General features: G+C 36.2%; 5 protein-coding genes across 6 annotated transcripts; 2 read left to right on the top strand and 3 right to left on the bottom strand.

Moving 5' to 3' along the window:
• The first annotated feature begins 2,936 nt into the window (after nt 1–2,936).
• Nucleotides 2,937–22,010, top strand: LOC100375773 (protein amnionless-like). Its single transcript, XM_002737109.4, has 13 exons — nt 2,937–3,038; nt 5,500–5,621; nt 5,822–5,954; nt 6,233–6,426; nt 8,104–8,244; nt 9,196–9,286; nt 15,286–15,365; nt 16,370–16,502; nt 16,989–17,057; nt 17,356–17,455; nt 18,289–18,421; nt 20,222–20,404; nt 20,840–22,010. The coding sequence occupies exons 1-13, from the start codon at nt 2,999–3,001 to the stop codon at nt 20,843–20,845; spliced, it is 1,425 nt and encodes a 474-aa protein (XP_002737155.2). The 5' UTR covers nt 2,937–2,998; the 3' UTR covers nt 20,846–22,010.
• Nucleotides 22,011–24,849: 2,839 nt separating this feature from the next.
• LOC100375630 (BTB/POZ domain-containing protein 17-like) lies at nt 24,850–33,979 on the bottom strand. 2 transcript variants are annotated; one of them, XM_006819421.3, is made up of 2 exons: nt 33,826–33,979; nt 24,850–27,195 (listed from the first exon to the last, which is right to left on the bottom strand). In XM_006819421.3, the coding sequence occupies exons 1-2, from the start codon at nt 33,852–33,854 to the stop codon at nt 25,827–25,829; spliced, it is 1,398 nt and encodes a 465-aa protein (XP_006819484.2). In that variant the 5' UTR covers nt 33,855–33,979; the 3' UTR covers nt 24,850–25,826. The 2 variants fall into 2 exon arrangements, with proteins under 2 accessions (XP_006819484.2, XP_085351066.1); XM_085494940.1 differs by having other exon boundaries at nt 33,857–33,979.
• A 35-nt stretch (nt 33,980–34,014) lies between these two features.
• LOC102809841 (S1 RNA-binding domain-containing protein 1-like) lies at nt 34,015–86,704 on the top strand. Its single transcript, XM_085494921.1, has 18 exons — nt 34,015–34,053; nt 36,129–36,352; nt 38,453–38,570; nt 51,201–51,339; nt 53,820–53,916; nt 54,118–54,259; nt 58,161–58,366; nt 66,594–66,751; nt 70,213–70,303; nt 70,685–70,792; nt 72,560–72,651; nt 74,520–74,602; nt 74,836–74,942; nt 78,621–78,797; nt 79,031–79,201; nt 80,313–80,398; nt 84,554–84,652; nt 85,177–86,704. Exons 2-18 carry the CDS (start codon nt 36,138–36,140, stop codon nt 85,452–85,454), a joined length of 2,367 nt encoding a protein of 788 aa, XP_085351047.1. The 5' UTR covers nt 34,015–34,053; nt 36,129–36,137; the 3' UTR covers nt 85,455–86,704.
• Nucleotides 86,705–89,803: 3,099 nt separating this feature from the next.
• On the bottom strand, nt 89,804–105,881 carry LOC146748949 (uncharacterized). Its single transcript, XM_085494913.1, has 2 exons — nt 105,730–105,881; nt 89,804–90,909 (listed from the first exon to the last, which is right to left on the bottom strand). The coding sequence occupies exon 2, from the start codon at nt 90,891–90,893 to the stop codon at nt 90,636–90,638; it is 258 nt and encodes an 85-aa protein (XP_085351039.1). The 5' UTR covers nt 90,894–90,909; nt 105,730–105,881; the 3' UTR covers nt 89,804–90,635.
• LOC146748950 (uncharacterized) lies at nt 93,644–99,331 on the bottom strand. Its single transcript, XM_085505800.1, has one exon. The coding sequence runs from the start codon at nt 99,329–99,331 to the stop codon at nt 93,644–93,646; it is 5,688 nt and encodes a 1,895-aa protein (XP_085361926.1).
• Nucleotides 105,882–106,532: the final 651 nt, after the last annotated feature.

The raw sequence follows: 106,532 nt of genomic DNA, 5'->3' as shown, positions 1-106,532 counted from the left end.
GGTTTATTGCATTTTAGATTATCCGACAAACAATAATTTACGATGCATTGTTACAGCTGTTCACATGGACCAATGTCAATATATATAAAGCCTAATCGAACCCTTCCCTGCATACAACTATAAATATTTTATGGAAAAAACCTAAACACAAACTTAATTACAGCGAGAACCATTTTAGACGTTTCTGTGATTTGCAAAAGACTCGGTAAAACACAAAACTTCTAATTTTAGGATGCTTCATTAAAATATCCGTCGCAGTTACCTTTACCTATAATGTTGCTCCCTACCAGAACAAATGGTATCGCTCAAACATAAACACAACTACTAATAATTGATAGCTTCTCGCATTTACAAAATGTCGCTCAAATGTGGCGATTCCATTTCTTTAAGAAGGATGGTAAAACACGAGGGTCACAAAATGACTCTAACTGTGGCTGTGATTTTGAGATGCAAATATCCTTGAGAAAAATGCAATTGAAGTAAAACAGGTCTGTTCATAGTTCTATTGCATGGCCGTTCTCCGAACACAACCGGCAGTCGTTCACATAGGTAAGAAAATTTACATAATTTAAAGCTAAATCATCATTATTTGTAATTTTAACCAGAAAGCTAGATCAGTTACAAGTAAATCGAACTGCCATTGCATTTGTGAAAACGGTCATGTAGTTACACAAAACACTGATAAAACAAATTACGCAAATTATATAATTAAATTGTACGTATTTGTGCCAACAACTTTCAATTCAGCATTCTATGTGCCTTTCCAATCCTTTCCGCATAATACGAGTTGCCTCGCGTATTCGTGCAACCATACAGTTAGACCCTTAATCGGTACGGCATTTCCTCCCGTTTGCACATGCATGACACAATATCACAGCGAGTACGAAAAATGATAACCCATTCAAATTCTTCTTTATTCGTACATCTGAACATACAATGATGAAAGTCGGAAAGTAACTTAGTTAATAAATAAATAAATATGTTTATTTAAAAAAAATGCATATTTCATTTATTTAAAGCTCGGTAGTCATCGCGCAGCGAGTGTTCGAATTTCATGTAAATAAACAATGTATTTTACACGCGTTGTACACGTCGCTATGAGTCCCATATCGAACAGGACGCGGCACGACGACTGCCGCCCTTTAAATTATTTTGATTTATAAATGCCATACGTATGATTATGAATGAATATACATAAACCCACGTAGTTATAACCATACAAAATGCGATTTCAGAAAAGTTGTCGGATATCAGTGTTGTCATTTCGTACAAGAAACGTTTGTTGAGGGTATTAGGAATGATTGAAAGGGTTGATGAAAACAGGTCTGTTGACGAGTTATACATAGTCACGGTATTTTGTGTGGACGATGTAGGCCAACAATTTAAATTGGCCATCCCAGATTTAACATGTACTTGCTTTTCAACGTCACCGACAGGGTATATGCCGAGCATTATGTGGGGAGCATTGTAGTTTGTGTTGGATTTCAGGTGATGTGGATGTGCCCAGAGGTATACGAATGTAACGCATTTGTTTTGGAATTCGGAAATTGCAATCACTCGCTTGGCAGTCTAGATTGAGGTTCCAGGATCGTCGACGCTGACAGATACCGATATCCCGAGACCGATAAACGTCACAGATTGATATAAAGACAAAGATGATATATACTTACAATAACAATTGTAGTAAATACAACGTAGAAGAGTTGACAGGAACTAGAAGTACTTATAGGGATGAGACAGGATGTGACTATCCGATAACGTCGATGTGGAAAACTGTAATGCACTACAGTTTGAGAAAATTACGTAAAATCTTTGTTCATTTGTGTTTGTGGTTATGTGGTTATTGAGGAATAACCGTCGACAACCACCACACCGCATTAATCGATTGTAATCCTCTTATAATTATAACAAACACTTTTTTTCAATAATTATGGAGCTAATAAATGTATTAGAAATAGTAGCAAATGAAAATTGATAATGAAGACAATTTAAAGAAGTACGTTTTTTTTTATATACTTCATACTTATCTATCTATAAATGCCATTGAATTTAAGGTATTGTAACTAGACAAAGTTTAACTAAATTATAATTGAATTTCATTCCTGTATCATAGGATTGCATTTTAATTGAGTTTAATTAAATTGCATTCGGATATAGAATTGTAATTTAATTGAGTTTAATTAAACTGTAATAATTTTAATTAGGTATAGAAAATGATATTTATTTTTACTATAATCGTAAATTGTGGTTCAGTTGTGGCCCCGCAGTCATTTGAAGGCTGAAAATCAAAATAAATCAATCAGTGCTATTTTAAAGGGCGGCAGTCGTCGTGCCGCGTCCTGTTCGATATGGGACTCATAGCGACGTATACAATGCGTGTAAAATACATTGTTTATTTACATGAAATTCGAACACGCGCTGCGCGACGACCACCGCGCTTTAATTTTTCCCAGAGTTTTCTAACGCTATTATAGTAATCAAGTAAAAATAATAAAAAATAGTACCGATCGATTTATTCAGATTTTCAGCCCTCAAGTGACTATGGGTGAACCGTAGAGAGTTTTCATTTTATAAGAGCAATTTTTTCTCTCTAAATTTTACTTCAGGCCATGTGTTTACTACAATAAATGCTCATTTCAGTGCAAGTTTTCTATAGCAGAAATCAAGGCACTTTACTTGTGCAATACAATTGAATATTGAATTGTGACCATGTTTAGGGAGAAAATAACCAAATAAGATCATGATGCCCTCCCATTAAAAAAACAAACAAACATAAAAACGACGACCCATCTGTATTAAGATTTTGCTGCCCACCCACGGTCGTAAAAACTTAGCCGTTCATGGGTTATGGGTAAGTGGGACAAAGTACTCTTCTTAAAGAAAGTAAACGTCCGCGTTGGCGGATGTATCCATAAAATACGAGGTTAAAAGGCTTCGAGGAAGTCGTCAACAGCAACACCAATACCTTTCGTCTGTGTATCTGGTGAATCGTAGGAATATGGCCTGGAAACTTGTCATTTTCACTTTCTTAGCTTTCCGTGAGTATTGTTTTTTACGTTTTAGACATATATGCGGGATAAATACTGTAGGTCAGCACGCTGGTATGTAAGCGTTGACCGTAGGCGTTGACGTCCATCTGACCATGGAGCTAAAAACTACTTGTTGTTTTCATGTGTAAATAAATATATAGTATCGACACGCACTACGATTCGCTACTATATAGGTGTCTTTGTTTAAAAGAAGTTGTGTTACTTATTCAAAACAACCAGAGTAAAAAAATCTTTGCACTTTTATGATGTTGGCCAGTACTTGTAAGTTGTGAGTGCACACGTCGTCTGCAGAAAGCCTCCACGAAGCCGATATGAATGTCAAAAGACTGCGCCGGCAGTCGATGTGTCAAGCAGTGACTTTTGATTTTTTTTCTTCCATTGTTCGAATGTCTTTCGCACAACCCCAGTTTTTACTGGGCGTTTCCGTTCAAGTATCTAATAATCTTTTTATTACACACAGCAATCACCACACCACCCTAGAATGGCTTTTTATAGCTTTTAACTCTCAAACAGTATTACTGTTCCTTTAAGAAAGCAGACAATTGTTTATTTAATCGGGTGGGTGGAGATAAAAGTTGTAAACTGTAAAAGCTCTACATATAAAAATAAAACTGATAAAATAATGGCTTCAACCCCCACTAAATAATGTGAGGTTATCAGAAGATCAGCACACAAAGTATGTAGGAAGGCATTATGGTGAGTATATCGACTGATGTGTAGTGGAGATTGATACGACCCGTACTACCTCATTATAACTTTATTATTATACATATTTTTCCTGATTGAGAGATTTATTGAGAGGAACAAAAACAGTGAGATTTTTTTTCAAAACAAAGAATTTCAGAAGTTCAGAACAAAAAATCTTAATTTAGGCATTGAAATGAGTAGGCATATACTAATCCAAAAACACCTTTAGAAGATTGAATTTGTGGTCAGTGTTTACATCAAGAAATAGAAAATGAACTATACTTTTTCATGGAATACCCGGTACCCCAAATATCTATCACTTGAAAGTATTTGTCTACAGTAATGTTTCTCATTGACATACAAAATAATCTCCAGAAATTCATTTATTGAACAGCACAGATATAAAAAACAATATTATCGAATCTGTAGAATTTCACGCAATATTCTTTTGGTAAGAATGAAAAACATGATTTGTATTTTTATCTACAATTGCACTTATTAGTCCCCGTTCGGACGCAGTCCAAAAACGGAAACTTATGTTTTGACCTCTGTGTGTGCGTCTGTGCATGCATCCGGACCTGTATCTTAGAAATGCCTGGACCAATCACAATCAAACTTCACACATACATCATACATGATATTATACATATGCACGTCAATTTGTTTCACGATCTGATTCAAGATGGCCAAATGGCAGCCATTTTTGTGCTAAAAATCATCAAAATCAAGCATTTCTCTGCTGTTTACAGATGGATTTTGTTCAAACTTGGTATATACATTAGACATTATTGGACCTTGATGCAAATAATTTTGTTTTTCAGATAAGATTCAAAATGGCCGACTGGCGGCCATTTTGTGTTAATGAATGTGGTTCTCGTGCCATATCTCTGACTTGCTTTCACTGATTATTTTCTAATTTTAAATATTCATTATACATCATGTCATAGATAGACAGATATATTGGTTTGACGATCCTATTCAAAATGGCCAAATGGTGGCCTTTTTTGTGCTAACAATCATCAAATATCAAGCATTTCTGGCATTTATGGATGGATTTCGTTCAAACATGGTACATATATTAGACATTACAGGTTCCTGATGCACATCATTTATTGTTCAGATCGGATTCAAAATGGCTGTCTGGCGGCCATTTTGTTTTAATGAATGGGCTTCTAGACCCATATCTCCAACTTGTTTTGACTGATAATATTTTTAAATTTTAAATATTCATTATACATCATGTCATAAATAGACAGATATATTGATTTGACTATCCTATTCAAAATGGCCGAATGGTGGTCTTTTTTGTGCTAACAATCATCAAATATCTTGTTTTAATGATTGGGCTTCTAGAGCCATATCTCTTAAATGCTTTGATTTATTATATTTAAATTTTATATATTCGTTATACATCATGTTATATATATATATACATGTATTCAAAATGGCTGATTTTGAATGCTGTTCCAGAGCAATTTCTCTCAATATGGTCAAGTACTTGTTTGACGATCCGATACAAATGTCAATCATTTTAATGTTAAAAAAATCATATTCCTGACATGGTTATATTTCAGCTATATTCCTATAAACAAAACTATATTTCTTAAATTTGATAACTAACGGAGACTGTGCCATGCATGGCTTGTTTTCACTGATATTTGAGTATTTTACTTTATTTTATTTAAACGAATTCATTCCAGCAAAAAACTTGCAAGTTTCAGAGTTCCAAATGTTATAATTTTATTTATCATTTGTGCTGCAGGTTACTGTCGTAGTGAAAGTGATACAAAACAATGGATACCAAACACCAACTATGATAATCCCAACAACTGGAATGTTGGTCGACTTCCCTGTCACAATGATCATATTATTTGGACAGAGGATGTAAGTATACAGTCTTTTTTGAACAATCTACATCAGCATATTGGATGCTATGCAAGTTGATATTGATAATTTTTTTTCAAATCTTTTGGTAATAACTATGCTTGATTGTTGCAAAGACACTACAAAATATTTTCTAGTGTCTTTGGTTGTTGCTGTACAGCAATCAAATTCATTAAAGCTATCATGACACTTGATTTTAGGTATCAGTGTTTCTTCAAACCAACACAACTATGAGAGAATTGACCCTACCATTGAATGGTGTTATAACTCTGGCTGATAATACAGTTCTTAGTCTCTCTGATCAAGATGTGGATCCTGAATGTGAAGGAACAGGTAATTTATATATATCAGCCAACATGTTGCTGTTGTATGGCAGTAAAACAATAATACAGATACCATCATTTTTTTTAACTTTCCATTCATATAAGAGTTACGCTATATGTTTCATTCCACTAAAGCCATTGAGCTTGCTTGTATTTTGACCAAATTTTAAAAGTAGAGGGTACAAAAATGGAATTGTATGCTATTTCACTAAATGAATTTAGGGTAAAAAAACATTCTTGCTAAAAAAAACATGTAATATGTATTACTGTTTTTGTTGTTTCTGTTAGATGTTGAGTTCCTTCGCTCTGGTACCAAAGATTGGTTAGATCCTGATAACTGGCTTAGTTCCCAAGAGTCAATACTGGTGGAAACTGAGAAGGTTCCTTGCACTTTTGATTCTGTTATATTCCCAGAAAGTAATAAATATCTTGTGTGGCTGGATAATGATATTACTGTTGGAAAGATTACCTTTGATGGTCAGGTACATATATTTATTTAATATGTATTTAATCCCTCAACATAGATTATAGTATAGATGATAATGGATACATTGCACAAAAACATAGACTTGAAAAACAAAAGCATGTCAACCTGGATGTAGATTCCATGTAGATATCATATAGATGCTTTGTAAATGCCATGTAGTTGCTATGTAGATGCCATATAGATGCTTTGTAGATGCCCTGCAGATGCTTTGTAAATGCCATTTAAACGCTTTGTAGATGCCATGTAGATGCTTTGTAGATGCCATATAAACGCTTTGTAGATGCCATATAAACGCTTTGTAGATGCTTTGTAGATGCGATATAGATGCTGTGTAGATGCCATGTAAATAATATGTAGATGCCATATAGATGCTTTGTAGATGCCCTGCAGATGCTTTGTAAATGCCATATAAACGCTTTGTAGATGCCATATAGATGCTTTGTAGATGCTTTGTAGATGCCATATAGATGCTTTGTAGATGCCATGTAAATAATATGTAGATGCCATATAGATGCTTTGTAGATGCCATGTAAATAATAGGTTGATGCCATATAGATGCTTTGTAGATACCATGTAGATGCTTTGTAGATGCCATGTAGATGCTTTGTAGATACCATGTAGATGCTTTGTAGATGCCATGTAGATGCTTTGTAGATATCATATAGATGCTTTGTAAATGCCATGTAGATGCCATATAGATGCTTTGTAGATGCCCTGCAGATGCTTTGTAAATGCCATATAAACGCTTTGTAGGTGCTTTGTACATGCCATATAAACGCTTTGTAGATGCTTTGTAGATGCCATATAGATGCTTTGTAGATGCCATGTAAATAATATGTAGATGCCATATAGATGCTTTGTAGATACAATGTAGATGTTTGTAGATGCCATGTAGATTCCATTCAGATGTCATTTAGATTCTATGTAGATGTAATTTTGATACCTTGTAGATGCCTTGTGGATTGTGGCTGTCTATTGCACACATTTGATTAGGTAAAAAAACTGCAAGCCCTTTGTTTGTGTAGTGGTAACACATGGAAACTATGGTAGACTGTAATGCGTATATAAATTATTACGTCGTTTATTTTGATAGAGAAGTCTGACATCGTGATACAATGAGGACAATCACACCAAGCATATACTGAAACACCCTTTATATAGGGTTAATCGATTAACACCTCAGATTTTAAAGTTGGAGAGAAACACGGTGATTGGTTTGTAATGTGAGAAGGTCACTATCAAGTATACATTGCAATGTAATCTGCTACAATGTTGCAATTTTTCTTGTGTTTGTAGTGATAACAGTGTTTTTGTGACATTACATAAATGCCTTACATAAACCGATTTGTGCTTTTTTGCAATAGAGATACATGTATTATGAGGTTAAATCAGGCATAAAAAAACTTCTATCTGTAGTAGTTATATCTCCATGAATAATGCTTGGAATTGAATGAAACAAATATGAACAAATACAAAAAAATCATTGTCTATCAATAAAAATGAATACGAATGAAAAATAACAATTACAATAAACAACAACAACAATGCATGAATCAAAAAACACACACGTGGATAAGTATCCACGATATGGATGTCATGCAGATGCCTTGTAAGATGTCTTGTAGATATGATTTCTGTACTCTGTTACTGGATACTCTGTACTTTTTTGCAGGCTTATGTTAATGGAAAATCTTTTAGAGATGACATGATGAGTTCTGATCAGCTTAGATCCAACTCTCCGCGAAATTTGAATATACTAAATACAGAATGCGCTGATCCGTCAGGATGTGCCTGTAGAAGAAATGATACGCAGGTATGGGTATACTCATCAAACAAATAAGGGATATACAAATTTGTGTAAACAAATGTAAATGGTGGTAGGTAATTATAGTCCTATTATTCAATATAACCGTGTATTTCAGGCAATGTAACCTTCTTCAGTGGATAATCTGAATCAGAATATGATTATCCACTGAATGTTACAAGAATGATTACCTACTACCATTTTTAGCTCGGCTATCGACTTAGTCAAGCACAGCTTATCATATGAGTGATTTCCATCGTCGTCGTCCGTGTCACCTTTTTCGACTTCGAAAACTACAAGCCCTATTGCTTTGATACTTGGTGTATATGTACCTTGGGCAGACCTCTTTTTGATATTACATATACATGTAGGTGATACAGGTGGTTCTCTCTCAGATTTGTTCATTTCAGAATGATATCTTCAATTCTCTAATTTTGATGAGTGTTTTTGTCATTTTTGGTAAAAAGTGATATTTTCAACTTTTTTTAAAAAAACCACAAGTCTGATTGCTTTGATGTTATACATGTAGTTACCTCAGGTAGACCTCTCTCAGATTTGTTCATTTCATGATGATTTCTTCCATTCTCTAATTTTGATGAGTATTTTTGTCATTTTTGGTAAAAAGTGATATTTTTGAACTCTTGTTGAAAACAGCAAGTCTGATTATTTTGATACCATACATGTAGGTACTACAGCTAAACCTCTCTCACATTTGTTCATTTTCTAATGATATCTTCAGTTCTTAATTGAATTGTGCATTGCTAACAGCGGAGCTACAATGTATCTCAGCCGAGAGACTGCTTCTCTATATATATTATATTTAACATTCCGAGAAGCTTTCTTCATATCTTTTTGTTCAAATGCAGATTGGGTATTGACGTAAAGCTTTAAATAAATAAATGTATACTGTAGTTGCCTACACAGGTTGGGTATTGTATTAATGTACATTTATTATTGCAGTTGAGCCAATATATTTGTAGCAAGGTCAATTGTTATGAGCCATTATGTCAAGAAGGATTCGCCCCTGTTGGTGGTTGTTGTCAAATGTGTGGTAAGTAGTTAACTCCATTCACAAAGGCTTGACTCAATAACCAACTGTTTAGTAATTATATAGTAATTAATATTCATATATGGGTATACATACTGATATCGTTCATGACCTTATGGCATTATGAGTACCGGTAGGCCCTCAGGAATATTAGATTTGAGCTCAAGTTATCAACCAAATTGGGGAATTGGTGGGAAAATGAAGGTGTGGAGAGGGTAGTGTAAGCGACTAGCAGCTACCAAGGGCTATTCATCAATTTAATGATGGTTTACCATACATGGTAGTCTATTCAGCTATCTAATGATGGTGTACCATACAAGGTGGTTTATTCAGCTATTTAATGATGGTGTACCATACATATTATTCTATTCAGCTATCTAATGACTGTGTACCATACACGGTGGTCTATTCAGCTATATAATGATGGTCTACCATACATGGTAGTCTGTTCAGCTATCTAATGATGGTCTACCATACACGGTAGTCTATTCAGCTATCTAATGATGGTGTACCACCATACATGGTAGTCTATTCAGCTAATGATGGTCTACCATACATGGTAGTCTATTCAGCTGTCTAATGATAGTGTACCACCATACATGGTCGTCTATTCAGCTATCTAATGACTGTGTACCATACATATTAATCTATTCAGCTATCTAATGATGGTGTACCATACATATTAGTCTATTCAGCTATCTAATGATGGTGTACCATACATGGTGGTCTATTCAGCTATCTAATGACTGTGTACCATACATGGTAGTCTATTCAGCTATCTTATGATGGTGTACCATACATGGTAGTCTATTCAGCTATCTAATGACTGTGTACCATACATGGTAGTCTATTTAGCTATCTTATGATGGTGTACCATACATGGTAGTCTATTCAGCTATCTAATGATGGTATACCATACATGGTAGTCTATTCAGCTATCTAATGATGGTCTACCATACATGGTAGTCTATTCAGCTATCTAATGATGGTGTACCACCATACATGGTAGTCTATTCAGCTAATGATGGTCTACCATACATGGTAGTCTATTCAGCTGTCTAATGATAGTGTACCACCATACATGGTCGTCTATTCAGCTATCTAATGACTGTGTACCATACATATTAATCTATTCAGCTATCTAATGATGGTGTACCATACATATTAGTCTATTCAGCTATCTAATGATGGTGTACCATACATGGTGGTCTATTCAGCTATCTAATGACTGTGTACCATACATGGTAGTCTATTCAGCTATCTTATGATGGTGTACCATACATGGTAGTCTATTCAGCTATCTAATGACTGTGTACCATACATGGTAGTCTATTTAGCTATCTTATGATGGTGTACCATACATGGTAGTCTATTCAGCTATCTAATGATGGTATACCATACATGGTAGTCTATTCAGCTATCTAATGATGGTCTACCATACATGGTAGTCTATTCAGCTATCTAATGATGGTGTACCGCCATACATGGTAGTCTATTCAGCTAATGGTCTACCATACATGGTAGTCTATTCAGCTATCTAATGATGATGTACCATACATATTAGTCTATTCAGCTATCTAATGATGGTGTACCATACATGGTGGTCTATTCAGCTATTTAATGATGGTGTACCATACATATTAGTCTATTCAGCTATCTAATGACTGTGTACCATACACGGTGGTCTATTCAGCTATCTAATGATGGTCTACCATATGTGGTAGTCTATTCAGCTATCTAATGATGGTGTACCACCATACATGGTAGTCTATTCAGCTATCTAATGATGATGTACCATACATGGTGGTCTATTCAGCTATCTAATGATGGTGTACCATACATATTATTCTATTCAGCTATCTAATGACTGTGTACCATACATGGTAGTCTATTCAGCTATCTAATGATGGTCTACCATACGTGGTAGTCTATTCAGCTATCTAATGATGGTGTACCACCATACATGGTAGTCTATTCAGCTATCTAATGATGATGTACCATACATATTGGTCTATTCAGCTATCTAATGATGGTGTACCATACATGGTGGTCTATTCAGCTATTTAATGATGGTGTACCATACATATTACTCTATTCAGCTATCTAATGATGGTGTACCATACATATTAGTCTATTCAGCTATCTAATGATGGTGTACCATACATGGTGGTCTATTCAGCTATCTAATGACTGTGTACCATACATGGTAGTCTATTCAGCTATCTTATGATGGTGTACCATACATGGTAGTCTATTCAGCTATCTAATGACTGTGTACCATACATGGTAGTCTATTCAGCTATCTTATGATGGTGTACCATACATGGTAGTCTATTCAGCTATCTAATGACTGTGTACCATACATGGTGGTCTATTCAGCTGTTTAATGATGGTATACCATACATGGTGGTCTATTCAGCTATCTAATGATGGTCTACAATACATGGTAGTCTATTCAGCTATCTAATGATGGTGTACCATACATATTAGTCTATTCAGCTATCTAATGATGGTGTACCATACATGGTGGTCTATTCAGCTATCTAATGACTGTGTACCATACATGGTAGTCTATTCAGCTATCTTATGATGGTGTACCATACATGGTAGTCTATTCAGCTATCTAATGAATGTGTACCATACATGGTAGTCTATTCAGCTATCTTATGATGGTGTACCATACATGGTAGTCTATTCAGCTATCTAATGACTGTGTACCATACATGGTGGTCTATTCAGCTGTTTAATGATGATATACCATACATGGTGGTCCATTCAGCTATCTAATGATGGTCTACGATACATGGTAGTCTATTCAGCTATCTAATGACTATGTACCATACACGGTGGTCTATTCAGCTATCTAATGATGGTGTACCATACATGGTAGTCTATTCATCTATCTAATGATGGTGTACCATACATGGTAGTCTATTCAGCTATTTAATGATGGTGTACCATACATGGTGGTCTATTCAGCTATTTAATGATGGTGTACCATACATATTATTCTATTCAGCTATCTAATGACTGTGTACCATACATGGTAGTCTATTCAGCTATCTTATGATGGTGTACCATACATGGTAGTCTATTCAGCTATCTAATGACTGTGTACCATACATGGTGGTCTATTCAGCTGTTTAATGATGGTGTACCATACATGGTAGTCTATTCAGCTATCTAATGATGGTCTACCATACATTGTAGTCTATTCAGCTATTTAATGATGGTGTACCATACATGGTAGTCTATTCAGCTATCTAATGATGGTCTACCATACATGGTAGTCTATTCAGCTATCTAATGATGGTATACGATACATGGTAGTCTATTCAGCTATCTAATGACTGTGTCCCATACATGGTGGTCTATTCAGCTATCTAATGATGGTGTACCATACATGGTAGTCTATTCAGCTATCTAATGATGGTGTACCATACATGGTGGTCTATTCAGCTGTTTAATGATGGTGTACCATACATGGTAGTCTATTCAGCTATCTAATGATGGTCTACCATACATGGTAGTCTATTCAGCTATCTAATGATGGTCTACGATACATGGTAGTCTATTCAGCTATCTAATGACTGTGTACCATACATGGTCTATTCAGCTATCTAATGATGGTGTACCATACATGGTAGTCTATTCAGCTATCTAATGATGGTCTACCATACATGGTAGTCTATTCAGCTATTTAATGATGGTCTACCTTACATGGTAGTCTATTCAGCTATCTAATGATAGTGTACCACCATACATGGTAGTCTATTCAGCTATCTAATGACTGTGTACCATACATCTTAGTCTATTCAGCTATCTAATGATGGTGTACCATACATATTAGTCTATTCAGCTATCTAATGATGGTGTACCATACATGGTGGTCTATTCAGCTATCTAATGATGGTGTACCACCATACATGGTAGTCTATTCAGCTATCTAATGATGATGTACCATACATATTAGTCTATTCAGCTATCTAATGATGGTGTACCATACATATGAGTCTATTCAGCTATCTAATGACTGTGAACTATACATGGTAGTCTATTCAGCTATCTAATGATGGTCTACCATACGTGGTAGTCTATTCAGCTATCTAATGACTGTGTACCATACATGGTCTATTCAGCTATCTAATGATGGTGTACCATACATGGTAGTCTATTCAGCTATCTAATGATGGTCTACCATACATGGTAGTCTATTCAGCTATTTAATGATGGTCTACCTTACATGGTAGTCTATTCAGCTATCTAATGATAGTGTACCACCATACATGGTAGTCTATTCAGCTATCTAATGACTGTGTACCATACATCTTAGTCTATTCAGCTATCTAATGATGGTGTACCATACATGGTGGTCTATTCAGCTATCTAATGACTGTGTACCATACATGGTAGTCTATTCAGCTATCTAATGATGGTGTACCACCATACATGGTAGTCTATTCAGCTATCTAATGATGATGTACCATACATATTAGTCTATTCAGCTATCTAATGATGGTGTACCATACATATGAGTCTATTCAGCTATCTAATGACTGTGAACTATACATGGTAGTCTATTCAGCTATCTAATGATGGTCTACCATACGTGGTAGTCTATTCAGCTATCTAATGATGGTGTACCACCATACATGGTAGTCTATTCAGCTATCTAATGATGATGTACCATACATATTAGTCTATTCAGCTATCTAATGATGGTGTACCATACATATGAGTCTATTCAGCTATCTAATGACTGTGTACTATACATGGTAGTCTATTCAGCTATCTAATGATGGTCTACCATACGTGGTAGTCTATTCAGCTATCTAATGATGGTGTACCACCATACATGGTAGTCTATTCAGCTATCTAATGATGGTGTACCATACATATTAGTCTATACAGCTTACTAATGATGGTGTACCATACATGGTGGTCTATTCAGCTATCTAATGACTGTGTACCATACATGGTAGTCTATTCAGCTATCTTATGATGGTGTACCATACATGGTAGTCTATTCAGCTATCTAATGACTCTACCATACATGGTAGTCTATTCAGCTATCTTATGATGGTGTACCATACATGGTAGTCTATTCAGCTATCTAATGACTGTGTACCATACATGGTGGTCTATTCAGCTGTATAATGATGGTATACCATACATGGTGGTCTATTCAGCTATCTAATGATGGTCTACCATGATTTGTCTATCAAAAGTTTTTTTTTTTTATCCATAAGTCTTTGAGTGAAATGTATTTTTTATTTGGTGCAGCTTCTAGTTTACATAGTGAGCCCCTGTTACAAAAGGGAAGCAATAAATAAATAAATAAATAAATAATTACATGGTAGTCTATTCAGCTATCTAATGATGGTGTACCATACATATTAGTTTATTCAGCTATCTAATGATGGTGTACCATACATGGTGGTCTATTCAGCTATCTAATGACTGTGTACCATACATGGTAGTCTATTCAGCTATCTTATGATGGTGTACCATACATGGTAGTCTATTCAGCTATCTAATGACTGTGTACCATACATGGTAGTCTATTCAGCTATCTAATGATGGTCTACCATACATGGTAGTCTATTCAGCTATCTAATGACTGTGTACCATACATGGTGGTCTATTCAGCTGTTTAATGATGGTGTACCATACATGGTCGTCAATATATTTTTTTGCATAGTTTCAATCACATGCTTTTATCTGACTGCCATGATAGTGGTGTATCATGTTTGTTAAATTAGGAACATGTAGATGCATGCCATAGTGCTTCTTGAGACTGTCTCATGGTGATAGATGATATCCATCGTTATATGAATAAAGACGTGATGGATATCTGAAGTTCTAACTTATCAATAATATGTATGATATTTTATAAATATGACCCAAATGTTGCTGTAATAATATAATGCTAATTTATGAAATTCTGTGACACTATCACGTCTAGGAAAACAGTATAAATTTAATTGTGTTCTTTTTGTCAGGTTGTACACTGTCTTTGCAATATGATCATAATAAGTTCAACTTGAACAACTTCAAGTCTGTGTTACAGAATAACTTTAAGGTAAGTGTTTTAAGCTCTGCTGTCGAGTGGAGCTTATCATATGAGTCATCTGTGTCAACTTTTTACTTTTTCAACTTCTACTTGAAAAATACAAAACTTATTGCTTTGTTACTTAGTGTATATGCTATTTGGGCAGACCTCTCTTAGATTTGTTCATTTCGTGTTGATATCTTTAATTTTTTAATTTCGATGAATATTTTGGTAATTTAGTGAACTTGGTTTTGATAGGTGTTCACATATTAACTAATTTTTTTGTAAATGTTTGTATTCATTGTAAATTAAAGTGATTGTGTAATGGGAAAATCAGTAAAGATGCAACTCATTTAATAAAAAAAATGTTTTAAATTATTTTCACCACCCAAGACACGTATGCCCCTAAACCTAGCACATTGTGAACAAAATTTGTAATTTTTTATAATTTATTTGAGTGGGTACTCCACAAAGCACCTCTTAGTACTGAGTTCTAATGATGGTCAAAGATGGCATTACAGATTAATTGTACAATTTAAATCGTTTCATATTTCATTTTTGATTCTTATCATAATTAAGGTGTGTATTTTTGTATCATTTTGTAAAAAAAATAATATTTCGGATATTTTCTCAGAAGATACTAGCCCAATTACTTTGATGGAATTCTATTAACTGTACACAATTTGGGACATCAATGTGACCTCATTAATTTTATAGATTGGTTTTTGAGTTTAATTGGTGGCCATATTGGTTTTATTTTCAATTGTCATTGCCCATATGAATTTCTCTGACACATTTTTTAATCAATTTTGTTTTAATTTTGAACAAGACATGATGGGTTTGGTGTGTATGCCAATTATATTTGTACTATTTGTACCCTCAAATATGAATTCAGCAAAATGAAATAGGGATTATATCATTGCATGATCATGACTTGGTAGTCGTCAAGAAGACCCTCGATATTTTAATTTCATTCATTTCATTTTTTTTTTTGTCAATTATTTTCAAGTCATGTTATTCATTATATACATTAGGTAAAATATAGTGATGTACGCTTCTCAACTTCCAAAACCAATGAAGGCAGAATCCAAGTAGTTGCTACTGATATGAATGATGGCAAGATGGCAATATCATGGTGCAATGAAGTCAAAGCTGATATACTGATAAGTTAGTAATCTGTTTTCATGTATTTTACTGAGGCTTGTCCTGTGTTTACAAGCATTTATAAGATAATGGTATACTAGGGTGTCATATGTGGTGAAGATTTCTTGTGAAATGAAGAAGTCGTGCAAATTTCGAGATGATCACAAAATCACAAAAGAAAGCTTTATTTCTAGAAATCTTAATACAAATTATCGAGTCTTGTGAAAGAACTGGTTAGTTTTTATCTCAAACCAATATTGACAGTTTTATTGTTTATTTATAAAGTGTGTAATATGAGTGTTTTGTGTTTTTTAATGTGTTGATAATCTCTCATATTTATGTTTACACAATTATACACTTCCACTGTGTTCTGTGACACTGTTCGAATGATGCAAACATAGTTGAATAACTTTTAAATGCTCACGACCAAAGATTTGCTTATTGTGAGATTTTTATTGCATATCATCTATTACTTAATGAGCTGATGGTAAATACTTTCTCTAACTGTAGACCTTGATGAATTTGGAGTCATTGGTGTGACACTACAGTCATCTGGTGAAAGTCTTCCACAATTCACAGGTATTTATTCATACTTCAATTACTAGATTGGAATGACACTTTAAATTCAAATTAGAACCAACAATGTTTGTGCAAGAGTTAGTTTAAAAGTTTTGGGCCTGACAATGATACACTTTTTGTACGTAAGAAATTATTTGGCAAATAAATTAAAAATGAACCTGTTATACACAGAAAGGTTAAATTAAATGTGTTTTTAGATTGTATGCCAGATCCCCTTCCCAGTCAGGCTTGAAGCTTGAAGCCAAACCTCGTATATGCATCCATGTCCAAGTTACCAATTTCTGCATTTTTATTTCAGCTGATAAACCCATTCAAAGTGGTGTTATTGCTGGAATTGTTATATCCATTCTTATTTTGCTTGCCTTGGTTGTAGTGGTTGCATTTTTATGTAGGCATAGGTAAGTGTTAGATACAAGATGATTACTTACTTATATTGAAGGATGATTACATTAGCTGTCAGAATGTTTAAATTCACAATTGTCATTTATAGTTATGTTTATGCATATATCCTACTCTCAGTACAACATTTCACTATAGACCAGTTGAAAGTACATGATTTCTGCAATTATTTGAGACATCCTAAGTCTACACATTAAAGCGAGGAAGTCGTCACCTTCACATGCATCAGACGGCCATAGCATGTCATTGTTTACAAACGAGTTTCTACCCATGAGCCTTTGCGTTTTTAGAATGTGTTGTTATCGTCGCTTGGAATTCGATTGCCGCGTGTGCATAGGTGATGACCCTCTCGCTTTAACTGAACTCAGGAATTGCTTTAAAAAAATCAACATATATATCAAACGAATCGGCTTGGTGCGTACAATATGACTGAATATAGTACATTCAGAATATTAAGGATGTGACTACCATGAACAAATAATTAGGTGTTGTTTACATGTCTAATTTAGTGGGTTTTTCAGATACACCAAAATCTGAATAATAAAAATAAACAAGTGAATAAAGACAATGGAGAGCTATCATTGTAAGGCGAGCATTTGAAAATGTTGGTATATCATATTTGCTCTATTACTTTGCATATCTAGTATACTGGATTATTAAAATATTACTAATTTTTTGACCAGACACACAACTCTGGGGTATTTATATTCTGCACCTTCAAGAAATTCAGGGACTGTCTTGCAAGGTGACAGCGCCCTCGTTAGTCAGTTCACTTATACTTTATTCGGACTGAATATTGATATGAGCGTTTTAAAAATTTTTTTTTGTGTAGGATTACTTCCAAGGGTCAGTATCCTCATAGTGGTTTAGAATTTGGCAATGCTGAGTTCATAAATCATCCAACTGATCCTACAGCTGAATTGAAGGGATTTGATAATCCAATGTACGATACTCCTCCTAATAAGGTAATAGTAGACATTTGTAATACTATGTGTATTTACTATGTATATGAGTAGATCACAGACATTCAACTTAATAAATAGGGCAAAAAAATTATCAAAACTTTTTGTTTTAAGTGTCAAATAATTTTGACACGTGTCATCAAATTTTTATATTTTTTACCTAGTACAAATTATTTGTTTGGAGAAAAACTGCCCAAAATGATGCAAAATTATACATTTTCCATAAGAAGCCATTTTAAAGCATTATTTTATGAAAAAATAGTAATAATGAGTATATCCTAATAAATCCTGACAACTATAAATAAGCAACCAAGATTTTTTCATTCTATGTAACCAAATGAAATCTTGAGATATGGTGATACATGTATTATCATGTGAAATAATATACCTTTGCTGAAATATCACTGCATACAAATTTGTATTTGCATGTGTAGGTACTTCCTTCTCGAGGTAACTGTTAATTATCCTATTTAGGCATTTTGGGATAAAATGTGGTGTTTGAAAATAAGTCATCGTTTTCATTTGACTGATGCGAAATTCTGTCTTTAATAACATAAAATGGTAAAGAATGCATAGATCAAGTTGGTCATTTTGAATCAAAACACATTACCAAAACGTGGTAATCATACCAAGTTTGACAAAAACTGTTTCCAGTCAGATAAATTTAATTGAAACTCCCAAACAACTTTGTTTTACCAAATTCAATAAACATGAAGGGAAAAAAAATGCCCACCAGTCAGCCATTTTGAATAAAACGGTGGTTTAGAGTATTCCAATCATGATTGACAAGTAGTTTTTATCAAGATCTTTGTAATGTTTTGAGAAATCTATAGTTGCGGATCCAAGCATTGAAGCTGCAACAACTTGTTAAACGTGATAATCCCTGGGAGGTGTGTAATACAAATCAAATCAAATCAAATCAAATCAAAAGGGCTTATATAACCCTATATGTATTAGCTCAACTAGGTTATATGTCAACATTCATGTTGATAATAACATATGCCAATATTCATTTAAATATTTTATTGTTGGTTGACTTGTTTCCCTTGGAAAGAGTATTCTTCTAAACATATATTGAGAGAAATTGCACTATTACAAATAGAAACCAAATTGCACTTTTTAGCTTGCTTGTAATGAACATAGGTATGGTGAGTTACCATGTCTGTCATTATCATTAACAATTTGTAGTGTCCACGAATTGGGTAATTCTTCTCACATGCTTATCCAACCCCTTGGAGGGTTGAAAGAGTTACAAATGAGTACTAATAGCTCCCAGAGTGTTGAAAATGGTTACAGATGAGTATTAACAGCCCCCTTGAGGGTTGACAAAAGTTGCAAATGAGTAGAGAAAATAATTTGGTCATTAAAAATAATCAAAAATATTGTATATAAATCATAAAATACAACAATATATTTAGCTGGGTAGGTGATGCTGTCTACATTCAAAACAATGGTTTAAATACTTGGCAAGAAGGTAGACATTTTTTGTTAGTGCATCTGTTGTCTATCTTCAACATGTGTGAAACCACAAATATGACAAATTATTTCATCAATAAGCATTTTACAATGACTACCAGTTCAACTTTCAAAAAGTTGTTGCAAAGCTGACATTGTTTTTAATTTATGATATATTTTTGATCAATGTATAATGTCAGTCAAGTTCAACTTTAATGCGTCTTACACATTTTGTTTTGCAATTTTGGAGATAAACATGGTACTATAGGTATTTGTAGAATCTGAAAAGAATCCATTCTAATCAGTATGTTCCATTTTTCAATCATATATTCCTTCTTTTTCCTTTAGCCAGTAGAGGAAGCTGGAACAAAGTTCAATCCAATTTACACATCAGTTGGTGTGTTGGATGAAGATGATGTTACTATGTTAGGATTTGCTAATCCTGTTGATATTGAGACATCATTCACTAAGGATGAAAGTCAAGATGATGATGATGATGATATTAAGAAACCCATTGATGATGACTGCAGTGTGAGTATATGTCTATAAGTGACATCATCTGAGATGTTCTAACATCTCAGATGATGTCATATGTTTGTGTATTCCAATGTATTGTTAATTTTTGAAGTGTTACTTGTCCATTTTGGTGTAGTAATGAGGAAATTGATGTCTGTACAGCCATCAACTGTCAGGCTGGGGTGTACAAGTTGGTTTATATTCTGAAAGTCAGTTGTAGTGTAATCTAAGGAGTATGGAATTAGGAATGAATATTTCATGTACAATAAATTAAATTGTCTCAAAATACATAGATTGTGTAAACTCACTGAGAATTATAATATAACAGGGGATAGGTCATTGGCTGAATACTATCCTAACACTTTGGAATCCAGAAACCTTCCAGTGAATAGTATGTGTCTATACCACTTTCATTCCATAATTTTATTTGTGTAATTTTTTTTGTTACAGATGTGAATGAAGTGAATGGCCACTTTGTTGTGCATTACTGCAGAGTTGTATCAATAATCTGTCATATGTACTCGATGTAGTTATAAATTACTGCTATTTACCCAAGGGTAACATTCACACATAAACATGATTTATTTTTGCTTTGCTTGTAATGACTGCAAAGTATAGTGAATACCGGTACTTTATCTTTTTTTGATGTCATCGTTATTAAAAATTATTTGTGTCCTGGATAACATTGGTAATGTTTGGTTATTTTATCAATGTATAATCTTGGTGAACTTCAATGTTAGTGTTTTTACCACATAATTGTTTTTAGAGATATTAGTGAAAATGCATCTCCCTGCCAAATTTTAGTCAGTAATAAATGTTGGTAACCCTCCCTCCCCTTGTGCCATATTTTGATTTATACAATTAATGTTATATGATATGAAAGACATTGAAATTAACAGTTTTTGTAATAATAATAATAATTAGTAATTTGTTGAATTACAGTTATTTCTGTATCATATCAATCATGGTTCAGGGACTTTTATTTTAATTGTATTTAAATATTATTTTTCTGTGAATCTGTCATTGTTCTTTGTAGCATTCTTGTTTCCAGCTTCCAATTGTAAAGCTTATAATTTTTGTCTTTTATTATGTAAAAACTGTGTAATACACCACATTTTTGTGTAACTTGCGCATAGTAGAGAAGCTTCCCCATGTGTTTGTATGTTAGTATAGAGCAAAGCATATATTTCTATGTAATATTCAACAGTAATACAACATTATGTCAAGCAACTGATTAAATCTGGTTCTTAGGTAATCCTATTTTCCTTGTTTAGCCACCATGGTTGAAACAAAATCCTTCTTAGCAGAAGCACACATAATCATAATTAGGTAATGCTATTTGATGTTCATGACATGTAAAAGACAGACATATATTCAGTTTACATTAAATACAATGTTTGGTTTAAGTGTGCTTCTAATAGACCAGCAATTACTAGAGTACAGTACTACCTGTAAATTTCACTAATCATATAATAGCTCATAAATCTGAACTCCATATACAGACCTACATATTTCATTTGGGTTTATTATATTAATGATGGATTCAATGATGAACCATACAACTATTGTTATTGTTGATTGTGTACTTTCAATTGAAATAAATACTCATTATACAATTGTAGTGTGCATAAATTTATTTTTGTAAATAGCATAGTTTCTATGTCAATATCTGCAGCCAGAAAGGTAAGATTCAAACAAGCATAGCGAGGCATAGTGGACCCCATACATTGCGTCTCTAACACTATCATACAGTGTTTTTACGGACAAATGAGTTCTATTGTTTTCAGTGTCAGATATATAATAATACATTTTTATCTGTCCAAAGTAATGCATTCTCATTCATTCATTGATTTTGAAAAATAGTGAAACAGATTTGCTGGGGATTCTCTACTATTCATCACTAATCCTATTTCAGTCTGCTTTGCTTTTTATGTGGATTTTCATTAATTGCCTCTTCCCGTTAGCACTTTTTAAAATTTTTTTTTGCTCATTGCAGATTCTTTCATACTTTGACCACTTAAACATGGAAATTCTGTTTTAACTAAACTAATGCTAGTAAACTTATCACTAATGACATTCTCATCTGTCTAGTTTGTGTTGTACTTATACTTGTATATAATGCTGTCTTCTTTCTTATATCTGCTCTTCATACAATTGCCTTGTGTCTTTTTGTTTCATATTTATACAGTGCTTCAACATTTTTACATTGAATTACAAAATAATGTAACATATTTCCTAACTCTTTTACCATGCTAGCCATGGCACATTTGACACATTGAAAATATACTAACATCAAAAGAGCTTGTCGGTTTCTTTCAGTAGTTTTTTATGTTTACTATCATTCTTTTGAAAGTCACTTACCGGTATGTATGAAGCTGGAGAATGTTACATTTAAGATGTAACTTTAGAATTATAGACAATAAGCTGCAGATAACGTCTTTGACATTTCCAAAAGAAAAATGGTAAACTTTGAAAACGTACTAAAAGAAAGTTTCTTTGTTAGCATATTTTTCTTTGCTTGCCCATCAAATATACGGTGGCTATCTCTGTAATTTTCCTTCTTGACAAAAGAAACTTCATAATATGGGAGGGGGGGGGGGGGGCTAGTGTATGAAGAAAAATATTACAAAGCAAATGATAAGGTCAACAAATATTTAGCATTGATGTCCTTTCCCTGTGATTTTAAGCTTTGCAATAGCATGTATAAGCTGTCTGAAAGTATATTTCATATTCTCGTTCTTATTTAATGACTGAAACTAATCCAAACCAGAATGTCTGTTATTTTTGGCAAGATGTTACAAGATATCAATCATACCATGGCTACAATATCTGTTCCCAAATCTGTCAGCCAGGAACCTGTGTTATTTCAAGGGTGAATATACTACCGGTAATACCTGAGCAGTGTAGTCACAGTTAGTGTTTACAGAGAGTGTAAAGTTACATTGCGAATGTTCCCACGAAAAGCAGTGCTTGTGATGTAAATAGTACAATATGTTTCTGTTTATACAAAAACTAGCGTTTAAATTCAACAGTTATTGGTGTCTACATTACCTGCAATTAGCACAGTATTACCATGCAGAATCACAACAAACTAAAACCCAAAGGTAGAAATGCAGGTGAATCAGATTGGAAGGAACTCGTGCACCCATGAAACGAGCACATGTACACTAGTTCAAAATCATGGTATTATTGCCACATATCACAATTAAATAAACAGAACAAAAATACAATACACATTTCATTCCTGAAAATGTCAAAAACGTATCCCTTGCCCATTATGGAACATAATTTATAGACTCCTTGGTGGGTGCCTCACACATTCATTGGTAAGTTTCTACTATTTCAGAATCAGTGAAAATGGAGTTGACAAGTAAGTGGTTATACTTGAGGAGTGGTACAGTGCACCACCAATAAATTAAAGTTTTCTTGGTACAGCAGGAAAGAAATTTAGTAAAAATACTACATGTGAACGGGGATGCCAATAATATCTGTATTGTGTTCACTGTGAGAAATACTCGAGACTATGGTGGGGAGAGGGGGCATACTGTTGTTTGTTATAAACCAAGGCTGTAAATGTAAACCAAACCTCAGACCAAACATGCCCAAACATTTGCACTATTGTAAATGTCACACAGTGATTATCAGGAAAAACAATCTTACTATTATTACTTCACACTCGCATCACATGTTTTGACATGTTATTGACTTGAACATCTTGCCGGTTCATTACCAAAATGATAACATTATTAGTAAATGAAATCAAATTCAAAAGAAAAATGTTAGTAATACTGCTATTAAACCTTGTATCAAAATGTGAAATAGAAAATTATTTAGACTTAATCATAAGCATTTTTTACCTACATGTATGGACAAAATGTTATTTTTAATAAAAATACCCTCCTCACATAAATATAACTTGAACCAAAGACACTAGAAAATAAATAGTGTCTTTGCTTGAACTACATTTATAGTGTCTGGGGTGCAGTTACTGTGTGGTGTGAACTGACTGGTACTAAGTGACAATACCCCTCATAATGATGAATCCTCATTATAATGGTTATTTGCTGTGATGCCCATGCCTGCAACTCACACATATTACATTTTTCCGTCCAAAACCTTGCATCATTTATTGAAGCATTAACCTGTTAAAATCACCATGGATATCCAAAGTGTGAGCAGGTGATGTAGTAAGAAACAGCAGAGTAAGAATACAGTACACTTATGTTTCTATAGCAACTGAAATATTCATGTTTTTGCTCACCACACATATTCAATTAAAAATGTGCTAATTTTTTTTTGACAGAATTTTAGAGAAAATTCAAGAAAAATTGTAGGGACAATTTCAGAATAAAAAATCAAAAGCCACATGGATTTATTTTAGAGAACAAATTAACTAAAAGATATTTGTTTTTTGACGTAATATAATGTGTAGTTTACAGAAAGAACAGATGACAACAATCTACTAGTACTTGTATTTATTTTGGAAAAATGTATTTTCTGTAGAAGACATATGTATAGTCACAGTACATGACATAATGGCTCTTGTGAGGCAATCAAATTTATATACAATAGTCTCGCAATTATTGAGTTATTCTGCCGTAAACAATAATGCAAAAACCACAAAGTGTAGCCACCCCCAAATGCATTTATTTGTAGATACGATATTTGGTATAATATTCTAAACTGGAATATGAAACATTCAGTCTCCAAAAAAGTGTCCAATCAAATCTCTCACGGTATATGTACATATATTTCATTAGATTAATATTAAATGATTTTTCCCACAACCAATATGAATATGTTGTCATGGCAATATACTAATGTACAAACTAAAACATATTCACAGAAAAATAATGGTTTGCATGCAAAATATACAAATAAAATATTGTATTTCATTAAAAAGTGAAAATTGTTAAAATTCATACAATGCTTTCAAGATGTTGACACACAGATAAACTATTTGTAATTAGTGAGGTCTACTATAGTAGTCCTACGGTGCAGGCTTATATCATAACAATAATAGCCTATTACAGCGAAATATAAACACTTATTAAGACCAATGAACTGATCAATTTCAACAGAAAATACACTTAAAAAAGATCGGCTTACAAAAAAAATATTTAGTTGTTGTCAGGAAACAAACAAAACTGAAAGAGGTGACCAGTAGACATCCATACACCAAATATGAAAATTTCACTATATGTGACAACACTCAGTTATATTATAAGCTCCGAATCAACTGTCAGTTGGATTAAAAAATTGAAAAAAGATAATGCTACCCAAGGGATGCATAAACTGTAGTTGACATAAGAGTCTGTTATGGAAGTTACCAAGTTAAACAAATTCATCTGTAATATAACAGTGATCCAGTTGTGGAAAATATGAAATTTTGTACTACGCATTCAACAACATGATTACAAGTAGGTGTTTGCATTTACTAACATTTGACATAGATTTTATCTGTTGGTGTAATTATACAATGGAAAGTTACTGTATCATTCACAATATACTCTGGAGCCAAGGAAGAACCAAACAAACGAATGTGATGAAAGTCAAAGTCCCTTACAGTTAGCTGGGTGGTGTAATTCATTTTTTTAAATATACTGCCATTTCTCTTACCATAGAAGACTGCCATTATTTTCACTGATCTTTCTTCACGTTCTGGACCGGGATTAGAAATCTCCAGAACAGGTTCTCTGTTATTGCTGCCAAGCCTATCAGTTCTGCCACCCATTGCAACAGAAACAAACCAATCCCAGTTTAGTATACGAGAAGTACCATTAGATGAGTAGGCTGGGAAGACTTTGACATATCGGTTATTATCATGGTGTCTTTTTGAATAGTTTGGCAAAGTGAATTTACACGAATAGCCCTGATAATAACGCCTGGGTGTGACTTTACACATTGCCCAATTGGGATTTGGTATGGCTGTAGCATGAAATTTGTAACTACTATTGATTTCATCTCTCATGGCCGGGTAACAGGCATTGATGGCTTCATCTTTTTCTATTGAGTCCAACTGCTCACCAGACATCATTGGATAGCGAACAATTGGTAACAATGTACTGAGATTGCATTTGATATCATCAGATGAACATGATCTATCATACGCAAATGCCCAATCTTTTACACTCTTGAACAGTGTGTACTCATCTGGAACATGCACATCAGAGGACTTCAATATTTTCACAAACTGATCAATATCTAGATTCAGAAATTTCTTGGAATCAATAAGAAGATCTATGTTTTGTTGCATAAATCCAAGACATTCAAAAGACAGACGTTTAATGGAAAACTTGGTGGCATACTGATCCCAGCCAATTACATTGTCACAGTTCAATTCCCTACACATGTAATCAATACATAAATTAGACAGTCTTTGTACCATGTATTTATCAGCTAGTGTTCGTAATGGTATCACAGTATCATCAGAAATAAAGATACGATTGGTATACAGGAACTTCAGAAAATCAGGGAACACTGGTTCACATTGGAATGCTTCTTCTAAATCAATCTCCTGTGTATTGCTTTCAGCCCATGTATTACCAGTCAACATTGTACGAAATACATCACTACTACTCACAAGTATCAGCTTATGTGCATAATATCTCCTGTCCCCTACACATAGAACAATGTCACTAAGCTCAGGATTATTCCAATACTTTCCAATCTGACATAAGAACTCATCTGCATTGGCCACTTGGTTGGCACCATACGCACTACTATCTTGGGCAATGGCTGCTAAGTCAGAAGACAATGAAGGTTCCATTCTACCATCTCCAATATGACTTGATGATCTTGCCATACTAGAAAAAAATAAACATAGTGAAACTAAACACTGTCTTAAACCTGACTGCTGTCTGAGAGTGTGTTTGTGTTGACTGCTATGTTATGTCACAACCGGGCCAACTCGGGAAGTTTGGGGAAAAGACAATGACAAAATCAATATGTAAAAAAAGTGTTTTGGTTATTTTCTCAAACATGCAACTTGAAGCGTTTTCAAAATAAATTTTATACATTTTACATTTCACATAGCAATGAATCAATACAATCATGTGACACTACTTCCCCAGATAGATGCCCATTGGCCACTGCAACCATGTTACTTTGGGCACCCTGCGGTGGCGACATGAACGCACGTGTATAATCTGATTGCCTGTCTGAGCAATGTAAAACCTGATTGCCTGTCTTGTGTTTTGTTTCAAAGATCATGCCCGGTATTTTTGACAAAATGCTGACCTGTATTACTATACTTTGGTAAAAATAAATTTTGGTTTGGGTTCTGACCACAAGTCAGCTATTTTGAATCTGATCAGAGAAACAAAATGTGTACATCAAGGTCCCATTATGTTAAATATATAAGTTTGAGTGCATCCATAAAGATCTGTTTCCTTAATAGCAGAAATGCTTGATTTTGATAAATTTAGTCGTCATTCAGCCATCTGGAATTGCATCAAATGAATGCATGTGTATATATGCAACATTACATGTACATTATGTGTGTATAAAGTTTGAACATGATTGGTGAAAGCATATTCGAGATATGACTCTGGAACAGCATACATTATAAAAAATGGTTACCAGTTAGCCATTTGAATCTGATCTGGAAATCAAAATGTTGTGCATCAAGATTCCATCATGTTTAATGTGTGTACAAAGTTTGAACAAAATCCATCCATACATGCCCATGATGCAGTTTAAGAATTGGTGGAAGTGTTATATTTTGATTAATGTTTAGCACAAAAAATGGCCATAATTTTTAACTTCATACAAACAGGGACTAATTAACCTTGATTTGTTAAAAATAGGCTTGAAATTTTAAATGCTATAAAAGATCTATAGTATTATAAACAAATATAACTGATCATAAAAGATGTCCATTACATTAAGTGTCAGGTTATATACCATATATATAAAATATGTTTTTGAAATGCAGTCTTTTACATCCAAAATTTTGGTTCCTCAGATGTCTTAAATGAATTTAACCTGTCTAATCACTGGACTGAATCAATGGTATTTACTATCAGCCACTTGTGAACTTTAAATCATATTTTTTAGGAATCTCACATGAAGTTACAAGGATAGAAGAAATGCACAATTACATTGCTTCCATATTGTTTTGAAGACATACATTACAACAAAATCAGCAAACTCAATAACCATTCAGCTGAATGTACTATATGTCAGATTTCAATAAAAACAAGACATGAAATGTCACAGTCCCCGTTATTTGATTATAAAGTTGTACAAGGAACATCTGCAAACAGGTGAATAAATATGTACTCTTTGTGGTTACAACTCATCATAAAGTGATTTCCGATGATCTAGTTTTGTATTGACAACTAAAAACTTCCACTGACCCATGTTCAGAATCTCAGAGTACACAAGTGCAACAAAACTATTTGTCATACATGTATACTTGCTCAAGAAACTGCATTCACAAATCCGAGTGAACCTTGATGTACCGGTACATGACTTCTTTGTTAATCAGGTCTTAGTATATTACCAGGACCTGGGTTTGTTTCAACATCACCACTGGGCATCAGAATCATTCTCATGTTGTCAAATACAATTTGTTATTAACACAGTAAGGTTTATTATTTAAAATGTATTCATTGTACATAGAACAACATCTGTTAATTTAAACAATTGTAAAAGCTATGTTTTCAGAGCAAGTACATGTAATAATTAAGAAAGCCAGTTGCAATAAAAGGTTGGTCTGCTCATTCCCTTCAATGGAGAAGAAACAAATAATTGTTTGAAGTCTTTTTAGTGCAGTGATATTATTGCATTTCAATCATTATTAATGGGTATAAAATACTGTAAACCATTTAATTTTCACTTCTAGATATATTCAGGATTTTGTGAAATTTGTGTACAACATTTCAATAAAGTCCCTGACATTCCATGTTGTAGGAACCCAGAAAAAATTGCCTTGCGAAATTGAAGCAGTTCACAGCACCACTGTAAAAAAAAAAATAAAAAAATAGGTTAAAATGAGTATAGTCAAAGACATACACATGTGGGTTCATAAGATATATGTCCCAATCTGAGTGGTTCTAGGGATTAGTATCACCAGATTTTACTCTCCGTGATTCAATATCAGTCCTATGTATAACGCAGTGTTGATCAGGCGAACTAATTGACAATGGCCCTACAGGTATCGCTATGAAATCACAGTAGTTTTGTATTCTTCTAGCATTTCGACTATGGAAAAATATTTGTTTTTGAAAGTGGACAAATTATTAGAAGAAAAACAGAAACTATTTTTTTAGTATGAATTCTAGTAACTGAAATGCAGGATTGAAAAAGAACAAGACAATACGCAGGATTGATAAACCTTCCGCGAGCACTCCTGAAATTTCAGATCATTGGTACCATGTTTTTGGATACATTCAATGACCTAATACATAAAATCACATTTGTTATTGCTCAATCACTTGACCCTGTATGGCACAAGATTGCAAGCTTCTATCATATAATTGGGTTATTTATTTGATGCAACGAAACATGCATTCACAGCAGACGGAAATTCGTTTGAGATATTACTGGATTTTTGTATTCAGTTTTCCATTTCAACCACAATCATCACTTAGTAAGCTGTGATCGCGCATTGGGATACTGACTGTGCATAAATGCGCAGTGTAGTGTCATCAGAAGACTGATTGTTTGAGAATATTTTGCACCATTACGCAATTTCAAATATTATATTAATTCACAGACAACAAAATAAAGATTTTCAATAACAAACAAGTTTTCCCACAGTTGATGATTGTATGGCAATTACAAGGCCTTGCCAGTTTTACTTTGGAAGAAGTTGAAAACAGGTAACAGGAAGGGGCTACATGACTACATCTTTTTTTTTTTAATTTTAATCAAGCATGATTTTTTTAATTTTTTTTTCACAAATGTCTATTTCAGGGCAACAGAAACAAAAACAATAAATGTGTAGGTAGGCATTTTAACAATTGCACAATTAATATTGGATGAAAACGTCATTACCGATATAAATCATAATCATAATTAAAAATAAGATCACATTTAATTTAGTCAGTTTTCATAATGAAATACATAATAACATGTATTTATAAATTTGAATAAGGTTCAACGGCCTTTTCATTTAGTGCCAATTTATACACCATAAAACCTCTGGTTTAGGTGTCACACTCAGAGAAGAGTGAAAGGCCTTTGGTTCATAGGCATCGCGAAATGTTGGAATTGAATCACCCCAAAAAATTCACATACTGTAACATCCATTATTTTTTTATAATCTTGTTGATAACGAAAAGTAAAGTATGTTCTAAAAGAAGTTTCGAATAAATACAAACACGACTACATTGCTTAGTGGTTAGTACCAGTAGCGAATGATCACGGTAGCACAATCTGGTCATTCTGTGTTTCGCAAGTGAATAACTTGCTTGTTTTCGAAGTATTGCAATTGTTGATTATTATTCAGTAATGATTATAATAACGCACAAAAATTTAATTCGTTGAATTTTTATAAATTGGAAGTAATATTCAACTTAGTTTCATCGTAAACGAATGATTTCCATCGAATGTAAATGCGCGAAGCGATAGATATCCGTCTTGTTCTCATTTACACGTGGCTCATTTAAATATGTTAATGACGGTTCAGTGACCTCGTGGTGAACGCAACGCGGTAGTAGATTTACCGATGTTCTGGCAAGATCTTTATGCTTTGATTTTGACAGGGAAAACGGCATGATTTTTTTTTTAATCAAAAAATTAGTTGTTTTCAAAATATAAACTGAGCATTCAAAGAATAATTTAACATTGTTCGCAGAAATAACAGCTCATTGTCGAAACGAAGCTTACCCATTCGGGCTATTCACAATAGGTGTCAATGACTACGGTAAAATATAAAGTAGACTCTTTTAGGCGCCAGGAGTGAATGAAATATCTAAAATATTTTTAAAAAAAATTAAAAAAAATGCCGAAAAAACGGCGGGCGATTTCATGGTCCATTGCAGACTACTCGACCGAACGTCCATACACGTGTTGTCACTGCACATCGGCCATGTTGAATCGTACAAGATCGGCAAAATCTTCATTACAACTAACAGTTTAATGCTCACAACATAAAAATACGAATATAATCATATGCAACCTACTATTATATAATGAATAAATTGATCGACACCCCCCCCCCCCCCGAGTTGTGGATATTTCAGAAATCGCGTCACAAGCAAAAGACCGGATAACGATTTACTAACTTGAAACTATGTTCCCATGAATTAATCGTCCGTGTACAATAATTTGACAGGGTATACAATTTACAAACTAGTTTCGTAGATTGGAGACAATTGTTTGCTTTTTTGGCTTTTCACAAGAATATAAAGCTGGCAATCATCATAATATTCACGTCGGTACGTACGTCACGGAATGTACACCAATCGTACTCCAAAATACATTCAATTTTGTAGAAACTGGAGAACTTACCTTTGCAAACACGTCTCTTATGCCGCCTTCTTGAAGTTCTTGAAATCAAATAAGGTTACTAGTTCTTCTAGTAACTAGTGAATGAGACCACTGAGTCGAACAGAATACATGTATAAACAGTACTATAATAAATTGCACGCAATGGAGAAATCATGTGCTGTAGCGTTACTCACAGATCTAATCTACTGTAAAATATTTTATTTCAGCTGGAATTATCATTCGCTGAAATAACTTTTTCTGGCTGTTTTTGTATTGAATTTATTTTCATTGATTTTTGACAAGTTTGACTGTAAAATATAGGAAAAAGGGAATATTCGCTGGATTTTATTTTAACTGAAACATTCCTTCAGCGAAAATAGCAAAAAAATGTTGCAAGCAAAAATAAAGTATTTTACAGTAATTAATCTATTCTGAGCATGCGCAGACGTTCTGTCAATGTTGCCGGGAGAGGTAATTTTTGATAAAAATCGTGAAAAAGACCCACTTGGGATTTTCAGATCTGGAAAAAAAATTACGTGCATACTCGGAAGACACTTGTTCATCAACCTGCCAAGTTTCACTGATACCTGCTGTAGAATTTCTGAGAAAATGTTGGAGACGGAAAAAGGACAAAACCTGAATTATAAGTCCCCTTTTCAGGCTGCGCCTGAACGGGGACTAAAAAAATAAAAAAATAAAGCCCAAACTAGGATCTCATTTCAATCAGATTGATTCACAACATACTTCAGCATTGTAATTGAAAATATTGTATGACAAAAAGCAAAATTACAATAATGACAGAATGTTTTAACAGTCTTTTGCTACTAAAATGCTGTTCTTTGCTACATCACCTGTGAGTATCCAATGGCCCCAATGATAATGGTATGATCTGATGAGTTGAACCAAAGTTAAAGCAAAGTTAGCTGAATGGTTAGCTGGTTTGCTGACTGTTCTGCAATGTATGTTTCTGAAATATTATGGTGCCCGTTGTAAGGTGAGGCAAAATAATGCCTTCTTCTGTCTAGAATATATAATGAATATCATATTTGATGGGTTCTAAAATATATGCACCAATTAAAATAATTGCACTGTTACATTTCCATCCATAGTCGACTTGGCCAGTACATTAAAAACAACATGAATATTACTGACTGTAAAAGGAGCCTATCACAAAGTTTTTGATAATATTTGGAAATGCTAAAATAGTTCACACAGTTGTTGCTATATCATAAATATCATAAAAAATATCCATTTCAGTGCTTACGAGACACAGATGAGTTGTACAATATGATGAGGCGTAAAACTAAAATCAAGGTTAATAAAAATGCAGTTTTTAATGCCCCACACATTTTATCCCCGGATGATCCCTCCCCTTCTTATTGGAGACTTTAAACTGAAAACGAGGCTTCAAGCACATGTAAACACCGACATAACATGCTTTTTTTTTATATCAGCACCCCCAAATGTTGGTCTGGCACATTTTTACTCAGCAGATGAACTCTTCCTTCATTTTAAGAGAGGTAATGTTTTGCAATAATTTGAAAAAAACGAGGCTAAACGAACCCATAAACGCCCGTATAATGCGCATTTTCGCAATCAGCACTCCCAAATTTAAAAAAAGCTGGTCTACCTGGGACGTTAAATTTCAGGCAGCCTCAATATAGTATAAGAACGCAAGCGAGACCGTCCGGGGCTGTCCGATGGTAATAGGCCAGATGTGAGTTTGTTTTCAATGTTGTCACAAGATCTAAAATAACTATAACTGTGAATAGCCAAAAAGGGAAGAAAAAATGAGATAATAATGTTTATATACCTGACTATTCTGACAGAATGGACAACCTATGATTTCTAAAGAATCTCTATAATCTCTGCTGCCTGTGTGGAAACATGGAGTTCCGTTCGATGATTGAACCAACCACAGTCCCTCTATCACGGGACTGTGAACCAACCCTGTTCGCCTGTGCTAAATTTGACCGCAATGCATTAAACCAAGTTACCTGTATTCACGGCAGAAGATTTGATACATACAAGATGTATATGCAGCGTCGCATAGAATCACCAAATAACAGGTAAATTTCTGTGAAGATCGGATAATATCATATCATATTAGTACACAACATTTGTTAGCCGATGTTTGATCCTAAGGTGCGCCCTCAATAAACCTTCGAAAAGGTCAAGGTACTTTGGCTGACCCGGAAGAATTTGATGAAAGTGGCGCGGTTAAGGTATGTTTTGTTGAGACATGTATCAGTTAGTGTTTAGCGTAGTTTTAATAATTATGAGTTAAAGTTGTAAGACAGTTATAAAAGATCGTTTAGCTGTTAACTGATAGACCAATACACTGTCTTTGTTTCCGGCTGCTCGACTGGATTTTGGAGATCGAGCAGCACTCCTATAAGGGGTGAACCATTTGACATCCTGGGGGAGGGCAAGTGGATTGCGAAGTGTGCAATTTTATTTTTTCAGTCAGTCGTCACCGCTGGGAATTTATATTCGCTTTCTTTAACGCAGCAATTCGTTTTGCTTGGCAATTAAATTTGTTTTTTTGTTCTTTTGCATTTAATAAAAAAGTGCATGTCTTCTCTGTAACACATATCAGATAGAAAAAGAACAAACAATTGTGATGTCTATGCCTAACACATAAAACATTCTATTTACTGAAGCAAGACAAATTTTATTTATATTATGAGCAATAAATCCCTGTCAATTCCTTTAGGCCTATTGTGGATTTTGTGGACACCTAGATATTTATGCCATTAAAGCTTAATTGGTACATAGATGCTCTAGGACTATGCACAAACCTCATTTGTTTTGGGCAAAAATTGGTGCATATTAATTATCTAATTTACATAATAATTCATAATCACATTTCAATGAAACATGGTGTGTTGATGGTATGTGACATTGCACAAACTTTATTAGTTTTACATTAAAATCTATGCATATTAATTACCTGATTTGCATAATAATAGTCAGTTTTGTGGTAGAGGTGCTCCTGGATTGATTAGACTGAAAAAAAAAAATATTATAAATTTTGATAATGTGGATTACGTTGTTTTCATGCTGTGCATCTCAAATAGCAAACAAATATTAGTATTAACCAAACTTCTTGTTTGAAAGGCTAATCTTAAATTTTTAATTTATTAACCCCTCCTTCTATAAGCCAGCTTTTGATAATGAAAAGTTATTTTCAATATATTTTTACATTTAAATTCTATAATAGTATTAATCACAACGGAATATCGACATTTGATACATCAAATTAAAGAATTTGTGACTAGATTATTTCACAATTGTTTTCCAAAAATAAATAAAAAATGGCTGCCACAAAAACTTGCCAATATGCTGCATATGGTTACCATGTACTCTGTTACTCACATCACAACAACTATTTAGTTTGCCCATGAAGTCTTACAATGAACTTGTTAAAATGGTTCATACCTAATTTGACCATAGTTACTGCGTACAACAGTTAAGATAAATCAGTCAAAACAATACTTGTAAACAAATGCTTAAATTTTAAGCTTGTTATGCAGGAACTTCAAGATGGCAACCAAATCACATGACTGATCAAGTTAAAGTTCTCCTGAGAAACAAATGTCCCAAATGTTTGCATTTTTGACAAGATGACAATGTAATCATGTGACTGATTCAAATTATGACTAGTTTCAAAATAATTGCATAAATCAGTAAAAATTTATCTACTTCCTGTCTAGAAAAAATCAAAATGGAAGCCAAACCATGTAACTTAACACAAAGAGCTGTGTAAATTTTAATGAGCATATCCCCGGTAGATGCTAAAAAACAAATTTTAAATCACTGTGTTCTGTAGTTCTAAAGATGAAGATTTTCAAGTTTTTTTCCCCCTTTTTTGGGGAAAAAAACATGACAGACAAGTCGCATCATACATGAAATAGGTAGCCTATATATCAGTGATACTACAAAAAAATTCAGAATGCCAAGGCCCTCGTGAAAACATGTTTTCTAGAAGAGGGAAGTCTGGAAGGTTATGTTTGGTATGAAATGACAGCTGGTATAGTAGAGTGAATCAATCTGTGAATCAATGTTAATTTGAACACTTCCTATATTGTGTGCTGAGCTCCAAGATACCCTGGAATTTGTCTCTTGTACAGTTTTTTTTGTGAGGAGATGAGTGGGGCTTACCTTTGTGGTGTCTGAGCCAGACAAATTGTATATCCCCCTCTCTCCAAATATTAATTCATCAACATCAATATATGCTAAAAACTAACATTTAATTTCTCTCTCACAAGATCTATTTATTAGGTACTTGTTTTTGTAGCTAGGTATCATGGCAAAAAGGGAAAAGAACACAGATATGTTATGGGACATGAAAGTGATGCTAAGTGAATGTGAAGGAATAGAATTATGGGTTGCCAGTAATATAGTAGATTTAATTGAAGATGGCTGTACAATCCCATTTATTGCAAGATATAGGAAAGAACGTAGTAATAATATGGAAGCTGATAAACTAAGAACTGTTGTCAGTGGTTATGAAAAGCTCAAGTAAGTGCATTTTATTTTATTTCTTGTATTTTGCTTGCACTTGTTTTCAACTTAATGTTTTTATTCCCAATTCAATGTTTCCATTCCCAATCCAATGTTTCCACTCCAAATTCAATGTTTTCATTCCCAATCCAACGTTTTCATTCCCAATCCAATGTTTCCATTCCCAATTAAATGTTTTCACTCCCAATTCAATGTTTCCATTCCCAATCCAATGTTTTTACTCCCAATTCAATGTTTCCACTCCCAATTCAATGTTTTCATTCCCAATTCAATGTATCCATTCTCAATTCAATGTTTCAACTCCCAATTCAATGTTTCCATTCCCAATCAAATGTTTTTACTCCCAATTCAATGTTTTAAATCCCAGTTCAATGTTTTCACTCCCAATTCATTGTATCCACTCTCAATTCAATGTTTCAACTCCCAATTCAATGTTTCCATTCCCAATCGAATGTTTTTACTCCCAATTCAATGTTTTTACTCCCAATTCAATGTTTCCACTCCCAATTCAATGTTTCCACTCCCAATTCAATGATTTCATTCCCAATTCAATGTTTCCACTCCCAATTCAATGTTTCCACTTCCAATTCAATGTTTTCATTCCCAATTCAATGTTTCCAATCCCAATCCAATGTTTTCACCCCAACTTCAATGTTTCCACCTCCAATTCAATGTTTCAACTCCCAATTCAATGTTTTCACTCCCAACTCTATGTTTCCACTCCCAATTCAATGTTTTCACTCCCAACTCTATGTTTCCACTCCCAATTCAATGTTTCCATTCCCAATTCAATGTTTAAAATTCCAATTCAATGTTTTCACTCCCAATTCAATGTTTCCACTCCCAATTCAATGTTTTCACCCCCAATTCAATGTTTCCATTCCCAATTCAATGTTTTAAATCCCAATCCAACATTTTCACTCCAAATTCAATGTTTCCACCCCAAATTCAATGTTTTCACTTCTAATTCAATGTTTTAAATCCCAATTCAATGTTTCACTCCCAATTCAATGTTTCCACTCTCAATTCAATGTTTCAACTCCCAACTCAATGTTTCCATTCCCCAATCCAATGCTTTTACTCCCAATTCAATGTTTCCACTCCCAACTCAATGTTTCCACTCCTAATTCAATGTTTTCATTCCCAATTCAATGTTTCCACTCCCAATTCAATGTTTTCATTCCCAATTCAATGTTTCCAATCCCAATCCAATGTTTCCATTCCCAATTCAATGTTTTCACTCCCAATTCAATGTTTCCACTCTCAGTTCAATGTTTCAACTCCAAACTCAATGTTTTCATTCCCAATCCAATGTTTTTACACCCAATTCAATGTATCCACTCCCAATTCAATGTTTTCATTCCCAATTCAATGTTTCCAATCCCAATCCAATGTTTTCACTCCAACTTCAATGTTTTCACTCCCAACTCTATGTTTCCACTTCCAACTCAATGTTTCCAATCCCAATTCAATGTTTTCACCTTAAATTCAATGTTTTCACTCCAAATTCAATGTTTCCATTCCCATTTCAATGTTTTCACCCCAAATTCAATGTTTCCACTCCCAATTCAATGTTTTCACTCCGAATTCAATGTTTCCACTCCCAATTCAATGTTTTCACCCCCAATTCAATGTTTTCACCCCCAATTCAATGTTTCCACTCCCAATCCAATGTTTTCACCCCCATTCAATGTTTTTATGCCCAATTCAATGTTTTCACTCCAACTTCAATGTTTCCACCTCCAATTCAATGTTTTCACTCCCAATTCAATGTTTTCACTCCCAATTCAATGTTTCCACTCCCAATTTAATGTTTCCACTCCCAATTCAATGTTTCCACTCCCAATTCACTGTTTCCATTCGCAATTCACTGTTACTAATGTTTTTTTTTGTCATTCGGTATTTGTTTGTTAGTAACATTGATATTTTTATTGATTCACCTACCATATTTACAGCAACGTTCATTTAGTTTATTGACTTGTTAGGTGTTTTATATTGTGTTGTTCTACTTATCTATGTCATTTATTATTGCTTGTGGTTATCTCATCTGTAATTGGCTGTCTGTCTATTTATTTTTTGGACACTTTTTTCATAAAGAGTGGTGCAGCAAAAAGCTGGAAATGCTATCAAAAGTATTGCAAAGGCTGGGAAGATGACTGATGCTTTGGATACAACCATCAGAAGCGCTTGCACTCTTGATGAAATTGAACATTTGGTATGTATGCTGGTAAAAATATTGTTTGGAGTCGCAAGTTGTGATTTGTTGATTATTTGTGAAATGCTTTTAGTTTAACATCATCCAAACCTTCAATATGATGTATTGCTTTTACTGATTATTTTCATAACCACCATAATTTCTACTTAGCATTGGCTTAGTAGGACTGTGTCAGCGTAACAGTGGGATATGTCATAGTGTCATGGTAACAGTAGGATATGTCACTGTGTCAGGGTAACAGTAGGATATGTCATAGTGTTAGGGTAACAGTAAGATATGTCATAGTGTCATGGTAACAGTTGGATATGTCATTGTGTCAGGGTAACAGTAAGATATGTCATAGTGTCATGGTAGCAGTAGGATATATCATTGTGTCAGGGTAACAATAGAATATGTCATTGTGTCAGGGTAACAGTAGGATATGTCATTGTGTCAGGGTAACAGTAGGATATGTCATTGTGTCAGGGTAACAGTATGATATGTCATTGTGTCAGGGTAACAGTAGGATATGTCATTGTGTCAGGGTAACAGTAAAATATGTCATTGTGTCAGGGTAACAGTAGAATATGTCATAGTGTCATAGTAACAGTAGGATATGTCATGGTAACAGTTGGATATGTCATTGTGTCATGGTAACAGTAGGATATGTCACTGTGTCAGGGTAACAGTAGGATATGTCATAGTGTTAGGGTAACAGTAGAATATGCCATTGTGTCATGCTAACAGTAGGATATGTCATTGTGTCAGGGTAACAGTAGGATATGTCATTGTGTCATGGTAACAGTAGGATATGTCACTGTGTCAGGGTAACAGTAGGATATGTCATAGTGTCAGGGTAACTAGGATATGCCATTGTGTCAGGGTAACAGTAGGATGTGTCATTGTGTCAGGGTAACTAGGATATGCCATTGTGTTAGGGTAACAGTAGAATATGTCATTGTGTCAGGGTAACTAGGATATGCCATTGTGTCAGGGTAACAGTAGGATATGTCATTGTGTCAGGGTAACTAGGATATGCCATTGTGTTAGGGTAACAGTAGAATATGCCATTGTGTCATGGTAACAGTAGGATATGTCATTGTGTCAGGGTAACAGTAGGATATGTCATTGTGTCATGGTAACAGTAGGATATGTCACTGTGTCAGGGTAACAGTAGGATATGTCATAGTGTTAGGGTAACAGTAGGATATGTCATTGTGTCATGGTAACAGTAGGATATGTCATTGTGTCATGGTAACAGTAGGATATGTCATTGGTCAGGGTAACAGTAGGATATGTCATTGTGTCAGGTAACAGTAGGATATGTCATTGTGTCATGGTAACAGTAGGATATGTCATAGTGTCATGGTAACAGTAGGATATGTCATTGTGTCATGGTAACAGTTGGATATGTCATTGTGTCAGGGTAACAGTAGGATATGTCATTGTGTCAGGGTAACAATAGAATATGTCATTGTGTCAGGGTAACAGTAGGATATGTCATTGTGTCATGGTAACAGTAGAATATGTCATTGTGTCATGCTAACAGTAGGATATGTCATTGTGTCAGGGTAACAGTAGGATATGTCATTGTGTCATGGTAACAGTAGGATATGTCACTGTGTCAGGGTAACAGTAGGATATGTCATAGTGTCAGGGTAACTAGGATATGCCATTGTGTCAGGGTAACAGTAGGATGTGTCATTGTGTCAGGGTAACTAGGATATGCCATTGTGTTAGGGTAACAGTAGAATATGTCATTGTGTCAGGGTAACTAGGATATGCCATTGTGTCAGGGTAACAGTAGGATATGTCATTGTGTCAGGGTAACTAGGATATGCCATTGTGTTAGGGTAACAGTAGAATATGCCATTGTGTCATGGTAACAGTAGGATATGTCATTGTGTCATGGTAACAGTAGGATTTGTCACTGTGTCAGGGCAACAGTAGGATATGTCATAGTGTTAGGGTAACAGTAGAATATTCCATTGTGTCATGCTAACAGTAGGATATGTCATTGTGTCAGGGCAGGGTTCTCCCCAGAAAAAATGCATAGCGCCGGGGCTAATTTGCATTATAATTTGCATATTATTTACATATCTTTCCTTCATTGATAAACAGAACTTATTTACAATTATGAATATTAGTGAGCTCAGTCACAGGGCAAATATTTTTTTAATGGAATCAACACATTATGTTTCACAATTTAGAAGAGTTTGAAACATTCTCGAAATACAAATGCTACAGACTAAAAACAAACACAAATACATTATTGTTGCAATTTAATTGTTTTGTAAAACGTTGAAGGAAACGCATTCAAAACGTTAAGCCAGATTTATGTTCACGAATCTCATAATTTTATTCACTCCAAAAACATTCTCCTTCAAAAAATCGATCACGTAATTAATTGACGTATTGTTGTAATTTATTATTCGTACCATCAATTTCTAAAACGTTTACAATTACAGTAATGAGCGAACAAATAAAGCTTCAAAACGATCATCAAAGTTACGACGTGACATAACTTACTTGGCCATGTTATACACCAGTTATAGCAATAATTCCTCAACAAATTTTACTTCTTTTTTTTTTTTGATATGAAATGTAAGTAAAATCCGACTTATTTTTATCGGGAGCGATTATTTTTGATCACTTGATCGCTTCGGTAAAAAAACAGACCCGCCATGATGTTTGTGAAACATTAGCATGTGTCCTTTGACCCGATGGATCAAGAATTCCATTAACCAATCAAAATGCCGCATGGTAATGCCGGTAGAACCCGAAGTTTTCCGAATGGTAGTGATCATAAAAATTACATTGCGGAAGTAAAGCGATGTCGTAGCACGATGTGTTGGCATCGATTTCAATTGAAAACTGCATGATAGCTTTCGAAAGAGGTGATTTGCAATTTTTAAAAGGTAAATTAGGTCTTGAAAGAAGAGTTTTTACATGATTCGCAATGATAACAGTTCAAATGTATTTTACCAATTCACGCAATAAACACGTTGTTTTTTCTTGAGTAGTGTGAACTGATCGTGAACTCCGATTTGACCATGTTATATCGAGGTGGAATTGATTTTGAAATAATTTTAGCTTTCAATCTAAAGACTGAGTCTATCGCAGAAAGTATTTACTTACAAACAAAGAGGTGCTAATTCCACAAATTTGACTAGCCGCTACGTATCGTGCGACTAGGTCTATTGTTTATAAATTATAATCCACGACTGGCAGGATGCGTGTCGGTCGGTACGTAATTATACCAACAATCAGACAATAGTCCTCGTCGGAAGCATTTCCGTGGTGGTCACTAATTTTGAGTGACGGTCGGGGCTGACCGGCGTGGCGAACAAAGCTTTTTCACATCTGATATTGGCATGTCAAATATGAAATCAAGCGCCGAGGTGGGAACACATAGCGCCGAGGTCCCAAGTGAAGCGCCGAGATTCACAGGTATAGCGCCGCGGACCTCGGCGCTAAAAAGCCCTGGGGAGAACCCTGTGTCAGGGTAACAGTAGGATATGTCATTGTGTCATGGTAACAGTAGGATATGTCACTGTGTCAGGGTAACAGTAGGATATGTCATAGTGTCAGGGTAACTAGGATATGCCATTGTGTCAGGGTAACAGTAGGATGTGTCATTGTGTCAGGGTAACTAGGATATGCCATTGTGTTAGGGTAACAGTAGAATATGTCATTGTGTCAGGGTAACTAGGATATGCCATTGTGTCAGGGTAACAGTAGGATATGTCATTGTGTCAGGGTAACTAGGATATGCCATTGTGTTAGGGTAACAGTAGAATATGCCATTGTGTCATGGTAACAGTAGGATATGTCATTGTGTCAGGGTAACAGTAGGATATGTCACTGTGTCAGGGTAACAGTAGGATATGTCATAGTGTTAGGGTAACAGTAGGATATGTCATTGTGTCATGGTAACAGTAGGATATGTCATTGTGTCATGGTAACAGTAGGATATGTCATTGGTCAGGGTAACAGTAGGATATGTCATTGTGTCATAGTAACAGTAGGATATGTCATTGTGTCAGGGTAACAGTAGGATATGTCATTGTGTCAGGGTAACAGTAGGATATGTCATTGTTTCAGGGTAACAGTAGGATATGTCATTGTGTCATGGTAACAGTAGAATATGTCATAGTGTCATGGTAACAGTAGGATATGTCATTGTGTCATGGTAACAGTTGGATATGTCATTGTGTCAGGGTAACAGTAGGATATGTCATTGTGTCAGGGTAACAGTAGGATATGTCATTGTGTCAGGGTAACAATAGAATATGTCATTGTGTCAGGGTAACAGTAGGATATGTCATTGTGTCATGGTAACAGTAGGATATGTCATTGTGTCATAGTAACAGTAGAATATGTCATTGTGTCATGGTAACAGTAGGATATGTCATTGGTCAGGGTAGCAGTAAAATATGTCATTGTGTCAGGTAACAGTAGGATATGTCATTGTGTCATGGTAACAGTAGAATATGTCATTGTGTCAGGGTAACAGTAGGATATGTCATTGTGTCATGGTAACAGTAGAATATGTCATTGTGTCATGGTAACAGTCGGATATGTCATTGTGTCAGGGTAACAATAGGGGCACGGATCTAGAAGCCGTACCTACACACGAATTGGTGACGTCACAAAATACATGACCTTCAATCGGGGTCGTTTCCTCGGTATATACGAATTGGTATATACAAATTACAATAAAGATACTTAAGACATTGCACATAAGGTAAAATAAATCATGTGACAATATAATGATAATAACGGTAATAAATCCTAGCACTTGTTGCAAAATGGTCGTGTGGTTGAAACTGGGTCATGGCGTGACGGGCGAGGAAGACATCATTAAACGCTCTCAAAATCACAATAAAACGGGGAAGTGGTTGCATATTACGGAGTAGCCAACATGGGAAATAAAAAAACGCTCAATACAAACGACATGGGTTCGAATCACACTAGATACACACTCACCAGAACCGAAGCAATCAGAAACGAGCAATTGTTTTGGCTTTTCCGTTCAACTCATCGGAACACTGGAGTAGTTAGAAAAATGAACACCACTTAACGACCAACGTCGTGGCGTGGTACACAAGCGTGCCATCAAAATAAAACAAAATTAGCTTGAAAAGACAGTGGGTTCGAGTCCCGCTCAGAGCTACCGTAAAAACGTAAATCAAATAAACTGAAATCTCTCAAACCATAAACAAGTAAGCAAAGAACGTCGCGAAAAAATAATAAACCTCACAAAACTCCACCATACAAAACTGAATGAATAAATAATAAAATAACTTGCGTCTTAAACTGGACGACGAGCAATTTGTTCAACAGTTTCCAGTCACAAGAGATAAACAAGACCCAAGTCAAGGTAAGTTTTGTTAAAGCGTCCATGGCGTTCCCTATATTACGAAAACAATTCAGGCAACAGACGAATATCTTCTGTGGTGTTGTTGAATTTATACTGTGTCTGCGGAATTGTTGATTGAGGGTTCAAAGCCAGCAGTTAACATTTTGTTAGAAAGTTTCACAATTAAATCAAATATCCAATGATACCAGTATATTTATTTCATTATTTTAACAACTTGCAATGGTGGAAGTTGGTCAAACACGAGTTCTTACACCTAAATAAGTATCAAATATTTATCCACACATTTATTCTCTCAATTTAACAACCTTGTAGAGGTGGAAATTAATTAAACAACAGGTATTTACTCACAAATATAATGGTCAATATTTGTCCATACATTCATTCTGTCAATTTAAGAACTTGTAATTGTTGGAATTAATCAAATGAGAGTTGTCTACACCAAAATAAGTTTCAAATACTTGTCCATACATTTATTCTCTCAATTTAACAACTTGTAATGGTGTAAAATTATTAAATGAGAGTTGTCTACACCAAAATAAGTCTCAAATATTTGTCCACACATTTATTCTCTCAATTTAACAATTTGTAATTTGTGGAAGTAAATTAAATGCGACTTTTCTACACCAAAATAAGTCTAAAATATTTGTCCACACATTTATTCTCTCAATTTAACAACTTGTATTTGTGGGAATTAATCAAACGCGAGTTGTTTACACCAAAATAAGACTCAAATTATAGTCCATACATTTATTCTCTCAATTTAACAACTTGTAATGGTGTAAAATAATTAAACGAGAGCTGTCTACACCAAAATAAGTCTAAAATATTTGTCCGCACATTTATTCTCTCAATTTAACAACTTGTAATGGTGTAAAATAATTAAACGATTGCTGTCTACACCAAAATAAGTCTAAAATATTTGTCCGCACACTTATTCTCTCAATTTAACAACTTGTAATTGTGGAAATTAATCAAACGAGAGCTGTCTACACCAAAATAAGTCTAAAATATTTGTCCACACATTTATTCTTTTAATTTAACAGCCTGTAATTGTGGGAATTAATCAAACGTGAGTTGTTTACACCAAACTAAGTATTAAATATTTGTTGAGAAATTTATTCTCTCAATTTAACAACTTGTAATGGTGTAAAATAATTAAACGAGTTGTCTACACCAAAATTAATCTCAAATGTTTGTCCACACATTTATTGTCACAATTTAACCACTTGTTAATAGTGGAAATTACTTAAATGCGACTTGTTTAATCAGTTGACATCAATGCAACTTACCCGCAGACAGTGCACAACAGAGTATCATTATTGAGCAAATATAAACAGGAACGTGTCTTGGCATTAGGTTTAGGGTCGGGTCAGGTATGGGCAACGCAAATGGCAAACACCTAATTGGCAAAATGTACACTAATGGGTTATGCCATGTATATAGTTTACACAAGTAAAAACACAAAATTGCCAATTTTTTGACAATTGTAACTCAATAATAGAAATATGTTGTATTTCTATATATATACACACTATATACTCTTATCAAATGCAAACACAACCAGTCAATCCATCGTGGTCTTGTGGGTCAGTTCTCTACATAGTGATCCGAAGGACCCAGGTTCAATTCTTTTGCCTGTGCATCTTTTTCTCGCAAACACTATTTGGCAATAAAGCTAAATATGACAACAAATTATTCAATTTGCATGACTACCCACGTAGCTCAGTTGATTTGTACTATGTCAGCAATGTGAGCGATCGCTGGTTCGAATCCAGTATGTTTAGTTAGATTTTTGAATGCTAGTGAAGACAGTGCTCCTATGAATAGGACTTAAATCCTATCTCTTGTGTGAAGACACTCGTGGTACAGTGGACAAGACAGTGCGCTGGGAACTCAAAGATCGCAAGTTCGAATCACGAATTGGACACTTGTACAAAAGACATGAAAGACGTTAAAAACATAAACAGCGGATTCAAAAACTCAAGTCAGAAAAACAGAACACAAGAATACTACCTCACATGGAAGCCAGTCGAAGTCGAAGTCGACGAAGAACGAACACAGTTGACAGCTGTAGGTCACGTGCAACAACAGACACGGAGGAGCATGGCTGCTCTCTAAATGGGTCCCTTCTTTTGTATTGACCCCCCTAATGATTACTGATCCCCCTTTCTAACTCTTCCCCCAAAAATAATATATCGCCCCTTTTAGAATGTATTGCCCCACAAATTAATGAATATTCATGAGCACAGAAACTGCTACGTCATGAATAAATTAGCATAATTAAAAAAATTGCATAAAGTGTAGATACGTCTTCTGGAGTCCTGCCACAATAGGATATGTCATTGGTCAGGGTAGCAGTAGAATATGTCATTGTGTCAGGGTAACAGTAGGATATGTCATTGTGTCAGGGTAACAATAGGGGCACGGATCTAGAAGCCGTACCTACACACGAATTGGTGACGTCACAAAATACATGACCTTCAATCGGGGTCGTTTCCTCGGTATATACGAATTGGTATATACAAATTACAATAAAGATACTTAAGACATTGCACATAAGGTAAAATAAATCATGTGACAATATAATGATAATAACGGTAATAAATCCTAGCACTTGTTGCAAAATGGTCGTGTGGTTGAAACTGGGTCATGGCGTGACGGGCGAGGAAGACATCATTAAACGCTCTCAAAATCACAATAAAACGGGGAAGTGGTTGCATATTACGGAGTAGCCAACATGGGAAATAAAAAAACGCTCAATACAAACGACATGGGTTCGAATCACACTAGATACACACTCACCAGAACCGAAGCAATCAGAAACGAGCAATTGTTTTGGCTTTTCCGTTCAACTCATCGGAACACTGGAGTAGTTAGAAAAATGAACACCACTTAACGACCAACGTCGTGGCGTGGTACACAAGCGTGCCATCAAAATAAAACAAAATTAGCTTGAAAAGACAGTGGGTTCGAGTCCCGCTCAGAGCTACCGTAAAAACGTAAATCAAATAAACTGAAATCTCTCAAACCATAAACAAGTAAGCAAAGAACGTCGCGAAAAAATAATAAACCTCACAAAACTCCACCATACAAAACTGAATGAATAAATAATAAAATAACTTGCGTCTTAAACTGGACGACGAGCAATTTGTTCAACAGTTTCCAGTCACAAGAGATAAACAAGACCCAAGTCAAGGTAAGTTTTGTTAAAGCGTCCATGGCGTTCCCTATATTACGAAAACAATTCAGGCAACAGACGAATATCTTCTGTGGTGTTGTTGAATTTATACTGTGTCTGCGGAATTGTTGATTGAGGGTTCAAAGCCAGCAGTTAACATTTTGTTAGAAAGTTTCACAATTAAATCAAATATCCAATGATACCAGTATATTTATTTCATTATTTTAACAACTTGCAATGGTGGAAGTTGGTCAAACACGAGTTCTTACACCTAAATAAGTATCAAATATTTATCCACACATTTATTCTCTCAATTTAACAACCTTGTAGAGGTGGAAATTAATTAAACAACAGGTATTTACTCACAAATATAATGGTCAATATTTGTCCATACATTCATTCTGTCAATTTAAGAACTTGTAATTGTTGGAATTAATCAAATGAGAGTTGTCTACACCAAAATAAGTTTCAAATACTTGTCCATACATTTATTCTCTCAATTTAACAACTTGTAATGGTGTAAAATTATTAAATGAGAGTTGTCTACACCAAAATAAGTCTCAAATATTTGTCCACACATTTATTCTCTCAATTTAACAATTTGTAATTTGTGGAAGTAAATTAAATGCGACTTTTCTACACCAAAATAAGTCTAAAATATTTGTCCACACATTTATTCTCTCAATTTAACAACTTGTATTTGTGGGAATTAATCAAACGCGAGTTGTTTACACCAAAATAAGACTCAAATTATAGTCCATACATTTATTCTCTCAATTTAACAACTTGTAATGGTGTAAAATAATTAAACGAGAGCTGTCTACACCAAAATAAGTCTAAAATATTTGTCCGCACATTTATTCTCTCAATTTAACAACTTGTAATGGTGTAAAATAATTAAACGATTGCTGTCTACACCAAAATAAGTCTAAAATATTTGTCCGCACACTTATTCTCTCAATTTAACAACTTGTAATTGTGGAAATTAATCAAACGAGAGCTGTCTACACCAAAATAAGTCTAAAATATTTGTCCACACATTTATTCTTTTAATTTAACAGCCTGTAATTGTGGGAATTAATCAAACGTGAGTTGTTTACACCAAACTAAGTATTAAATATTTGTTGAGAAATTTATTCTCTCAATTTAACAACTTGTAATGGTGTAAAATAATTAAACGAGTTGTCTACACCAAAATTAATCTCAAATGTTTGTCCACACATTTATTGTCACAATTTAACCACTTGTTAATAGTGGAAATTACTTAAATGCGACTTGTTTAATCAGTTGACATCAATGCAACTTACCCGCAGACAGTGCACAACAGAGTATCATTATTGAGCAAATATAAACAGGAACGTGTCTTGGCATTAGGTTTAGGGTCGGGTCAGGTATGGGCAACGCAAATGGCAAACACCTAATTGGCAAAATGTACACTAATGGGTTATGCCATGTATATAGTTTACACAAGTAAAAACACAAAATTGCCAATTTTTTGACAATTGTAACTCAATAATAGAAATATGTTGTATTTCTATATATATACACACTATATACTCTTATCAAATGCAAACACAACCAGTCAATCCATCGTGGTCTTGTGGGTCAGTTCTCTACATAGTGATCCGAAGGACCCAGGTTCAATTCTTTTGCCTGTGCATCTTTTTCTCGCAAACACTATTTGGCAATAAAGCTAAATATGACAACAAATTATTCAATTTGCATGACTACCCACGTAGCTCAGTTGATTTGTACTATGTCAGCAATGTGAGCGATCGCTGGTTCGAATCCAGTATGTTTAGTTAGATTTTTGAATGCTAGTGAAGACAGTGCTCCTATGAATAGGACTTAAATCCTATCTCTTGTGTGAAGACACTCGTGGTACAGTGGACAAGACAGTGCGCTGGGAACTCAAAGATCGCAAGTTCGAATCACGAATTGGACACTTGTACAAAAGACATGAAAGACGTTAAAAACATAAACAGCGGATTCAAAAACTCAAGTCAGAAAAACAGAACACAAGAATACTACCTCACATGGAAGCCAGTCGAAGTCGAAGTCGACGAAGAACGAACACAGTTGACAGCTGTAGGTCACGTGCAACAACAGACACGGAGGAGCATGGCTGCTCTCTAAATGGGTCCCTTCTTTTGTATTGACCCCCCTAATGATTACTGATCCCCCTTTCTAACTCTTCCCCCAAAAATAATATATCGCCCCTTTTAGAATGTATTGCCCCACAAATTAATGAATATTCATGAGCACAGAAACTGCTACGTCATGAATAAATTAGCATAATTAAAAAAATTGCATAAAGTGTAGATACGTCTTCTGGAGTCCTGCCACAATAGGATATGTCATTGGTCAGGGTAGCAGTAGAATATGTCATTGTGTCAGGGTAACAGTAGGATATGTCATTGTGTCAGGGTAACAGTAGGATATGTCATTGTGTCATGGTAACAGTAGGATATGTCACTGTGTCAGGGTAACAGTAGGATATGTCATAGTGTTAGGGTAACAGTAAGATATGTCATAGTGTCATGGTAACAGTTGGATATGTCATTGTGTCAGGGTAACAGTAAGATATGTCATAGTGTCATGGTAACAGTTGGATATGTCATTGTGTCAGGGTAACAGTAGGATATGTCATTGGTCAGGGTAACAGTAGGATATGTCATTGTGTCATGGTAACAGTAGGATATGTCATAGTGTCATGGTAACAGTTGGATATGTCATTGTATCAGGGTAACAGTAGGATATGTCATTGGTCAGGGTAGCAGTAGGATATATCATTGTGTCAGGGTAACAATAGAATATGTCATTGTGTCAGGGTAACAGTAGGATATGTCATTGTGTCAGGGTAACAGTAGGATATGTCATTGTGTCAGGGTAACAGTATGATATGTCATTGTGTCAGGGTAACAGTAGGATATGTCATTGTGTCAGGGTAACAGTAAGATATGTCATAGTGTCATGGTAACAGTTGGATATGTCATTGTGTCAGGGTAACAGTAGGATATGTCATTGGTCAGGGTAACAGTAGGATATGTCATTGTGTCATGGTAACAGTAGGATATGTCATAGTGTCATGGTAACAGTTGGATATGTCATTGTATCAGGGTAACAGTAGGATATGTCATTGGTCAGGGTAGCAGTAGGATATATCATTGTGTCAGGGTAACAATAGAATATGTCATTGTGTCAGGGTAACAGTAGGATATGTCATTGTGTCAGGGTAACAGTAGGATATGTCATTGTGTCAGGGTAACAGTATGATATGTCATTGTGTCAGGGTAACAGTAGGATATGTCATTGTGTCAGGGTAACAGTAGAATATGTCATAGTGTCATAGTAACAGTAGGATATGTCATGGTAACAGTTGGATATGTCATTGTGTCAGGGTAACAGTAGGATATGTCATTGTGTCAGGGTAACATTAGGATATGTCATTGTGTCAGGGTAACAGTAGGATATGTCACTGTGTCAGGGTAACAGTAGAATATGTCATTGTGTCAGGGTAACAGTAGGATATGTCATTGTGTCAGGGTAACAGTAGAATATGTCATTGTGTCAGGGTAACAGTAGGACATGTCATTGTGTCAAGGTAACAGTAGGACATGTCATTGTGTCAGGGTAACAGTAGAATATGTCATTGTGTCAGGGTAACAGTAGAATATGTCATTGTGTCAGGGTAACAGTAGAATATGTCATTGTGTCAGGGTAACAGTAGGACATGTCATTGTGTCAGGGTAACAGTAGGATATTTCATTGTGTCAGGGTAACAGCAGGATATGTCATAGTGTCATTGTAACAGTAGGATATGTCATAGTGTCATGGTAACAGTAGGATATGTCATTGTGTCATGGTAACAGTAGAATATGTCATTGTGTCAGGGTAACAGTAGAATATGTCATAGTGTCATGGTAACAGTAGGATGTCATAGTGTCATGGTAACAGTGGGATATGTCATAATGTCATGGTAAATACATGTAGTGTACATCAAAATGTCAGATTAACAGTCACTAATGATACAAGCATAATAAATCTAGGTCAGCTTGTTGACTATACATAATTCTGATTTGTTTCGAAGTATGCACCATTCAAAACTGGTAGTAAATCAACATTAGCAGAAAGAGCAAGAAAACTTGGATTGGAACCAGCAGCTGTATCTATATTAGGAAAATGTTGTAATATTAATATGCAATCATTGGTTCAGCCTGGATTGAAAGGTGAGTCTGCTGATGTGACATCAACCAATTATATTTTTTCTAAAGCTTACCAATATGGCTGCATTAGGCCAATAAATGGCTTCAGCTCATACAATCAATGTCTTGTATTTTATTAATACATTACATCATATCAAGCATTGTGGTTAGTGCACAATCTCTATGTAAAGTCAGTGACTTAATATATCTTAATTGTTTCATACCATACCAACTGAGATTCCAAAGGTGCATGTATTCATGATAGGATAGCCTAGTCTTGGATCATTTTATAGTTTGTCATAAAGTAAAATTACTAACACTTAATAATAAACAAGCCACCTTATAGGGAACAACCATTTATCAAAGTGTAATGCCATATGATTGTGTAATCATTGATAGATTTACAAGTCTTACGCTTATCTGAATATTCCAATCCAACCATCATCTACTGCATTCCTCGCAGGTAATTCCTCTAATTGAAATGTACATCTCAACCAAAATGCTGCTTGTTCTTAAGCGGGATGCTGTCCAATGTTTCTACACTATCTCATTGATAGTCTACAGTTTATCAGACTAACATAATGCCCTCCGAACTGATAATTCAAGATAATTGAACCAATGTTTAGATGATTATAGATTTAAAGTGCCTGTGAAATGGCTGCTATTTTCACGCCTAAAATTATCCATTGATACATAAATATTATTAATTTTCATGTTTCTAAGCATGAATTATTTTTTTTAAGTGAAAAAATGTGTTTTAAACTCAATCTACGGCAACTTTATTTTGTGTATTTTAAAACGAGGCTCCTCATTAGCTTCTCATTTGCATACGGAAATTACCCTTGTGACGTCAGAAGGGGAAGTCGCATGGCAGCTTGCATTGCCGATACGTGTAAATAAGGCAAATTTCTTGTGCAGTTTTCTCGTCTTTGACTAAATTTTCACTTATGTACTTGTTCGTCGAGGAGGAATGGACCATAATGAACACATAGTATCAATTTTTGCTGCATGGGATTGAGTTAGATGCGAAATATGTCCGTGCTGGTATAGCTGGTCACCGTGATCGTCACCGGCGCACGTTTGTGCACTGTCGCTGGACAAAATAGAACTTGACGAATTATCTCGTTATTTAGCAGGTTACTAGGCACGTCACTACACTGTTGTATTTCATCGAACGTCTGAGTAAAACTTTCAAAATTAAAATAAAGGAGAACATATTTTGACATTCTAAACATTAGACTATAGTGATCACTATAAAATACTTAAAAAAACAACAAATCACAGTTACTAAATAAATGACAGCCGCGTGGAAATAAAGTGAAATTTTGTTGAAATAGGTGAACGCATCGGGTCACGAAGAGGGCAAGTGCGTTAAAAATGGCGTTTAATTGGATAACAAAAATAATCGAGATCGACACACATATCGATAAATTCGGTGGATTCGAGTTAGCGTGATCCATGACGTGATTGTCATAATTATAACATCATATTAAAACTTTATTTGGTGGAAACACATTGACCAAGCCCGGATTCTTATTTCATAAATTATTACGCAGATCAAGCTGCAAGCATGGAGGTAAAAAAAGAACAGAGGTGTGAATTCGACATTCAACACCAATCACCAAACAATTCAGAAACTTTTAGCCTTCGAAAATGAAAACAATTAGCAGTGTGTAAGGGCTGTGTAATTTCCTGTTTGTCCGACGCTTCGTTTTCGTGTCAGTGTCAAAATTATTGCTACCTTTTACCTAACAGGGACTAAATGGTCTCTATAAAACGATAATCAGGATCGCAAAAAAGTCAACTCATTTGAAACACTTGCCGGACGTCTCTCTCTCTTCTGAAATCCACCTCGGTGATCATGGTCCGGAATCTATTTCTTTCAAAAGTGTTGTGCCAGGTTTATGTTGTCAACGTTGTTTTTTCATGAACGACGACAGTTTCTCCAAAAAAAAAAATGAATCTGAGGTTAAGTGGCTTTCGTCCACTGATGTCGCACCTTCGGGTCGATTAGAAACGTGTGAATACTTACACTATGACTATACGTTTCACTGCAACTGCCCACAACACAACATCTAAAAACTCTCTCAAAAAAAATTAAAATAGTCACACACACAAAAAAAAAAACGCAGACCGAAAAATATATATCGTTTAAAAGTATACTGAATAACCAGTGTTATTATGGCTCAGGGGTATGACTTCCTCTCCCATTTTGGCATTTGGTGGCGCACTTTCGAGAGTCGGAAATCCGGAAACAGTCGATCGTTTCAGGATAGGTGGGCGTGGCTACAACACGAGAAATATCCCAAATTTACTTGGATACAAGTAATCATTTTCGGCAAAAAAATCAATAACTGCCCATTTCAATGGGACACAGATCTAAAATGGGAAACGTGAGGGTGGGCATTGCACAGGCACTTTAAAGTTTTATATATATATATATATACATTGGTTACTTTTCAATAAATAATTTTATGTCTTTCTACTTTGTTTACTACACATAGGTGTTTCAACATTGGCAGAGGTTGAACAAAGTGTGCAGCATATTGTAGCTGATATAATAGCAAAAGATGGAAATACATTGAATAAAATAAGAGAGTTGTGAGTAATATTTTGATATTTTCCTGTTTTTTTCACTTTACATACATTTTAGATATTGACTGATCAGTATGGCTTTTGTTATGACAGTTAATCACAAGAAAACAATATAGATTGTGTCAAAAACTCTAGTTTCACTTTTGTGTTGTATCAGTTTTTTCTCCCCATTCTTAGCATAATGTTATTGTGGTTTGTTTGATACAGATGTAAATCGAGCAATGTACAGATAGAATCTAGTCAGAAATCAGGCAGTAAAAAGAAAGAAAATAAAAACGATAAAGATGTCCAAAAATTTGAGCAATACTTTGACTTCAGTTCTTCTTTGAAGTTAATCAAGCCTCATCAGGTATGCAAATTACTTTGTATGTTCTATTGGTAAATAACTGACTGAGGTGTGTGTGTAAACAAGTCATCTTTAAATAACTGACTGAGGTGTGTGTCTAAACAAGTCATCTTTAAATAACTGACTGAGGTGTGTGTCTAAACAAGTCATCTTTAAATAACTGACTGAGGTGTGTGTCTAAACAAGTCATCTTTAAATTAATGACTGAGGTGTGTGTCTAAACAAGTCATCTTTAAATAACTGACTGAGGTGTGCGTCTAAACAAGTCATCTTTAAATAACTGACTGAGGTGTGTGTCTAAACAAGTCATCTTTAAATAACTGACTGAGGTGTGTGTCTAAACAAGTCATCTTTAAATAACTGACTGAGGTGTGTGTCTAAACAAGTCATCTTTAAATAACTGACTGAGGTGTGTGTCTAAACAAGTCATCTTTAAATAACTGACTGAGGTGTGTGTGTCACACACAACGTAATATTACCGTAATTGGTATAGTACAGGTGTGATTGTTCAAATACCAAAATGGCAACAGTAACAGAAAGACTTCCCTGGCGGCGATGATAAAATACGAACACGGAGCCAACAGATGAGGTTTCAACTGGTACTGGTATTATTATACTCTGCAAACATCAAGTACAATAACGCGGTAAAACTCCACTACTCCAATAACTAGATACTTAAACTCCAATACAATTCAACGAGATCTCCGATCTGAACTCAGTGCTGAACAACTCCCCTATATATACCCACACTGTCTATAAATAGACCATTACATCAGCATACATAATGAGTCTGGAACTTACTACCGATTTCTAGAATGTTCCATTACCTTCTATTGCCTACTACAGTGTTCTATTACCTATTCAACCAGTTTCTAAACAAAATCTAGAATATTCCACCCAGACACAGTACGGTTCTAGAACATTCTCAGTGACACGGAAGTGGTACATAAGTCGTATGCAACAGTGTGTCTAAACAAGTCATCTTTAAATAACTGACTGAGGTGTGCGTCTAAACAAGTCATCTTTAAATAACTGACTGAAGTGTGTGTCTAAATACAATATATTCGCTTCTCATAGAGCATGACATTTTATTTCATCTTATTTTCATCTTATTTTCATCTTATTTTCATCTTATTTTCATTTCATCTTATTTTCATCTTATTTCATTTTATTTTATTTCATTTTATTTGACATACATGACATTTTATTTCATCTTGTTATCTATACTGTCATTCGTGTCAACATTACATTTTCATTCTTGTGTGATTTGCCCTAATTTTGTTGTGATAACACTAATTCAATAGTCTCTGTTCAGATGAAGTCCGAAAACAGGGACTGCTGTTTTGACTGCTGTGCGATTGGCGATTTGCATCTTATATGGAAATACGTTTCAAGATCAGATTAAAGCAGGCGAATGTCAGCTGGCACTAGTTTGGTGAACCATCCCCACCACCTGTTGGTGAACCATCCCCACCACCTATTGGTGAACCATCCCGACCTCCTGTTGGTAAATCATCTCTGACCACCTGTTGGTGAACCATTCCTGACCACCTGTTGGCGAACCATCTCCGACCACCTGTTGGCGAACCATTCCGACCACCTGTTGGTGAACCATCTCTGACCACCTGTTGGTGAACCATCTCTGACCACCTGTTGGCGAACCATCTCCGACCACCTGTTGGCGAACCATTCCGACCACCTGTTGGTGAACCATCTCCGACCGCCTGTTGGTGAACCATTCCTGACCACCTGTTGGTGAACCATCTCTGACCACCTGTTGGTGAACCATGCCGACCACCTGTTGGTGAACCATTCCGACCACATGTTGGTGAACCATTCCGACCACATGTTGGTGAACCATTCCTGACCACCTGTTGGCGAACCATCTCCGACCACCTGTTAGCGAACCATCTCCGACCGCCTGTTGGTGAACCATCTCCGACCACCTGTTTGTGAACCATTCCGACCACTTGTTGGTTAACCATCCCGACCACCTGTTGGTGAACCATCCCCGACCACTTGTTGGTTAACCATCTCTGACCACTTGTTGGTTAACCATCCCGACCACCTGTTGGTGAACCATCCCCGATCACTTGTTGGTTAACCATCTCCGACTGCCTGTTGGTGAACCATTCCTGACCACCTGTTGGTTAACCATCTCTGACCACCTGTTGGTGAACCATTCCGACCACCTGTTGGTGAACCATCTCTGACCACCTGTTGGTGAACCATTCCGACCACCTGTTGGTGAACCATTCCAACCACCTGTTGGTGAACCATCTCCGACCACCTGTTGGCGAACCATTCCGACCACCTGTTGGTGAACCATCTCTGGCCACCTGTTGGCGAACCATCTCCGACCACCTGTTGGCGAACCATTCCGACCACCTGTTGGTGAACCATCTCTGACCACCTGTTGGCGAACCATCTCCGACCACTTGTTGGCGAACCATTCCGACCACCTGTTGGTTAACCATTCCTGACCACCTGTTGGTGAACCATTCCTGACCACCTGTTGGTGAACCATCTCTGACCACCTGTTGGTGAACCATCTCCGACCACCTGTTGGTGAACCATCCCGACCACCTGTTGGCGAACCATCTCCGACCACCTGTTGGTGAATCATCCCGACCACCTGTTGGTGAACCATCCCGACCACCTGTTGGTGAACCATCTCTGACCACCTGTTGGTGAACCATCTCCGACCACCTGTTGGTGAACCATCCCGACCACCTGTTGGTGAACCATCCCGACCACCTGTTGGCGAACCATCTCCGACCACCTGTTGGCGAACCATTCCGACCACCTGTTGGTGAACCATCTCTGACCACCTGTTGGCGAACCATCTCCGACCACCTGTTGGCGAACCATTCCGACCACCTGTTGGTGAACCATCTCTGACCACCTGTTGGTGAACCATCCCGACCACTTGTTGGTTAACCATCTCTGACCACCTGTTGGTGAACCATTCCTGACCACCTGTTGGTGAACCATCTCTGACCACCTGTTGGCGAACCAATCCGACCACCTGTTGGCGAACCAATCCGACCACCTGTTGGTGAACCATCTCCGACCACCTGTTGGCGAACCATTCCGACCACCTGTTGGTGAACCATCTCTGACCGCCTGTTGGTGAACCATTCCTGACCACCTGTTGGTGAACCATCTCTGACCACCTGTTGGTGAACCATCCCGACCACCTGTTGGTGAACCATTCCGACCACATGTTGGTGAACCATTCCTGACCACCTGTTGGCGAACCATCTCCGACCGCCTGTTGGTGAACCAATCCGACCACCTGTTGGTGAACCATCTCCGACCACCTGTTGGTGAACCATTCCGACCACTTGTTGGTTAACCATCCCGACCACCTGTTGGTGAACCATCCCCGACCACTTGTTGGTTAACCATCTCTGACCACTTGTTGGTTAACCATCCCGACCACCTGTTGGTGAACCATCCCCGACCACTTGTTGGTTAACCATCTCCGACCGCCTGTTGGTGAACCATTCCTGACCACCTGTTGGTTAACCATCTCTGACCACCTGTTGGTGAACCATTCCGACCACCTGTTGGTGAACCATCTCTGACCACCTGTTGGTGAACCATTCCGACCACCTGTTGGTGAACCATTCCGACCACCTGTTGGTGAACCATCTCCGACCGCCTGTTGGTGAACCATTCCTGACCACCTGTTGGTGAACCATCTCTGACCACCTGTTGGTGAACCATTCCGACCACCTGTTGGTGAACCATCTCTGACCACCTGTTGGTGAACCATTCCGACCACCTGTTGGTGAACCATCTCTGACCACCTGTTGGTGAACCATTCCGACCACCTGTTGGTGAACCATCTCTGACCACCTGTTGGTCTAATTATCTCAATTCTTTGATTAAATTATAGGTCCTGGCATTAAATCGAGGAGAAAGTCAGAAAGTATTAACCGTCAAAGTAGTTTTACCAGATCAAATCATCTTTAGATTTAAAGACTGGTGTAAGAAGAATTGGACTCCAGATCACTGTACTCCATACATACGTAACTTTTTGAAAATATGTATAGAAGATAGTTTTAACAGACTAATACAGCCATTGATGATAAGACAAATGAGGTATGGTATACTGTTAGAAAAATATAAACAGTTAGTGGCAATCCATGATATCCTGGGGAATGAGGTATGTAAGGGTGCATAAATACACCAGTTGCGAATGGTGAGTTGCGAGTTGCAAGTAGCAAAATGTGTCCTGTTGCGAGTGCTAGAAAGTAGCAGTTGGTAGCGCTCGAAAGTGGCAGTTGGTAGCGCTTGAAAGTGGCAGTTGGTAGCGCTTGAAAGTGGCAGTTGGTAGCGCTTGAAAGTGGCAGTTGGTAGCGCTTGAAAGTGGCAGTTGGTAGCGCTTGAAAGTGGCAGTTGCGAGTGACAATTTTTATGTAGTTGTGAGTGAGTGCGAGTGCTAGCTACATTGGCATTGTGTTAAATAAAATTAAGTCTGATGTCCTAGCCACTTGTTTTCAAGTTACATGTGTTGAAATGTATCAACATTCTGAATGTCTACGATGCTATTTATGCATGCGTGTGCTACATACACTAAACGTAGTCTGGCCGCTGTGTGAAATAATGTCTTAGCGGCATCTTTACTTCTGGCTAGTGCTGAAATATAATATGTATTTAAATTTTAAATCTCTTGCGAATGGTGATGTATTAGGGTTGCGAGTGAATCAGCCCCCGTCTTACATCGGCATTGTGTGAAATAAAAATAAAATAATGTCTAGCTGTATGTTTGACTCCCATGTGCGAAGCACAAAAAGGGAGTCTTTGCAGTTAGTGTCTGTATGTGTGTGTGTGTGTGTGGGCGTTGGTAAACCATGAAATGTGGAACTATTAGCCTGTTTACACACCAACGATGTGAAGCCCCTCCTGAAAATGGAGCCTTGCACTCGGGCTCCACATTGTTTGCTGTTTAAAACAAAGTGTAAACGTAGAAGTAGAGCCAATAGACCAGACACACACAAACAAAGTGGAGCCCTTTGTACAAGTGGAGCCCCAAATTGGTGGCTCCACAATGTTTCATAATTTATATTAATATTTAATCGAATTTAAGTCAGGTTTGCGAAGCTTAGGTTTAGTATCAGGGAAGGTATGGTTCACGTTATATTAATATTAATATTATATTAATATAATTGTACCATACCTTACCCCGATACTAAACCTAAGCTTCGCAAACATTTCTATGTTCAGTCACGGGATATTCAACTCTAGTTTAATTAAACTTAATTAAAGTGCAATTCTCCATTGTATTGCATTGTAATTGAGTTTAATTAAACTCCAATTAAAACGCAACCCTATATAGGAACGCGTTTTAATCGAGTTCATATCGCAACTATATTAAAAGTTAATTCAACTATATTAAAAGTTAATTCAATGGTGGCTCAACAATTCATGGGACACCTGTATGTGGGTATGTGTGTGTGTATGTGTGTCCGTCTGTTCCACTGACATCTCAAGAACCATACATCAGTTTTTGGTTTTTGATGAAACTTGGTGTATAGATGCTCTGGGCCAATGCGCAGATTTGATTAGGTTTTGGTAAAAATCCATGCGTATTGATTACCTAATTTGCATGATAATTAGCTGATTTTTAGCTGTTCCATGACTGTTCCACTGATATCTAAAGAGCCACTCATTGGATTTTGATGAAACTTGGCACACAGATGCTCCAAACTAATGCACAGATTTGATTAGTTTTGGGTAAAAATCTGTGCAATATTAATTACCTAATTTGCATAATGATTAATCAATTTTCGGCTTTTCCACTGATATCTCGAGTACTAATCATCACATTTCAATAAAACTTGGTACATAGATGTCATAGGACACTGCACAAACCTGATAGTTTTTAGGGTAATATCAGTAGATATTAATTACCTAATTAGCATAATTAATTAATTTTCAGCTTTTGATATTTCAAGTAGTAATTGTCACATTTCAATGAAACTTGGTACATAGATGTCATAGGACACTGCACAGACCTGATAGTTTTTAGGGTAATATCACTATATATTAATTACCTAATTAGCATAATTAATTAATTTTCAGCTTTTGATATTTCAAGTAGTAATTGTCACATTTCAATGAAACTTGGTACATAGATGTCATAGGACACTGCACAGACCTGATAGTTTTTAGGGTAATATCACTATATATTAATTAGCTAATTTGCATAATTAATTAATTTTCTGCTTTTGATATTTCAAGTAGTAATCATCACATTTCAATGACACTTGGTACATAGATGTCATAGGACACTGCACAGACCTGATAGTTTTTAGGGTAATATGAGTACATATTAATTACCTAATTTGCATAATTAATTAATTTTCAGCTTTTGATATATCAATTAGTAATCATCATATTTCAATGTGACTTGCTACATAGATCTTCTAGGATTATGCTGATTAGTTTTAATTGGATATTAATTACCTAATTTGCATAATGTTCCACTGATATATAAAGAACCACAAATTGGATTTTAATGAAACTTTTAAAGAGAACTATGCAGAAACCCAATTAGTTTTTGGTAAATATTTATGCTTATTAATCACCTAATTAACATAATTAATTAACACTGATATCTCAATTACTGATCATCACATTTGAATAAAATGTGGTACATAAATGCTCTGGGACAGTGCATTGCCTACATTCAATGCATTGCCTACATTCAATGCATTGCCTATATTCAATGCATTGCCTACATTCAATGCATTGCCTACATTCAATGACATTGCCTATATTCAATGACATTGCCTACATTCAATGCATTGCCTATATTCAATGGCATTGCCTTCATTCAATGCATTGCCTACATTCAATGCATTGCCTATATTCAATGGCATTGCCTTCATTCAATGCATTGCCTTCATTCAATGCATTGCCTACATTCAATGCATTGCCTACATTCAATGCATTGCCTACATTCAATGCATTGCCTATATTCAATGGCATTGCCTACATTCAATGGCATTGCCTACATTCAATGCATTGCCTACATTCAATGCATTGCCTACATTCAATGCATTGCCTACATTCAATGCATTGCCTACATTCAATGGCATTGTCTACATTCAATGGCATTGCCTTCATTCAATGCATTGCCTTCATTCAATGCATTGCCTACATTCAATGACATTGCCTACATTCAATGCATTGCCTACATTCAATGCATTGCCTACATTCAATGACATTGCCTATATTCAATGACATTGCCTATATTCAATGGCATTGCCTACATTCAATGCATTGCCTACATTCAATACATTGCCTATATTCAATGCATTGCCTACATTCAATGACATTGCCTACATTCAATGCATTGCCTATATTCAATGACATTGCCTACATTCAATGCATTGCCTATATTCAATGACATTGCCTACATTCAATGCATTGCCTATATTCAATGCATTGCCTACATTCAATGACATTGCCTACATTCAATGCATTGCCTATATTCAATGCATTGCCTACATTCAATGCATTGCCTACATTCAATGCATTGCCTATATTCAATGACATTGCCTACATTCAATGCATTGCCTATATTCAATGCATTGCCTACATTCAATGCATTGCCTATATTCAATGACATTGCCCACATTCAATGCATTGCCTACATTCAATGACATTGCCTTCATTCAATGCATTGCCTACATTCAATGACATTGCCTACATTCAATGCATTGCCTACATTCAATGCGTGCCTACATTCAATGACATTGCCTATATTCAATGACATTGCCTATACTCAATGACATTGCCTACATTCAATGCATTGCCTACATTCAATGCATTGCCTACATTCAATGACATTGCCTACATTCAATGCATTGCCTACATTCAATGACATTGCCTACATTCAATGCATTGCCTATATTCAATGACATTGCCTACATTCAATGCATTGCCTATATTCAATGACATTGCCTACATTCAATGCATTGCCTATATTCAATGCATTGCCTACATTCAATGACATTGCCTACATTCAATGCATTGCCTATATTCAATGCATTGCCTACATTCAATGCATTGCCTACATTCAATGCATTGCCTATATTCAATGACATTGCCTACATTCAATGCATTGCCTATATTCAATGCATTGCCTACATTCAATGCATTGCCTATATTCAATGACATTGCCCACATTCAATGCATTGCCTATATTCAATGCATTGCCTACATTCAATGACATTGCCTACATTCAATGCATTGCCTATATTCAATGACATTGCCTACATTCAATGCATTGCCTATATTCAATGCATTGCCTACATTCAATGCATTGCCTATATTCAATGACATTGCCTACATTCAATGCATTGCCTATATTCAATGCATTGCCTACATTCAATGCATTGCCTACATTCAATGCATTGCCTATATTCAATGACATTGCCTACATTCAATGACATTGCCTACATTCAATGCATTGCCTATATTCAATGCATTGCCTACATTCAATGCATTGCCTATATTCAATGACATTGCCTACATTCAATGCATTGCCTATAGTCAATGGCATTGCCTTCATTCAATGCATTGCCTATATTCAATGACATTGCCTACATTCAATGCATTGCCTACATTCAATGCATTGCCTACATTCAATGCATTGCCTACATTCAATGGCATTGCCTACATTCAATGCATTGCCTACATTCAATGCAATACCTACATTCAATGCATTGCCTACATTCAATGTATTGCCTACATTCAATGCATTGCCTACATTCAATGGCATTGCCTACATTCAATGCATTGCCTACATTCAATGCAATACCTACATTCAATGCATTGCCTACATTCAATGTATTGCCTACATTCAATGCATTGCCTACATTCAATGTATTGCCTACATTCAATGCATTGCCTACATTCAATGCATTGCCTATATTCAATGCATTGCCTATATTCAATGCAATGCCTATATTCAGTGCATTGCCTACATTCAATGCATTGCCTATATTCAATGCATTGCCTACATTCAATGCATTGCCTATATTCAATGCATTGCCTACGTTCAATGCATTGCCTACATTCAATGCATTGCCTACATTCAATGCATTGCCTACATTCAATGCATTGTCTACATTCAATGCATTGCCTACATTCAATGGCATTGCCTACATTCAATGCATTGCCTATATTCAATGCATTGAATGCAGTCAATGCATTGCCTACATTCAATGCATTGCCTACATTCAATGCATTGTCTACATTCAATGCATTGCCTAAATTCAATGCATTGCCTATATTCAATGCATTGCCTGCATCCAATGCATTGCCTATATTGAATGCATTGTCTACATTCAATGTATTGCCTACATTCAATGCATTGCCTACATTCAATGGCATTGCATACATTCAATGGCATTGCCTTCATTCAATACATTGCCTTCATTCAATGCATTGCCTACATTCAATGGCATTGCCTACATTCAATGCATTGCCTACATTCAATGCAATACCTACATTCAATGCATTGCCTACATTCAATGTATTGCCTACATTCAATGCATTGCCTACATTCAATGCATTGCCTACATTCAATGCATTGCCTATATTCAATGCATTGCCTATATTCAGTGCATTGCCTACATTCAATGCATTGCCTATATTCAATGCATTGCCTTCATTCAATGCATTGCCTATATTCAATGCATTGCCTACGTTCAATGCATTGCCTACATTCAATGCATTGCCTACATTCAATGCATTGCCTACATTCAATGCATTGTCTACATTCAATGCATTGCCTACATTCAATGGCATTGCCTACATTCAATGCATTGCCTATATTCAATGCATTGAATGCAGTCAATGCATTGCCTACATTCAATGCATTGCCTACATTCAATGCATTGTCTACATTCAATGCATTGCCTAAATTCAATGCATTGCCTATATTCAATGCATTGCCTGCATCCAATGCATTGCCTATATTGAATGCATTGTCTACATTCAATGTATTGCCTACATTCAATGCATTGCCTACATTCAATGGCATTGCATACATTCAATGGCATTGCCTTCATTCAATACATTGCCTTCATTCAATGCATTGCCTACATTCAATGGCATTGCCTACATTCAATGCATTGCCTACATTCAATGCAATACCTACATTCAATGCATTGCCTACATTCAATGTATTGCCTACATTCAATGCATTGCCTACATTCAATGTATTGCCTACATTCAATGCATTGCCTACATTCAATGCATTGCCTATATTCAATGCATTGCCTATATTCAATGCATTGCCTATATTCAGTGCATTGCCTACATTCAATGCATTGCCTATATTCAATGCATTGCCTACATTCAATGCATTGCCTATATTCAATGCATTGCCTACGTTCAATGCATTGCCTACATTCAATGCATTGCCTACATTCAATGCATTGCCTACATTCAATGCATTGCCGATATTCAATGCATTGCCTGCATTCAATGCATTGCCTACATTCAATGCATTGCCTACATTCAATGCATTGTCTACATTCAATGCATTGCCTATATTCAATGCATTGCCTATATTCAATGCATTGCCTGCATCCAATGCATTGCCTATATTGAATGCATTGTCTACATTCAATGCATTGCCTACATTCAATGCATTGCCTACATTCAATGGCATTGCCTACATTCAATGCATTGCCTACATTCAATGCATTGCCTATATTCAATGCATTGCCTACATTCAATACATTGCCTACATTCAATGCATTGCCTATATTCAATGACATTGCCTACATTCAATGCATTGCCTATATTCAATGCATTGCCTACATTCAATGCATTGCCTACATTCAATGCATTGTCTACATTCAATGCATTGCCTATATTCAATGCATTGCCTATATTCAATGCATTGCCTGCATCCAATGCATTGCCTATATTGAATGCATTGTCTACATTCAATGCATTGCCTACATTCAATGCATTGCCTACATTCAATGCATTGCCTACATTCAATGCATTGCCTACATTCAATGGCATTGCCTACATTCAATGCATTGCCTACATTCAATGGCATTGCCTACAATCAATGGCATTGCCTTCATTCAATGCATTGCCTTCATTCAATGCATTGCCTACATTCAATGCATTGCCTATATTCAATGGCATTGCCTACATTCAATGCATTGCCTATATTCAATCCATTGCCTACATTCAATCCATTGCCTATATTCAATGCATTGCCTACATTCAATGCATTGCCTATATTCAATGCATTGCCTACATTCAATGCATTGCCTACATTCAATGCATTGTCTACATTCAATGCATTGCCTACATTCAAGGCAATGCCTATATTCAATGTATTGCCTACATTCAATGTATTGCCTATATTCAATGCATTGCCTACATCCAATGCATTGCCTATATTGAATGCATTGTCTACATTCAATGCATTGCCTATATTCAATGCATTGCCTACATCCAATGCATTGCCTACATCCAATGCATTGCCTACATCCAATGCATTGCCTATATTGAATGCATTGTCTACATTCAATGCATTGCCTACATTCAATACATTGCCTATATCCAATGCATTGCCTATATTCAATGCATTGCCTAAATTCAATGCATTGCCTTCATTCAATGCATTGCCTACATTCAATGCATTGCCTATATTCAATGGCATTGCCTACATTCAATGCATTGCCTATATTCAATGCATTGCCTACATTCAATCCATTGCCTATATTCAATGCATTGCCTACATTCAATGCATTGCCTATATTCAATGCATTGCCTACATTCAATGCATTGCCTACATTCAATGCATTGTCTACATTCAATGCATTGCCTACATTCAATGCAATGCCTATATTCAATGCATTGCCTACATTCAATGTACTGCCTATATTCAATGCATTGCCTACATCCAATGCATTGCCTACATCCAATGCATTGCCTATATTGAATGCATTGTCTACATTCAATGCATTGCCTACATTCAATGCATTGCCTGTATTCAATGCATTGCCTACATTCAATGCATTGCCTAAATTCAATGCATTGCCTACATTCAATGCATTGCCTACATTCAATGCATTGCCTACATTCAATGCATTGCCTATATTCAATGCATTGCCTACATTCAATATTGATATTGAACTTCACTTTCACTTTGATCCTTGAGTTGTCCAATATTTGAACGATTGTACTACAATTCATATATTATGCCTGTCCTCTTGTATATACATGTAATTAAATGTATACTAAAAACAGAGGAAGACTGTTACATGTCATCTTTTTTTTTCAGATCTGAGCTTGGTAAAATGGCGGAATTGGCATCTATTGATGTGTTTGCTCAGAATCTAAAGAAATTGCTTCTTTCCCCACCAGTGCGAGGTAAATCTATCCTTGGTGTTGATCCAGGTTTTAAACATGGCTGTAAATTGGCTTTGATTTCTCCTGCAGGTAAGATATCACAGTTATGTCATTAGTTTTTGACTCCCATGTGTGCAAATGAAAGAGTGTAACAGGCAGCCCATTGGGGTGAGGTCTTAGGTGATTCATATCCTATTAGGTTTGAGGTCTTAGGTGAGCCATGTCCTATTGGGTTTGAGGTCTTAGGTAAGCCATGTCCCATTGGGGTGAGGTCTTAGGTGAGCCATGTCCTATTGGGTTTGATGTCTTAGGTAAGCCAAGTCCCATTGGGGTGAGGTCTTAGGTGAGCCATGTCCCATTGGGGTGAGGTCTTAGGTGAGCCATGTCCTATTGGGTTTGAGGTCTTAGGTAAGCCATGTCCCATTGGGGTGAGGTCTTAGGTGATCCATGTCCTATTGGGTTTGAGATCTTAGGTGATCCATGTCCTATTGGGGTGAGGTCTTAGGTGATCTATGTCCTATTGGGTTTGATGTCTTAGGTAAGCCAAGTCCCATTGGGGTGAGGTCTTAGGTGAGCCATGTCCCGTTGGGGTGAGGTCTTAGGTGAGCCATGTCCTATTGGGTTTGAGGTCTTAGGTAAGCCATGTCCCATTGGGGTGAGGTCTTAGGTGATCCATGTCCTATTGGGTTTGAGGTCTTAGGTAAGCCATGTCCCATTGGGGTGAGGTCCTAGGTGAGCCATGTCCTATTGGGGTGAGGTTTTAGGTGAGCCATGTTCTATTGGGTTTGAGGTCTCAGGTGAGCCAAGTCCCATTGGGGTGAGGTCTTAGGTGAGCCATGTCCCATTGGGGTGAGGTCTTAGGTAAGCCATGTCCTATTGGGTTTGAGGTCTTAGGTGATCCATGTCCTATTGGGTTTGAGGTCTTAGGTAAGCCATGCCCCATTGGGGTGAGGTCTCAGGTGAGCCATGTCCCATTGGGGGAGGTCTTAGGTGATCCATGTCACATTGGGGTGAGGTCTTAAGTGATTCATGTCCTATTGGGGCAAGGTCTTAGGTGATCGAGCCATGTCCTATTGGGTTTGAGGTCTTAGGTGAGCCATGTCCCATTGGGGGAGGTCTTGGGTGATCCATGTCCCATTGGGGTGAGGTCTGGTCATAGGTGATCCATGTCCTATTGGGGGAGGTCTTAGGTGAGCCATGTCCCATTGGGGTGAGGTCTTAGGTGATCAATGTCACATTGCGGTGAGCTCTTAGGTGATCCATGTTCTATTGGGGTGAGGTCTTAGGTGATCCATGTCCTATTGGCATTAGGGTCTTATGTGATCCAAGTTTCATTGGGGTGAGGTCTTAGGTGAGCCATGTCCCATTGGGGGAGGTCTTAGGTGAGCCATGTCCTATTGGGTTTGAGGTCTTAGGTGAGCCATGTTCCATTTGGGTGAGGTTTTAGGTGATTCATGTCCTATTGGGGTGAGGTCTTAGGTGATTAATGTCCTATTGGGGTGAGGTCTTAGGTGAGCCATGTCCTATTGGGTTTGAGGTCTTAAGTGAGCCATGTTCCATTGGGGGAGATCTTAGGTGATCCATGTCCTATTGGGGGAGGTCATAGGTGAGCCATGTCCTATTGGGTTTGAGGTCTTAGGTGAGCCATGTCCCATTGGGGTGAGTTCTTAGGTGAACAATGTTATATTGGGTTTGAGGTCTTAGGTGAGTCATGTCCCATTGGGGTGAGGTTTTAGGTGAGCCATGTCCTATTGGGTTTGAGATCTTAGGTGAGCCATGCCCATTGGGGTGAGGTCTTAGGTGACCCAAGTCCCATTGGGGGAGGTCATAGGTGATCCATGTCTTATTGGGGGAGGTCTTAGGTGATCCATGTTCTATTAGGTTTGAGGTCTTAGGTGATCCATGTTCTATTGGGGTGGAGGTCATAGGTGAGCCATGTCCTATTGGGTTTGAGGTCTTAGGTGAGCCATGTCCTATTGGGGTGAGGCCTTAGGTGATCCATGTCCCATTGGGGTGAGGTCATAGGGGATCCATGTCCCATTGGGTAAGGTCTTAGGTAAGCCATGTCCTATTGGGGTGAGGTCTTAGGTGAGCCATGTCCCATTGGAGGAGGTCTTAGGTGAGCCATGTCCTTTTGGGTTTGAGGTCTTAGGTGAGCCATGTCCCATTGGGGGAGGTCTTAGGTGATCCATGTCCCTTTGGGGTGAGTTCTCAGGTGATCCATGTCATATTGGGTTTGAGGTCTTAGGTGAGCCATGTCCTATTGGGGTGAGGTCTTAGGTGAGCCATGTCCCATTGGAGGAGGTCTTAGGTGAGCCATGTCCTATTGGGTTTGAGGTCTTAGGTGAGCCATGTCCCATTGGGGTGAGTTCTTAGGTGATCCATGTCATATTGGGTTTGAGATCTTAGGTGAGCCATGTCCCATTGGGGTGAGGTTTTAGGTGAGCCATGTCCTATTGGGTTTGAGATCTTAGGTGAGCCATGTCCCATTGGGGTGAGGTCTTAGGTGACCCAAGTCCCATTGGGGTGAGGTCTTAGGTGATCCATGTTCTATTGGGGTTAGGGTTTTATGTGACCCATGTCCTATTGGGTTTGAGGTCTTAGGTGATCAATGTCACATTGCGGTGAGCTCTTAGGTGATCCATGTTCCATTGGGGTGAGGTCTTAGGTGATCAATGTCCCATTGGGGGAGGTCTTAGGTGATCCATGTTCCATTGGGGTGAGGTCTTAGGTGAGCCATGTCCCATTGGGGTGAGTTCTTAGGTGAGCCATGTCCTATTGGGTTTGAGATCTTAGGTGAGCCATGCCCATTTGGGTGAGGTCTTAGGTGACCCAAGTCCCATTGGGGTGAGGTCTTAGGTGATCCATGTTCTATTGGGGTTAGGGTCTTATGTGATCCATGTTCCATTGGGGTGAGGTCTTAGGTGAGCCATGTCCTATTGGGCTTGAGGTCTTAGGTGATCAATGTCACATTGCGGTGAGCTCTTAGGTGATCCATGTTCCATTGGGGTGAGGTCTTAGGTGACCCATATCCTATTGGGTTTGAGGTCTTAGGTGAGCCATGTCCCATTGGGGTGAGGTCTTAGGTGATCAATGTCACATTGCGGTGAGGTCTTAGGTGATCCATGTTCCATTGGGGTGAGGTCTTAGGTGATCCATGTTCCATTGGGGTGAGGTCTTAGGTGATCCATGTCCCATTGGAGTTAGGTCTTAGGTGATCCATGTCCTATTGGGGTTAGGGTCTTATGTGATCCATGTTCCATTGGGGTGAGGTCTTAGGTGAGCCATGTCACATTGCGGTGAGCTCTTAGGTGGTCCATGTCACAATTTTGTGATATCTTCAATTCTCTAATTTTGATAAAAGTGATATTTCTGACTTCTTGTTGAAAAGTCTCATTGCTTTGATATTGAAAATATAGTTACTTGAGAACTTCTCTCAGATTTGTTTATTTCGTGATGATATCTTCAATTCTTTAATTGAAATGTACATTTCTAACAGAGCTATCTCAGCCAATTAAGAGGCTAATAATTATTGTAATCTTATATTTTAGGTCATGTGATTGATACTGATGTTATTTACATACACAATAAACTGAAACAGTTTGAGGCAAATAAAATCAAAAAATTATTACTGAATTACAGGTGAGTGGGAAAAACTCTGAGAGGTATATACAGAGTATAGCAGTCTTATTTTGTCTGCAATTTACTTTGTATTAGTATATGAATGATAGTTATGAGGTTATCCTCTGGTACACTGCAGTCCTCAAATTAAAACTGTGGCTTCTACCCACTCCTCATGAAATAATGCCAGGAATTAATATCTAGATCAAGGGGCTAAATTGTTTTAAATAGCTATATACCTGATTTTTTCCAAGTAGGTTATAAGGGCAAATTAATGACATATTTACATCAATGCAATTGAGCAACTGACAACAAGTATGCGTCCCAAAAAATATACATTATATGCACCCTTGTTTACTTGTCAACAGATTTTATTTTACATAATTTACATGTGTATTTCAGATGTGATACTATAGCTATTGGTAATGGTACTGCATGTAGAGAAACTGAAAGCTTCTTTAGTGATTTGATACAGTCTGGTTTGTTTCAACCATTGAATATTATGTACTGGTATGTATAATAATAATTTTATTACACTACTATATAACATCAGAGGATACATTATGGTAATTAGTACATCAGCATAACAAAAGAATAAATGATGTATAAGGGCTTCCCATTTCTCGTGCATGGCTGCCTGGTGGTTATTATATATCTTTATTTCGTACTGTGGCCATTGGCCTTATGTACAGATACAAATAAATACATAATAAATTAGATTGGAATGGTCGCAGAAACAAGTAAAGAAAAACAAATATAAAATCATAATACATAACATTTGCATAATTAAGTGTTCTCTTCAAGCATAAGCTGACGTACTTGAAAACTATAAAATATAAATTTACCAAGGTTTAATTGTATATATGGGGTTTGATTCTGAAATAATGAAATAAACTTTATCTCTGTAGGTGGGGAGTAGTAATACTGTGCAATAAACTTCAATCTTAGGGAGCTATATTTGGGACAAACTAATGTAAAGTGGTATTCGTCCTCAATTACATTACAGCCAAAAGGACACAACCTCTGGTTACGTGGAGTACCACTGGCCCTACCCTTTTCAATTTGTAGTACATGGGACGAGATCCTTAATCTACATAAAGCATTTCTGTATATTGCATAAGACTGACCAATATTTGTAAGATATTTCTCACATGTTAATTCATGTTTCACCTTACAATAAGTTACTAGTTTGAGACTTCTATTAATTTCAGAGCTCCAATCTTGTCTGGAAATATCAAAGCACCTCTGTTTAAATAGTTCCAGGAATGCAATAGAGTTATTAGTATGAACAGATTTGTAAAACTAATTAGGTCTGCGCAATGTAATGTGTAATTATGAATTATGATGCTAATTAGGGAATAATATGAACAGATTTTAACCCAAAACTAATCAGGTCTGTCTATTGTCCTAGATAGAGCATCTATGTACCAAATTTCATTAAAATGTGACGATCAGTACTTGAGATTTCAGTAAGAACGTTGAAATTGGTTAATTATGCAAAGTAAGTGATTATTATGCACAAATATTCACCCAAAATATAATCAGGTCTCTGCTTATTCTAGAGGATCTATGAACCAAGTTTTATTAAAATGGGATAATTAGTACTTGAGATATCAGTGGAAAGCTGAAAATTAACTAATTATGAAAATTACGTGATTAATATGCACAAATATTTACCTCAAAACAATTGATCTCTGCAAAGTCATTCAGTATCTATGTACCAAGTTTCATTGAAATGTAATTATTACTACTTGAAATATCGAAGCTGAAAATTAATTAATTAATTATTATGCAAATTAGGTAATTAATATGTACTGATATTACCATGGAACAGCTAAAAATTAGCTAATTATCCTGCAAATAAGGTAATTGATATGCATATATTTACCAAAACATAAATCTGTGCATCAGCCCAGAGCATCTATACACCAAGTTTCATTAAAAACCCTATACCTATACTTGGTAAATATGAAAACTCCCACAACTTGTAAAGCTTCATGGATCTGTAATAATAATAATGAATGTATTAACTCAAAATATCTCCAGGAGAAGATAAAAATTGTAATACATAAAAAAAAATTAAAAAAAACACACACCCTGTATGCTGGGCAACTTTATTTTGTTTACATTGGTCACATGTTAACTGCAATCAGTTCATGTCTGTCAGTTTCAATTTTAAGACAATGATTACTAACTCTGAATCTAGTTAAGGTCATACATAACTGATATCAAGAATGTACCTACCAGCTATGATGTCATTGTTATCTTTTCAAACAGTATAGTCAATGAATGTGGTGCCTCTATATACAGTATTTCTGAAGATGCACAGAAGGAACTGCCTAATTTGGACCCTAATATTAGAAGTGCAGGTGAGTGATTTTGAGTTCTAAAATCTGTCACATTCTTAAACCATCTATTGACACTTGACCATCTATTGTCTCTTTAGCCATCTATTGTCTCTTAAACCATCTATTGACTCTTGAACTATCTATTGACTCTTAAACCATCTATTGTCTCTTGAACCATCTATTGACTCTTAAACCATCTATTGTCTCTTGAACCATCTATTGACTCTTGAACCATCTATTGTCTCTTAAACCATCTATTGACTCTTGACCATCTATTGTCTCTTGACCATCTATTGTCTCATTAGCCATCTATTGTCTCTTTAGCCATCTATTGTCTCTTAAACCATCTATTGACTCTTGAACTATCTATTGACTCTTAAACCATCTATTGTCTCTTGAACCATCTATTGACTCTTAAACCATCTATTGACTCTTAAACCATCTCTTGTCACTTGAAACATCTATTGACTCTTAAACCATCTATTGTCTCTTGAACCATCTATTGTCTCTTAAACCATCTATTGACTCTTAAACCATCTATTGACTCTTAAACCATCTATTGACTCTTAAACCATCTATTGTCTCTTAAACCATCTATTGACTCTTAAACCATCTATTGACTCTTAAACCATCTATTGACTCTTAAACCATCTATTGTCTCTTAAACCATCTATTGACTCTTAAACCATCTATTGACTCTTAAACCATCTATTGACTCTTAAACCATCTATTGACTCTTAAACCATCTATTGACTCTTAAACCATCTATTGACTCTTAAACCATCTATTGTCTCTTGAACCATCTATTGACTCTTAAACCATCTATTGTCTCTTGAACCATCTATTGACTCTTGAACCATCTATTGTCTCTTAAACCATCTATTGTCTCTTAAACCATCTATTGACTCTTGACCATCTATTGTCTCTTGACCATCTATTGTCTCATTAGCCATCTATTGTCTCTTTAGCCATCTATTGTCTCTTAAACCATCTATTGACTCTTGAACCATCTATTGACTCTTAAACCATCTATTGTCTCTTGAACCATCTATTGACTCTTAAACCATCTATTGTCTCTTGAACCATCTATTGACTCTTGAACCATATATTGTCTCTTAAACCATCTATTGACTCTTGACCATCTATTGTCTCTTGACCATCTATTGTCTCTTTAGCCATCTATTGCCTATTTATCCATATATTGTCTCTTGAACCATCTATTGTCTCTTGAACCATCTATTGACTCTTAAACCATCTATTGTCTCTTGAACCATCTATTGACTCTTGAACCATCTATTGACTCTTGACCATCTATTGTCTCTTGACCATCTATTGTCTCTTTAGCCATCTATTGCCTATTTATCCATATATTCTCTCTTTAGCAATCTCTTGTCACTTGAAACATATATTGACTCTTGAACCATCTATAGACTCTTGAACCATCTATTGACTCATGAACCATCTATTGACTCTTGAACCATCTATTGACCCATGAACCATCTATTGACTCATGAACCATCTATTGACTCTTAAACCATCTATTGACTCTTGAACCATCTATTGACTCTTGAACCATCTATTGACTCATGAACCATCTATTGACTCATGAACCATCTATTGACTCTTGAACCATCTATTGACTCTTGAACCATCTATTGACTCATGAACCATCTATTGACTCATGAACCATCTATTGACTCATGAACCATCTATTGACTCTTGAACCATCTATTGACTCTTGAACCATCTATTGACTCTTAAACCATCTATTGACTCTTAAACCATCTATTGACTCTTGAACCATCTATTGACTCTTGAACCATCTATTGACTCTTGAACCATCTATTATTTCTTTACCGTATTTGCTCTAATTATTTGTGTTTTTTCAGTTTCCATTGCAAGAAGACTTCAGGATCCTTTGCTTGAATTAGTTAAAATAGAACCCAAACACTTGGGGGTTGGCATGTATCAGGTGTGTTTCAAAATTTGATTCATCTTGTCAACTATATTTATATGTCTCATTTCTGCTACTCCAGTGTAATAAAATATACTGTTATATTGTTACAATACCACAAACGATAAGCAGACACATGCTTGATTGCTGTATCAGTGTGTATTCAAACTCTTGTTGTTACATTTCTAATCATGTTTGAAATATGCGTATATACGATTTTTGTCAGTAATGAAAAATCATATTATTTTCAGCATGATGTATCTGAAGTGAATTTGAAAAGTGCTTTACAGAGTGTTGTAGAAGAGTGTGTCAGTTTTGTTGGAGTGGATTTAAATGTGTGCACTGAACGTTTACTCAGGTATTGTAGTGTGTAATCAATCTAAATTATAATCTCTGTAGTATAAAATATAAATGGTCTGTTAGTATTATATTTGACCCCCAAAAAATAAATACATACACACTCACATACACACGCGCACACACGCACTGAATAGAACATTTTGCGTTTATGCAAATGTACCATTCCACTGACTGCATTAAGGCAGTATGTGCATCATGTTTTTGTTGGTTTGTCTTGGTATAAAAATTGAGATTATCTACACAAATATAGTGGTCTGTGTTAGCATTATCTACACAAATATAATGGTCTGTGTTAGCATTATCTACACAAATGTAATAGTCTGTGTTAGCATTATCTACACAAATATATTGGTCTGTTGTTAGCATTATCTACACAAATATAGTGGTCTGTGTTAGCATTATCTACACAAATATAATGGTCTGTGTTAGCATTATCTACACAAATATAATGGTCTGTGTTAGCATTATCTACACAAATATAATGGTCTGTGTTAGCATTACATTTTGTATCTACACAAATATAATGGTCTGTGTTAGCATTATCTACACAAATATAATGGTCTGTGTTAGCATTATCTACACAAATATAATAGTCTGTGTTAGCATTATCTACACAAATATAATGGTCTGTGTTAACATTATCTACACAAATATAATAGTTTGTGTTAGCATTATCTACACAAATATAATCGTCTGTGTTAGCATTATCTACACAAATATAATGGTCTGTGTTAGCATTATCTACACAAATATAATTGTCTGTGTTAGCATTATCTACACAAATATAATGGTCTGTGTTAGCATTATCTACACAAATATAATGGTCTGTGTTAACATTATCTACACAAATATAATGGTCTGTGTTAGCATTATCTACACAAATATAATAGTCTGTGTTAGCATTATCTAAACAAATATAATAGTCTGTGTTAGCATTATGTACACAAATATAATGATCTGTGTTAGCATTGTCTACACAAATATAATGGTCTGTGTTAGCATTATCTACACAAATATAATGGTCTGTGTTAGCATTATCTACACAAATATAATGGTCTGTGTTAGCATTATCTACACAAATATAATAGTCTGTGTTAACATTATCTACACAAATATAATAATCTGTGTTAGCATTATCTAAACAAATATAATAGTCTGTGATAGCATTATCTACACAAATATAATAGTCTGTGTTAACATTATCTACACAAATATAATAGTCTGTGTTAGCATTATCTAAACAAATATAATAGTCTGTGATAGCATTATCTAAACAAATATAATAGTCTGTGATAGCATTATCTACACAAATATAATAGTCTGTGTTAACATTATCTACACAAATATAATGATCTGTGTTAGCATTGTCTACACAAATATAATGGTCTGTGTTAGCATTATCAACACAAATATAATAGTCTGTGTTAGCATTATCTATACAAATATAATGGTCTGTGTTAGCATTATCTACACAAATATATAGGTCTGTGTTAGCATTATCTACACAAATATAATAGTCTGTGTTAGCATTATCTACACAAATATAATCGTCTGTGTTAGCATTATCTACACAAATATAATGGTCTGTGTTAGCATTATCTACACAAATATAATGGTCTGTGTTAGCATTATCTACACAAATATAATGGTCTGTGTTAGCATTATCTACACAAATATAATAGTCTGTGTTAGCATTATCTACACAAATATAATGGTCTGTGTTAGCATTATCTACACAAATATAATAGTCTGTGTTAACATTATCTACACAAATATAATAGTCTGTGTTAGCATTATCTAAACAAATATAATAGTCTGTGATAGCATTATCTACACAAATATAATAGTCTGTGTTAACATTATCTACACAAATATAATAGTCTGTGTTAGCATTATCTATACAAATATAATGGTCTGTGTTAGCATTATCTACACAAATATAATGGTCTGTGTTAGCATTATCTACACAAATATAATGGTCTGTGTTAGCATTATCTACACAAATATAATAGTCTGTGTTAGCATTATCTACACAAATATAATGGTCTGTGTTAGCATTATCTACACAAATATAATGGTCTGTGTTAGCATTATCTACACAAATAAAATGGTCTTTGTTAGCATTATCTACACAAATATAATGGTCTGTGTTAACATTATCTACACAAATATAATAGTCTGTGTTAGCATTATCTACACAAATATAATGGTCTGTGTTAGCATTATCTACACAAATATAATGGTCTGTGTTAACATTATCTACACAAATATAATAGTCTGTGTTAGCATTATCTACACAAATATAATGGTCTGTGTTAGCATTATCTACACAAATATAATGGTCTGTGTTAGCATTATCTACACAAATATAATAGTCTGTGTTAGCATTATCTACACAAATATAATGGTCTGTGTTAGCATTATCTACACAAATATAATAGTCTGTGTTAACATTATCTACACAAATATAATAGTCTGTGTTAGCATTATCTAAACAAATATAATAGTCTGTGATAGCATTATTTACACAAATATAATAGTCTGTGTTAACATTATCTACACAAATATAATAGTCTGTGTTAGCATTATCTATACAAATACAATGGTCTGTGTTAGCATTATCTACACAAATATAATGGTCTGTGTTAGCATTATCTACACAAATATAATGGTCTGTGTTAGCATTATCTACACAAATATAATAGTCTGTGTTAGCATTATCTACACAAATATAATGGTCTGTGTTAGCATTATCTACACAAATATAATAGTCTGTGTTAGCATTATCTAAACAAATATAATAGTCTGTGATATCATTATCTACGGAAATATAATAGTCTGTGTTAACATTATCTACACAAATATAATGGTCTGTGTTAGCATTATCTACACAAATATAATGGTCTGTGTTAGCATTATCTACACAAATATAATGGTCTGTGTTAACATTATCTACACAAATATAATGGTCTGTGTTAGCATTATCTACACAAATATAATAGTCTGTGTTAACATTATCTACACAAATATAATGGTCTGTGTTAGCATTATCTACACAAATATAATAGTCTGTGTTAGCATTATCTACACAAATATAATGGTCTGTGTTAGCATTATCTACACATATATAATTGTCTGTGTTAACATTATCTACACAAATATAATAGTCTGTGTTAGCATTATCTACACAAATATAATAGTCTGTGTTAACATTATCTACACAAATATAATAGTCTGTGTTAGCATTATCTATACAAATATAATGGTCTGTGTTAGCATTATCTACACAAATATAATGGTCTGTGTTAGCATTATTTACACAAATATAATGGTCTGTGTTAACATTATCTACACAAATATAATAGTCTGTGTTAGCATTATCTACACAAATATAATCGTCTGTGTTAGCATTATCTACACAAATATAATGGTCTGTGTTAGCATTGTCTACACAAATATAATAGTCTGTGTTAGCATTATCTACACAAATATAATAGTCTGTGTTAGCATTATCTACACAAATATAATGGTCTGTGTTAACATTATCTACACAAATATAATAGTCTGTGTTAGCATTATCTACACAAATAAAATAGTCTGTGTTAGCATTATATTATTGTTATGTAGACTCTGCTATGTTATTGTACCTAAGCCTAAATGCTTATTTATTTTGTAGTAAAATAGCTGGATTATCTGTCACTAAGTCTCGCAAAATAATAGAATGGAGACAAAAGAATGGAGTATTCATTAACAGAGAACAGTTGCTCTCAGTCAAAGGATTAGGACCAAAGAGTTATGAACAATGTGCTGGATTTGTTAGAATTAATCCAGAAACAATTGGATTGCAACAAGGGTGAGTACACAGTTATAATAGAAGCACTGCATCAAATGTTCCCACCTAGCTTTCTATTCTGTAATGTGGTCTTATCCACTGTTACATCGTATCATCACATTGTGTTCAGTCTGATAATTTTATGTCTTACTTGATATAATCGAGAACATTATCAATTATCATGGTACATACTGGTCATGTTCATTCAAAATGGATTTTGTTGTTTATCAAAAAAAAACCATTATTTCTTACAGGTCTTCTGTGGTATGTGAAAAAACCAATCATGACATGAAAGCTGGTATTAAAAGAAAAACTACTTCAACTAAAGAGAGTAAATCAAAGAAAAGAAAAGTTGATACGACATCTGTAGTGAATGTTTTAGATATGACATGGATACATCCAGAGTCCTATGATATTGCTGAAAGGTATAGTGTATTGATATTTTAAATTTGAATGCCAAAGTCAACTTATATCAATATTAACTTATATCAATATTCACAAAATAAATCCATTTTCATATCTTTTACAAAACTGTTATCAAGACCTGTAGTTTATGTTCATCTGGTTCAAAAATTACTTAAAAGTAGGTAAAATGATGAACTATAAGACATGTAATGTCATTAGTGGTTCTAATATTGGCAGGGACAATATCATTTACAATTACTAGAGCTACAGACATCACTTCTGGATTGTGGACACGGTAAATGTCCTTACTAAGTTTCCAGGTTTCCAGAACAAATGATATGCTTTGTCTTCATGGAGGATCCACCTCAAAATATCTATTTATTGTGATCTTATAGAACAGTCATGGGTTTATGTGTAGTCAATCATAGACTAGATTCAGAAAAATTACCTCACGGTTGTTTGTTTAACGTAAAGATCAAAATAACTGTTCAAATAGTGAAAGTAATCAGCCAATGACAACATAACATTTAAGTGACAATGCAGCAAATACAACCAAATTTGCCAATATTTGATTAATTCTAATTATTTAAATTATAAACAGAACATATAATACTTGTCATGACAATAAATCAAAACATTGGTTAAATGTTTTATCAATTGTTATTTACATGTACCGGTATTTCAATTATTTAATTTCGCACACTCATTCCATGCCATTGCACTATTCACCTCACTCTTTCGACCCGATAACATTTCGTTGTAAAACAACCATTTTATGAGTCTGGGTAGAATTTTGGAGTTTTTGACTCCCGTATGTGGACAACACAATGGGAGTCTTTGCAGTTAGTGCATCTGTATGTGTGTGTGGGTGTGTGTTCGTCTGTTCCACTGATATATCAAGAACCATTTTTTTTTGTAGGAATCCTTATCTAAAGAGGATTTGGATTTTGAAGAAACTTGGTGCAAATATTTTATTCGTTTCTAAGCTTTTTTGATTATGGTTAAAAATGAATTGGTCATGCATGTATTAAGTTGCTTTCTTAATTCAAGCAATGTAGTTTTATGAATTGACAAACTGTTTGTGATGAATTCTGTCACCATTTGTTAACTCATATCAATTGTTATTACTAGATTGTTATCTAAAGTAGATGCCTCAGTCAATGAAATTGGACAATCAGTGATGACTACAAAACTGGATCAAACAATACATCAATATGGTTGGTAATTTTAAGCTAATAGGAGGTGTGTGTGTACCTACAATGTGAATACCATGGAGTAAGTGTACCTACAATGTGAATGCCATGGAGTGTGTGTACCTACAATGTGAATACCATGGAGTGTGTGTACTTACAATTTGAATGCCATGCCGGAGTGTGTGTACCTACAATGTGAATGCCATGGAGTGAGTGTACCTACATGTGAATGCCATGGAGTGTGTGTACCTACAATGTGAATGCCATGGAGTGTGTGTACCTACAATGTGAATGCCATGGAGTGTGTGTACCTACAATGTGAATGCCATGGAGTGTGTGTACCTACAATGTGAATACCATGGAGTGTGTGTACCTACAATGTGAATACCATGGAGTGTGTGTACCTACAATGTGAATGCCATGGAGTGTGTGTACCTACAATGTGAATACCATGGAGTGTGTGTACATACAATGTGAATGCCATGGAGTGTGTGTACCTACAATGTGAATACCATGGGGTGTGTGTACCTACAATGTGAATGCCATGGAGTGTGTGTACCTACAATGTGAATACCATGGGGTGTGTGTACCTACAATGTGAATACCATGGAGTGTGTGTACCTACAATGTGAATACCATGGAGTGTGTGTACCTACAATGTGAATGCCATGGAGTGTGTGTACCTACAATGTGAATGCCATGGAGTGTGTGTACCTACAATGTGAATGCCATGGAGTGTGTGTACCTACAATGTGAATGCCATAGAGTCTGTGTACCTACAATGTGAATGCCATGGAGTGTGTGTACATACAATGTGAATGCCATGGAGTGTGTGTACCTACAATGTGAATGTCATGGAGTGTGTGTACCTACAATGTGAATACCATGGAGTGTGTGTACCTACAATGTGAATGCCATGGAGTGTGTATACCTACAATGTGAATACCATGGAGTGTGTATACCTACAATGTGAATGCCATGGAGTGTGTGTACCTACAATGTGAATGCCATGGAGTGTGTATACCTACAATGTGAATACCATGGAGTGTGTGTACCTACAATGTGAATACCATGGAGTGTGTGTACCTACAATGTGAATACCATGGAGTGTGTATACCTACAATGTGAATGCCATGGAGTGGGTGTACATACAATGTGAATGCCATGGAGTGTGTGTACCTACAATGTGAATGCCATGGAGTGGGTGTACCTACAATGTGAATGCCATGGAGTGTGTGTATCTACAATGTGAATGCCATGGAGTGTGTGTACCTACAATGTGAATGCCATGGAGTGAGTGTACCTACAATGTGAATGCCATGGAGTGGGTGTACCTACAATGTGAATGCCATGGAGTGTGTGTACCTACAATGTGAATGCCATGGAGTGTGTGTACCTACAATGTGAATGCCATGGAGTGTGTGTACCTACAATGTGAATGCCATGGAGTGGGTGTACCTACAATGTGAATGCCATGGAGTGGGTGTACCTACAATGTGAATGCCATGGAGTGGGTGTACCTACAATGTGAATGCCATGGAGTGTGTGTACATACAATGTGAATACTATGGAGTGTGTGTACCTACAATGTGAATGCCATGGAGTGGGTGTACCTACAATGTGAATGCCATGGAGTGTGTGTACATACAATGTGAATGCCATGGAGTGTGTGTACCTACAATGTGAATGCCATGGAGTGAGTGTACATACAATGTGAATGCCATGGAGTGTGTGTACCTACAATGTGAATGCCATGGAGTGTGTGTACATACAATGTGAATGCCATGGAGTGAATGTACATACAATGTGAATGCCGTGGAGTGTGTGTACATACAATGTGAATGCCATGGACTGAGTGTACCTACAATGTGAATGCCATGGAGTGTGTGTACCTACAATGTGAATGCCATGGAGTGTGTGTACCTACAATGTGAATGCCATGGAGTGAATGTACATACAATGTGAATACCATGGAGTGTGTGTACCTACAATGTGAATGCCATGGAGTGAATGTACATACAATGTGAATACCATGGAGTGTGTATACCTACAATGTGAATACCATGGAGTGTGTGTACCTACAATGTGAATACCATGGAGTGTGTGTACCTACAATGTGAATACCATGGAGTGTGTATACCTACAATGTGAATACCATGGAGTGTGTGTACCTACAATGTGAATGCCATGGAGTGAATGTACCTACAATGTGAATACCATGGAGTGTGTATACCTACAATGTGAATGCCATGGAGTGTGTGTACCTACAATGTGAATGTCATGGAGTGTGTGTACCTACAATGTGAATACCATGGAGTGTGTATACCTACAATGTGAATACCATGGAGTGTGTATACCTACAATGTGAATACCATGGAGTGTGTGTACCTACAATGTGAATGCCATGGAGTGAATGTACATACAATGTGAATGCCATGGAGTGTGTGTACATACAATGTGAATGCCATGGACTGAGTGTACCTACAATGTGAATGCCATGGAGTGTGTGTACCTACAATGTGAATGCCATGGAGTGTGTGTACCTACAATGTGAATGTCATGGAGTGTGTGTACCTACAATGTGAATACCATGGAGTGTGTATACCTACAATGTGAATACCATGGAGTGTGTATACCTACAATGTGAATACCATGGAGTGTGTATACCTACAATGTGAATACCATGGAGTGTGTATACCTACAATGTGAATACCATGGAGTGTGTGTACCTACAATGTGAATGCCATGGAGTGTGTGTACCTACAATGTGAATGCCATGGAGTGTGTATACCTACAATGTGAATGCCATGGAGTGTGTGTACCTACAATGTGAATGCCATGGAGTGTGTGTACCTACAATGTGAATACCATGGAGTGTGTATACCTACAATGTGAATACCATGGAGTGTGTGTACCTACAATGTGAATACCATGGAGTGTGTGTACCTACAATGTGAATACCATGGAGTGTGTATACCTACAATGTGAATGCCATGGAGTGGGTGTACATACAATGTGAATGCCATGGAGTGTGTGTACCTACAATGTGAATGCCATGGAGTGGGTGTACCTACAATGTGAATGCCATGGAGTGTGTGTACCTACAATGTGAATGCCATGGAGTGGGTGTACCTACAATGTGAATACCATGGAGTGTGTGTACATACAATGTGAATGCCATGGAGTGTGTGTACCTACAATGTGAATACCATGGAGTGTGTGTACCTACAATGTGAATGCCATGGAGTGAGTGTACATACAATGTGAATGCCATGGAGTGTGTGTACCTACAATGTGAATGCCATGGAGTGTGTGTACATACAATGTGAATGCCATGGAGTGTGTGTACATACAATGTGAATGCCATGGACTGAGTGTACATACAATGTGAATGCCATGGAGTGTGTGTACCTACAATGTGAATGCCATGGAGTGAGTGTACATACAATGTGAATGCCATGGAGTGTGTGTACCTACAATGTGAATGCCATGGAGTGTGTGTACATACAATGTGAATGCCATGGAGTGTGTGTACATACAATGTGAATGCCATGGACTGAGTGTACATACAATGTGAATGCCATGGAGTGTGTGTACCTACAATGTGAATGCCATGGAGTGGGTGTACCTACAATGTGAATGCCATGGAGTGTGTGTACATACAATGTGAATGCCATGGACTGAGTGTACATACAATGTGAATGCCATGGAGTGTGTGTACATACAATGTGAATGCCATGGAGTGTGTGTACATACAATGTGAATGCCATGGAGTGTGTGTACATACAATGTGAATGCCATGGAGTGGGTGTACCTACAATGTGAATGCCATGGAGTGTGTGTACATACAATGTGAATGCCATGGACTGAGTGTACATACAATGTGAATGCCATGGAGTGTGTGTACATACAATGTGAATGCCATGGAGTGTGTGTACATACAATGTGAATGCCATGGAGTGTGTGTACATACAATGTGAATGCCATGGAGTGTGTGTACCTACAATGTGAATGCCATGGAGTGTGTGTACATACAGTGTGAATGCCATGCATATGAACATATATGCAATTACTGATAATAAAATTGATGTCCATTATTTTTGTAATGGTTGTTATCACAAAAAGAAGAAAATTTACAAATATACTTAGTAATTTAATCATATTTTTGGTGGATTCTAGGAATGGAAGTCCTTGCAGATGAATTAAAAGTTGGTATACCTACATTAACTCTAATTATTGATGGTTTAAAACAACCAAAAGATTTTGATATCAGATCAGGTAAGGGTATACCTAAATAAAGTAGTGTATCTTCTATCATCTACCATACACATATATCTGTGCTATACTATACAGTGTATGCACATCTCTCAATACAGTGAGTTGAGGTGGTGGCCCATGAAATGAGGTGGTGGCACATCAAAGTGGTGAATATATATTTTTAGTCCAATTTTTCAAATTGATGGTGATCATGGAATCAGTGACGATATCAGTTCTTGTATCCCCAACTTCATGTTTTTGGAGAGACATTGCGTCTTACTTGAGAATATACATTGGCATTTTACAAGTGATTGAATACATATCCACAGGTCATCCTTGACTGCTTTTAATTGTATGTAAATTGATTTATGTCTTGTACATAATTGTTACAGACAGCGACATATTACTTTTCTGGACTTTATTGAATTTCCTTCTTTTTGATCTAGATTTTAGAAAAAATATGAATTAATTATGTGAATTTAATTTTTGGGAAAGGTGACAAAAGTTGTTATGTAATTTTCCTGCTTTTTTGATCTTTTAATTAGGATTTGCAAAACCACTATTCAGGAAAGGAGTCATGTCTATAAATGATTTACGGAGTGGTGATGTATTAACTGGTAGAGTGGAAAATGCAACACACTTTGGAGCATTTGTTGATATCGGCGTTGGACAAAATGGTTTAATTCATACTAGTCAGATGCCTCACTACGTGTTGCAGAATGGTACACCACTTGGACCAGGGGATAAAGTTAAAGTGAAAGTAATGAATGTGGATGTAAACAGAGGAAGAATAGGTCTACAGCTGCTGGAAGTAGTGAATTAGATGGTCACATTATAGCTTGTGATGTTTGTGTATGGTCATTTTAAAAAGTATTAACAAATGCCTATATGAAAAACATAGATGCAATGATTGATGTGAAGCCAATCCTCGGGGTGGAGCTACATCACAGAACGTTCTATGTTACTAAGGTACACACCACTGTATTTCTATGGGCTCTGTGTGAGCTGATGTGAATGAGATTGCAGTGTTTCATTAATGGGCAGCACTTGATAATACCTTGATTCATCAGCTTTGCAAACTGATAAGAGGGCAGGTCCCCAGATAGGGCCTGCTGTATTAGGCTGGGTTTCGGTATCAACAACATAATTGTTTCCTAAGATTGAATGCACAAATCCATCTAGTATTAGAATTTCCCATTGTTGAATACACTATTGTAGTCTTTGGTCAATGTGGTCAATCAGCCTCCAGGTTCTGGAAAAACAACTCGCTTACAATTATGCAAACTGTGATGAGCTCATTTTTTTATTTTATGCCATCATTTTAAATTTGGGGTGGCAAAAAAGGCGGCCTGACAGAATTAAACTTGTCATCACTACCCAGTGGAGTCAATCATAAGCCATTGATTTTGTATATAAAAAGAAAAACTCCTAACATAGGGTCTGAGCTAGACTGGGTCACCCTTCCACAAGTAGAGCTTACCAGATTGTTTCAAAACTAATGTTCTCATTAAAGTATCTATGCTAATTTTGCAATTCAGCACAATTAAGAACCAGCATACTTGTAAAGAGTGTGGTGAGCGACCAAAGTGCCCTGATGTAAGTGTTGCTCTGCAGACAAATCTGGGAAGTCGGCTACACCAGTACGCTTTCTGTAAAACAGTACTATGTCTCAAAACAAAAGTCTGTTACCTCCCTTTAGAGTACGTAGGAAGTTAACCTGCATTGCATAGTCTGAAACCAAGCAATGTGACTGCTGTCATTTTACTTACATCTGACATACAAGCTTCTTTTGATGACAAGCATGAAGTTAGAACATGCAGCTTCTGAGGTGGGCAGTGCTATGCTTAGTACCATGTCAATATTATAAGGATTCTTTCCCAGTAATGTATATACTTTATGCAAAGTGAGAGGCAGAATTGAATAACATGAACCTGAGTAGTAGTGGTGTCTCAGTGGCCAAGTAGTTTGACTGCACGTGGCTTGGAGACAGTGTACTTTCTCACAAAAATCAGTGTTTCTTTCAGTCTTTTGTATTTTTTTATTTGCATCGGCACATTGTTTTGGTCTTAGTTTTTTCTCTTGCTGCCCCGGGCACTGCAAACCTGGAAGTGAGAATACTGACAGTGCTAAAACAATGTGCAACAGCTGTCGTTTTGTTTGTGATGTAAGCGAATGAGAGTTTTAATATAAAATGTTACATTTTGTAAATTCAATAAAACTTTGTGCATTTCAAATTTACTACAAAAAACGTATTGTTTTTGATTCAAAATAATGTTTTTATTTATCTAAGAAAATACTTGGTGCGACGATATTTTTAATATTGTGCACCAACTATCCGTCAAATGTTAAAATGGCCTGAAATGCAATGACGTGTTTGCTCTTCAGACTTCATAGTATTCAGAACATGTCAAAGAAATACAGACCAACCCGAGGTTCAAAGTCGCCACTTATCCCCCTGGGGATCAAACAGCGGTCTGGGATCGTTAATTTTTTGAGGAAACATTTTTAGTGCTTAAAATGATGAGTTTTTAATACTCGGGCCTTAAAAAAAAAAAATGCGACCCGATATTTCATATTTTTTAGTCTGTCGCTGAAGCCAACAAAACAATTTTTTTTTAAGCCTTATACATAGCCCGTATATAACGTATAGGAAAGTGGGGAAAATAAAAAAAATATCAGCAAAAAATTTTCATGCATCTATTAATGATCTCAAAGCAATCTGGCAGGCGGTTTTCGAGAAATGAGCCAAGAAAAACAAACATGACTTAAAAAAAATAGGCACATGCATATGGTCTCATGAAATTAACAAGTCAGAGTGTAGTCCATGTCAAGCAATTCATGCCAAATTTTAATGCAATCTGACAAGCAGTTGAAAAAATTATTAACCAAAAATGACAATCAAAGAAAGCTTAGAAAGAACTCCTGTGTGCTGAGAGTATTGAAGACACATTAAAAATTAATTCAAAATTACTTGTACATGAGATATTGATGGAAAAGCTATAAACTAATTATATACATCAGGTAACTACCGGTAATATGAACAGAACAGAACAAAAAAATTATGAATTATTATGCTAATTAGAGAATTAATATGAACAAATTTTAACCCAAAATTAATCAGGCCTGTCTATTGTCCTAGAGCATTTATGTACCAAATTTTATTCAAATGTGATGATCAGTAATTGAGATATCAGTGTTAATTAATTATGTTAATTAGGTGATTAATAAGCATAAATATTTACCAAAAACTAATTGGGTTTCTGCATAGTTCTTTTTAAAAGTTTCATTAAAATCCAATTTGTGGTTCTTTATATATCAGTGGAATATTATGCAAATTCGGTAATTAATATCCAATTAAAATTAATTAGGTCTCTGCATAATCCTAGAAGATCTATGTAACGAGTCTCATTGAAATATGATTACTACTTGATGTATCAAAAGCTGAAAATTAATTAATTATGCAAATTAGCTAATTAATATATACTGATATTACCCTAAAAACTATCAGGTCTGTGCAGTGTTCTACGACATCTATGTACCAAGTGTCATTGAAATGTGATGATTACTACTTGAAATATCAAAAGCTGAAAATTAATTATGCAAATTAGGTAATTAATATGTACTCATATTACCTTAAAAACTATCAGGTCTGTGCAGTGTCCTATGACATCTATGTACCAAATTTCATTGACGTGATGATTACTACTTGATGTATCAAAAGCTGAAAATTGATTAATTATGCAAATTAGCTAATTAATATGTACTCATATTACCCTAAAAAGTATCAGGTCTGTGCAGTGTCCTATGACATCTATGTACCAAGTTTCATTGAAATGTGACAATTACTACTTGAAATATCAAAAACTGAAAATTAATTAATTATGCTAATTAATATCTACTGATATTACCCTAAAAACTATCAGGTTTGTGCAGTGTCCTATGACATCCATGTACCAAGTTTTATTGAAATGTGATGATTAGTACTTGAGATATCAGTAGAAAAGCCGAAAATTGATTAATCATTATGCAAATTAGGTAATTAATATTGCAGATTTTTACCCAAAACTAATCAAATCTGCGCATTAGTTTGGAGCATCTGTGTGCAAAGTTTCATCAAAATCCAATGAATGGTTTTTTAGATATCAGTGCAACAGTCATGAAAATCAGCTAATTATCATGCAAATTAGGTAATTAATATGCATGGATTTTTACCAAAACCTAATCAAATCTGCGCATTGGCCCAGAGCATCTATGCACCAAGTTTCATCAAAAACTGATGTATGGTTCTTGAGATAGCAGTGGAACAGTCTGACACACATACAGACACACTAACTGCAAAGACTCCCTTTTTGTGCTTCGCACACGGGAGTCAAAAATATTCCCTAAATAGAGTTCTAAACTAGAACCAGCAAAAAAAAAAGCCATTTACTTCTGGTCAATAACTTTAGTAGATTCAGTACACATCACTTCAGCTATACTACACATGGGCTTCCAAGTTTATGTATGCTGCCTTCAACTGTATTTGGTTGGAAAGTATGCAAGACACCAACCTGGATTTGTCCTAGTTTCTCGTTCACTAATCAGAGGCTCATAGCAACATTTAAGGATTTTTCAAACCAATGTATTAAGCACACCAGGTGACCAATGTTGGATGTAACCTGCCATGGCAAGAAAGGTTTTAGGTGGGATAATGCATGTAGATACCAAATTTTTCATATATAAACTCATTATCAAAGTATCATTAAAAAGTGTTTGTGTAAATAACATTTACAGCAATAGGGTAGGGGGGTTGGGAAGTTGACCATATTTATCTGAAACTTTTCCCATTAGATTTACTACCACCAGTTACTGGTTTTCACCAACAATCATTGTAATCCAGAAGGGTCCATCAACATTGGCCCATTTATAAATGTGGTTGGTATATTCCTCCATGAGCTCCTGTCAAAGCATAGCAGTTTGATGCATCCCCGCTGATGGCCTAACGTAGCACAGGCCGATTCATTTCAAATGCATGGGGAGAAATGTTCAAGTGTGAGCAATTTTGTTTACAATCTGCACAAAGACAAAGTGTGGATGTACAGACTTAAATGATCAAACGAGGGTTGAGTAATCCAGCGAGTTGAGCATCAGAGTTCCTAATGCAATTACTACTTGCATACAATAACAAGCATCTTAAATGATAATGTAATTTTATTCCTTAACAGTAGATAAACAAGAAACTAGTACTAATAGAAATACAATAGTACATGAACAAGACAAGACATTGTACCATTGCATACTGTGTTTAGTAACTAGTTATGACTATGTTGGGGGCCAGTTACAAAATTAAAACAACTTTTAAAAGGGACAGTCAAATGACCTGCATTTTCCAGCTAGAATTTCTATCACAATATCAGTATTCTATGTACCACAATAACGGCAAAAAAATCCTCTTGTCCGAAAAATAGCACAGTTCTGTTCACAATCTTTTAATTGATACTTGGCTGAAAACACAAATGTGTGATAGAAGCGTTCGTGAAAGTTTCGACAAAATTGATAATTCTTTGATAAATTAACTTCTTTGTAATAAAAAGGCTTTACCATACTTTTTTTCAGCCTCCACAGCAAATAATGCTAATGAAATTATTACATACATGAAATCGTTCAACTCGAACATTTACAAAAGTTTCTTATTTACTATAAAGCTCTACTTGCTGCCTCAAAATGCTCCATATAAACCTGTCACTATGCACATCACATGGCACAAGACTCTCCGAACTGGATGAATGTTCCAAAACGCTAAAATGCACATATAGGCCAGTAGTGTATGCCTGCCTGCCCCTCCCCAAATTATAAACCCTGGCATTACTAGTATTTTTATTTTTGCCCAAGTACAAATTCTTCACCATGAATGATGAATAATGTTCTTGCTCCACATGATTAGAATAAAGTAAAACACAAATCTTGCTTTTTATGAAATTCACATCAAAGATGTGTGACCATTAGTTATACACATGGTCTATTGTCAGTAGTTACCACTTGACATCACTTCCAACAACTGTAGGCCTATTCTTCCTCTGTTTACATCAACGCTTAGTACTTTCACTTGAACTTCATCTCCTCTCTCTAATGGTCTACCATTCTGCAACACGTAGTGAGGCATCTGACTTGTATGAATTAAACCATTTTGTCCAACGCCGATATCAACAAATGCACCAAAGTGTGTTGTATTATTGACTCTGCCATTTAACACATCACCGCTCCTTAAGTCATCCATAGACATGATTCCTTTTCGTTATCTGAGTAAATATAAAACAATAAAGTTAAATCTGACTCAGGATTATTCAAATTTCAAATGCTGCAACCATGCAAGAAATCCCGGCACATGCTGAAATCCACATGAAATATCTAGAACTAGTTTGATAACATTCTGAAAATAGTCCTAACAGAGGCAGGATCCAAACTGCACATACCAAGATTGGCAATGGGCATTTCTCGATGTGCTACTTCAGCATAAAAACTAGCAGTTCTTGTGCACAATGATTAATAAATACAACAAATAGCATTGGCCTTGTGTGCATAACATGCATATCATGACATGTCGTGTTTGACACAAGATGCGATACTTGCAACATTAATGTAGCAACAATAAAGAAAGGTTCTTTGACATTGAAATGATAGATGCATCTATCAACCTTTAATCCTGATTTACAGTTTACAGCTATGTGATAAAAATCACAGTTCTCCACACATTTCATTCTAAGACAGACAACTCATTTGCATATTAATGCCAAATAAGTAAAGCAAAAACCACTTTTGCAATTTTAGCCTCGCATTCAATCTTCTAAAATTGTAATAAAAATAAGTAATTGTCAATGAGTCTATGAAACTGCTAACCAAAAAGAGTAGTTTTGAAAGAGTAAAACAGCGAGATGGATGTCCATTTGTTGCTGCTAATTGCATATGCAACTACAGTAGTTTTGATCATAGCTGTTTTTTAATAGTGTTCTAATCACATAAAACAAAGTAGCACACAAGATGTATACAAAGTACATTTGTATTCTTATGGTAGGAAAGCTGATGCCTTTGGCCTACCTCATTCTGACAGCCACTTGTACCTGCAGTAAGCACTGCAATGATTTAGCATCAAAGTTGCATGGGAAATTGCATTCTAAATGCAGAAACTGGTGAAACATTTAACATTGGCTGTTGAACAAGTGTTCATAGTTGAATACATTTTAGTTTTGCTTTCCACTTCAGTCTTATTTTTTCCCCATGGTGAAATTTTTGTGAACACACCAAACATTTGTTTTATGATAGTATTTTTCTTGAATTCTACAACAACTTCATGTAAAACACTACATATCGTAGCCGATACCTGGGAAACCTGTTTCTGACTTGTGTGTTCAATCTGTTGGCATTGTTTTCCTTGCACGATATTTTTTCAAAAAAAAAAATTTCTCACTTTTAGCAGTTTTTATGATAGCAAATGAATTTTACCTTTTTCACATAATGAACATGCAAGTTTTTTTACAGCACTAACTGATGGTGTTTGACACAAATATTGTTTGGCTGACAATGATTGCCAGTCAACTTATTACTTTGTTTGCATTGAAATATAAAATACCACATGCACAAGTGACCCATTATGTATGATCCCGATACAAAGCTCTGTTCTGCAAGAAACGATTCTGGACACATTCACAGACTACAATTTTAAAATTTTAGACAAAATAAAATTCGAAAAATGGAATAACACACAAAATAAAAACTTACGGTATTACTTACGAATACAGTACTTGTAACAGAATCAGGCGATACATTAGTGAGGAATCGGCACAGACATGAATAAAAACAAAGTGGCCACCAGTTGTCCATTTTTGTTCAAATCTCAAAAATATGACGTGCACCTGTAACCCAATATGCATGACGCAAAATTTGAATGAAATTACCTGTTTATCTTTTGAAACTGTTTTGCTAAATATCAGAATTTAACTATCTTGGAGATTAAAATGGCCATCAGCTCATTTAATCAAATGGTAGAGCCAAATAAAACAAATTTGATGTTTCCAGTAATATTTGACAATAGGTAAAAGCTAGGAATTTTTGCATTTAATTTTTTTGTACTTACACTCTTGAGGTTTTTGCGAGAAATAATGCTTTAACTACAGATTTAAAAAATTAACATTCAAGATTGTTTTCAGGATACATTCCTTTAATGCTAACCTAGTGCTAGTCATTTACAGAATAAAGTACAATCAAATATAAAGTAAAGGACCATAGCTTTTTTTGCACAAAAACTGTGGCTGTGATTTGGCTCGAAGTATAGCCACTGTACTCTATAGGTCGGAACAATTCACGAAGTCGGAAAGTCTCATGTCAGGATTGACATTTATTGAACTTTGAAAAGGAAACATCAACATCGGCTTGAAACAACAACAAACGTAAAAATAATAATAACGATAACAATGGCACGAGGACCTCAAGTGTCACATGACACAAAACTCAAGTTGTGATAGATCGGTTTTAAACCAATCACTGATCGCGGTAATAACGTCATAGGTCAAATACAATGTATGATATAATAGGAATACGAATAATCTAAACTAAACATCAAAGCTATTGCTGAACAGAAATAATACAGCGAATTGAATATTAATTATAGAAAACATTTTGAAGTCTAACTAGACAATTCAAACTTAATCAACAAACACACCTATGATTTGCATCTCGCCCCGACATACTCCGGGCACAAACGAGTTGCTGGCAAACCTGTATCAAAACATAGTGGGTTTGCTTAACTGTAGAATCAATGTAAAATGCTCAAATATTCAATAAAGGGAACATTATAACATAGAATTATGATACAAATGAATATCTTGCCTAAATTGTGCAATATTCATTATTATGAGAAATACTGTTCTTACTTATTTCTAGTGTTCAGTAATAAATCACTGTTTTGAAAAGAGTTCTCTGGTGATATCGAAAAGTTTGTAAAAGAGTCTCTATGTGATAAAGAGTCAATGTAATTATTCACACAGAATTATCATTGTACTGCATGGTGATTCTTTGTTTGGCTAGTTGAGCTGCCTTTCTTCGTGATTGTCTGTGAATTTGCGTTGTGTTAGAATTGTCTACTTCATCATTGATTGGTTGTGAATCGATCAATGACGTCGCAGATATGTCCGTTGATATTTCTTGATCAGATTGCGTGTTGTCGGTTGATATCTCTAATGGATATAAACGTGAAATGTCTCGGTTGGTCATTCCACTTTTCGTCTTGATTTCTGCTGCGCGAACAATACCGTCCGAACCTGGTAATAACTTGGTAACACAGGCTAGGTTCCAGTGAAGGCGCTTCTTGATGTCATCATGTACTAAAACTATATCACCAACTTTGATTCTATTGGTTTTGACACCCTTGTGTTGGTTGATGTGCCGTTCGCGAAGAGCGGTGATATATTCATGCGACCAACGCCTCCAGAAGGCATCTTGAAGCATAGTGAGGTAACGATATCGGTGATTTGCAATGTGATGATTCATCAAGATATTGGGGTTTGTGACCGTTTCAGTAGCTTGTGGTAAACTGTGTATACTACGCCCGTTGATCAAATGTGAAGGTGTGAGCGGATTCAGATCGGCGATATCTGAAGAAACAAATGTCAGCGGTCGTTCATTTATTGAAGATTCAATTTCGGTCAGAATAGTCTCCAATTCGACATAGGTCACACAGGATCGCCCAAGAACTTTCTTAAGGCTTGTCTTGGTAATAGAAATCATTCGTTCGAAGAAACCTCCACACCATGGACTGCGCTTTGGAGTAAATTTCCATGCTATGCGTTGATCTGATAAATAGCGTTGTACTGTAGAATTTTGAATGATTTCTTTGAGCTGGTGTGACGCTGATACAAACGTTGACGCATTGTCCGATATGATGAGATTAGGTGTCGAGCGACGTGATGTGAAACGTCGAAGGGCTAATAGAAACGATTCAGTCGTAAGATCTCTGACGAGTTCTAAGTGTATGGCGCGCGTGATAGTACATGTGAATAGACAGATGTAGACCTTAACAATAGCTTGATTGATTGGGTCTTTGACGAATAAGTGTCCGGTGTAGTCTATTCCAATAGAAGAAAAGGGTTCAGATCGTTTTACTCTGAAGGTAGGAAGTGGCGCTGGAATTGGCTTGGAGTATGGCGTACCGTCTACTTTCTTGCAAATGACGCATTGGCGTAGAACTGCTTTGACGTAGCGTCGCATTGAGATTATCCAGTACCGCTCGCGTAATTGAGACGTGACTGCGTTAGTACCGGCATGTTGAAGACTTAAATGAGTGTCCCGAATTATCATTGTGGTGAACGCATGTTTACCGGGGATCAATATCGGGTGTACAGTGTTGAAGGGTAAGTTGGTATTCTGCAGTCGACCTCCTGCACGTAATAATTGATCGCTGTCGACGAATAGCTTGAGTTGCTTGCAGAGAATTCCAAGTTTACCATCGTTCTTGGTTAGTCTTCGAATTTCATCAGCGTAGTACATATGTTGAATATTCTGAATCCAAACTAGCTCGGCGGTCTCTAGTTCGGTCGGTGAGGGCGCTGATGTTTGTTGATTGTTGTCATCTGGAGAGGTCAATATGGTTGTCTTCTTTGTGCGTTCTCTCAACTTGTTAATGAAACGTAATACAAACGCTGTAACTCTAAGTAGATGTGATAAATTTTGATAATGTTCGATCTGGAATACATTGTCAATATTGTAGTTGACTTCTGTGGAAGTTTCTGTGACTGAGATTGATTGTTCGCGTATCGTAGGCGATATGAATGGAGGGCCTAGTTGTGCGTTTTCTAAATTTGGCAGTGTTGTAACAACAGTGTGAAGTACTGTCTGTTCAGAGACTTCAGTGGGCGTTGAAGATGGGGCTTGCGTATATGTGGATACTGAAGTGTCCCCTGTCTTCACACGTTGATCAGAATTGGTTGTGTTTGGAGTATCAAATAACTCGCATCTGGGCCAGTGTTGTCGATTAGTTAACCAAAACGGTCCGTTCCACCACAATTTTGATTCTGATAGCTCAGCTGGTGTGATACCTCGGGTTACTAAGTCGGCTGGGTTCTCTGCTGTATTGACGTAGTGGAGTTCCTGTTGAAATGAGTTGATTTCTGTCACACGATTGCGAGTAAACACATTCTGTTTACCTCGTCCATGTAGCCAATGTAATGTTATCTGACTATCTGACCATAACACATATTTTGAGATTGAGTATTTCCGTTCAAGGGATTTACCAACAAATTGACTAAGTCGTGTTCCAATCAGGGCACCCATTAACTCTAAGCGTGGTATTGTTAGGGTTTGCTTGTTTATGGGAGCAACTCGTGCCTTTGCCATCACTAATGTAGATTCGGTGTCAGATACTAAATACACTGCGGCTCCGTAGGCCTTGTCTGATGCATCAGAAAATGTGTGAATTTCAACACTAGTCGGATTGTTGACAAAATATTTGCGCTGGATGTGATTGTTCGTCATCTTGTAGAGATCGTCGGCTATATTTTGCCATTGTTGTAGTATTTCAGAGTCGATGGGTGTATCCCAGTTGTGATTGGTGATCCATAAATGTTGAATGATCAATTTTGCTTTGATATGAACAGGAGAAAACAAACCTAGTGGATCATATAGACTAGCGCTATATGCTACGATATCTCGCTTAGAAGTGAATTGTCCGAAGTTCGGTGTTTTTAATGGTTTCACGCGCAGAAAGTCAGCTTTAGAATCCCAGCGGATCCCGAGAATTGATAAGTCAGACTTTGAGTTGGATCGACCATCAATATCAATAACTTGTCTCAGAAATGCATCATTAGTGTTCCAGGAACGTAAGTTAAACTTGCGTGTAGATAGGATATTGATTGATTGTTCATAGAACTGTAATGCTTCCATTGAAGATGCGCAACTAGAAACTACGTCATCGACGTAAATGTCCTGTTGTAGAACTTGGGCTGTCGATTTTGAAGAGTGTTCATTCGTTAAATGTTTGATGGCTGCATTCAATATGAAGGGTGAACATGTAGCGCCGAATAGAACTGACTTGAACTGGAAGGTTTCGAAAGGGCTATTAATATTGGTTGAGTCCGTTAACCATAGAAATTTAGTGTATTTCCGGTCGGCTTCATGTAGACTAATTTGTAAGAAAGCCTTTTCAATATCTGCGGTTAATGCTATGGGGTCTGCTCGAAATCTCAGTAGTATAGACGTTAATGAATTGAGAAGTGGGGGTCCTGTATCTAAACACTGATTGAGGCTGGGCTGGTCCTTACCAGTAGTTGCTGAACAGTCGTACACTATTCTAATTGGAGTAGACTCGCTGTCCTTCTTGACCGAGCGATGAGGTAAGTAGTGCCCGATATTTGTACTATCATCGGTGACTCTCTCAATAAAACCTCTATGCAACTGATCATTGATAATGTTGTTGTAAACTTTGACAAGTTTGTCTGGTAGCTTGGCGATCATTTTTCTGGTGCGAGTATTTGCTGCTTGATAGTTGGTATGTAAGGTAGGGTGATCCGGTTTCCAAGGTAATTTAGCCGTGTATCTTCCATCTTCGGTGGTGAGGCAATGATCAATATATTGTGTGTATTGTTCATTTTGTGCTACTTTGAGTTTGCTTGACTTGATTGTATCGTAAACACCAACTGTCTCTAAATCCCAAAATGAGCTGACTAAACTATCGAGTTCAGTATCTGGGGCTTTGACACTGGATATATGAAAAGTCTGGATATTTCTTCCCCTCCGTCTAGTTGAAGGAATAGGCCCTGATAAGAGATAGCCGAAAGCGGAAGAAACTGCGACAGGACTGCAACCTCTAATGATGTGGGATCCAACATAGTCCCAATAATGGTCAGCACCAATCAATACATCCACAGTCATGTTAGTGTCGTGAGAAAGTGGGTGTGCTAATTTGAGGTTGCGTATATGTGATATATTGCGTAAATCGTGTGTGAGATTGTTATCTAAATTATCGGAAATTTCATTGACTATGAGCAAGTCGATTACGCTCTTTATACCATCTATCTGTAGAAGACCGACAGTGGTACGAGGTATCGTTTTATACCCTGTTTTCGAATTGGAAAATGATTTCAGATTGAGAGTTTCCGAGTAATTGGGATTTGCATTTATCGAATTTGCAAACTTTGTTGTCACAAAACTCCTATCAGCCCCCTCATCAAAAAGGACTGTAGCGACCCTAGAAACACCATTGCCAAATGTGGTGATTCGTGCGGTTTTCAGCAAGACGCGCGGTGGTGGGTCGGTATTTGACCGCCTATTGAGAAATGGTCGCTTGGGAGAGTGATTTGATACATGCGCGAAATTTATGTGGGTATCGCTTGATTTATTTTGCTGGGTGTCTGTCGAAATAGTCGAGTGAATTGAAGTATGATGCTTGCCTTTGCACGTGCGACAAGTCCAACGGGAGCGACATTCTCGCAAAAGATGATGACCTAAACAATTAAAACAGAGCTTGTTATCATGTATAAATTTCAAACGATCTGTGCGTGTTGTTATGGTACGACAGTCTGTGGTATAATGTTTACCATTACAGTAAGTGCAATGTGGTGATCTGGGTGTATACTGCTGTGATTTAGCATTGTTTTGTGCAGTGTGTGTTCTGGCATTAGCAGTATATTTTGTTTTGTTAGAGACATGTGGATTGCATTGATAGTTACCATGGGTACCAGCTGCTTGTTTTGACTGAGGATACTGACTGTTGGTATTGAAAGCAGCAACAGACGATGGGTAGTGATCGCTATCAGCAGCGTCGTCTGATCCAATGTTGAGAGCTTTGATTTCATGTAGCATTGCTTTGCTGAGCGTCGCCAAAGTCCATGTATCATCCGTGTTGGATCGAGAAAGTTGGCGTTGAAATTGAACTGGCAGTTGCTTGAGTAAAAACGGTATCAATAGCTTTTCGTAGTGAGATTCATCCTGTCCAAGAGCTTTGAGTGAGCGAATAGTTGTGTCTAGATTATCGTGAAATGTTCGCAAAGATGTGGCGTTATAATCGGGTGGTGCACGCGTCCATAATGACTCCATGTGCGCTTGAATAATAAGTTGTGTCTGTCCGTAACGCTTTTCTAGCAGTGCGTATGCCAGTTTGTAATTTTCGGCGGACATCTGATAACCGTCTATGAGTTGCTTGGCGTCGTCGGCAACAAATGATCGCAAGTATGTAAACTTCTGTATATCGGTAATCTGCGTATTTGAATCAATTGTGGCCTTAAAATTGTCGTTGAATTCGTTCCATGTTAGTGGGTCTCCGCGGAAAATGGGTATCTCGAGGCGAGGCAGTTGAACAGTTTTGAGTTGAGGTGGGTGGCGTTGTACGCTGACTGGTCGTTGATTTGGGTCTAGAATTGAAGCAGGATTGTTTTGATTGACAAATAAAGTAATAAAAGCAACACGATTCAGTATATCTACCTCATAACTGTCAGTAGCGGCGAATTCTGGGTCGTCGATATCGATGAGACCCGTGACATATCCGTCGGCGGTGACTAGGGCTTCGACTCGCGTATCAACGGTTAACTTTCTTGCGGCGATTTCCCGATATGCGACGGTCTTGTCTTGAGCTGTCTCGTAGTTGGATACTAGTTGTTCAATGGGTTGTAGCACCGCTTGTAGCTTGACTCTTGCTCTATCTCTGTTCTTGATTAGCGTGGTGATTTTTGGTGCCATGTTGAAAACTGTGCTGGTTGAAACTTTCACTGTGTCGCGCGACTTTGAATTGCTCCGTTGAATCCTGGTCTCGGCACCAATATGTGGCTGTGATTTGGCTCGAAGTATAGCCACTGTACTCTATAGGTCGGAACAATTCACGAAGTCGGAAAGTCTCATGTCAGGATTGACATTTATTGAACTTTGAAAAGGAAACATCAACATCGGCTTGAAACAACAACAAACGTAAAAATAATAATAACGATAACAATGGCACGAGGACCTCAAGTGTCACATGACACAAAACTCAAGTTGTGATAGATCGGTTTTAAACCAATCACTGATCGCGGTAATAACGTCATAGGTCAAATACAATGTATGATATAATAGGAATACGAATAATCTAAACTAAACATCAAAGCTATTGCTGAACAGAAATAATACAGCGAATTGAATATTAATTATAGAAAACATTTTGAAGTCTAACTAGACAATTCAAACTTAATCAACAAACACACCTATGATTTGCATCTCGCCCCGACAAAAACTTCAAAACTTGTGTTGGGTTACCGGAAACAAAATTTATTTTACTTGACCTAAGGGAACTGATCATTACCACCAAGCCGGTTTCCTGTGAGTCTCCTGCGGCATGCGTTTCTTTACTGTACCGGCCGTTGCTTTACCGTACCGGCCGCTGCTTTACCGTACCCGAAGGTCATTAGCCGTACCGGCAAGGCCGTTACCGTACTGGCAGGAGGCAATTCACACTTCTGACAAGTTAATTTATGCATTGATTTTCCGGTTTACCGGTAAAATGCCGACCTGTTTAAATTTCAGTTTTATGCACAGGATCGCCTGAGAAAGCAAAACTGTAGAATTAATTTGAGTAGAATTTGTTTAGTTTGTAGTTATAGTCTGTTTATAAATCATTTTGTTCATGTTTGCTATGCAGTAGCTTTCGAGGTCAAATACACCACCAGGTCAATTTGTTGCGTCTTTTTATTTGTCAGAGATTAAACTTTTCCATTATTATTGCATAATATTTACATTCAAGTTGCGCGTGATAATGCTACACATGATTTTTTTGAGACCATGGAGCTCCCAGTACGTCCATGTGAACTGTTGGATACGACTACAGACGGAACTGCGTCTTTATTTTATACGATATTTTTATTTTTTTTAAATTGGGATCACTGCTCCCAAATCAACTGAGCCGACAAAGTGGGTTACAAAAATAACAGTTCCATGAAAGTGGCTATATTTGTGTATGATGAATCCTGAGTCTGTAGTTTTGGCATGTAACCTAATGGTTTTGGTTATTGTTAAAAATGCACAGTGCAGACGTAATTTTGTTTTCATTTTTTCACTTTATCTGGCGCCAGTGCACGTGTGCTTGCAGTGTTCTCCCCAGAAAAATGTATCAGAGTGGCGGCTAATTTGCATATAATTTACATATCATTAGCATTTGTCTGAAGATAAAGAAAACAATAATGACAGGCTTGCATGGATGAAAATGTGTCTTTATTTTTTAACAAATTTATGTAGAAGATTAAATGAATCTGCCGCTGTGTGATTTCTATGTAATGTTGATTCTTCGGACTTTCATGGAAGCCCAGTGATCTGCAGCTTTTGAGAACGTCGTGATTTTCTTTGCTTCCCACTTCTATTAAATGACATGGCCTTCTTGTGCATCTCCGAGTGTGCGTGTTTATCGATAGCATATTTCGTAATATTTATACATGGCATAGAATTCCATACCAAAGAACTATTTCTGGATGTTTTTAAGTTGAATTTTCCACATATGTGACACAGCATTCCTAAAAGATAAGAAATAGGAGCGAATCAATACTTGTATTTAAAAAATATCGTCACGATCAACACGAAAATAAACAAATTGCCGCCATTTTGAAAAGTCGCTAAACTTAAAAATTGCCACGATAAACTTTACCCAACTATTTCAAAACACAATACTAGTATTAGTTATTTTGATAAATCGTAGCCAACAATTTTTGAACTTCCAGAAAGAAGGTCGTTTCCAAAAAAATGTTTCGACGATCGGCAAAAAATGAAGCCATACAAAAGTTTACTAAACTAGGTCAAAATACGCTTCCAAGTAAAACGCTACAAATAAATACTTTTTTTTACCTTTGCCATCGGATGTTTCTCTCAGCCACGTATATTTTGTTGTCCATTGTGCATCTAATCCAGACTATCTTTTTTTTTTGCACCTTTCGTTGTAACATCATCTTGGACACGTTTAGTACCACTGCCGACAGGGGTACCGGTGACCGTGTTGCTGGTGGGTTTATTCTGTAAACCAGGGGCCCAGCAGGGCGTTCTATGCGGAACCACGACGTAATATTTCTGCTGTTTGACATCGTTGCTTCTTCAAGCCGAATATGCTACTGAGAAAATGCTCGCTATTACCCCAATTAAATAGGGCGAAAGTGTTTATTGTCGAAGTACGAAGCTGTATTAGTCCATTGTCTTTGTGTAATCACTGACATGTTTCCATTCACACCTGATTTAGCTCACAGTAACGGACGCTGATGACGCTGACTAACAGATTCGCACGTGTATTTACAAGCTAAAACAAAGAGTAACAGGAAATGCCACAGAGTAGCGGGCAATCTCTCAGAGTAGCGGCATAAATAATAGAGTAGCGGCCCCGCTACGCTAAAACGCTTTGGGGAGAACACTGTGCTTGGATGTTTTTTTATTCAGTGATTGGGCTAAATATTTGACGACGTTGCCAACGTATTCAACATACGAAAATAGCATGTGTGTGCGTTTGCGTGAATGATAGATGCAGACGAGATTTCTCGTGCAAACGCGTTTTATTAGTTTATTTCCAACGCGAGTGGTCGGCGCCTTTGATTGCGTTTAGTTTGTTCTTTCATTCGCAAAATCTATCGCTGGCACCGTTTATTTTGTTATGTCTCGCAACTGAATGTCCAAGCTGACTTTGTATTGGCTGTAATTATATTTTTTTTGTAAAACAAAAAAAAGTCCCGACCTTTCCAGTCTAAATCGTATTCTGCCCCAAACCAAACAGCCCTTTTCAGGGCCAATCACATGTTCCAAAAAGAGATATACCGGCACACTTGCACACTCTGTTTTGTTATAATAAAGTTACATTGGGGATTGTTGGAGGAGGTGTGTAAATATCGGGTAAATATGTTTGGACAATTCCATAAGCAAACTCACAAAATGAGGTCGAAAAGCAATAGAAAAATGTTGACCTAGAGCAAGGTCAAATTCCGTTTTACGCACTTGAATTTTATCTGGACTACGTGCACGCGTTGCGCGTGTTATTGTCAACAAAGTATCAAAACAGATTTTCGAACGCCCAAGCCCGAATTTAAATACATGTGAGCTCGGCCAAGCGAGTCACGCTGACACATTATGCAAGTATCATCGAATTCATGCGACAGGTTGAGACGTTTTATTCAACGTCGTGGGTAAGCTACGATGTAGGACTGTCGTTTTATAGCGTTACAGGCGATCATGAATATGTGAATAACACACATATATTGAAAAAAAACATGAAATTTCAGAAAGACTTTTTTATTTAATTAATTTATTTGTATTTCGACGGTTGTCCGACTTTCTTTCCACTGTGTGAGCTACTGACAAATATAAACAAATAATTAACCCATCGAGTCCTCTAGTCGACTGGGACGTAACACTGTTGTACAAGTCATGTCCTTTTCAAATTATTCACTTTCAATGGGTGGGTGAAAAAAAAATTCTTATTGTTTGCAAAATGCCCAATTAATTGATGCATGACTCACGGTTACCGGCAGGGCGCCGATCAGTTACCGGGGCTTTGTTTACCATGCATTCATTAATCGAAGGTGATAAATAGTCGGTATTGGTCCTATCAGTACGGTAATTGTCCGGCCGGTACGGTAACGCAACGGTCGGTACGGTAAAGCAACGGTCGGTACGGTAAAGCAACGACCGGTACGGTAAACCGAGTCAAACTCACAGGAAACCGGCTGGGTGGTAATGATCAGTTCCCTAATGAAAATTGATGTGCACATGTATACACAGCAGCATTTTATCAGAGCAGCAGAGTATTTGTGTGTTTACAATCTTGTGGCCAACATTGTCAAGTTCAGTCGGTCTCATTTAGAGCCAAGCTAAAACAGTACCCTATAACATGCGTTTCATTACAGTCTGACCAGGGGTTTCTCTAGAAAAAAACGAACAAGAGGAAGCGGAGCATGCACAGTCGAAATGCCATATCAGGTTTCTGCACCATATTAATGGTATATATATATATATATCACTATTGAAATAATTTTGGTGTAATTTTAGCTTATTTGGTGTCCAGACACATCAGCTGGTGTTGCTGGCAAGTTTCACAGAGAAAAATATATTTGGGAAAGATTTCATGTATGGCAGCACGGAAGTGCACAGCTCAGGAAATATATTTACGACTTGAAAGCTCAATCAGCAATTCAGTAAGAGGGCGCCAGCCGAGAATATCAGGACACTGCACCCCTGTTCCTTGGTTTAGAAAACCCCTCAGTCATGAGTTCAACCCAGAGGGTTTATCGAAGCCCAACTTTGAATGAGCCGTCTCGAACTGAATGTTAGTGTTCACTTTTAGCGACTCAAGCTGCTAGGCTGTGATAAAGCATTGCTATGTAAACTAGGCAATAATTTGTGTGTCAAGTTTGAATCATTCAAAGTATGTCTAAGAACACGCTGTACGAGTCTGATTTCAGACTTTCTGGAAGTAGGACTAAAAAGATGTGGAAAATGTTTCAACTGGTTGATTTAATATAAACTGTTTAATGCATCACAACATTGTTGCTCAGCGAGTTTACTCTTGACTTCAAATTTATTGCACAAGTTGCAATATTAAACTACAGACTATACAAGAGATAAGAAAATGCAGGCAAACAAAAGAATGTTTGCTGTATCATCAAACTTGTAATCCTGGCAGTGATAGAAAAAAATTGTTCAAATTTATGAACACAATCAGGTAAATTCAGTAGATTTTCCAAATCCAAAAACGTGTTACTCAACAATTTGTTATGTACACAAGTTATAATTCATGCAGGGTTATTCTCAAAACAAGCAACTGGTCATTTGTTATAACATAGCAGGAAGTAAGTTGTGCATTTTTAAGATCAATTACACCAATTAGCAGTGAAATAACACAAGGAAATAAATGCAAGAAACAATACATCCAAGGGAATGCCACATTTTGTATCCCTTTTCTATAGAGTTCCATGATTAACTCTTTGGCTCAATGAGTGAGCCCGTAAAATTTGCATTTCAATGTGCAAACTTGGACAAGTAAGAACAGACTACATTAACATTTCTATAGGCAAGGCTAGTGTTTCACAATATTAACACTCCTGGGGAGGGGGCACTATTATTTTCTGGTACAATGAAACCAACTAGGGTGAAAGTTAATTAAAGTAATTGTAATATTTAATGGCAAAAGCTAAAGACAAAGTACTGTGCAAATAATGAAATTTTACAAACACTAAGCAAAGCAACACACCACCTATAATTGTTCAATGAAGAACCTACAAAAACTTGCTAATCAGTTTGTTGCATTTCAAGAGATTCAGATGCTTATTGGACATAACAATCTGCTGGTATTTTTTTTTTAAATGTAAAATTGTGTTTAAACATGAGAGACAGTTTTGAAAATAGGTTATCATTCCACAATGCAAGATTAATTTCAAGGTATGAAGTTATTGGACCGTTAAAGTAGAAACTGTTATTAAATTAATAAACCAAAAGAAAATGCAAGGCTTAATTAAACTGTTTTTAATCAAGTTTTTAACTCAAACTAAAAAGCAAGTGAAAATCTAACAGCACAATTTGCAAAGCATCACGGGAAACTGATGGCCGCCAAAAATGCAACTGCTCGCAGCACAGCCATTTTATTTTGAAAGAAATTGTCGACGAATATATCAAGCATCATCAGCATTACTTTACATTAGTTATTCATTTGTGTGCACAATTCTGATTAACAGTCGTATTTACATCCCGTTTTTGTTAACATGGATACGATTTTCGACGGAAAAGTGCTACAAATAAGCGATTACAAGAATCTTAATTTTACTGCGTCATGCAGGCATGTGGTTTGCGTTGTTCCGAGTGGGACAAGGTTTCTAACTTCGGAGCAGCTTAATGCCTGTAAATATGGAATTTAAACTACTGGAAAGAAGACACGATTCGATGATTTTATTTAATGTGCTTTTTCTCAGGAGTCGACTGCCTTGTTCAGTCTACAAGCACTCACATGTGACAACTTACAACAAAGTAGTTTAAAAAAAAAAAAAGGAGTTACGTTTGCCCTGTTCACCATATATATGTTCATTGAACACATGTATGATTATCGCCTTCAATACTAATGAATGTACAACATAATTAAGCTATATTATTACCTTTTCGTGTCTTTTTAGAAATACTAATAAACGGTCAGCTACCTGCTCCGACTTGCTGTGTAGTTCGAATGCAATAATAGTACGGTTAATGCGCATGTGCAACATAACATCTCGCCAATATGGAGAATCACATCTCGCCAGTTGCGTGCATTCCCGGGACAAAGGTCTATGCAAATGACATGTCTGCGAAGGCACGGACGTAAACAAACCATGCCAGCTGGCGTACAAGTGACAATACAATTTACCGGTATTTACTATATGGGACAGCCATCTTAAATATGTTTTGAAAGTAAATAAAAAGACAAATTGAAAAACTTTTTTTTTTTCGATTCTTACAAATCAGGAAAAATACTTTCATGAGTGTTGGCAAGGAACATTTTCGTAATTATGTAATTTAAATAAATGAAAAACGTAAATTCGTAGACATAGGCAAGTTGTAACATGTAATCAGCTATTTTATTCGTCCGTAATTTGTACAAAAATCTTATTTTTTGTAAGTGTAAAAAGCATTTTTCACATTAAATGTCATAATTGTTATTCTTAAATACAAATCATCAAATATATTATAACATTTAATTACGAATTTGCTTTATCTGTAAAGTGTAAAAGCCTATTTTTTACTGTAAATGGAACTTTCCATTTTATTTCTTGTACCAGCTACCCCTGTCCCCCTTTCATAGCCAAACGATTCGATTGAACAACATTAAGCCAACTGCTAACAAAATTCGGTCGAATTCGTCGTGTTTGTGTGGTAACATCCCATGCATGCGAACACCTAATTCATTGTAGATTAGTAAACATTT

Source organism: Saccoglossus kowalevskii, chromosome 2 (genome assembly GCF_978046115.1).
Source record: "Saccoglossus kowalevskii chromosome 2, keSacKowa6.1, whole genome shotgun sequence".
Classification (NCBI taxonomy): Eukaryota; Metazoa; Hemichordata; class Enteropneusta; family Harrimaniidae; genus Saccoglossus; species Saccoglossus kowalevskii.
Note: the sequence above shows the minus strand (reverse complement) of the source record. Positions and strands in the feature narration are given on the sequence as shown.

Bases quoted from the DNA above. Each gene is read 5' to 3' on its own strand.
- LOC102809841 (XM_085494921.1), top strand. From the start codon at position 36,138: ATGGCAAAAAGGGAAAAGAACACAGATATGTTATGGGACATGAAAGTG. The intron at 66,752-70,212 runs GTAAGATATCAC...CTTATATTTTAG, and splicing joins GGCTTTGATTTCTCCTGCAG to GTCATGTGATTGATACTGAT. The intron at 79,202-80,312 runs GTATAGTGTATT...TGTTATTACTAG, and splicing joins TCCTATGATATTGCTGAAAG to ATTGTTATCTAAAGTAGATG.
- LOC146748949 (XM_085494913.1), bottom strand. From the start codon at position 90,893: ATGTCTATGGATGACTTAAGGAGCGGTGATGTGTTAAATGGCAGAGTC.
- LOC100375773 (XM_002737109.4), top strand. From the start codon at position 2,999: ATGGCCTGGAAACTTGTCATTTTCACTTTCTTAGCTTTCC. The intron at 15,366-16,369 runs GTAAGTGTTTTA...TATATACATTAG, and splicing joins TGTTACAGAATAACTTTAAG to GTAAAATATAGTGATGTACG. The intron at 16,503-16,988 runs GTTAGTAATCTG...CTCTAACTGTAG, and splicing joins CAAAGCTGATATACTGATAA to ACCTTGATGAATTTGGAGTC.
- LOC146748950 (XM_085505800.1), bottom strand. From the start codon at position 99,331: ATGGCACCAAAAATCACCACGCTAATCAAGAACAGAGATAGAGCAAGA.
- LOC100375630 (XM_006819421.3), bottom strand. From the start codon at position 33,854: ATGTATCAAATCTTCTGCCGTGAATACAG. The intron at 27,196-33,825 runs GTAACTTGGTTT...ATTTTTTTCTAG, and splicing joins ATCTTCTGCCGTGAATACAG to TATGGCAAGATCATCAAGTC.